The sequence below is a fragment of the Physella acuta genome, unplaced genomic scaffold (genome assembly GCF_028476545.2).
Source record: "Physella acuta isolate Inbredline_101_S28 unplaced genomic scaffold, ASM2847654v3 ptg001990l, whole genome shotgun sequence".
Lineage (NCBI taxonomy): Eukaryota > Metazoa > Mollusca > Gastropoda > Physidae > Physella > Physella acuta.
Genome location: NW_026733495.1, coordinates 1 through 113,899, shown reverse-complemented (window position 1 = coordinate 113,899; position 113,899 = coordinate 1). Strand labels below are relative to the sequence as shown.

Genomic DNA, 113,899 nt, shown 5'->3' with positions numbered 1-113,899 from the left:
AAGAAAAGGTCAACCAGGCTCTTGGAAATCAAAGAAGCGATCGAAAGGGAGGGGTCGGCGTGGTCGAGTCGGTAAAGCTCATGGTTGCTAAACCGAAAAGTCTCGAGTTCGAACCCTCGGGCAGATGAGGCTCGTTAGCTGGGGACAGCCACTCTTCTAGGAGAGACAACTCCAAAATTAAACAACTGCTGCCTTGTAGTTTGTTCATGGTTGGACAAAGGCTATGGAAGCAAATCCAAAAAGAAAAGCAGGCTGAAATCGGAGTCAATGGCCTCAATGGCGCATAACCAGTTGACACGTAACGCTTAATTGTGATGGAGGCGTGGTCGAGTCGGCAAAAAGCTCATTATTGATAAATTCGTACAAAGTCTTGAGTTCAAACCCACTGGCAGATAAATCTCGATCCCCTTCAACACTAATAATTAAGAACGAAGAAGAAGAAAGAAGAAGAAGATCGAAAGGGAAAAGAAAAGGTCAACCAGGCGCTTGGAAATCAAACAAGCGATCGAAAGGGTAAAAATGAATGTCTACGGGAACCGGAAGTCAACGCCCAATGATGAAAAACAAAGTACGTCATCGTTGACGTCATCGGGATTAGGTCAAAACGACACGGAGAAAGGTCAAGGTGAGAAAAGGTCAACCAGGCTCTTTGAAAACAAAGATGCGATGGAATGGGTAAAATCTAAATTTCTCCGTGACCAAAAACCATCACCTGACGACGAAACACGAAATACGTCATCATTATCATTAGTATGCCAGAAAGATAAAGGTCAAGGTGAGAAAAAGCCACACATGTTCCAGGAAATCAGAGAAGCGGTGGAAAAGGTAAAACCGAAATTTCGCTGGAACAGGAAGTCAACGATACCCAATGACGAAACGCAAGGTACGTCATCAGGGGTAGATCAAAACGACACGGAGGAAGGTCAAGGTGAGGAAAGGCCACACAAGTACCCGGAAATGAAAGAAGCGATCGAAAGGTTTAAACCGAAATTTCTCTGGAACCGAAAGTCGACGCCCAATGACGAAACACAACGTACGTCATCGTTGACGTCATCGGGAGTGGGTCAGCACGACACAGAGGAAGGTCAAGGTGAGGAAAGGCCAGACAAGTACCCGGAAATCAGAGAAGCCATCGAAAAGGTGAAACGGAAATTTCGCTGGAACCGGAAGTCCTCGCCCAACGACGAGACGCCAAGTACGCCGTCGTAGTCGGGAGTTGTATTGATGTGAACAAACTTTTAAAAAACGACGAAACGCCAAGTACGCCGTCGTAGTCGGGAGTTGTATTGATGTGAACAAACTTTTAAAAAAATAAACGTCAAACTCTAAGCACACAATAGACAGAGGTACACCATGAGACGAACACGTAGAAGAACGAACTTTCCGTAGACCACGAACATTGTCTCGAACAACGAATAAAAACGCCGGGTTATAAAGTGTGCGAAAATGTGGGGGAATACGCAAGGATGTGGGGGGGGGGGGGTGCTAATAAACAGAAAACTGGCAAAAAAAAAACGTTTTTTTTTTTTAATTTAATTTTCTTATAGCTTACTGATGTTGTCAAGTTTTCACCATCCCATTGTCTTCTCAAGATTGTAAACATCGGCACAGGGCGGGTGATGTTACACACCCACGTCATCTACGTCTAACACCTTCGCTATCACTGTACGAAGATAGTTTAAAATTTTAAAAAATCCCAGTGACTAACAACAAGATCTATTGTTGTGCTTCTGCTGCTTGCCGTACTAGGCTGTATTTAAAATTATCTAACAGCTTAAAGTGTTATGTTTAGTCTAGGTCAGTCTAGGATAAACATGAACTGAGAAATACGTCCATATATAAAACAATATATTTGGGAGTGGCGTCACTAGGGTGGGTGATACTTAATGCGGAAACCCCTGGTGTCCCGTCCCCTCTATCCGCCAACGACAATATGTATGACATAGTAAACAATATATATATATATATATATATATATATATATATATATATATATATATATATATATATATATATATATATATATATATATATATGTATATATATATATATATATATATGTATATGCAGGGGCGTAGCGAGGGGGGGGGGGCGGGGGTGCGGACCGCACCGGGTGACACCATTTAGGGGAGTGACACCAAGGCAAAAAATAGCAAAATATATAGAGAAAAACTTGAGGGGGGGGGGTGCATATCGAAAGTTTGAGGGGGGGGGGGTGCAAATCGAAAACTTGAGGGGGGTGCAAATCGAAAGTGTGAGGGGGGGGGTGCAAATCGAAAATTTTGAAAGTTTGTCCCCGGGAAGTGTCGATGCGCCTCTGGGGGGTGACACCATTAAGTGCCGCACCGGGTGACACCCGACCTCGCTACGCCACTGTGTATATGTATAGGCGACATTGTGTTACTCTTATCCCGGATGGTGTCATGGTGTCTAATCATGTATGTATGTGTGTATGGTATGTAAAAGTAATTAGTAATTAAACGAAATGGAAACAGAAGTGTTTCTTTCAGGCAACACACCCCCCCTGGAACAATATAGAAGAAAAATATTTCAAATAGAAAAAAATATTTTCCAACCGTTGTCCCATTCTCCCCGGAACCCCTCCTGCGAAGTTAAGTACTTACCACCCCCCCCCCCCCCCCCCACCCCGACACACACGCCGAATGTTTCCAGTGCTCCGCCGGAGAAAAAATGTCTGAAAGAAACACTTGCGACGCTGCTGTAATCACAGACAACTGATGATGCCGAAGAGAACGACTAACCGCCGGAATTGAGACCTTCGGTGCTTCATCTGTATCAAAGTCCTGCGGTGCGCACCAATGGCAGTAGCGTGCACGTTAAGACACCACTGGTGAACGCATCGAAACACATCTTTAACACGAGCGAGTCAGGGAAAAACCCCTAGGTCAAGTCATCAAGCTAATGGTAAAGCTACGTTGTTCGTTCATTCATTTTGGGTGTTCACGGTAAGAATTTGTTTATTGTTATTCTACAGAGAGTGTTTTGGAAAATATTTAAATACGTTTGAGAAAATAACAGAATACGGGACTGTTTTAAATATGGTGGGGTAGGGGTTTACTGGCAAAGGCATTAACTTAATTAGATCAATATGGCTGTTTGTTTTCGCGACAACGTTGTGGGTTGCAGGAAGGGGCAGATCAGTGGTTCTCAACCTTTTTGGAGGTGCCGAACCCCAACAGTTCTATAAACGTATTTACCACTTATTAATAGTTATTTTGTCCACACCGGCAAAATTCGATCGTGAATTATTTAAGTCGGGGGGTGTCTTGATCTCCGCCGAAACCCTGGGGCTGACACACCGAACCCGTGGGGTTCGAACGAACCCAGATTAAGAACCACTGGGTTAGAATTAGGGTCGAACAGTTATATATATATATATATATATATATATATATATATATATATATATATATATATATATATATATATATGATAAAAATTTGACTATATTGCTTAACTTATGATAATTGTAGCTGTAAATATGAAGCCTTATCTATTTTTACCTAGCCTTGTCTAGTCTGATTTAGATGGCTGTGGGTTCATTAACTTTTTCACTCCTTCCGCTAGTAAACGTTGTCTAATTAGTTAGGTGACAAATTAGTCTCGTTAGTATCACACCACTACACCAAACAACCCGACGATTAGGTCAAAGACGATGTTATTGATTAATGTTAATGAATTATTAATGAAGGTTAGATATACTATTACTATAAGGCTTTTTTCTTTTCCAAAACATGTCGTAATCTTAACCCGCAGTATTTTTTTACATATAGGACCTACGACCTATTGAGCTACCAGGAATTTTTACACTGTGAAGACCTTAGACCTACTGAAGCTGGTTCAAGGCTGTGAGGACCTATGACCTATTGAACGACGAGGGGTTTCTACACTGTGAAGACCTTAGACCCACTGAAGCTGGTTCAAGGCCGTGAGGACCTATGACCTATTGAACAACGAGGGGTTTCTACACTGTGAAGACCTTGGACCTACTGAAGCAGGCTCAAGTCTGTGAGGACCTATGACCTATTGAACAGTCGATGAAAACGTTATGATCCGGAAAAGGTAATTAGCTCACCGTTCACGTGACGTATGGCGACTGTGAGTACTTCTGTCGTCATCAGGCGGGGTAATGTACGTACCAATAGTAACACGTTACTTACTTTTTCACAGTCGAGATGTGTTATAGAGTTAAGACCGGTGTTAGAGTTAATGTAGAGGTACGGAGGAGGGGTGGGGGTATCTACGACAGGGCCGGAAACTTTATAGATACCCGACCACGCTAATGCGGGATTTCTGAGTTCACATACGCTGCGAACATGCTCGACCAGTGGTTCTCAAACTTTTGGGGGGTACCAGACCCCACCAGTCCCATTTGCATACTCCCCGAACCTTTCTTTTCTATCGTCCGCACTGACTAAATCCCTGAATCGTATGAGTCGGAAGTGTGTCTTGGCTTCCGTCGAACCCATAAGACTTAACTCACCGAACCCTTGGGGTTCGATTGAACCTAGGTTAAGAACCACTGTACTAGACTGTTCAAATAGTGTAGATGTCGCATGTAGAATTGCTGCATGTTGTGTGAATAACAAAACTAATATAAACACAAGGTATGAACTTGTATGATGTAGTATAAGATCAAGGTAGTTTGATGCGAGTATCGCTGTAATGGTCAGTATTAGGCTCAAGGTTAAATGATGGGTCAGGGTCAGATGATGGGTCAGGGTCAGATGATGGGTCAGGGTAAGTGTATGTTGCTGCTTGGGCAAGTTATGTAGCAACTAGAGTAGGTTGTCTTAAGGCTAGAGTAAGTGTATCTTGCAGCTAGAGTAACTTATACAGCTAGAGAAAGTTATCATACAGCTAGGCTAATTAGTTGTCATACAGCTAGGTTAAGTTATCATACAGCTAGAGAAAGTTATCATACACCTATAGCAAATGTATCTTACAGCTAGAGTAAGTTATCATACAGCTATAGCAAATGTATCTTGCAGCTAGAGTAAGTTATCATACAGCTATAGCAAATGTATCTTGCAGCTAGAGTAAGTTATCATACACCTATAGCAAATGTATCTTGCAGCTAGAGTAAGTTATCATACAGCTAGAGATAGAGCTAAGTTAAGTTATCATTCAGCAAGGTTAAGTTAGCATACAGTTAGGTTATCATACAGATAGAGAAAGTTATCTTTCAGGTAGAGTAAGTTATCTCACAGCAATAGCAAATGTATCTTGAAGCTAGAGTAATTTAACATACAGCTAGGTTAAATCTTCCGGTACAAAGATACAAGTTTTTACCGAAGTTGTAAACCAAGTCAATATTTACAAATAAATTTGTAACCGGAGTTTCTTAGAATTCGTACTCATAACACATTACGTAGATGTAGAATCTGAGTATATGTTTACAGAATGTACTTAAAGGTCTAGGATATTACCCCCCCCCCCTTCCTTGAATTACCAACCCCCCCCCCCCCCCCCGGACAATTCCCCCCACCCATGACATTACCTCATCTTAATTACCCCCCACCCCCTCGCTCCGCATGCTGAAGAATACTGACCCTAACCCCAATACCCAACCACAAAGCTATAGCTAACCCTCGCCCTAACATTAATCCTTACCCCAACTCTGAACCTTCATCTAAGCCTAACCCTGAACCTAACACTAGCCCTAACCCATTCATAACGAGGATGTGTGTGGGGGGGGGGGGGGGGTAATTGACATGGGGGAAATGTCCGAAGTGGTAATGTCCTGCTCCTCTATACATATACAAATATGAACACACACACACACACACACACACACGTATATATATATATATATATATATATATATATATATATATATATATATATATATATATATATATATATATATATATATATATATATATATATATATATATATATATATATCAGCATCCATACATAATCCATCAGGTTTGTTTTCACCTTTAACCTTTTCCCTGGCGCAAACTTAAAGAAGATCAGAATGATATGCTTTGCCCTCGGCTTCATTGCCGGCGCGGTGACCTGCAAGTTCTGCTGTTGCCGCCGGCATCATTGCCGATGCCACCACAGTGACAAGCTCTGCCAGTGCTGCTTCAAAGATCTGGCCTCGGAGGAAGGCATTCGGAAACTGAACGAGCAGGTGCAGAAGTTAGCCCAGGCTATCAAGAAAGAGATGTCTTCACGGAAACCACCACCCGGACCATAATCTTAAGAATGTCATAAGTATATATATATATATATATATATATATATATATATATATATATATATATATATATATATATTTATATATATATATATATATATATATATATATATATATATATATATATAACTGTTAATTTAGTAACTCATATTATTACTGCTGTTATATTTTGATATGTTTTTTATTTACTTTATATATATATATATATATATATATATATATATATATATATATATATATATATATATATATATATATATATATATATACATATATATATACATATATACATATATACATATATATACATGTGCGTGTGCGAGTGTGTGTGTGTGTATATTACGTTATTATCTCATGTTGTTACTACTATTAAAATTTTTAAAATTTTAAAATTTTCTTTAAAACTTTTTTTGGAATGTTGTATTTTATTTGTCACCAAGTATTAGGCCTATTGAAGCCATGGAACTTCTAAAAATAGGTAACTGAGCTTCTTCATGTAACAGAGGACACCTTTGTTTGAGTCTCCTGATCAACGAAGCGTGTCTTGATACTGATACAAATCAAAATGACTTTTTAGAATTTACTTTTTTCAAGTGTAAACTTTATTCGTACAACACACCACAGTGGAAGTATCACAGAAAAATTATCACATAACGAGTAGGCTTGTAGCTTTTAAATTGTCACAATACAAGTAGGTCTTTAGCCTTGAAATTGTCACATAACAAGTAGGCTTGTAGCCTTTAAATTGTCACAATACAAGTAGGTCTTTAGCCTTGAAATTGTCACAATACAAGTAGGTATTTAGCGTTGAAATTGTCACATAACAAGTAGGTCTTTAGCCTTGAAATTGTCACATAACAAGTAGGCTTGTAGCCTTTAAATTGTCACAATACAAGTAGATCTATAGCCTTGAAATTGTCACATAACAAAAAGGCTTGTAGCCTTTAAATTGTCACAATACAAGTAGGTCTTTAGCCTTGAAATTGTCACATAACAAGTAGGCTTGTAGCTTTTAAATTGTCACAAGTAGGTCTTTAGCCTTGAAATTGTCACAATACAAGTAGGTCTTTAGCCTTGAAATTGTCACAATACAAGTAGGTCTTTAGCCTTGAAATTATCACATAACAAGTAGGCTTGTAGCTTTTAAATTGTCACAATACAAGTAGGTCTTTAGCCTTGAAATTGTCACATAACAAATAGGCTTGTAGCCTTTAAATTGTCACAATAAAGTCTTTAGCATTGAAATTGTCACCTAACAAGTAGGCTTGTAGCCTTTAAATTGTCACAATAAAGTCTTTAGCATTGAAATTGTCACCTAACAAGTAGGCTTGTAGCCTTTTAATTGTTACATAACAAGTAGGCTTGTAGCCTTGAAATTGTCACATAACTGGTAGGTTTTTAGCCTTTAAAATGTCACATAACTAGTAGACCTGTAGCCTTTAAAATGTCACAAAAAAGTAGGTCTGTAGCCTGTATGTCTGACAAGTTTGTACTGCTGTACGACTCGCCCTGCCCCGAGCCATTGCCACTCCTGTAAACCGGAAGTAGAGCCACTGGTTACCCTACCATACAGGTCCAGACGCCCATGGGAGAATATAATCACGCTCCGTCCCCTAGAGTAAGGGCGTGTCATCCCGAGGGGGTCACAACCCCCGTTTTTTAGCTCCAATACCTGAGATAGAAGGTAGAAGAAATCCAGTTGGATATAGAACAATAACAAGCGAGAGGAAATAATTTGTAGACAGACAGACTTACGACTGACGACTGACGACAGAGGAAGCGAGTTAAATAAAAACTTGTAAAAAAAGATATTACTCTGGAAATATTTTAGCTAATTAAATATATTTTTCAGGAATAACATTTTATTATATACTCGGGTGTATATTCATTTTTTTTTCTTTGTTTTTTTGCGAGATATTTGGACAGGCAACGGTCGATCTGTATATCATAATCAGGGGCGTAGCGAGGGGGGGGGGGGGGGTGGGGGGGGTGTGGACAGCACCGGGTGACACCATTTAGGGGGGGGGGGGGTGACACCAAGGCAAAAAATAGCAAAATATATAGAGAAAAACTTGAGGGGGGGTGCAAATTGAAAGTTTGAGGGGGGGGGGGTGCAAATCGAAAACTTGAAAGTTTGTCCCCGGGAAGGCTCGCTACGCCTCTGGGGGGGGGGGGGGTGACACCATTAAGTGCCGCACCGGGTGGCACCCGACCTCGCTACGCCACTGATCATAATATCTTTTACAACTGAATGTTACAGCCAGTGGCAAATATGCAATAACCGTTCACATATATCAATCTAAACCACCCGCTAATAGATCAACCTTACCACCTATATATGAACAACCCGACCTATCTACCAACCTGATCACCTAAATATAACAACCCGCCATCAGCAACCCAACCACCTAAATATAACAACGCGCCACCCAACCTGACCACATAAATATAACAACCCACCACACCTACCAACCTAAATATAACAACCCGCCACACCTACCAACCTGACAACCTAAATATAACAATCCGCCACACCTACCAACCTGACCACCTAAATATAACAACCCGCCACACCTACCAACCTACCAACCTAAATATAACAACCCGCCATCTACCAACCTGGCCACATAAATATAACAACCCGACCCGTCTACCAACCTGATCACCAAAATATAACAACCTGACCTATCAACCAACCTGACAACCTAAATATAACAACCCGCCACACCAACCAACCTGACCACCTAAATATAACAACCCGCCACACCTACCAACCTGTTTTCAGAGTTTAGCAAACTATTTTAGCAGTCGCCTACAACAGTTTTAAAATCATGTTATTTCTGTTTGTGTATTGAGAATTGTTTGATTTTAAAAATGCATAAAAAAAAGTTTAAATAACAAGCTTCAATGTAACAATACACAAAAGTGTGAAAATAAATCATCGCCCCTAAAACAACAGCACGCAGGCTAGATCTATAAATAAATTAATTTACTACAAATTAATGTACATATAGATCTGTAAATTACATGAATGACTACGCACTATTCCTGCTCGATAGCACAAATCTTGAGGTGCGTTAAAAGTTTGTTTTGAGTTGGGATTTTTTTCTGACGCAACACGCGTCGAATTTTACATGATCCAATCACAAAACAGATAAGCGAAAAGTGTGGCCTGAAAACGAGGTCACGCTTCTAAAAATACGCCATTGGTAACGCGCTGAGGAAACCCTTCTAAAAAGTTACATCAGTTTGGTGTGTATAAAAAGTTCGGGTAGGCATTTTAGAATCATTAACATACACAGAAGAAACCACACGATCGGTTGTGTGCATTAATTTATAAAGACTTCTATGCGTAGCAACATTTATTTTTATGATTAAAAGTCTACAAACTTGAGGCTACACTTTGAACAGAAACAAAAGCGACCTTTGACCTGGAGGAGTTTCCTATCGTTTCATGAGTTGGAAAAGGTAAATGAATTTACTGCGATTGTTATTCGTTATTTTTCTTCAATTTAATATAAATTATAGATTCTAAATGATTAACTATAAACGTGCCTGCATTAGAATTAATTACATGAAACTTGACAGTTTATATTATGGAAATATTAGATCTAACTTAAAGCAATAGGTACCCCGCATTGGTTTTATGCCTGTTATTATTTACTATTAAGTTCTAGATCTAGATCTAGATTATCTATCTATGTCTAGACTTCTATACTTATTTACTAGATCTAGTAAGCCCCTAGAAGATCAAGATCTAGTCTAGAATTTAGTAACAATATACAACCAGTTAGATGCTACATAATAGTACTGCATCTTATGGTATTCCTGTAAGATCTAGACTATTAGTTAAACCTACACCCAAACGTCTTGCAATTAACCTAGTTTTATATTTTTTTATCCTCTATGCACTGTACTCACTAATGAAAGGAGAAAGGGGTGGGGTGGGATTAAGAAATCAAACGAAAATAAAGACAACACATAATCCTATTAATTATGAGCAGCGCAAATTAAAAGTTCATTTTGGTTACATGTTTTAATTAAAAATCATTTACTTATTGGCATCAAATACACATCCAACCATTACAGTTTTGTGTATGGTAACTTCGTCTTAAGTTTGGTATGAACTTATGAACTATCGTTACTCATACGATACGTTCTGATTAATATCAACTCATTTTATCTATATCTATCTACCGCCGGTACCATTAAGAAATCCTGCTATTTTATCTTCAATCCCACACCCACCTCACTACAATATCATCTTTTTCTACACACTCCCACACCCCCACCCATAGAAACTACTAGAACACTAATTTTATCCCCGCCCTATACAGATACTAATTTTAAAAAAAAACTCTTATTACACACACAGATACCTTAATAACACCCCTTTATACTACCCCACAGATACCACTAAACACCTCTTATTCTAAACCCCAACAACCGCCCCCCCCCCTTCCCACCTCAAACACACCCGTCTTGTTCTAGCCCCCCCCCCCACCCATACTCTTAATCTGCACCGACAGATATCTTTATAACACCCATGGTCTACCCCCACAGAGACCTATATAGCACCCTCTTGTTCTGCCCTCCCCCACAGATACATTTATAACACCTCCCTTGTCCTACCCCCCCCCCCCGATACTTTTATAACACCCTCTTGTTCTGCCCCTCTCCCCCCCCCCCCCGATACCTATATAACACCCCTTTGTTTTACCACTCCCCCAGGTACCACTACTACAGCCCCTACTGGAACCCCTACCCCCACAGAGACCTATATAACACCCCCTGTTTTACCACTAGCCCCAGGTACCACTACTACAGCCCCGACTGTAACCCTTACCCCCACTGGGCAACACGTCACTACCACCGAGGCGGCAGCATGTTCGGGCGTCTTTTCTTCTTCCTCGTGGGCGTCTACGCCGGCGTGGCGGCCAACCAGCGGTACCGCCTCCCCGACGCCCCCACCCCATGCGACGGCTGGCGCCACCACCGACGGTGCCGACACGACGAAGAGGGTGAGCAAGGCGAGAAAAAACAATCCCGGCTGGACGAGTTCCCAGAAATCAAAGAAGCCATAGAGAAACTGAAGGCGTTGGAGCGTCGCTACCGGAAGTCGACGCCCAGCGACGAAACAGCTAGCACGTCATCGCCAGCGTCACCGGGATTTACCAAAGACTGAACGTGCGGATATTTGTATAGGTTTGCAGTGGTGTGAACGATTCTACTGCGCTGGTGGAATTTTAATTTATTTATTTTTACAAATTCGTAGACTATTAATATAATTAAATTATTTTTTTAATTAGCAGAAGAGTAGATGCTGTATATAATTAAGTCTAATAATTCTTGCCTGGAACGTCAATGTCGATAGATTAAAATTGGTAAGTTTTGAATATATTGAGATAGGGGAGAGCACTTGTTAAATAAATGGTAAGGTTAAATATTCTAAGTTGCTTCCCCTGAAAACAATTTTTTTTTTTTTCAAAGTAAAATAATTTCAGTGAAATAGTTTAATTAAAGCTGTTTTTGGGTTAAGCTGACTAAATTTATATAATATGCATCTTTGCTAAGGAGAATGCATCTATGAAATAAATCAAAACTAAATAACTTAATAGTAAAGCACTATTAGTTTTCTGCCCCTTATATTACCTTCCCTCCAACAAGGACCTTTCTCTAAATAAGTATAGGGGATAAGGTATAAATGAAGATTATGTTAAATATTTTTACACTGCTATGACTGCATACTTGTTGATGTCTATAAATATGATTGTTTTAGCTTTACCTATGTTACAAATATGTTTTATACTGTTATGACTACATACTTTACATATTGGTGTTTTTATTTTACCAATGTTTTATGAAATGTGCTTTATATGTGTCAATGCTACATGAAATGTATGTGAATATTGCATCTTAAATTGTTGTTTTTATACCATTTTATAATTTTGATGAAATAATGTACTGTATGGCTTGTCAATGTTCTTTATAATTTTATTGCCTGTCAATGTTTTTATAATGCTTTTTAATTTTACTATATAATAGTTGACTTGTCTGTCAATGTGTGACATACTATATATTATGTGTGAGTAAAATATTGACATGGATGTGTGGCTGTCATATGGAACATTTTATATACACTAGGCACATTCAAGACAATTTAAAATGCAGATTAAAAAAAAACTTAAGTGCATGAAGTTAGTTTTTTTTTTTAATTTACAAGATGACAGGTATGTTAATAGAGTGACCCACAAGGTAGTTAGTGTAACGAGCTAAAAATAATTTTTTTTTTAAATCTTACCTTTAATTCCTCGACTCATCAATGCTGCCTCTCTAAGACTTGGAAACTCTGCTTCCTCTACTGGCGGCATGTCGTCTTCAGGTTCTTTATTCGCCTCTTTACTAAAGCTTGATTTACCTGTACACAAAATTTATTTTAAATCATTGCTAGAAGAAAATAAATGACTGGGTAGTTTTTTATTGAATAATTAAAATTTTGATTTACACCAACACATTACGCCACTGTGTAAAGATAAATTAAATGTTGAAGAAAAAAGAAATGTATATCGTAACTCATATTGCTTATAAAAATGTGATGGTAAGTTTCTGTGACCTCGGCAAACAGAAATTTTGTTGTTAAGGAAGACATTCTGTGGTCAGCAAAGTGATTGTATGGTCAGTATAGAGATTTTATGGTCAATGAAGAGATTGTGTAGTCAGCACTACACCAATCAATCTATACTTTCCCTAACCCAGTAACTACCTACCTGAGCTGGGTTTTTGGAAGTCAACCAGACAACAAGAGGAGCATATGCTCTACCACTCAACCACATTGTTCCATTAAGTCAATAATAACAAAAACTAATCACCTTTACATTTGTTGGCCCAGTGGCCCTCTTGGCCACATTTAAAACACTTGTTGCTGCCAAAACTTTTGCTGCGGGCTGCCATTTTGGATTTCCATTGTTTCCTTCGCAACTGAGCGCCTGTCATCCCGGCACCTAAACAGACATGAAAACACAAGATACTTATTTACTCCAAAACATAATTATCTAAATTTTATTAATTCAACTGAATGATTTTTTTATGCTTTTTTAAATTATAAGCGTAACAGGATTTCATAACCCACCCTTTCTTCTGTAGCCCTTCCGCTTCATGTTGAGACAAACATAGTTTTCATTCATAGCAGCAGCACTCCGTTTTCTGTTCAAAGTAGATGAAAAAGTCAATTATTTTTATGATAAGTTGTTTCCTATTACAAGTAGATCAAAAGTCAATTATTTTTATGATAAGTTGTTTCCTATTACTTGTAGAACAAAAGTCAATTATTTTTATAATAAGTTGTTTCATATTACAAGTAGATCAAAAGTATATTATTATTTTTATGATAAGCTGTTTAAGAGACTTAATATTCTAGATAAGCTATATTGAATACATTGTTTTAAGGGACATAAGCCAAACACTGTTAAAAGAGACTTAATTTTCATGACAGACCTCTATGCAACATATTTGAAAATGTCTCAAACTTAATTTTCTTAGACCAACAAATAGAAGGTCTTTATTAATATTAACCATGTTGATGGGACAGCGTGGGCAGATGGTAGAAGTAACACTGCCAGCCTGAAAGACTCAAGTTCGGATCCCAGGCTCAAGAATGCAGGGCCTCAGAGAGTCCCCCCCCAGCTCTGATGGGTACCTGACTCCATTCAGGTAAATAAAGACGGCTGGGTATAATGCTAATCATACTATGATGAGGGTCACAAAAACAGGTGAACTTTACTGAATCTGTCCCATGGATCACCAGCTCAGAAAGGGTAACTTTACGATACAACTTTTTAAATTAACAACATAGAATACTACTCCAGAGAAACGTGTCTAAATAAGTATTTTAAAAGTGAAAATATAATAGGTTTAATTAAGCTTGAAACTTCACGCAGGAAAACTAAAATACAGTCTGGCAATACACCAGCTTTGCTATCCAGTACTTACCTTAAACACACAAGAGTAAAGAAATCAGTCTAAAAAAAATTTAAACATCCTACCTGCCAGGTGTCTTGCCTGAAGTGACTGTTGTTTTGGTTGCCATGGTTTTATTATCACTAGATCCATCCCCTGCAGTGTGTTGTTGTTCTATAGGCTGGAGAATAATGGTGTAACTCTCAGATCAAATATTGTAAGTAACTCTTACCTCAAATAGTGAGACAATATGTAACTTTGTGAAGGAAATAGTAAGACTGTGAGACAATATGTAACTTTGTGAAGGAAATATTAAGAATATGTAATAGCAAAAATAGTGAGACAATATTTAACTTTGTGAAGGAAATATTAAGACTATGTAACAGCAAAAATAGTGAGACAATATGTAACTTTGTGAAGGAAATATTAAGACTATGTAACAGCAAAAATAGTGAGACAATATGTAACTTTGGGAAGGAAATATTAAGACTATGTAACAGTACAAATAGTGAGACAATATGTAACTTTGTGAAGGAAATATTAAGACTATGTAACAGCAAAAATAGTGAGACAATATTTAACTTTGTGAAGGAAATAGTAAGACTATATAACAGTACAAATAGTGAGACAATATTTAACTTTGTGAAGGAAATAGTAAGACTATGTAACAGCACAAATAGTGAGACAATATGTACCTTTGTGAAGGAAATAGTAAGACTATGTAACAGCGCAAACAATGAGACAATATATAACTGCAAGCTCAAATATTATAACTTTTTGTTAAAATAGCAAGACATGCAAGACCCAAAATTCTAAATAATTTGCTTTACTGACTGTCATGTCATTAAATGTGAGGTCAAGATATAAAACACACCTTTGCAGAAACTAGGGGATGGAGTGGTCTAGCGGTAGAGAGCTGGACTGCTAACCCGTAAGTCTCAAGTTCAAATACGGGTTCAAAGTCAGTAGAGCCCCTGAGTCCACCCAACTCTGATGGGTACCTAACTCATGTTAGGGAAAGTAAAGGCGGCTTGGCATAGTGCTGACCAAACTATCTTCATATGCCGAGGTCACAAAAACAAGTGAACTTCACTTGCCCTATAGACCGGCAGGTTTGAAAGGAAACTTTACTTTACTTTTATGCGGAAACTATTTCAATAGAGTACAGCACAAGAATTTAATCTCTTAAGTCTTTGAGGTCTATTATTTTTTTATAAACTATATTATAATTGAAACAATCCCCACATACTGACCTCTTCACCAACTGCTTGATCTCCAGATGTCTCCTGTTTTCTTTTAACACCTTTTCTAGGTGGCTTTGCCTTGACACCATCTGCAACACCACCACCACCACCAGCAACACCGTCACCATCTGTCACAGCAGCACCTTTATCCGGAGGTCCCAGTTTTTTTCTATTTCTTCTCACAGCGACTGGCTTAGCCTTAGCCAACACTGCAGTATCACTGCTAATACTGTCACCCTCTATATTTTCCATGAAAGCAAAGGAGTCATAGGAATAAGATGAAGTAGATTTACTACTGGAATCTTTGATTGGTTTATCCCCAGGCTTGCAGAAAGCCTGCCCTAATGAGAAAGTATCCTGAATGTTATCCAAATTCACAGAGTCGTGTTCGCGCGGTTTGGGTGAACTTGTGACTGGGCTTGAACAACTGACCTTTGAGACGAATGACAGCCTTGACCTTTGAACACTACATATCTTTTCATTGCTGTAATCCTGGTCAATAATTTTTTTGGTGTCCTTGTCTTCTGAACCTTCAGCGTCTGTTATGGTGTTTGGACGTTCAGAGATTTTAAAATCATGGTCAGGCTTATCTTCATGTTCCATACTATCGTCACAGAAATTTTTTGCCTCTTTAGAAAAACTATCCTCCGCTTCACCCCCGGCACCAGTGTCCGACTGCCGGAATAACTTTCTTGAGAGAAACGACAACCTCGGTTTGGCAGTCAGAGAGTTTTTACCGCCTTCGAAGCTGGATCGACCAATCAGCTTGGCTGCTCCTTTAAAGATGTCACCTTTGAGAGCGAAATCATCGTGACCGTCAGGTTGGTCCTGTGATGGTCCAGCAGAGCCCAGATGCTGACTGGACATTTTGTCAGACTGAGGGGTGCTTGTGTTGGAAGATGCTGAGCATTCATCTTGCTGAGCAGCCACCTCAGATGTTGAATTCTGGCAAAAAAAAAGGATAATACATACTGTAACATATAAAAATATGTATAGCCCTACAATTAGATTGGAGGTTAACATATAGTCAGAAAATAAAAAAATTAAATAATAATAACAAGATATTATTATTATTATGACAAAGCTTATCATCAGTTTAATTAATTTAGGGGTCGTGGGGCCGGGTCGGTACAGCTCATGGTTGTTAAACCAAAAAGTCTCGAGTTAAAACCTCAATAACTGGGGACATTAACCTATCTAGGAAAAAAAAAAACTCCAAAATCAAACAACTGCTCCCTTGTAGATTGTTCTTGGTTGGACAAAGGCTATGGAGGCAAATCCAGAAAGAAAAGCCCAATATGGCCTGTGACATGTGGATATGTGATACTTAACTGTGTTGTAGGAAATCCTGTCCAACATTACAATGAAGAAAGAGGAAGAAAGTTTAATTAGTTACCCTAAAAACGCCTTTCATTTTCTTCTTGCTCCATGTTTCTTTTGGAGTTGTGGCCAAATTTCTCAATAATTTACCACCAAGTTTGTCCAGCGTGGCTCTAGGGGTGGGAGCTGCAGTAGCTGTTGCTGCAGGGCTGTCAGACTTTGGCTTTTTGTTGAACTCCGCGCCCCAGACTTCACTCTGAGATATCTCTGGCTGTAAAAGAGTTGTTGAACTTGGTTCTTCCGATACATTGCTATGAAATCATTTATAGAGTCCACCCCCACACTACAACATAAAATAACTCATCACTACACTATAATATAAAACAAGAGGTCCAAAAGCAGAATTTTTTTCACAAATAATTATACGGGCTTACCTAATTTTACATTTGTATTTTATTTATTTTTTGCAATTATTGATGTAAATACATATATTGGTAAGTTAAGTACACTTACTGATTTCAGCAAAGAGTCATTCCCCATGTTCCCCTCTTTCTTTCTTTGGAAATAAAGCTTGTACTTTTCTGTGAAGATTTTTAAAATTAAATAATACTGTAATTTTAAAACTACTATGAAGAAAAAAATGTAGATAAAATTGTTAACAAATACTGTTAGAAGGTTTCACCTTTGATATCCTATAAACACACTTTTTTAATATAAATAAGCAATAACTCTAACAGTACCAATAATATTATATAATGGTAATAGTAATAACCAGTAGGTCTATATGACTATATGATACACCAACCCTGAATTTTTTTATCTGAAATTGTGTCCTACAATATAATAAGCGTGCACCTACACCAGTATAAAACATAGGTTCACTTACCTTTAATATCACTTGGTGCCTGGCTTATATCAGTCTGAAATCAAAACCCATTAAAAGTTAGATTTAAATTCTTGTAAATTAAATTATTCCAACACAAGTTCCTTTTTCACCTTCAACTAGCAACTGTAACCAATAATTCAAATTCATGCACGTTTCATTTTTATTTTTTGTTAAAAATTAAAATTTAAAAAAAATTTAATAGCCAGGTAATAAGTAGCCTATACTATAGGCCTACTACTATGTTTGTGTTACCTTGTCTGGTTTGCGCCTGTGAACTGTGAAGAATGCTGATTCCCATTCTTTTAGGCCCTTGCGTAGTTCTTGAAGGGTTATGTCTGACATTGCCAAGAACAATCTATAATAGTTGATAAGAAAAAACACATGTGAGTAATCTAAAGCCACAACTGCCATTTAAAAGACTGTAGGTAATATAATTTAATTTTGCTCCACCTCATGTTCTAAAAGCTGTACCCACATATGTAAGTGGGTTGGATAACTATAACAATATTTTAGTACGGGCCTAAAAATATATATAAATCTAGAATCTAGAAAGGAAACCAATAAATCAATGAATAGGTATCTTTCACCTAACCAACCTTCCCCCGCCCCCACACACCACGCCCCCAAGCCTAAACAGTGTCCAAGCGTCCTTCTTCACGAGTCTTTTCTTTTGGATATCGTGGCAATTAGACAACACGTGTTTTCACTGTCGAGCTAAGTCCAAAATTGTGTTACTGTTTGTCTTTTCTGTCTAATCTGTAACCATTTCCATACTGTTGCGTACTGGCGAAGACCTTGGATCGAAACGTCCATAGTATTTGTAACTGTCTTTAACTTGTGAGGTAACACTATATGTTTTATTACTAATGAATCAATGACCAATGTTCTGTTTATTGCAAAAATCAAGAGCAAGTTTGAAGAGTGCATTGGGCTGCAGCAGCAGTGACTAGAATTTTGAATTAGGGCCTAGGGTCTATAAAAATTAAAATAGTAAAAATAGAATAGGCCTATCTATCACCTATCACTATGCCTCTATAGTCTATACACTCTATGACTATGCCATGACTATGGTCTAGCTAGGCGAAAGCCCAAATCCAATAAATAGTGAACAGGCTAATATACTAATATTAATATGAATAAAAGACAAAAGTAAAAGTTGTTTAAATTTAATGCTCGCTCACACGCAAAATAGTATTTTGAAAATACTACAAATAAATCACACATAGCAGACTTGAGCTTAGCAGACAGTCGGAGTGACAGTGACAGCGAGTGTGAGAGATCTACTCTACTGACTCTACTTGCTACTGAGTTGAAATTAATCTAGATTTATAGGACTATGAATTAAAGTGTTACTAATTATTATTACTAGGCTATAAAATAAATAATTTAAAAAGATTAGGGCCTACACAGAAATCAGCACACTAGTGACTAGTAGTAAAGATTATTGTTTTGTTTTCTTTTACGTGACCCGCCATTAGTTAACCCGGTAGTGAAACTTTTGGTTTCGCAAAATTAATTAGAAAATGGCAAGGTATTTTTTATCATCCTTATTGTAACAACATAATTGTCCTAATGCATGGGATAACGTGCTTTGATTGTTAAAAAGTTTTTAAATTTAGCCCCCCTGTCATTTTATTTTATTTACTTATTAAAATATCATAAGGGGGTGAGTGGCATTAACTGATTATTTTATAGGTTCCTATATGAAATTTTTAATTTCATTTGGGTAATTATGGATGACCCTTCTAACTACTAACGATCACAACACTAAAGCCCTATAAGACGTTAGAAAGTAAAGCCGCCTATAGGGCTCATTACCTCTAATTCTGATTACATTAACTGTTCTCTTACCATAGGTGTAGACTGTAGATCTACTCGTTGTGTAAGGCAAGAGAGAGGAGAGAGCAGAGTTTATTCCAGGTCTACCCCCCCCCCCACCTGAACGAATTGGAATTTATTTAGAAAACATACTTTTGCCAGTCTCCGCTCTCCCTCCCCCCCCACCCACCCACCCACCCACCCATCCCGGAGAAAAAATTCGGGAAGAAACACTGGTAGAGAGAGATTGGCGTTGTAGAGTCGTACAGCTCATGGTTGCCAAACTGAAAACTCCCGAGTTCGAATCCCCTGGCAGATGAGGCTCTATACCTGGGGGCAGCAAACTATCTAGGATTGACGTCCTAAAATCAAACAACTGCTGCCTTGCAGTTTTGTTCTTGGACGGACAAAGGCTATGGAAGCAAATCCAAAAATTCAAAAGCATGCTGAAATCGGAGCATAGAGAGATTAAAAACTGTCTTGCCGACAGTGTTCCCTCAGTAGTTTTAAACTTGCCGCGCAGTCATTTTGTTAAACACATATATCCATGTACATGAATTTTAGAACAACGCGCGCACAAAATACACGTTGCACGTCAGCTTTTTCTCCGTGTAGCAGAGGCGTAGCGAAGGGGGGGGGGGGGGGCAGGGGGTACATATGTCCCCGGGCGCCGACCTTAGGGGGCGCCAAAACGGGTTGGAAAAACAAATTAAAATCTCATTTTAGCTGATTTATAAATATAAAAAATATATGAGGGGGGATGTGCTAATCGAAATTTGAGAGGGGGGGGTGCAAATCGTAAGTTTGAGGGGAGTGCAAATCGAAAATTAAAAGTTTTCCCCGGGCGCCGGGAAGGGTTGCTACGCCTCTGCCGTGTAGAGAACGTTGCTTGCCAAATCGTGACAATATAAGATGGGGTTCAGAAATTTTGACGAAACTTTTCCAATAATATTAGAAACTGAGTTTTAGCCATAAAAAGATTCACTTTTTTGTAAAATGTAATAAAAACCGATTCAAATACTCGATGTAGACCGAGCTCAGTAAATATTTTAGAAATAAATTGTTGAAAAAAAATCAATATTGAAGGGTGGGTGGAAGACTAAGGTGTGACGTCATTTTAGGGAATGGGGGTTCTGGCTTTTCGTGACGTTAAAACAACGTGACGTCGTTTAAGGATAACCCCAGTATGTATTTCGATGTTAAATTTTACAAGTGGGCGTCCATGGACCGAACCTCCTCCCCCCCCCCCTCCACTCTCTCCAGTCAACACAAGTCGATTTTTACCTTACCCCCCCCCACTCCCCTCCTTCTCCATGTTGACGTCATAAATGGATCCCCCCTTCCCATATGTCATATAAGTTATACATCCTGTTTTTAATTGTTTGCTTTGAGCATAGAGAATATTTCTTTTTTCTACTTTTACCAGATTATGGGATAAGGTTGTGGGCATGGCATAATTTATTTGCTTCTTCTAATTGGTCTCGGTGTAATGCTTTTCAATGGGACGGCGTCGCCTAGCGCTCGAGCGCTAGACTGCTAACACAAAAGTCTCGAGTTTGAATCCGGGTTCTTAGTCAGTAGACCGTCCCTGAGTCCACCCAGCTCTGATGGGTACCTAACTCACGTTAGGGAAAGTAAAGGCGGAGGGGCATAGTGCTGACCACACTATCTCTTCATATGCCGAGGTCACAGAAACAGGTGAACTCTACTTCACTTGCCCCATAGACCGTCAGGTTTGGATAGGGGAACTTAACCAATACTTTTCATCCATGCTGTGTAGTCCCAATGCGGGCTATTGATATCATTCGTCTGTGCTCACGTGCGAGTGGTATGTGTGTGTGTGTGTGTATGTGTATGTGTATGTGTGTGTATGTGTGTGTGGTGTGTATGTGTGTATGTGTGAATGGTATGTGTGTGTGTGGTGTGTGTGTATGTCTGTGTATGTGTGTGTGTGTTTGACGTATAAATGGAATCCCGACCATATATTTTGGGGGGTCAGATGGAGGGGCATTTATTCCTAATTCAGGCACTAGTGAGTAATGTAATTTCTATACACACATCGCTAAGGGTCAACACATGGGATAAATCGTGCTTTACGGTACAATTTTCTTCAAATATGTGCATAGGGGTCGTCAATAAATGACGTCACACTCGTAGGAGGAAGGGGGGGGGGTCCGTAATTTTGTGACGGTGTGTGATGAGGGGGAGGGGGTTCAGATGGTGTGACGACACTTTTTTTGCATTATAAAAAAGCAATGTTAGAAAACGAGTTTTTGCCGTTATTTCGCGTTTTAGAAAACGGTTTTAATCAATTGTAATAGGAATTGATCAAATAAATACTCTATGTTGACAGAGTTATGATATGATTTTGGAAAAATAACGATGTTTTAAGAAAAATTCAAAACAATTTTGAGAGGGGGGGGGGTGTCGGCTGAGGTGTGACGTCATTTTATGGGGGGGGGGGGTCTTGCTTTTTTGGACGACGTGTGACAGAGGGGAGGGGGGAGGTAAAAATCGTCCAAAAAAGCGTGACGTCATTTATGGATGACCCCATATCTTAGGCTATTGCCTACAACACTATGAAGTAACTGAACTAATGAAGAGCTATCCTTGTAAAACTGTTGACCTCCCTCCTCCCCCCCCCCTTCCGCGCCCCTCCCCCCCCCCCCCTTCCCACTTAAAAAATTGTACTCTCGTTTTATTTTAACTTTAATTCCATGTAATCTTTTAAACTGCCGAGAACAAGGCTACGAATGTCTAATTCGGGTAAATATCCTTCTACCAGAAAGATGGTGTCACGAAGGAAAGGGGAGATCATTCAATGGCGGTGGTGACGTAGGTAAACAAAGCGCCGCCATTTTCTATGCGCCGGTGAGTGTGTGTGAACATCCGTGTTTGCACTTGAGGCGCGATTGTTTGCACATGCGCGAAGTCCAAGTCGGATGAAAACGTACCCAGAATTATAAAAGAAACTGGAAATTTGTTGAATAAAAACTTACAAACTAACGAATGTTTGGTTGTTATTTATTTCGTAGCTAGTAGCGTAATAACCAGTGTGTGATTTTTTTTAATTTTTATCCGTTGACTCCAATTCAGGGTTTCCAAACATCTCTTCTTGGGGCTAGCCCCCAACCCCCCGGAGAAAGTCTGCCCCCCCCCCCCCCCGAACGAAATGGAATTTTTATAGAAAACATATACTTTTACCAGTGTCATCCCCCCCCCCCACATCCCCAAACATCAAGTGCCCCTTCCTCCCCCCTCCCCCCCCCCCGAGATAAAAAAAATTCTGGAAGAAACACTGCTATAATTTCAGTCTGCTTTCCTTTTTAGGATTTGCTTCCATAGCCCTACTCCATCCAAGAACAAACTACAAGGCAAAAGTTCTGTGAATCTGGTGTTTTTTCTCTTGGATGAGCTGATGTCCCCAGCGATTGAGTCTCATCTACCCGGGGGTTCGAACTCGAGACCTTTCGTTTTACCAATCATGAGCTTTACCGACCCGATCACGTTGACCTAAGGACGACCCTCGTCATCATCTTTTCCCCTTTGTGCCTAAGACACATTGGGCCACCACAGAAAGCTCCCTCAAACTTGTGTCTGTCTCCAGCAATTTTCCTGGCAGTCCCCCATAAAAGCCCTGCCTTTGTTAGCTGCTTCCCTGCCGTGCGCCTTCAAGTTCCAAGAGCTCTTGAATCTTTCGGAGGGAACATACTTAATTTTCCGAAGGGAGGGGGACCACTGGTTAAATAACCTTTTTTTTTCTATTTCGTCGGGGAGGGGGGGGGGGAGTGACGTCCTGAAAGAAACTCTGTACGTGACTGACTTATATGCAGTGGGCACTGAAACAGATACATTCTATTTCATTTGGCAGATTAAAGTATTTTGATAAATTCGTTACTTTGGGTACGCTATCCCTGTACGCTTATCCTGTACAATTTTCCCATTAAATCTCTGTGGGAGGGGCCGAGAGTCTATGTCCAGGTGCCGCATCGTTTCTTGTCTCAAGACATTCTTTGTTTTCGTTTTGGCAGACCAGCAACATCACAGAAACATCAAGTAAGACTTATTTTTTTTCGTTGTCTTGTTTTCGTTGGTTAGATAAGCAACATTACAGACACATCAAGTAAGACTTTTTTTTTCGTTGTCTTGTTTTCGTTGTTTAGATAAGCAACATTACAGACACATCAAGTAAGACTTTTTTTTCGTTGTCTTGTTTTCGTTGGTTAGATAAGCAACGTCACAGACACATCCAGTAAGACTCTGTTTTTTTCTTTTGTTGATTTCGTTTTCGTTGGTTAGATAAGCAACATCACCGACACATCAAGTAAGACTTTTTCTTTTGTTGATTTCGTTTTCGTTGGTTAGATAAGAAACATCACAGACACATCAAGTAAGACTTTGTTTTTTTTCTTTTGTTGATTTCGTTTTTGTTGGTTAGATAAGAAACATTATAGACACATCAAGTAAGACTTTGTTTTTTTTTCTTTTGTTGATTTCGTTTTTGTTGGTTAGATAAGTAACACCACAGACACATCAAAAAAGTCTTTGTTTTCTTTCGCTGAATTTTTCGGTCAGATAGGCAACATCACAGACTCATTAAGCTAGGCTTTATTTTCTTTCGTTAACTTAGTTTTCGTTGGTCAAACAAAACAGAAACATCAAATAAGACTATTGTTTCGTTGTCTTGTTTTCGTTGGTAAGTCTTTGTTTTCTTTCGTTGACTTTATTTTGTTTGGTTAGAAATGCAACATGACTGACACATCAAGTAAGTCTGAATTGTTTCGTTGTCTTTGTTTTTGTAGGTAAAACAAGCAACAATAATATCAGGACTTGTGTTTGTTTGTTTTTTGAGTTGATAATACACACAAGATTTTTTTTTAAGAATTGAGATTGTCACTATACGTTATTTTTCCAAAGGCTTAAAATAGGCTGTTGCTCGTAATTTTTAAACTCCACTAATTTCGAGTAAAATTATACCACAAACAAACAGGATTTTTTTCCCTACACATTGATACCAATTTTGTGTCTCTAGCTTAATTAGGAGCTAAGATATGGCCTTTTAAAAATTTGTGGGCGTGGCTTAAACAGCTTAGACCTTCGTAATTCAAGTCTATGTTACGCAAGAAAAAAAGTTGGCACCGATGGTTTTTTCATTGCATCATCACGGATTCGCATTTTTCGAAAAATTAAAAAATTATAATTTTGTTGCATCATCCGGGATTCGCATTTTTTTAAAACTAAAAAATTATAATCAAGCTTAAAGCCTAAGTTATACTGGACTGGATATGATTGACTGAGTAATTTAATGCCATTCATGATTCATTTTTTATTATTGACTTATTACTCCGTGTAAAAAAAATTAATGTAGGTTTAAAATAAACTAGATCTAGTTATTGTAAATCGATTTATTAATATTTAATACTGTTAATACTATTATATAATAGAAATGCATAAGCACATATTACTTCACAAGTTCTTTAATGTAATTGTAATAACGATATTACTTGGGTAGATGAAGTAGAGTAGACCTGCACACACACCACATGGAAAATGGAAGTAGCAACTGGTTGCCTTTACGATACCTTCTCAACCCCCCCCCCCCCCCCCCTTGATATTCAGTGTCTATATCAGGAGGCCATAATAAAATTATAGATCAAAATAAAAAGAAAATAGCTGTCAAAGTGTGTACCAGTGTTTATTACTACTGAACTATGCATACTGACATTTCAATGTTTGCTAAAAGAAATATAAATCATTAAAATACAGTAATCAGATTACCACATGAATTTTAATTTTGTCTAATAAAATAGAAACATTTAGGAGAATGGCAAAGTAAAAAAAAGATTTTTTGCAATAATTTAAAAATATGTTTATAAGAGCAAAGAAATAAATTACATAGTGACAACCTAAATTTAGCCCTTGTATAATCTACGATCAACACAGTACTGTAAAACAGTTACATAATCAAGAAATTAGCCTCTTCTCAATATGATCCCTCTTAAGAAGAAAAGTAGCATTAATTATCGAGGAATAAACATTAAAATATTGGTTTAAAGTATAATTACTAGTAGATCTAGATCTAACCCATTTATTGAATGTATGCTGGAAAAAAAATAGGTGACGAAAAATTTCTTGGACCACTTTAGTCTCTTTAGTGTTAAAACAATTTAAGTATCAATTATAATTAATCTTTAGATACAATTAGCACATCTAAGGAAAAGAAGCACATTGACTACTGATTCTAGGATTATCTAGCTGATTTCAATTACCCTGAAAAATAAGTTAAGTAATTAATTAAAATGTAATTTTTTTTTACACTATGAACACTAAACTTAATTATAAACATTGTTAGTATTAGTTTTCAAAATAAGTTTACAATTCACAGCAATCATTTTTTCAGTAACAATTTACAAAAACACTAATGTTTAAAAAATAAAGTTCATTTTTATACTAAAAATGAAAGAAGTACTCTGAAATTCTGATTAGCTATTATTCAGAAAGAAAAACAAGATTCCTATAAAGTCAACCACCAGTGATTCTGCCCGATGACTGAAATCCTCAGCATTATCCTTATCCTCTGCCCAGTAGCTTATGGTGTAAAGAGCTGACTTTTGTTTTGTTGCTGGCAGTCTTTTAATAGTCCTTCCACTGTATTGCGACACACCTTGATCACCTTGCTCCCACTTATGAGTCAGCTAGACACCAATCAGATTTCCCATCAGATACCTCTCCAGCTGTCGCACCAAGAAAGGCTCAGTAGAAGTCAACAACGCTTCCATGACTTTAAGAAACAGAATACATTTGATCGCCACATTGCGTTCTTGTAACTGAGCTTTATCGAAGGACCAGAAATTAACTTCCCAATCAGCCTGAGTGCTTGCGGCGCTGCATGAGAACCCCAGGCTTCTTGAGATCTGCAAGCAGTTGAATGTAGATTTTAGTTATGTCCCAGCAGCCACATCATTCTCTTTAAGATGAGCCTTAAATAAAGCTGGATCTCCATGAAAACTACCTGAAAAGAGAAGGGCAAATGGAATTAGAATTTAGCAGACCATTTCACAAAATATATATCTAGCACAACATATTGCAAACTATATAAAATAAATATAAACATTAGAAATACATTCAGTCTCCATACTTACTGAATGTACTTCCACCTGAGACATGGGTTGAACATAGAAAGGGCTGTACACAAGTTCCACCAACCTATTCCCAGTCACAAGCCTGTTCTCCTCAGCCGCTTTATATCAGCCATCAAGTTTCTGATTACATTAGCAATCCTTCTTACACCTTGTTGGTCTTGCCTATAAGCAAATAAGATGTACAAAGAAAACAAACTGACCCAAGTTCTAGGCACACAATTCTAGAATTAAATTAATATTAATAAAATTATCAAGTACTAAAATTGTCCTTAATAGGCCTAATTATGGATATATACATAGGCCTACATTAATTTAAATATATAGGCCTACTTGATGGAGAATTATACCTGCACTAGTCTAAATCTATTCTTAACCATTTAACAATGTCTCACTATTTTTACAAGATCTAGATTAGAATCTAGATCTAGACTAGTACTTGTATGACCTAATCAAACATAATGATTAAATGATTGTGTTCATCTACTAAATGTACTGAATTAAAATAAATAGGCTAATTAATGAATTGATATAGGCCTAGTCCTACTTAATACTTAATGCAGAATTAGATGAACACTTAGGCCTATATAACTATATAATTATATAATTAATTAACTTATCTAGATTCTAGATCTAGATCTATATCAAAATTAACTAGTACCTTTTATTTCTTACTAGAATCTAGATTAGTGTAGGCCCTATACTATTGTATTACTATTAGCCTATAGATTATAGATTTAAGATTAAATTAGATCTAGAATTAAACTAGATCTAGGCCTAAAGCTAGATTATTTTTTACTAGATCTAGTTACTATACTATAGACTATAGATCAATACTCAATAGAGCTAGTAATCTGGATTCGTTTTTCTAAATCCAGAATCTATTAGGCTATCTATCTTATTAATAATATCATCTAGATCTATTCTAGGCCTATTTACTACTAGATATCTATACTTAATACTAGAGTCTAAATTTTCTATTTTCTAGAGTCTAGAAATCTAGAGATCAAAATTTAAGTCAACTTGTGTAAAAATCTTAAAATTAAATTAATGTAAAGTCTAGATCTAGACCTAATGGCTTATTGTCCTAATCAACCGTAATAATTTAGTAAATGTAATGTTACAGTAATGTAGGCTACTTAAACTAAATTATTAATATTAGTAGGCCTATAGTAATACTAATAGTAATCAAGTAATGCGATATTTTAATAATGTAAGAATCACAGGAAATTTGGCGCGAAATTAAGGCTCTATCGCGGTGAGCCTTCCTAGGCTTGCGGACCATTGAAATCGTAATTTTAAAATATAGGTTAATTTTAGAAGACCCAATTATTAGTCTAGTCAACATTTGGGCATGTCAATGTAAATATTAAGTACCTTATTATTTATAGATTCTTACCTTATATTTCAGCACATTGCTCCTCTGTAAGCTAATAAACGAGATCCAAAAATTAAAATAGGTTTTGAATCTAAATCCTCTTGAGGTTAAAACAAAGATGCGCACTGTGTCATGCGTAGATCAGGTGTGCTGTGGTTTCGCCTTAAGCGACATGGCCTTAATTACCAATGGGCAACCGGAAACATGGAATTTAGGTTCAAGGTACAGCCATGATTACCATGGCAACAAAGGTCACGGCGCAAGCTGCGCAACTCGCTACTTAAAATTTGATTTTTACTCTAGAGTTCTTAATTTTTATTCCCAAGAAAATGTCAAGATGGTATTTTTTTTCAACAGTAGCATCTTTTGAAAACAATATTTTGTATTGACTACATTCTATTACAAAATAAATAAAATTATTTTGAAAAAAAAAAAACAACTAAAAAACTATTCCAAGAAGACTGAATAGTCTTTTATTAATAAATAATGTTATAGACGTCAAAAATGAAGTTTAATATTCCTGAATATTCCATTTGTTTAGCATGAGATCAGCATCTGTCCTGTGTCCACTTTTGGCCCTGTGCCTTTGTGTGACGGTCAGTGGAATGAGACTTCAATCAAGTAAGTTATAGTGGGTTTTGTTCCAGGGTGGAGAGTGGGAATTATGAGAGGTACTAACGAGGATGGGACGCCGTGGCCTAGCAGCGGAGCGCTAGACTTCTAACCCAATAGCTTCGAGTTCGAATCCGGGTTCAAGCTAGTGGAACGTCCCTGAGTCCACCCAAATCAGATGGGTACCTAACTCATGTTAGGGAAAGCAAAGGCGGCTGGGCATAGTACTGATCACATCATCCCTTTATATGCAGAGGTCAAGAAACATATGAACTCCGCTTCGTTAGGTCTTAAGAGAAATCTTTTTTACTTCAAGGTGGATGGTAGGAGGAGAGGGAAAGAGACCGGGAGAGGGGGAGAATGGGAGGGGAGATGGTAATAAAGTGGGAGGGTTCATTGGTGAGACGGGGCGGGGATGGGAGGTGAAATGGTATGAAGAAGAATGGATGGGAGGAGGAGAGGGAAAGAGACCGGGAGAGGGGAGAATTGGGGGGAGATGGTAATAAGGTGGGAGTGTGGATGAGTGAGACGGGACGGGACTGGGATGGGAGGTGAAATGGTATGAAGAAGAATGGATGGGAGGGTGGGTGGGGTTAATAGGGTCGGAGGGGAGATGATGGGAGGTAAAAAGTTTGAAGGGTGGTTGGGTGCGAGGTAAACAAAGTTGTTCTATCGTAAGGCCGAAATCAAAGGTGCTGAAATTATTAATGTGATCTTGTCTCAAAATGTAGATGAAAATCTAAGTACAAAAACGTTATGGAATAGGGAGTTTCTTTTCAAGTTCCCTTTTCGAACCTGACGGTCCATGGTTGTCTGATTGAGTTTGTACGTGAGTGTAGGCTGTGAAGTGAAAATACCTAAAAGAAAAAGTCAAGTTCCTTTTTGAACCTGACGATCCATTGGACAAGTGAAGTTGAGTTCAAAATGTTTATGTGATTTCGGCATATGCGGGAATAGTGTGGTCAGCGCGATGCCCAGCCGCCTTTATTTTCCCTAACGTGAGTCAGGTACCCATCATAGCTGGGTGGACTTGCATGTCACGTCAAACAGCTGCCTGACACGTCAGAGACCTGCATGTCACGTCAGTGACCTAACTTGAGTGACCTAACGTCAGTTAGGTACCCATCAGAGCTGGGTGGAACAACACTAGTTTCAAGAGGTCATTGATTCAGATAAACCCCCTTCATCTTCCCCTTGTGTCTTGGGCACGAACGAGAAAGGATGATGCTGAAATAACTTTAAAAAAAAGTAAACTGTCTTAATTAATTAATTAACCTTCTCTATATAGGATTGACACCCCGCGTCATCGGAGGGACAGAGGTCGTCGACAGGTGCAAGTCGCCCTACAACGCCATGGTGGCGCTGCAGTTTACCTCCCCCACCGGCCCCGTCACCTTCTGCTCGGCCGTCATGCTGACTGACACCATCTTGGTGACCTCGGCTTACTGCGTCTACCAGTAAGTAATTTTTGAATTGGTAGTTTTAGATTACTGCATCTTCCAGTAAGTTTTTCTGATGAGGTGGCCAAAGATTACTGCGTATTTCAGACGTCCAGTAAGTAATTTTTGGTCTGGTGGTTTTAGATTATTGCGTCTACCAGTAAGTTTTTTTATCTAGTGGCTTTAGATTACTGCGTCTACCAGTAAGTAATTTTTTATCTGTTGGCTTTAGATTACTGCATCTTCCAGTAAGTTTTTTGGTTGGGTAGCTTTAAGTAATTTTTGATCTAGTGGCTTTAGATTACTGCGTCTACCAGTAAGTAATTTTTTAATCTGGTGGCTTTAGATTACTGCGTCTTCCAGTAAGTTTTTTTTTATGAGGTGGCTTTAGATTACTGCGTCTACCAGTAAGTAATTTTCGGTCGGGTGGCTTTAGATTACTGCATCTTCCAGTAAGTTTTTTGATGAGGTGGCTTAAAGTTACTGTGTCTTTCAGACTTCCAGTAAGTAATTTTTGATGTGGTGGCTTTAGATTACTGCGTCTACCAGTAAGTTTTTTTATCTAGTGGCTTTAGATTACTGCGTCTACCAGTAAGTAATTTTTTATCTGTTGGCTTTAGATTACTGCATCTTCCAGTAAGTTTTTTGGTTGGGTAGCTTTAAGTAATTTTTGATCTAGTGGCTTTAGATTACTGCGTCTACCAGTAAGTAATTTTTTAATCTGGTGGCTTTAGATTACTGCGTCTTCCAGTAAGTTTTTTTTTATGAGGTGGCTTTAGATTACTGCGTCTACCAGTAAGTAATTTTCGGTCGGGTGGCTTTAGATTACTGCATCTTCCAGTAAGTTTTTTGATGAGGTGGCTTAAAGTTACTGTGTCTTTCAGACTTCCAGTAAGTAATTTTTGATGTGGTGGCTTTAGATTACTGCGTCTTTCAATAAGTTTTTTTTAATCAAGATACGTACGTGGGTGTGGTTGCGATAATTATAAGTTATGAGAAATAAGGTCGAACATGGGCTAAAGTATATATTTTTCTACACAATTTTTTAAAGTTTAACCCGGGGAGAGGAGGCCTGCTCCCATATCCCCCAAAACTCGGGGTGGGGGGGGGGGGGGGTTGAAGTATGACGTGCTTATAGAAGAGGGAAAGTCTAATTTTTGTGACGATTTGGTGTGATTGGGGGGGGGGGGGGGGTAAGGGGGATTGGCCAAAAAAAACACGTGGAATAATTTATGAATAATAATTTCAATCAGTTGAGTGTAGTGGGCTGGTTTGCGCCAACACACAGTGAGGTACTCACGTTCTCTCTGCTTGCAGGTTCCTGGCTCTCAAGGATATCCCCATCAAGGCCATCGTCGGGGAGAGGGACATGTTCATGACCGACAGGGACGAGCAGGTCATTGACATAGACAGTGTCAAGGTCCACAGGATGTACAACGACAGCACTTTGGGTGAGTAGGCTATTTTTAGGTTTATTACTGTTTTGGGTTGGCGTGTGGAGTCGGCGTGGTCGAGTTGGTAAAGCCCATGGTTGCTGAAAAGAAAAGTTTAGAGTTCGAACCCCTAGCAGATCAGGCTTGATAGCTGGGGACAGCAACTCTTCTAGGGAAGAAAACTCTAAAATTAAACAACTGCTGCCTTGTAGTTTGTCCTTGGTTGGACAAAGGCTATGGAAGCAAATCCAAAAAGAAAAGGAGACTGAAATCGGAGTCAACGGCCTATATGGCGCATAAAATTTGTTAACACCACTAGAATTAAGAACGAAGAAGAAGAAGAAGATCGGCGTGTGTGGCAAAGATAGCTCATGGTTCATAAACGGTTAAGTCCTGAGTTCGAGCCATAGGGCACGTGAGGCTCTTTAGCTGAGGACAGCAACACTTCTAGGAGGGAAGAAACCCTCCAAAATCAAACTGCTGCATTGTAGATTGGTCCTGGGTAGACAAAGGCTATGGCAGCAAATGCAGAAAGAAAACAGAAGTCGGAATCAACGGGCCATATGGATACGAACGAGGCATAACATGTTGACACCTAATGATTAGGCCTATTTGTGTTGAAGGAAATCCCCTGCAGTTTTTTTGTATTCCTTCTTAATTATGTTAGACGGTATTTCCTTTAACACAATTAACTATTACATGACAAATTTATATACGTCGAATAGGCCGTTGACTCTGATCTCCGCCTGATTTTCTTTTTGAATTTGCTTCCTTTGTCCAAGAACAAACTACAAGGCAGCAGTTGCTTGATTTGGAGTTTTCTCTCCTCGATGGATTGCTGTCCCCAGCTATCGATCCAGGGGGTTCGAACTCATGACTTTCCGGTTTAGCAACCATGAGCTTTACCAGCCCGGCCCAACCAAGCCGACACCCCCCCCCCCCCTTCCCCCCTGCATTTGATATCCTTTACTACACATTGTTTTCAAAGCGAAGTACTCGCCATGTTTGCGTATCAGACAACTTCCTCCACTTAAATTAACAATAGTGATTTCCCTTTTATATTTATTTTCTCCGCTTAAATTAACAATAGTGATTTCCCTTTATATTTATTTTCTCCGCTTAAATTAACAATAGTGATTTCCCTTTATATTTATTTTCTCTACTTAAATTAACAATAGTGATTTCCCTTTATATTTATTTTCTCTACTTAAATTAACAATAGTGATTTCCCTTTATATTTATTTTCTCTACTTAAATTAACAATAGTGATTTCCCTTTATATTTATTTTCTCTACTTAAATTAACAATAGTGATTTCCCTTTATATTTATTTTCTCCACTTAAATTAACAATAGTGATTTCCCTTTATACTTTATATGGATGGTAGTTGTTTATTGTCGTTCCTTTATATTTATTTTCTCCACTTAAATTAATAATAGTGATTTTCCTTTATATTTTTTTCTGCACTTAAATTAACAATAGTGATTTCCCTTTTTTTCTCCACTTAAATTAACAATAGTGATTTCCCTTTATATTTATTTTCTCCACTTAAATTAACGATAGTGATTTCCCTTTTATATTTATTTTCTCCACTTAAATTAACAATAGTGATTTCCCTTTATATGGTTTATTTTCGTCCCTTTAGATAACAACGTTGGTCTGGTGCGCCTGGTTACCCCTGCACGGTTGAGTGACTGTGTGCAGCCAGCCGTTAAGATGGAGGCTGACCCTGCTGCCTGCAATGACGTGGATAAGACATGTGTGATGGTTGGTTGGGGACCTTATGCAGGTGAGTTGTTTTTGGTGACCTTATGCATGTGAGTTGTTTGGTGACCTTTTGCATGCGTTGTTTTGGTGACCTTTTGCATGTGAGCTGTTTTGCTGACCTTTTGCTGGTAAGTTGTTAGGTGACCTTTTGCATGTGAGTTGTTTTGGTGACCTTTTGCATGTGCGTTGTTTGGTGACCTTATGCTGGTGAGTTGTTTTGGTGACCTTTTGCATGTGAGTTGTTAGGTGACCTTTTTGCATGCGAGTTGTTTTGGTGACCTTTTGCATGTGAGTTGTTTTGGTGACTTTTTGCATGTGAGTTAATTTGGTGACCTTTTGCATGTGCTGTTTTGGTGACCGTATGCAGGTGATTTGTTTTGGTGACCTTATGCTGCTGAGTTGTTTGGTGACCTTTTGCTAAGTGAGTTGTTTTGGTGACTTAATATATGTAAGTTGTTAGGTGACCTTTTGCATGTGAGTTGTTTGGTAACCTCATGCTGGTGAGTTTTTGTTGGTGAATTGATGCTGGTGAGTTGATATGTGACATTTTGCATGTGAGTTGTTTGGGTGACCTTTTGCATAATGAGTTGTTAAGGTGACCTTATGCTGTGAGTTGTTTTGGTGAATTGATGCTGGTGAGTTGGTATGTGACCTTTTGTATGTGAGTTGTTAGGTGACATTTTGGATGTTGTTTGGTGATCTTATGTTGGCGAGTTGCTAGGTGACCTTTTGTATGTTAGTAGGTTTGGTGACGTATTGTTGTTTTGTAAATTTAATTCTGCCTGTATACAATTTTTATTTATGATACTAATTTAATTCTACTTGTAAAAGTAAAAGTGAAGTTCCCCTTCGAAAACATGACGGTCTACGGGGGAAGGAAAGTAGAGTTCACCTGTTTCTGTGACATCGGCATTTGAAGGGACAAAGTTGTCAGCACTATGCCCAGCCACCTTTACTTTCCCTAACGTGAAATATGCACCCATCAGAGCTGGGTGGACTCAGGTAGTTTCTAAGGCAGGGGTTCCCAACCCCGTGCCCGCGGGCGCCATGGCGCCCGCCGAACGATTCGTATGTGCCCGCCTCTCACTATTCGACAGAGACAGGATTTTTTTTCATAAACATTATTGAAAGGTTGAAAGGGATGGAAATCAAAAGTTTGAGGGGGGATGCAAATCTAAAATTTGAGGGGGGGGGGGGGTGCAAATCAAAAGTTTGAGGGGGGGGGGGGGTGTGCAAATCGAAAGTTTTGTCCCCGGATGACGGGAAGGGTCGCTACGCCCCTGAAAGGAGTTTGTCGATTTAAAATAATTAAAATATGTGGTGCCCGCCACCCTACCGATATTTTAGAATGTGCTATAGAATAAAAAAAGGTTGGGAACCCCTATTCTAAGGATTTGAACAAGGTTTCGAACTCGAGACCTACGGGTTAGCAGTCTAAGTCTTAACCGCTAGACCGTTCATACACAATTTTCATTTATGATACTAATTTAATTTTGCTTGTATACAAATTTTATTTATGATATTAATTTTATTCTGCTCATGTGCAAATTGTATTTATGATACTAATTTAATTCTACTTGTGTAGGCCTACAAATTTTATTTATCATACTAATTGAATTCTACTTGTATACAATTGTATTTATGATACTAATTTAATTCTACTTGTGTAGGCCTACAAATTTTATTTATCATACTAATTGAATTCTACTTGTATACAATTTTATTTATGATACTAATTTAATTCCGCTTGTATGAAAACAGTTTTTCTTACCAAACCATTTGAAACTCTCCCCAGAAAACAGCAAGCCAACAAACTCCAGGCTTCCCCGCTACGCCAACATCACCGTGCTTGGGAATTTCCTCACCAACATGCTCTCATATCAACTATTGCGGCGTGGTCCCCCCACGGGGACCCTGCTGGCGGAGCCGTCAAACCCAAACACCAAAGCTTGTTTCGTAAGTTGGCTGTAGGGATATGAAAATAATAACAACGGCGTCGCTAGGTTGGGGTTGACTGGTTTTTTTTATTGAAAATACTTGACAAAACCTTTTTTTTTTCCTATAAATTTTGCAGTTGGTGTCACATTTAATTATAACATTAACAATGTGGTTATTAATAATATTAATACAGCTGGATGGTTTCTCTATGGCAAATTCACGTCATCGTGTGTGCGCCCCCCCCCCCCCCCCCCCCCCCCCACCATACATCGTCATTTTGTACTTAAAAATGCTTTTTAAATCAAATTAATAATTAACTGAACTGCAAAAGCGCATTTTTCTTGTATATAATTTGCAATTTTCGCCTTGGTATCAACCCCTAAAAGGTGTCACCCGGTTAGGCCCCCCCCCCCCGCCCCCGCCTAGCTACGCCTCAGAATAATAAGGTACCTTTTTAAAACAAATTATTTGAAGCGTTTAGTGTTGGAGATAATTTAAACTACTACAGTATCGGCGATTAAAGATCAGTTTCTTTCAGACTATTTTTTTCTCTATTGTGGGGGGGGGGGGGGGAGACTTGAAATTTTCGGGGGCTGAGCAAAATTTTCCGTTGAGTTGGACACTGGTGAAAGTCTATTTTTTCTATATACATGCTATTTTGTTCGGTGGAAGGGGGGGGGGGGGCGATAGACGTTTTTCGGGTAGAAACTCTGATGGAGATCATTCCGTCAAAGGCCAATTGGGGGGTTGTCTATAAATGACGCCACACTCGTAGGGGAGGGTCTGTAGTTTTGTAACAATGTGTGTTGAGGGAGAGGGTCTGATAATGTAACGTCACACTTTTGCATTTTAAAACGTGATGTTAGAAAATGAATTTTAGCCCTTATTTCGCGTTTTCGAAAATTCTTTTAATAAATTGCAATAGAAATTGATTAAAATACTTTATGCCGACCGAGTTTAGTCAATATTTTAGAAAACAAAATCGATAATTTAAAAAAAAAATCATCTGCAAATGGGAGGGGTGGGCTGAAGGCTGAGGTGTGACGTTATTTTAAGGGGGGGGGGTGTCTGGCTTTCTATGACAATGTGTGGTGGAGGGGTGGGGGAGGTAAACAAAATCGTCAAAAAAGCGTGACGTCATTTACAGATGACCCTAAGGCTAATTTTAATGTCGGGGTGAGGTCACTTTTTGGATGATTTAATAACCATCTACTTTCATTCTTGAATACAGTTTGACTGGGGCGGACTCGTCAGCTGTCAAAGAAACGGAAAATCTGTCCTTCGCGGAGTAATCGGTGAACACAACTGCAACACGGAAGTAGGCCAAACCCCGCCCATCCTGGTATCGGATATACCGACGTATCAGCCGTGGATCGATTCCTGCATCAGTAGCTGGAACAGCTGTCTGACACTTTAAGTCACGTGGGAACGAACTAAATGTTTGTGTCACATTTTTAAGTTTACTGTTTTGGTTTTGTATTTTTTTATATAATAAAAGCATGAGGTTTATTATTATTTTTTTTGTTTGGCTAATTTAATTCAATTATATTTTTAATAAAACAAAAGTTGGCATACTAGAAAGTTTTTAAATCATATTTACATGTCTGTGAAATAATCTTGAGAATGTTTTGCAAAAAGAATCATAGACAGTACTTATATTACTCAAACTAAATTATATATATATATATATATATATATATATATATATATATATATATATATATATATATATATATATATATATAAAGAAAACAGTTGTTTTTGTTTGTTCGAATTTTAAAGTTTTCTTTCTAAAGGAAAAAGAAAAGCTTTGTAGCATGCTCATTTTTGCTGCTCTTCAATGGACATACTGAGGTTTATTTTTTACTGAGGGTTGGTGATTGTTGTTTTTTTTTGGGGGGGGGGAGGTCCCATTTCTGACACTATTCATCACACATAATACCCATTTAAAAAAATTAAAATATCGATGTACAGACTGAAGGAAGTGGGGGACGTAATTAGGACTGCTGTCATTCGGGGCGTTCAGCACCCCCCCCCCCCCCTTCCCTTTCTGAAGGTACTGTCTTCTCTGCGCTTTGCATACAAGAAAATTTCGTCGTTATCTTCATCTACTGCCGGCTACAGCACATGTTAGAGAAGATGAGCTTAGTGATAATATTCAATACAATAATTTGTATGGACATAGGCTACTCCCAGGTGCCCTATCGTTATAAACATAATGTTCCCCTGACTGATTCAATCAATAGGGCTGGTAAGTAGGTCACCAACCAGTTCTACGGCTCAATAAAACCTGCATGAGTCATATAACTGGTTGGTGACCTACTTACCAGCCCTATTGTATTTCGTTTTCGAGATTTTTATTTACTAAAAGTGCAGGCCTAGATGACGAGCCTGCGGAACATCAAACTTTCCTTGTTCAGTCAACTCACAGCGTGCTTTAATCACAGGTTGAAAATTGAGCTCGTTTCGAATATAAGTACATGCCATACAGTGTTTCTTAAAGACATATCCTCCGGGGTGGGGGGGGGGGGGGCCTCTGAACGAAATGGAATTTATATAGAATATACAAATATAAATAAATAATAAATAAATAAATAAAAATAAATATATTTATATAGAATATGTATAGGCCTACTTTTAACAGTGTCCGCACCCCCCCCCCCCCCGTAAATTTTAGTCCGCCTCCCCCTCCCCGAAAATTTCAAGTGTCCCCCCCCCCCCAGAGAAAAAAAGTCTATAAGAAACAACACTAAATAGCAATAAAAAGCAATAAAAGATAAAACTCCAATGTTGCTTGAAGCTCCTTCTGAATAGGCTATTAAGTTCCCATCATCAAGATTCTCTGTTAAGAGTCTTAGAAAACTTTTATCCCCGTAAAATATTGCGTTCCCACAAGTGACGTCACAAAGATGGGTGTCACCGAGTGCGGTAGAAGAAATGCCTGGAAGAAACTCTTTGTCTAAGTTTCGGTGAACCTGCTTCAAAGCTTACCTTAATGATACATAATATTAAAAATACTTTGTTAGTAAAAAAAAAAAGTAGTAACCCATTTCATCGTGTTTAGGCCTATACTATTATTATTTGTAAAAACTATTTGCCGCCTTTATAGGAAGAATTGCTTTTTAATAACGAACAAACATTTTGGATTGAAAATTCGGTGTAACTATTTATATCTATTGTGAAATATTTCTCAAACAGATTTTTGGGTCCCTCAATAATAGATAGATCTATAATATTTATAGGAGTCGCCTTATTATAAAGACCGTCGATAGCTTTCAGCAACAGACTATAGCGAATCTACTTAAGTTCTGACAACGATGAGGAACAATGACTTAAGTAAAAATGAAATATACTATCAGTAGGCCTATAGAAAACTTAACAATCAAGTAAAACAAAGTAAAATAGTTCAAAAATAGTTTTCAAATTTAAAACACATATAGGCCTATCTGTAATTTAAAAAAAAAAACTCAATCCAAGAATTATGATTGAACTTGCAATTTAAAAAAAAAAAACTCAGATAGGCCTGCACGTGTTAGTATAGGGCCTAATTTAATTATAACGACTTGCTACGGCGTATCGCAGTGTTCTACGAACTCAAAACATAGGCCAAGTGTTATATCTGCTACCAAGTCCGATAAATAGATTTTTCTAATTAAGCCAGTAGCTTCCCCTGGAAAATTCTATAGCAACAGCAGCCTCCAAGTCGCTCGCTGGATGCGACACGTTATATCTCTAATGTAAACAAGATGGCCGACCAAGAGCTCAGGCAGCGTCTTTTAACTCCAGAATCCGAAGAAACAAATGTGAAATGGGACCCGGACAGCTTGCCACTGAAAAGCAGACTGAAACTGGCAAGAAAAGCTAAAGCCGATCCATGCTATATTTATGTTTTAGAGGTAGAGCTACAAATATTTTACAGGTTAAGTCTGAAAGTATGTCGTATGAAAGTACTCCGAACTGGTTAGACTGGTCTGAAAGTGAAAGTTACTGTCTACTGAAAGTTATTAGTTATTGAACTTGTTTTGTGTCTTGTAAACTAACTTGTAACAAGTAGATCTAGAATCTAGATCTAGTAACAAGTTCACGGCACAAATGTTTAATAAATATTGTTTTAAAGTTTAATTGTTAGTTAATGTAAAATTGTAACATTACAGTAATACATTTCAATACGACTGGACTAGGCCAGCTATTTAGTGAGTTGAGTAGTTAATTCAAGTTAATTGTTTAACTCTAAAGTCTAAAGACAAAGCCTAAAAAAAGTTGTTGATGATTGTAAAGTGTAATCTCTTCAGTGACGTTCTGAGTATTGTTAAAGTTTATGGTTAATGTCATTGTAATAAATATTAAATAAAAGTAGGCCTACTGACCTACTCAACTTGTTGTAGTAATACTTCTAATGAAATCTACTTATCTAGATCTAGTACTTGTGCTAGTACTTATTACTACCGTCTTTTAAGTTTTAGCTAGTTAATATAGTTATCTTAGTTCTAATATCATGGCTCTAATGACATAATCACTCTAGTTAGCTAATCAGTGAGTAACAAAAAATTCAATACCACACAAAGTACAAAACAAAATAATAAAAAAAAACACAACACCAAGAACTATTGTGTTGCATAATCGGCTTTCAAATCACAGAGTGCTTGTAATTCAAGAAATAGCCTCCTAAATAGGTCTTTAAGGGTTTTTATTTTTTTATTGCTTTGTGCAGCAAAAAAATGGATTAGGGAGATCTGTTTAAAAAATAATAAGCATTTATGAATAAGGACAATTTATTAATATATAACATATAATTATATTTTGTTTAAGAAATACATAACATTTGACTTCACCTGATAATCATAAAAAATTATGTAGACTTAGTTATTAAACATTAATTAGCTATAAATTAGCTATATAAAATTATGCAGACTTAGTTATTAAACATTAATTAGCTATAAATTATCTATAAAAAATTATGCAGACTTAGTTATTAAACATTAATTAGCTATAAATTAGCTATATAAAATTATGCAGACTTAGTTATTAAACATTAATTAGCTATTCAGAAAACTGTGCTTGACCCGCTGACAGATTATCAACTGATTTTCCAGGTTTTTATGATTGTACTCACCATTGTTGGAGCTGTGTACTGCTGGTTCTATTTTGACAATGTCCACTTTCATGTGTCTCATACCTATGCTCGGCTTGGCTATGATGTTGCTCAGCATCATGTTGGACAAAGATATTTGCATGGTTTGTTTCTTTTATTATCTATTCAGAGCATGTGTAGTATTTAGGCATCGTTTAGAAAATATTAAATTTCATTTTTTCTAAACTATATGCTTTCTTGTGAACGAAAATTGTCTTTTTTTTTGTTTTTTTTTTGTATAAGGCATACATTGCCTAGGCATGACTGAAAAAGAAAAGATTTTTAAATATATTTTCATTCAATTCTGACTTTTTTTTGTTTAGGGAAAGGAGTAGATAAGCACCCAGAAAAAGCTATGGAATGGTTTAGGTAAGTGTTAGAAATAATCTTTACAGGACAAAATACTCTAAAAAAAACTTACTTAGAATATCATTTTCATACCCTCATTTTTTTCCTTTTATTGCTTAAAATTTGATTCCTGATTTCATAAAAAAAAAAGGAAAGCGGCGGATCAAGGTCACCCCCATGCTGCTTATAACCTGGCCATTGGGCACCTCAAAGGCTACAAAACTGACCTGAAACCTGGGTAGGATTTTATTATATTTCAGTGATTGAAGATAGAACTTCTAAATTTGAATAAAATGCTATTTCATCACGAAAAACATTCTCATATCTTACAAGTTATATATATATATATATATATATATATATATATATATATATATATATATATATATATATATATATATATATATAATCCCAAACAAATATACTATTGACATGAAAATGTTAGTGGCTCTTTAAAAACCGGGTAATGTTGTAAATTGTAACTTTTGGCTCTTTAGACTCAAAAGGTTGCCGACCCCTGGTTTAGGTTATTTCTCCATTCAGCATCATCATGTGTTATGAAAAATTCATAAATTTGTTCAAATTAATTTTGCTTTGTTGAAAAAATATTTATCCTTGATTCTAACAATATATCCCTAACTTTGTAAGCAATATTTGCAGGGGAATAAAACTGATCTGACCACTGTGCTCTTTAAAGCATTTGATGTTGTTTCATTTGTTTTTTAATTGAACTTGTAGGCCTATATTTTATTATATTTTGCCAAAGTTTATTGAAACTGTGAATCTACCATTGAATAAAATTTTCACATTGTTTTATGAAACAGTGAATCTCATCGTCTGATCACACATGCAGCTGCTAATGGTGTGGAAGAAGCTCATGCAGTTTTGAACTCAGTCTGCACCAAGGGGGGATGCCACTAAACCTCTGTTTTTGAACCTGTGGATCTCTTTTTTTTTCGTTACATTTCATTGTTTTTGTAAAATGTAAAAACTTCATCACATACTTGTGGCAAAACGATAGAACTATAAATCTTTTTTTTTTAAGTTTATAAAAACATATTTGTTTTCAATAATCACCAGAATATAAGCATATAAAGCAGAATTTGATGTTGCAATTCTGTTGGGTTTTTTCCCCCACATTTTTTTGTAATGGAAATGTTTCACATCACATGTATATGTAATTTGGCTAATTTTCCACCTTTGATATATTGAAAATTTATTTTTTTAAATATCAATATTTAAATATTTAGACTTGCAGTATATTTAAATTGGTGCACTTCATAAGTTCAGATTTTTGCTTACAAAGTTTTTTTTAGGTGTGAAAAGGTAAATATCTTTAACTTTAAAAAACAGAAAAAAAAAATTGGTGTAAACTGTAGGGGAATGACTTCTGTGTAGTTACAAACTATATAAGTTGGCCAAACCACTTACACAAATATAGGCTTTATTTAACTGACAAAAATCAAAAGAGTTTTCACTAGTGCTTAGTAATAATCTTATTATTCTATTATTTCTATACTTTTAACAAAAATAATATTTGTCCATATGTTAGTAAAAAAAAAGAATATATTTTTATTAATTCTATATGTTAATAATTTCTGTGCAGAGAAATAAGACATCATTGTGCATTTCTAATGTTATTTGAAAACAAACAGTTGGAGTGGAAAAATGTGATTATTTTTTTTTAACATCTTCTTAGAACATACAAATGATTCTCCTTGGTATTTAACTCTGATTTTCTCAGAATTTTAAAACTTCTGGCTATAAAATTCAAAATGTTGATATTAGTTACAGTATCAGTACTACTGGAGCTAGTTTTGTATATAACTTAAACGTTTTGCAATAACTGTGATTTAACTAGTCATTTTGACAGAGGTGCAATTTAACACCAAAAGTTGTTGATTTCCGTCCATTTTACACATTTTTTTTTCCTTGAATTTAAAATTGTGGTGTGTGTTGGTATTGTCACTTGAACAGGATGCAACTTTTATCATTGTTTTTTCTAGTTCTACAGATCTACATAAAGCTTGGAAAAAAAATAATCTAGAAATATCTTAAAAACCATGTTTAGTACAACCAAGAGATTTTTATATACGTTCTTGTTTGATGTCATCCAGTGCAATAGCTAAAATATGGCAAAAGAGCTGGTTAATCTAGGTGGCATTTTCTGTTTTAAATCTGAAGTGACTAAGAATCCTCTATTTAAATATACATTTTTTGGGGGTAAAGCTTGAAAAAGTACCCCCAACAGCTGTTATTATATATATATATATATATATATATATATATATATATATATATATATATATATATATATATATATATATAGATGCCCCTTGTAACTTGTTTTTGCTTAGTACACATTTACTAGATAAGGGAGAGTTGTAGTTCTCAAAATGTAGCCTGATGCCCAATTTAAACAGGGCTGTGACTAAGTAGCATGTACAAATGGTGGCTCAAAGGATAGATTCAGCAGAAGATGTCTTGCTTCTGTTCCCATTGCATTTTGAGGTTAAAAGGGATATTATTAGAGCCAAGGAATTGAGTAGTCAAACACATTGACATACAGTACTTATATTTTAATATTTTAATACTGAACCAATGAAGACATGTTTTTCTATTTGTGAATGTACACATTTCAATTTGTTAACTTTACATTCTATTTTATTCACTCAGGACCTCAGAAAATATATGTTAAGTAAAATATTATTGTGCACACTGCTGATTACCTATCTTTCACCCATTATTTTTTTTTTCACTAAATGTTCCATTGTTGCATATTTTTTTTTAGTATTCAGATAGTTATTAAACATTATAATTGAAATCAGATTTGTTACTTCAAGTTTATTAGCTTTCATCAATTTTGTTTTTCAAATAATTTATGTTGTTTGAGTCAGTCTTAGGGGTTCGGTAGAGGTCAAAGTTTCATATGATTCACAATCAGATTTTGTCAGTGCAGATGATTGAAGTATTAGAAATAAATGTACAAATAAAACTGGTGGGGTTCAGTACCTCAAAAAAGGTTAAGAACCTCTGCCCTATAATGATAGCATATACTATTTTAGTATGATACAAGTCTTGAAAGGTTGTATAAAATTGTATTCTTTTTCTCTTTAAATCTTTTGTGTTGATCAATGTCAACCCCTTTAATGAGCCACCTGATTTTCAACCACTCTGCATTATAGTATAGCTTGACAAAATCCTTGAGGAGCTTCATAAATTTACTGCTTTACTGACAGTGTGTAGACAAATTTTAAAATAATGAAAGAAAAAATGTTCTCTACATAATTTTTATCTTTTTTTTAAGAGTGAGCTCATGTTTACACAGAAAACCTTCAGGCTGCATCACAAAAAAATTTTCATTGGTCAGATGAAGTATGGAGCATCTGTTTCTTTTATATTAGAGATAGATCTAGATCCTATTATAATCTTATAATTTGTTGATTTGCCCATGTTTAGTTAGTAGGTCCTATTTATTTACTACTATTTAAATTTCGCCCATTTCAGTCTTTTTTTTTTAGGTTTGCTAGCTAAGCTACAAATGTGTATAACAAAATGCAATCGTTAGCTGTTAATTAATTAATAAGCTTTATGTATGCGAATTTAGCACTTAGGCTCGGCTGGATAATACTGTAGTGGAAAGCAATAACGATTAACATGTCAACACCTTCGGCATCATCACTAGGCAGTTTATTTATTTACATTGTTGCTAAGGTAATTACTTAAGATACGCATGCGCTAACGCCGGAAGTTAGTAAACCGTAACTTTCGAATCAACTCAAGTTACTAAGTTAGTCGTCTACTATTTAGAATCTAAATTGATTTTTCGTTACATTTTTAAGTTCAGGGCTTGGAAAGATGGTAATTATTAATTCTATCGTTTTAACATTCAAACATTCAAACTAGACAAATGTTAAATTGAGGCTATTATTACTGTACTCCTCATACTCTGTACTGTTTTTTTAACTCGCTAAATCCTCGGCACAAGAAGTCGGCAATTCAATTTTAATTTTAATTAATTTAAATTAATAAGCCCCTATTGACTCAGATTTATTTTATTTATTTATTATTTGAGTTTTGTTGTTTTTATTTACCAAAGGATTTTTGTATCTTGTATAAGTCAAGATCCAACACATTACTAGTCTATTATTATAATAAGCTTAGTATTACTAGAATCTAGATCTAGTATTAGTTAGTTAGTGTAGGCCGTAGGCCTAGATCTAGATTTGATTGCACATCAATATCATCATCAAGTTCAAGACTTACTGTGAATTATAATTACTATAATATTAGTCATTAGATCTATCATTTATCAGATTTATCAAGTCTTTATTAATAAATTAAGTATTAGTTAGCCCCCCCCCCCCCCCCCATCACATCTTGATTTTAATTTCACAAAAAGTACTGTACTGAACTAGAGAATCTATTGAAAACCCAGACCCCTAAAAATTAAAAAAAAAATCCTAAAATACCTAAACAGTGAAGTTGCAATTTATTTCAAAACAGGGATTTCTTTAAAAGTGTAATAATGTATTTAATTGAACTCTGTGAACTTTGAGTTTACTAGGCCTAATCAATTTTTATTACGATTCTAAAAAAAGAAAGCACAAAATGATCGCCAATAGGAACCTATTTATTTAATTTCTAACATTATTTTTAATGGGACAGTGTTTATAGTGTGGTCAAATGGTAGATCATACTAATGCTAACCCAAAGGTCTTGAGTTAATTCCAAACTGGGCTCAAGTCTATAGAATGTCCTTGAGTTAACCCAGCTTTGATGGGTACCTGACTAACGTTAGGGAAAGTAAATGTGCTGGGCATAATGCTGACAACACTACTCCTTCATATGCCGAGGTCACAGAAACAGGTGAACTCTACTTCACTTGCCCCATGGACCGTGAGGCTCATAAAGGCACTGTAAAAAAATGTAATTACATTTTTGAGCACACACACACCCCCCCCCCCCCTCCACACATCATCACAAAAATTCTGACATCCCAACGCTGTCAATGTTATTCACCCATGACCCCTAAGACAGTAGTTTAGGTTATTAGGTTCCATTTATGAAAGTTAGAATACGCTTTATCCAAGACTCATTTGACTATTTAAGATATGAAGCTTTAATTTCCACTAAGTAATTTGGTTTATTAAAAATGTTTCAAGTCTCAAGAAATTGATGAAATCATTAAAAGAATTCAAGCTTATAAAGGTGTAATGGGGGTCATTATCATCAACAATGATGGTGAGTTGTAAAAGTAAATAGATAACTAATTGCTCAAAAAAATGTTAATATTTTTGTTAATGGACTTAATGTTGTATCTATTTCATTTATTTATTTTACATCACTATATTAATGTATAATTTTTAAATTTTAAAAAATATTTTGCTCTTCAATTTTAATAATTTTAGTTTATTTATTTTTTTACCAGGCATCCCACTCAAGTCCACACTGGACAACACAACTACCGTACACTATGCCTCGCAAATCCACAGCCTTGCAGCAAAAGCCAGATCAGTGATAAAAGAAATCGACTCAGGCAACGATCTCAGGTGTATAAGGATCCGGTCTAAGAAACATGAAATCCTTGTGGCACCAGGTGAAATAAATATGAGCTTTATGTTGTGGTGTAGCTGTAGAGAAGTTGGTACATATATTTTGAAGCTGAGTTTAAATACATGTGTTGGTGGTAGGGGAGGAGGGGGGGGGGGAAGTAGTATAGGAATATAAATGGAAGAGTGATTATTGTACTGAAATCTAACAATAAATGCTTGTATTGTTTGTTTCACTGTAAGGCTATTAGGCATCATCAAGTGCATGACAAAAAAAATAAAATTTTGAGTTAATGTCATTGATAATTTAGATCAGGGGTCTCCAAACTTTTCAGTCCGAGGGCCGCATTAACTATCAAATTTCAGTTCGGGGGCCAGTTTCTTCCAGGCATGTCTTTGATTTTTTCACCAACAAACGTTTTTTCCGTGGACAAAAAGATCTCAGCGGGCCGGATAAGAGGACCTCGCGGGCCGCATCCGGCCCGCGGGCCGTAGTTTGGAGACCCCTGATTTAGATTAGACTACATAGTCCCAAGAATTCACACCTTTATAAAAACAATAGTTGGATGTGAATTAAAACAGCTTAGTCTTAGCTAAACATTTGCTTGGCTTTCTATACAATGTTTACCATATTATGGAAAGGTATTTACAAAAATAGTAGTATGTTAATATATATGTAATTATTCCATAACTCTACTCAGATCTAAGTATGATTAGATGTGAAGACATCTGAAAATATTGCTGTTCTCACTATTATTGTTATAAAGCTTTTTATTCCTTGTTTAAAACTTCTAGTCTGATTTAAAAGAAAAATTAATGTTGTTAGCTTGGCTGCAGTTCATATTATCCATATAGGAAACTTAAAACAAGTGCCAACACTAATGAAATTGATGAAATACAGTTGATCTCACTGTATTTTCTAAAAATAACTAAATTTTCTGTTCTTTTTATTTCCAGATCAAGAATATGCAATGATTGTGATCCAGAAAGATGTGAACTAAATTATATGCTCTTGTAGCTTGTACATATCCTTGCCACTTGACACAATAGACAGCTAGACCAGATTTTTTACCATCTGTATGTAGGTTGTGGAGTCTGATATAATTTATTTGTTTGGGATTATTTCCTCTTTACTTCCAAAGTTTTGGTTACAGTATATTTAATGGTTGTGGTAATGTTTATAGTTTATTTTTTTGTTATTGCTAGTACTGTTGGGTTTATATGAAATAGTCTGAAAACTAATAGTATATGCGTATAAGTTTGTTTCACAATATTGTTTTTTCATAATGATAATATGTTAAAAAATATAAAGTATATACCATAAGGTTTATATTTCTAAGAACTGTGTTTTTGAAGCAGTAAATTTGAGCTTATTTACTAGAAGTCGAGACAAAATTTATTGTGTAAAAATTCAACCAGTTTGTTTATTATGTCTGGTATATTATGCACTGTTATTACATTTTCTCAAAGCATAAGCAAAGTGCATATGTAATTTACATCCCTCAATCCCATTAATCCCCATTTTTTTGTTGAGCGATGCAAAATAACAACAAAATAAAAACAACTCCCCATCGTCCTACTCCATTAAAACATTGAAACCTGTGATATTGACACCTGTATCATCATGTTCTTAGCTACCATACTCCTCAATTCACATCTTGTAAACATTTTTTTCTTGAATAATTTTTTAACATGGGCATGTTGATTGGTATTCGGTTCTAACATTGTTTGTTTCCTTTTTATGCTTTACTGAATTCTCTTCCATGAATTGTTGTATTTTTTTTTTTCATTTTATTTTTGGGGTACAGGGTTGAGTTATCTTAGCAATAATCAATATATTACATGTGTATTTTATGTGTGTGTGTGTGAAGGTTTGCATTAAGTTTGTCATCTTTTATAGAAATTATTGTTTAAGGATTGAGTTTAAACTATATATATATATATATATATATATATATATATATATATATATATATATATATATATAAAAGTTAAATTTATCTGTAGTGTAATATTTAATATAAATTAATTATTCTTGTCATTAATGTTAAGACTTACCCCTTTAAAAATACAAAATTAAATATACATTATTTTTTTTATAGAGAAAGCATACTTATAACAATGAAATCTTCTCTTTACAATTGTGAAATGGGCTTTGTGCCATGGTGTTTTGTCTCAGTACATGTCCCAGAACACTATATCTATATTCAAAGTTTACATTGTGTGCAATTTCAAGGTTCCCAGAAAAATGCGCAATCAGAATACATCGCCAATACAAAAATTATATTAATACATTTTAATTTTATAATATGTTGTGGAAATATGTCCAATTATGCTACATTGCACATGTAGTCTCTCTTTGTTAATGTCTATAAATACTCGATTTAAGAAAAACAAAAATGCCCTTTTTGTGTGCAGGTTTCCATTGCGCATCTTTCCGGTCACCCAATTTCAATGCAGTATACCATGGTTGTATTATTATATGAATTGTATAAATAATTAATATTTGCTCAATATAAACTAAACAGTATACATTTACAATTTATACATTTGTTTTTATTTTCATACTTAAGTTCAGTAACCAATGTTTCATTGTGAAATATAAATTTAGGTAAGAAGTTTAAAAATAATAATAAATGTTTTAGGGTTTTTTATATGTTTTACAAAAGAGCCTGGTTGGGTATGAAAAGTAGGTTAAGAATTCATATCCTATTTGTTGGTGAAGACCTGTTTGATTACTATTTTAAAACATTTACATTCAGCTGCATGACTAAACTAAACCAGTTTTGCTCTCTACATATGTTCTTGGGTGTATTTTTTGTTTTTATTTTAACATTCCATTTATTGTAAATCTCAGGATTTTAACCTTTATTTAAAAAAAAAATTGAAATTATTTTATTAGGCTCCTTAATTTTGTGTCTCTAAAGCTGTGTTTTTCTTTGTGTCCGCAATGTATTAATATACCTTTGGAACACGAACAATACAGTAACCATAATTATTTTTCAGCATATAAGCTAATAAACTAAAAACAAAATTAAATTGTTATTGTAAAAAAAATTATATTGGTTAAATGTGTTTTGTTGTGAACATAATTTCTGAGAGTTATTAAACAATCGATCAGTTTGACTCATGTTTTGGTGAGTTAAAATTTTTTTGTAAATGCTTATGGTAAGATGTTTGAATGTGCATTTTTAAACATACTTGATATTTGAATTTTAAAAAGTCTCTATGCCATGTTAAGAATTTAAATTTTTATCAGATGGTTATGGAGACATTTGACAAATTATTTAGAAAATTGAAATAGCACTTAAAAGTTTAGTAGAACTTGTCATTATGTAGCATACTTGATTTAAAAAAAACAACAACTAAAATACAATTAGGTAGTTGATGTTAATTAAGCATGGGTATGAACAAACTTCTGTGTTCAAGTGTTTTCAAAATGACCATTGAGGCCCTACCATTGTTCTAATTTGCATTTTACTTTGGTGCAGGTAGTTAGTTTTTAAATTTTTAAATAATTCTGTACCCATACCTTAAGTATTATTAATAAATGAGTTTTGTGAATACTCCTTTGTTCCTTGTTTTTTTTTTAGAATACAACTCACACGTCTTACTTCACCACTTTGGATTAACTTTCACATATTATCAGTTAAGTAAGGGAGATGATGCGTAGGCATTAGATTTAAGACTATGGTGGTTTAGGATTTGAGATGGTTCTGGAATCCAAATCTTGTCAAAACTTTCATACCATTAAAGCTTGTCAGCACATCATCTATTTTCCTCTGTTCTATGATTAATTAATATTTATAATTAGTTGAAAATTTGGAATATTTTCCTGATAAACATAACAGCTGAAATAATTCGGGATGTTTAATCAGAAGTGTTACATCATTCATGGTCAGCTATTTAAAACTGTCCCATTAGAAATCCCAATTTAACACAAAGACATTACAAAAAGGGGACGTAAATCTGAGAACAAACCACCAGGAGGAAACAGCTCCAATATAGGGTTCACTTGCTTTTTTTAAAAAAAAGAGAAGTTTATCATTTATATAATAAAAATTGGAAACTTTAATTAATAAAAAATGTGCAAAGAAAATGACATTTCACCCTACATTCAATTTAATACTAGTTTTAGCATAGCAATCGTGGTTAGGCCTACCAATTTTTTTTTTTATATCATATGTTATTGAGGTTTAAATAGCTGTAAAAAGATATCTGCATGTCTGAAGTTATCCTTTCACACAGTATCACAAAATAATGTGTATTGGCACACTTTTATTCACACAATAAACCATTGGATACAATAAGATATATTTTGACAACATGCATACAAATGCAACCAGATTTAAAAAATTAAAATATGCTGCAATTAAAAAAAGAAAATCTGGAAAAAGCTTGTAATAAAGAAAAGTCTAAATTTCTTGATTTAGCTTTTAATGTTTTTCCAGATCATAATATTTACCCACAGTAAAAAAAAAAATGAACATGTTAAAAACCGTCTCATTAACAATTAAAAAGAATTAATTATTGGTGTCTTTACTTCAAGTGTATAATTTGTCAAAACATATTTAAAAAAAAACTAAATTCTGCTATTCAATATATAGTTTTTTTCATCTCCTTTAAAAATCCTATTCACATTAAAGTTGTTTAAATAATGATGTAGAAATGTAGATACATATTCTATCCATTTCTTATTCTGGTGGTGCTACTGAAGAACTCTAATAAATTCTATTTGCCAAAAAGCCAATTTATAATTTTTTAAATGCAATACTTTTTTTTCTCTCTAAGGTTTATATTATATTTTGGACTTACCTAATGGTATAGATTAGTGAACTGTTATTTAATATATCACATAATTTTGATTTTGTACCAAAGCCACTTTCTACCAGAAGACATTTTTGATTACTGATATCTAAATATAAAGATTTAAAAAATATAAAATAAACTGCTCATCTAGATCTATTTGCTTCATGTTCAGGTTGGTATGTGCTCCAAAAAAATGAACCTCATTAAAAATATTAAAATAACAAGCTTCTGAAGCTGCATCTGAAATGCTTAAGCTTATTCTAATAATTAAAAAAAATTAGTTTCAAAGCACAGAACAATTTTAAGTTTCACAATTGTATTCTTCAGAAAGATTTTGTATTGTTTAATTTAAAATGTACATATTCACTTTTAAACGTAAAACGAATAAAATTACTTTTTTTTAAAAGAAAATAATGACAAAAACGTGTATCCAATACTGTAATAAACATCAGATGCCCCTAAATATTTTTAAATGCAGTTTTAACATAAAAATGCTATTTTAAATGAAGACTATTATTGCTCTATAAAACATTCTCACATCAAATGTGCAACCAAAAAAAATTTTTAAAATGTTAAAAAGATAAGCTATACAAACAAAATTTAAAAAAAAAACAGCTCTAAAGGGATAACTAGAAAGCTAATGCTTTTTTCTTTATCGATAGTAAACTCATTGAACTATTTATAAAGAAATAATGAGAATTCAGGATAAAACTTAGCTAAATATTTAATTAAATCATCAGTTGAACTATTATTTATGCACTAAAAAAGTGACTTCCAGGTTAGAAAAGAATTTAATTTACCCACTAATTCAAATATGTGTGTGCATCCATAAAGCAAAATCAAAGCAAATGTATCTATATAGCTCAAACTAGCAAATATTTCAATTTTTTAAAGACACAAACACAAAAGTAAATCCCAAGTGATTAACATCTTCATAAGAAACTACAAACATTGTCAAAAGCTGTGTATTTATGACTAGTGAGCTTGGCAAGAATTATTAATGGAATAAATGTGTGGTGGAACAAGGAGTAATGGAAAAATGATATTTATATTAAATATCACATTGGTTTACTTTGGTGCAAACAAACATTAGATCAAATCAGAAAACATTTGTTATAAAAATGTTAATGATTATGTGAATGTCATATATTATGTGTAATAAATGTTTACAATGGCCGGTTTATTTAAAAGTATGAGCCTTAAGCTATCTGGCTGGTTTATTCTAAACATCAATACGAAACAAATTTTTTGAAAATCAAATTGTGAGTCAACATGCATCATCCACAATTTTAAAAGAAAGGACTAGAAAAGGAACCAGACCACACCCAAGCAAATATGTGTGTGCAAGACATTTACAAAACATCTCTTGATTATCCAGTAAATCTAGACAAATCATTGACATATATTTTACAGACAGTATCGAATTAAACCTCTGTGAAGCTGGTGTCAAAAATAAAAAATTAAATCAGGTCATTGCAAAAAAAAAAAAAAAATGTTAAACTCTTTAAAAAAAAATTTCAATTTTTTAACAATACAAAACTTTTTCTTCCTTTAAATTGCAGCTAATAAAAATACTTCTTTAATTCCTGAAAGGGCAATATCTTCAAGCTGAAATTTTAATTGTTTAAAACCATCAATAAAAATAGATAATATCTGAATCAGATTCATTATTATAAACTTAACCCTCACAAGTGCTTTTTCAAACCTGCTGTATAATGTTATTGTCCTTTTATCCATGCTGTTTATACTAATCAATTTGGCATTATCAAAAGAATGTATAAAAATCTGGCCAACCACACATACGAATCCTTTAGATCAGAAGTCAGTTGCCATTTTTTGAGTAAAAAAAAAGATTTTATACATTATTTTTGTTAAATAATATTTAAGTTATGTTGTTTAAGTTATATTGTAGTTCTGAAGCTGTAAACTACAGAACCAACATCAAGAAAAATAGTCGATGTATTTATTCATCACCATTTTATTTAATATTCTAATTTTATAACTTAAAAAAAAACACATCAGCATTCATTAAGCCACATGTATCTTACAACTACACCTTCCCAACCACTGCACTGGATGCCTGGATAACATTTTACATCTACAACATGAAAGTGAGCTAAACAATCACAGTGACCTCCACACATTAAATCTGTCTATTTGACCTCAACTGTTAGGTCAACTTCAACCTCTTTGGCCCATCCTCCTCATCCTCCTCCATGGCCATGCCGTTGTTTATGCTACCTGCTGGACCAACTAGACGCAGCAGTGGGTTGAGGGAACGGTCACCAAAGAGTGAAGTCAGGAGAGCCACACCATATCCAGTGGCACGCTCACCCTGGCAACAAAAAAATAATAAACTACAGAAACTGACTGATATATATACATATATATATATATATATATATATATATATATATATATATATATATATATATATATATCTAATATATAAAGCTCAGTTCTGTATGTAATGCATTTGTATGTCGTTGGAAGTGTACGAATTTAAAAGTTAGAAAATTATCGTGCGCATTTGTCTAAATTTATGAGCTAAAAAATTACTATTGAAAGTGTTGGGAAATAATTTTCATTTTTCAAATTATAGTAATAATTGTCGGCATGTTCATTAAACACAAGTTTTAAAAAAAATATCATCTTTTACAAAAATTCTAATTATGTCTTTATTTAGTCCTATAACACTTACTTCCCTTTGATAAATTAGGAAAAACACAATTACTTCCCTTTATAAAACATTGCATTTTGTGGAAAAGTATTTACTTTTTAATTACTTTGTTTTGGTGTTGGGAAAAAAAATAATTACATAATTAGCGGGGATTGATCAAGAGCAAATGTTGTAGGTATTTTACGGATAAGCTTGGAGTATTAAAATTGTTCATCAAATTGAAACAGGCGCGTTCGTTTAAGTGAGTGCAAAAGACTATGAATAAGTTGGGGTACTATAGTCGTTCATTAAGCTAAAACAGGTGATTCCGCCCCGGGCGTTTATGTTCGCGTTAGTGTTTTCTTTGTGTTTAGGTGGGTTTGCGTTAGTGGTTGCGTTTTGATTTGGTTCGTTTTTGTTCTTTCTTTTTTCGTTTTTGTTTGTGTTTCTTTGTTTGGGTTTGTATTTGTGTTTTTGGTTGGTTTTGCGTTTGGATTTGGTTTGTTTTCGTTTGCTTTTTCGTTGTTTTTTTTTTTTGTTGGTATTGGTGTTTGTGGTTGGGTTTGTTGTTAGGTTTTTGTTTTCGTTTGCTTTTTTGTTTGTTTTTTCTTTGTGTTTGTATTGGTGTTTGTGGTTGTGGTTGGGTTTGTTGTTAGGTTTTTGTTTTCGTTTGTATTTGTAATTGTGTTAGCGTTATGTTTGCGTTTTGTTTGGTTGTGGTTTGGGTGGGCAATGCCGGGTTTAGGATGATTACTAAACACACAGGTAATGGTCTTTAACAGAAAGGTTTTTCACAGAAGCCAGAGCAGGGCCTGGCCGGGACGGCTAGTATATATATATAAGTGTAGAGAATAATAAAATGTTCCCTTTCTCAAACCCCTAACGGACAAGTGAAGTAGAGTTCACCTGCTCCTGTGACCTTGGCATGTGAAGGGATAGTGTGGTCAGCACTATGCCCAGCCACTTTTACTTTCCGTAATATAAGACAGGTACGCATCAGAGCTGGGTGAACATCAGAGACATTTTACAGACTAGAATCCAAATTTGAATTGGTAACTTTCGGATTACCATTTAACCATGCCGTCCCATCCAGGAAAAAAAAATTTTTAAAGTAATGTATGTACTAAATTTCAAATACAGATTGTAAATAATTACAAGGCTTTATCATGTATAAAAAAACACTAATAGAAAGATTTACGGGTGGTTTCCCTTTCTGAGAGGCAATTGTTCACATTGCACTGGTTATCTATTTTTTTAAAGTCTGTCCTATTTTTTTTTTTGGGATGATTGTAAAAAAAAAATCTCAATTATTATAATGGAAATTAAAAATGATTAAATATTTCACAATCTTGACTTGTTTCTCTGAGTATATTACTAGTTTGCAATTTAATTATTACCTTAGCAATTCAAGTAAAGAAATGGAAATTCTATTTAGCACATTGTTTAATTTTATTTTCACTTTGTTTACCATGGTTAATTTTGTAAAATGATAATCAGGATGATTAGAAATATTAACAATACAGGAGGCGGGTTTAATTTTTGTGATGATATGATTATTGTACGGAGGTATGTACTAAATTTCAAATACAGATGGAAAATAATTACAAGGCTTTATCTAGTTAATATGGCTCCATAGTCAAATAGACCATTGGATGATTGCCGATTGGAAATAAAAGCACACAGCCTGGGCCTTGAGATGAGGAGAGCCAGATGTTGCCCCATGTATCAGGTCCTTTCTCTCCACACAGCTGATCAACCCAAGGGACAGGACATTACATGTGCTTATCCACCCGACCACTCCGACCCATAGGCAGGGTCCATAGCCAAATCCCAAAAGAAAATTCAAGGGTTTTTCAAGGTTTTCAAGGTGATTTTGGGGGGAATTTCAAGGTATAAACTACCACTAACGGCATTACAATGAGGGTGATGTATGTTTTTTGCACACACAATTTTTTAAATAATTTTGGTGTTATTACAAAATTATCTAAGTCAGGAGATTGTCTGAGAGTCCAGCATAATCCCTTTTGCAATCAGTATCTTTGGTGTCAAATGACACTCCTCCAACTTCTATTTTCAGAAAAACCTCTTTCAACACTGGCTTGACCATGTGACAGAAGCAATAGATCTCTAACAATTTTCCAAATGTTCACATAAGAAATTTTGCTACCAAGCTGTTCTATGAAAAAACTGTCCAGCCTATCATGTGCTCTATTAAATTTAGATAGACAACTATTTAGAGTACATGTATCTATGAATGTTGAAAATTGAAACAGCTGATTTCAGTTTCCATTTGTTGACTAGGATGTGAAGAATTCCCTTCATTTTTTTGTGTGAACTGGCTCTATTTTTAAACATTTGCATTAGGCTAAGTCTCTCACTGATGACTAAAGTAATGGAGATTTCAACAAAAAATTTGATGAAAATCCTATCAAAGTTGTCTTACAATCAGATTTGAAATTGAGAATTTGAAGCTCACTTGCTTTTTTTATTTTTTTTAGAGACTTTATTAGAGAGTCAGCAACAAACCCAACTTCAATTGAATGACTTGTCAATGTCAAGTGCTAATCAGAATCAGGTCATTATACATAAAAGGAAGCATTGGTTCGTCTGTCTGATAGTCTTTTAAAAAGGACTCTGCACACATATTCCTTTAAAAAGGAATCTGCACACATATAGAAACAAAAAAAAAACCTAGCTAGGCTTGTAGAAATTATCCTGCTTAATGTCATAAATGACCTCACGCTTTTTAAACGATTATTACCTCTCCCCCTCCCCTCCGTCACACATCAAAAAAAGCCAGGCCCGGCCCTCTAAAATGACGTCACACCTCAGCCTATAACCCCCCCCCCCCCCTCATAATTGCAGTTGAATTTTTCTTAAAATACGATTTTTTCCCAAAATCTTGTCTGAACTCAAAATAGAGTATTTTAATCAATTCCTTTTACAATTTATTAAAACAGTTTTCTAAAATGCCAAAATTTGTTTTCTAACATTGCTTTTTAATAATGCAAAAGTGTGATGTCACACCATCTGACCCCCCCCCCATCCCCTCATCACACACCGTCACACGATTATGGATCCTCCCTCCCCCTACGAGTGTGACGTCATTTATGGACGACCCCTATGTCCCCACCTATGATATACATGATGATGTAAAGAAATATCGTGGAAGTTTTAAGTTAGTTCATATCGCGGGATAACAGAATGGACACGAGCGAGAAAACTCTCAAAGGTATTTGAGAGGTGTATAAATTAGTTTAAAAATCAGGCACGGCGTAGTTACAATTAATATGGTTATAAAATCCTGTCTATCTGGTTTTTTTCGGACTTTACTAAAGATTGGACGTATTTGATGTTTATAATATTTTCGGTAACTAAATAAAAATTTAAAAAAAAGCAAAAACAATTTGGTTTTCACGTGTAATGGCGACATAAACAATGGCATCCTGTTATTCGATAGGCCGCCATTGATTTTATTGTACACATTGTAAGCTAAAAATAGAAAACTAGGTCATGGGGTTTTAAATTTGCATGGTTATTTAAAAACTTGATGTGCAAAGTTTTGTAAACAAATAGTTATCGATCACTAAGTTACTGTACAGCCAATCAATATTTGTCTTACGAAAGTGAAACATCCGGTTATAACTTAGGCTTGATGAAAATAAATAGAAATGTAGCCTTAAACTCAACAAATTATTTTCAAGTTCTCTGGATTTGCAACTTTTATAGCATTTATTCTAAAAATATAAAATTTCTAAATTAATTTTAGGCTTAAGTTTTTATTTTTTATTTTTTTTACGGTCTAAATCTAAAAAGCACGTTTTTATTCCATGTCAACAATACTATGGAAGGAATCTCGTCAACTCGCTCGCCTCCATTAAGTTTTTTTTTTTTTAAAACAATTTCACAAGTAACTACGCTAGTAATACTCATGTCAGAGATGTAGCCGCCCGACAAAGTGAAAAGCGGATTTTTTTTTACAAGCGGATGGGAGGGGGCAGTGACAGCGGCAATTTTCTCAAACACGGTAATTCGAGGCTTCTTAAACATTTCAAGGACGTTTTACCACAGTAAAAAGCAATTAGATCTAGACCCTGCTAGATGGTGTTACTAAATTATAGCAGACCTACATATTTTGTTCAATGACCTAAAGCGATGCGGATATAGTTTTTGTTTTCGCTTAAATCTAGCAGTAAGCCCAATATTAAAGATAACCACGTTAAAATTAGATAACCAGCGTTTGTAGAACTGCCTTGACCGTGAGACACGACTGTGCTCGCGCGTGGTCTCGTGTCGTAGGTCTTACGGTCAGCGCGACCTTGAAGTGAGAGGTGGTAAAAAAGTGTCCGTAAAGTTGAGTGAAAACAGCACAGTCATAGTCCTTCAAATTATTTTTCTTTTCTTTTGATAAATACAAAAAAAATTTACGTCGGCGCAAAATCTTTCTTTTTTTAAGAAGACAATCGGCGATGCTAATGAGCTGGTAATGTTAGGATTTAGTTTTTTTTTAATTACACAGCCTAGCGGTAGCCCATTGATGACGTCACGTAATTAATGCGAATTTATTAATAGTTAAAAATCTAGATCTAGATCCATCACTATAATATACTGCGAAGTCACTGTAAGTTGAGATAGACCTAGAAGACCATCTAAGGTCGCAGTGACCGAAACGTCTGCTGACGTGGGGTACACAAAGAACCGTGATTGATCTAGGTTCGTAAAAACGTGTCTTCTCGCACATCTACAACAACAGAACACAATAACTCGATAAATTATGTCTCAGACTGTCTCGCTATTTACCCGTAATTCCGAAGCTACGTTTCGCCCTTTTGTGTTTTACACACACCGAGAAAATTTTAATTTAAATAAATAAAAACCTACGCTCGCATAGTTCAGGCTATTCTTTTTTTATTTAAACCTAAGGCTTATTTTCTGGAAGAAAAAATATTAGTTCTAGATGTAGGTTTAATTATAATCGAGATAATTTCCATGCGCGACCAGAATTTTAATGATTTAGGCCACATTCCAATTTTTTTTCTTTACGGGCATCACCGATCAGGAGACAACAGACCACTCGCGGGGTCAATAAAGTTCACAATATAAATAGAGCCAACGACTGCCGAGATATTGTCGGGAAGGGATTGGGGGGGGGGGGGGTCGATTGTTATGATGGAAGATGGTTGAAACAATAGAACCGGATAACACAGAAAGTTAACACAAGAAAAAAAAAAGGTCGACACTAAATCGATTTTGATGTTTACTGTGGGCTTTTGCGTAACATTTGCGGCCTGATTCCGCAACAGGGGTGTCAAAATCGAAAAATTACGGACAAAAACCGTACAAGTAGGTAGGCCCTAACAGAAAACACTGAATCTAGATGTAGAATCTAGTAACTCAGTCGTAAACGGATATACCCGAAAAACGATGCTAAATTTAGCCCTCGGCTATCGTTTACGTCACGATCTAGAATCTAGGTTAGGAAGAGCCTATGCAAAACTGGTCATAACGCGAGGCTCAGTGAAGGAGAGGGACGGATATAGTAGACTCCGAAGTTAACGCAGACCTACGGCAAAAAAAAAAAAAGCCAGACAAAGTTTAGATCCATCAGAATTGAATTTTTTTTAAAATTCGATTTACGCGCGGTTTTCAAGGTTTACCTATAAAATTCAAGGGGTTTTGCTCATTTTTGGGGAAATTCAAGGGTTTTTCAAGGCCTTGAGATGTTTTTTGGAATTCAAGGGTTTTTCAAGGATTCAAGGTCCGCTACGGACCATAGGGCTAGTTAATACTTAATGTTCTATTTAACTATTAACATTGTAATTATTGGAAAAAATTTATGCAATTTCAATTATTTGTTATTTTATCAATAAAAGTATTTTAGACCATGTTAGAGATTTAAAAAAAAAAAAAGAAACCAAGCAAAAATGTGAATTATCTTGACTAAATAATGAGGACTTACAGAGTAGGAAGGGGAGGCAATGTCAATATGCAACCACGCTCCAGGGTAGTCTTGGCCTAGATGAGACATGATGAACAATCCAGCACATGAAACCTGGGCATTACCTCTGTCCTGTAGGAGATGTCATTCATAATAAATGTAACAAAAAAATTATAAAACATGAATTTTATAGCAGTTTAGGGCTAAGATGTTCATAACAAATGTATAACAACAGAATTATAAAACATGAATTTTATAGCCGTTTAGGGCTAAGACATTCATAACAAATGTGATCACAAAATTGTAAAACGTTAATTTTCTTGCAGTTTATAGACAAGTTATTCTAAAAAGAATTTAATTCTAATAATGTATATACTCTATAAAGAAGTATAAAGAAGCTGGATAAAAATAATTATATTATTATAGAAATGGGCTGAAAATCTAATTAGTTAAATAACTGCCCTTAATTTTTTCATGACAGATTATCATTAAAACTATGTGAAAAAATTAATCCGCAACCAACTTACAGCGACTGAATTTTTCATGTCAGCTATTGCACTGGAAAACTCAGGTGAGTGGAGTTCAGGTGTGAAGGGTACCGGGTGCACCAGGTCACCACTGGAGCGACCCACTTTGATACACTGCTCTTCCAGCTTTTCATTGTTGGTTAAAATACTAGCATGGTATTTACCTGAAACAATGATGTTGGACACTGTTAAAACATCATCGACTCCCAAATTTTTTTTCAATTAATTGAGTATGAGTTTAATATTTATGCCCCTACCCCCCACAACTTTAAACTCCACCAGCCACCTATTTAAATGGGTGTGGTGGTTATGCCTAGCTGAAGTTTACCTGATGATTATAGATAGAACATGAAATAGATCTAATGTTGGTCCCTAGATTCTGTTTTAATGGATTTCTTTCATGACCATACACTCTGTTTACATTTAAGAGCTCACCTGTTCCTGTGACTTCTGTATGTTTATACTTAGTGTCTAAAAAAACTTAGTGATGCTAACTTGCCTGCCCTCTGGTTTATCCCGCTACTAATTCCCAACTTTAACTATGAGATTTAAGAAACAGCAGTTATTATCATCTTTTCCATTCATGCCTAAGGGTGACCGGCAAAATGCGAAACAGAATACTGCGCACAAATCAAGCATATATAGACATTAGCTATGAATGAACATGTGTACCTTGTAGCATAATAAAACATTTTTCCATGAAATATGACAAAAGTGTATTAGTATTAATTAGTTTGTATTTGTGCATTTTTCTGTGAACTGTGAACAAGACACATGGGAGAGTTGAAGAAGAGCTAATCAATTTCAATGACTGCCACATATATGAGGAACAGTTTCCCTAACATATCATAGCAGCTATAGGTATAAAAGCTGCCATTCCGTAAAAGTTGACATACCTGTGGCAATGCCCTGAGCACCTGTCAATGTTGCTATGTCAACAATTATGTCACTGCGCAAATCTTTAACTGCATAAGCAACCTGGCAATGAAGAAAAATATTTTTAAAATTTTTTTTTTTAAACAAATGTTTTTGTTTGAACTGATTATATTCAATAGCAATGAGAAACTTCAATCAGATAAACAAAAACTAGATGCTATTGTTTTTATTATAGTAATATACGACAGATGGACTTTAGCCAAGCTAGGTACAGTTGTTACTGTTATGTATACTTAAAAATAAAAGTAAAGATTCCTCTTTAGACCTAGCCAGTGGACAGATGAAGTAGGGTTCATGTTTCTTTACCTTGACATACGAAGGGATAATGTGGTCAGCACTATGCCCAGCCACCTTTACTTTCCCAAATGTAAGTTAGGTACCCATCAGAGCTGGGTGGACTAAAATGAACCAAAGATTCAAACTCGAGACTATCAGATTAGCAGTCTAGCGCTCCACCACTTACTTCTGCCCCTTGCTTGATCTGTTTTTATTTTTAAGTTATGCTAAACTGTGCCTGAAATTGTTTTGAAGCTAAAATAAAAACCCTTCCCATAGTTTTTAGTCATTCAATCCTTACAGTCAATGACAGAGATAAATGTATTGTCAGAAGGCTTTCCTTGATGACCAGACTATATCTAGCACTGGGGTCTATTCATTCAGCTTTATTTAAGCCAGTGACAGAAAGATAAGAAAAAAATGTGGGAGCAGGCGAGAATCAAAGCAATTTCTTTTGAATACCACTCTCCAAAGCTTATTCATGTTCTTTGGAGCAGTATGATATTTGTCCTATGCTCTCTATGGAGAAATATTGTCTCTGTTATATGCTCACTAGAGATAAGTATGGTATCTGCCCTATGCTCTCTTAGAAAAAGTATGGTCTCTGCCCTCTTAGAAAAAGTATGGTCTCTGCCCTAAGCTCTCTTAGAAAAAGTATGGTCTCTGCCCTAAGCTCTCTTAGAAAAAGTATGGTCTCTGCCCTAAGCCCACTAGGTAAAGTCTGGTCTCTGCCCTATGCTCTCTTAGAAAAAGTATGGTCTCTGCCCTATGCTCTCTTAGAAAAAGTATGGTCTCTGCCCTAAGCTCTCTTAGAAAAAGTATGGTCTCTGCCCTATGCTCTCTTAGAAAAAGTATGGTCTCTGCCCTAAGCTCTCTAAGAAAAAGTATGGTCTCTGCCCTAAGCTCTCTTAGAAAAAGTATGGTCTCTGCCCTATGCTCTGTTAGAAAAAGTATGGTCTCTGCCCTAAGCTCTCTTAGAAAAAGTATGGTCTCTGCCCTAAGCTCTCTTAGAAAAAGTCTGGTCTCTGCCCTGCGCCGCTAGGAAAAGTCTGGTCTCTACCCAATGCTCTCTTAGAAAAAGTCTGGTCTCTGCCCTAAGCCCACTAGGTAAAGTCTGGTCTCTACCCTATGCTCTCTTAGAAAAAGTCTGGTCTCTGCCCTAAGCCCACTAGGTAAAGTCTGGTCTCTACCCTATGCTCTCTTAGAAAAAGTCTGGTCTCTGCCCTAAGCCCACTAGGTAAAGTCTGGTCTCTACCCTATGCTCTCTTAGAAAAAGTCTGGTCTCTACCCTATGCTCTCTTAGAAAAAGTCTGGTCTCTGCCCTATGCTCTCTTAGAAAAAGTATGGTCTCTGCCCTATGCTCTCTTAGAAAAAGTCTGGTCTCTGCCCTAAGCCCACTAGGTAAAGTCTGGTCTCTACCCAATGCTCTCTTAGAAAAAGTCTGGTCTCTGCCCTAAGCCCACTAGGAATATTCTGGTCTCTACCCTATGCTCTCTTAGAAAAAGTCTGGTCTCTACCCTATGCTCTCTTAGAAAAAGTATGGTCTCTGCCCTGCGCCGCTAGGAAAAGTCTGGTCTCTACCCAATGCTCTCTTAGAAAAAGTCTGGTCTCTGCCCTAAGCCCACTAGGTAAAGTCTGGTCTCTACCCTATGCTCTCTTAGAAAAAGTCTGGTCTCTGCCCTAAGCCCACAAGGTAAAGTCTGGTCTCTACCCTATGCTCTCTTAGAAAAAGTCTGGTCTCTGCCCTAAGCCCACTAGGGAAATTCTGGTCTCTGCCCTAAGCTCTCTAAGAAAAAGTATGGTCTCTGCCCTATGCTCTCTTAGAAAAAGTATGGTCTCTGCCCTATGCTCTCTTAGAAAAAGTATGGTCTCTGACCTATGCTCTCTTAGAAAAAGTATGGTCTCTGCCCTATGCTCTCTTAGAAAAAGTCTGGTCTCTGCCCTAAGCCCACTAGGTAAAGTCTGGTTTCTACCCAAAGCTCTCTTAGAAAAAGTATGGTCTCTGCCCTATGCATCAAGCTAGTAAAAACATACAAAAACCTTGACCCACACAGCACCACAGTCAGAAAAAAACAACCTTGTAAAAGTACTAAAGTCTAGTCCGCCTCACCCCACACACAGCAAAACATAAAAAAAAACCTTGTAAAAGTACTAAGGTCTAGTCCGCCTCACCCCACACACAGCAACACAGAAAAAAAAACCTTGTACAAATACAAAGGTCTAGTCCGCCTCACCCCACACACTGCAACAGTCAGAAAAAAAAACCTTGTAAAAGTACTAAGGTCTAGTCCCCCTCACCCCACACAGAGCAACACAGTCAGAAAAAAAACCTTGTAAAAGTACTAAGGTCTAGTCCCCCTCACCCCACACAGAGCAACACAGTCAGAAAAAAAACCTTGTAAAAGTACTAAGGTCTAGTCCCCCTCACCCCACACAGAGCAACACAGTCAGAAAAAAAACCTTGTAAAAGTACTAAGGTCTAGTCCCCCTCACCCCACACAGAGCAACACAGTCAGAAAAAAAACCTTGTACAAGTACTAAGGTCTAGTCCGCCTCACCCCATCAGCAAGTACCAATCTACCCTCAGCATCAGTGTTGTTGATCTCCACAGTGCGACCCGAGTACATATGCACAATGTCATCAGGCCTTTGAGCAAGAGGACCAACGGCGTTGTCAGCCAGGCAGAAGACGGCATGAAGAGTTTCACTAAACCCCTGGCGATGGGAAAAAAAGTAGCCTGTTCACATTTTTTTTTACAGCGTTCAATAAAGTAGACATAGTAACTATATAATTTTTTATTTCTTACAGTGTTCAATAAAGTAGACAAGCTAACTATATAATTTTTTTTTCTTACAGCATTCAATAAAGTAGACATAGTAACTATATAATTTTTTATTTCTTACAGTGTTCAATAAAATAGACATGCTAACTATATAATTTTTTTTCTTACAGCGTTCAATATAGATTTTTTTGTACAGCATTCAATAAAGTACATACTAATCTATATAAAAAAATTTCGTGCAGTGTTCAATAAGGTAGACAAGCAAACTATATAATTCTATAACACAATTCTAAAATAGTAATGTATTCAACAAAATGTTATCTTTCATAAGATTGTTAACATTTTCCCCTGCCTCCTTATCCGAGGAAATAAAAGATTTAAATTAATTACTAGCTTGAATGCTGTTTAGCCCTCGACTTCCTGTTCTAAGAAATCATAACATTTCTAGCTTAAAACTGTTGTTTTCACTCCTCTCCCAAAAAATCAGAGGTTTAAATTACTAGCTTAACCACTGTTTTAACCCCCACCTTCCTGCACTAAGAAATCTCAGATGTTTAAATAAATTATTAGCTTGTCTGTTGTTTTAAGTCGTCCCCCCCCCCCCCCAAATAAAGTTTAAATAACTAGCATAACAGCTTTTTTAACCCTTGCCTCCTGCACTAGAAAATCAGAGATTTAAAAAAAAATTACTAGTTTGACTGCTGTTTTGAATGCTCCAAGAACTGCTGCAGCCCCTCCACAATCTCTTTTCATCCCACACATTCCTGTCTAACAAGACAACAAAATAAAAAAATTATTGTGTCTATAGCAGTATCAATGTTGATATTAATGCTAAAACATTATGTAAACCACAGGGCAGATGTATGAAACTATTAAATTTACTAACTGCTGTGTTATGCAAAGAAAAGAAAAAAATTTGCTAAGAATAAAATTTTTAGTCATCAAAATTTGCTGCAACTATTTTCAGTTAAGGAATCTAAAAGAAATTTTTTAATTCAAGAATAACCAAATGGGACTTTATAACTTTAGAAGTGAAGAATGGTTAATAAGTATTGATAAAAACTGAATATAAAAATTAAAACAAAAAATACCTCATACACTAAATTTTAAAGTTTGTGATCTTTACTTAAAGTTACTAGGAATTTTTGTTTGTTTTTGCGAGTGAACATTCAAATAGTAATGAAAAAAGGTTTATTTTAATTTAAGAGGTTAAGTTTTTTTAAATGAATTTTATTTTTGATCAGTTTTGGCCATCTTGCTTATAGCACTTAGATTAATCTTTCCAGGACCATACAAAATACCTTTGTTTTAATACACAATCCGCCAGTATCATACACAATGCCTTTACCAACCCAGGCAATAGTTTCAGTTGAGTTTGGCACAATGTGGCTCAAGATGGCAAGTGCAGGGGGTACAACAGCTGCTTTCCCGACCCCATAAATGCCTGTTTAAAACAGAAATGTAAATATTTCATTCATTGAAGGTCTGCTTAAAAAAGAACTTGTATCAATTATTCATAAATGCCTGTTTAAAACAGAAATGTAAATATTTCATTCATTGAAGGTCTGCTTAAAAAAGAACTTGTATCAATTATTCATAAATGCCTGTTTAAAACAGAAATGTAAATATTTCATTCATTGATTGCCTGCTTAAAAAAAATAACTTGTATCAATTATTAAAGTAATATCAACAAATGTCAATATTTCATTCATTGATTGCCTGCTTAAAAAAACTTGTATTAATTATTAAAAAATGCCTATTTAAAACATAAATGTCAATATTTCATTCATTGATGGACTGCTTAAAAAATAACTTGCATCAATTATTCAAGTAATATCAACCAACTGGAGGTCGGTATGGTCAGGTCGGAAAAGCTCATGATTGCTAAACCAAGCAGTACGAAGTTCAAATCCCAGAGCAGACGAGGCACAATAGCTGGGGGAAGCAAGCAATCAAACAACTGCTGGCTTCTAGTTTGTTCTTGGATATACAAAGGCTATAAAGGCAAATCCCAAAAGAAAAGCAGGACGAAATCTGAGTCAAGAGCTTATGTGGCGCATAACAGGCTGACACATAATACTTAACTGTGTTGGAGGAAATACTGTCCAACATTACAATTAAGAACGAAGAAGATGATCAACCTACTGTGAACACAACAAAATTGTTCTTAGATTACAATTAAACTGAATTTATTGATTTAGAATTGGCAATGACTCATGCCTAGAGTGCTTTCATAGCAAAGTTTATCACATTGCAGCTTTGTCCTCCATTCACTTCTAATACACCATAGTGCATTTTGTTATGGTCAACAATTCAATACAAAACCCAAGCTAATTATATATATAATTAAGTCAAAGGTGAACAATTCAGACTAATTGTGTTAATATTTAACCATTAAAGCTAATTGTGTCAATAGTAAACTATTTAAGCTGATTGTGTCAATAACATACTATTCAGGCTGATTGTGTTAATAGTTAACCATTCCAGATTATTGAGTCCATAGCTAACAATTCAAACTGATTGTGTCAGTAGTTAACCATTCAAACTGATTGTGTCAATAGTTAACCATGAACTCACTGTGTCAATAGTTAACAATTTGAACTGGCTGTGTCATATGTTGACCCCTCAAACATTATGTGTTTTACAAAGTGTCTATCCAAACTGAAGTCACTCATTAAGTTGTCAGTAAATCAAATCCTAAACTGAATCAGTGGGGAAGACAAAATAATCTCATAAATTAAATTAAAAAAAAATATATGAAGAAACCCTTACCTCCAAAACCTTTGAGAGCAAGCTCTTCTCCTGATATTATTGTGGGGGTTATTCCTAGTTGTCTTCCCACGTCTTGAATTTCCTGTAAATGAACCCAATTTTTGTTAGGTTTCAGAACATAAGCAAAACGTCTTTCTAAAGACATTAAAGTATAAATAATATAAGTTAAAAAATGACATAATTTTTATTATTTTAAAATTCAATATAAGATTGTAAGTTTAGAGAAAATGTAACTTATATTTTTAAATTAAATTTTTTTTAGAACACCTGAAAATAAATCATAAATCCTACCCAAGTATTTTTTATAGCCTATTTTCAATAATTCTGCAATTATTTTATTTTTTAAAAATTGGAAAAAAAAAAAGTTAAGATCCCTATCAGACGTGACAGTCCAAAGGGTAGATATAATTTTTTTTTACTTTCTCGTATATACAAAGTATAGAGAAAGTCTTGTAATCGTGCAAAAATAATAATAATCGAGATTTTTACAAATCTCGACGTTTTACACCTCACTGATACGGAAAAACATAATTTTGCAATCTTGTCTGTGTGTGTGTGTGTGTCTGTCTGTGTGTAAACACGATAACTTGAGTACCGTTACAGCTAGGTTGATGAAATTTCATATATAAGTATTTTATCAAAATCTTAGATCCGTATCAACTTTTGAGCGATTTCCTATAACCGGAAGTGGTACTTTTTCTACTTTGAATTTTTCAAAAGCCTATAACTTGAGTACTATTTAGGATAGATAAATGAAATTTCACATGTAAGTAAAAGATCTAAATCTCTACCTTCTGTCAACTTTTGAGTAATTTCCGTTGACCGGAAGTACTAATTTACGCTATTTCCGATTTCTCAAAAAACGCATGTAAATTTATAAAGTAATAATAATATTGCGCACTATTATGCACATTTTGTTTTGGCGTTCGCTTGGTGCGCAATTCTTTTTTCTATGAGATTCTATTCTATTTTTAAAAGTTTACGTAATTAAAAATAATGTCTATATTCCAAGTTATGTAAGAATATTCGAGAAAGTTTAGGGGAGATCACTCCCGTTTATTTTCCTCTGTATGTGACAGAATTGTGCGCCACCTTTACATTTCCCACCTCAACACTTAAGCTGGCTGGACAAGGACTTTCTTCAAACTAATGACCGGTTAGCAAACTCAAGACGTCTGAATTTTATTACAAATTGGTAGCCTAATTAAAATGTTTACCTGTAAAAAGTTGTCAACATTCATCTCGCTACACGGCATGTCCACGATCTTTGCCGTCAGCCTTAAGCTGTCTGCTGCCACTCTTAAACACTGCAGCTCATCATTGCTCAAAGGTATTATCTTTTCATCTTCATATACAATAAATTCAACTGTGACCTATGAACGTTACAACAAAAATGTTCAACAAAATTGAATTTCAATCTGGCAACTCAAAATATTTTAAACTACATTAAATAAAATGAACCAGGGACAATAGCAATAAGAATGCTAAAAATTAGAAAGAAAAATAAATAAAAAATATTTTGGTCTTAAAATTTAAATGTAACATTATCATTATTAAAATTCAGAAAAAAATATGTGATGAGCTTTTAAAAATTTACAATTGGTAACAAGGTTTAAAGACTTAAAATGTATTTCTGAGGAAATTTGTTACAACACACAGCATGTTACCTTTCTGGCAGAGTTGTTGTGTGATCCAGATTTGGCAGAATACAAAGGGAGTGCTCTGGCCACAGCCAAGCCTGATGCATAAACATTTTCATGTTCACACACAATCTGTTGGATGAAGTAAGTTAAATAACTATATTAAAACATTTTGTTACAGAAAAAATAAAAAACGCATTTTTTGCCCATTTAGTTTGAACATTTTATTACTACAAAAAAAAAACAACTCACAAATATACTTTCTTTCCCATTTAGTTTCAATAATTTACTGCAACTAAAAACAACTGACTAGTATGTATTCTTATCCATTAAGTTTAATTGATTGCCACAAAACACAAGACCGCAATATATTTATAGTTTCAAAAATTTACTACAACTAAAAACAACTGACCGACCATAATGTATTTGTGTGTGTATCCATTTAATTTCAACATGTAAATACATACTGACCACCAGCTAGCCAACTTTTATATATACTCTTGTCCATTTAGTTTCAACATTTTACCACAACTAAAAACAACTGACAGACCACATTATATTTGTGTCCATTTATTCTTAACATATTATTATGATTACTAGTAAATACAACTTACCACAATATATTCTCAACATATTATTACTATTGAATACAACTGACCACAATATATTATCAACATACTATTACTAGTAAATACAACTGACCACAATATATTCTTGACCACCCGCCAGACAACTTTTAACCAACTTGGTGAGGGAGTGGCAGCGGGATGGAGTATTGTGACGGCTACACTTCAGCGGCAGAGCTGCCACAGTGGCACTGTTTAACCATAAAGAGCACTGGTCAGTTGGAGAAGGATGCAGGCTACTGATACATGTAGAGTATGTCTGGAAAACAGTTTTTAAAGTTATATTTAGAAACAGGTTAAACTCTAAATTTTAGGGAACAATAATGATAATTCATGTTAAGCAAAATCTTCTTAACCTATGAGAAAATGTAAAAGACGTAAAAAGTGTTTATAAAAATACAGGAGCATTTTAAAAAAAAATTTCAAATGTTGATTGAATCAAGATTTGAACAAACCTCTGAGTCCACTCGTGCTCCAAATTTGCATTGTACATCCTCAAAGCACAATTTTGAGAGATGTTTAAGTTGACCTACTATAAGAACAGCATTGTCGTAAGGATCTGATGGTTCAAGAGTTCCAGAAAATTCCAGAGTGGCCATAACTCCTGGCTGAAAGTAAATTGTTCAAGAATTAGATCTAGTAAGTCAAAACAGTTAACAAAATAGTAAGAACTCTACAGCCACCATTCCATACTCGGCTCTGGATGAAAGTTTTAGTTTCTCTCTAACAACATTCTAACACTCTAAATTCTAACTAACTAGTTAATAAGTTAATTGTTAACCCACAAGGGATTATTGATTATAGTCTAGATTATCTGGATCTAGAAACTAGGCTTAGAAAAACATGACTATTATGAGAAATAATGGTCTTGTTAGTCATTTATGATTAAATCTTCTTCTCTAGAATCTAGATAAATAAATGAGATGTAGATCAAATTACTCATTACTAGGCCTAATACTTAAATTCAAATAACTTGCCTTATAATGTACTTCTAATATAGCAATAGGGTTGAAATCTAGATCTAAGAAATTTAAAAAACCTAGAAAATATTTTCTAAACTCTTGATTTACAGTAATTTACTTTAGATTGTTTAGAAAATGTAGATCTAGAGATCTTGTAGATCTACATCAAAATTAGGGTGTTGGTAAATTGCGAAATGTGGAACACAAAATGGTGAGGCGGTTAATTGCAAGAAGGGTACAAAAACTGCCAGGCTTGTAACATTTTCGTACCACTTCTCATCCCCACACGATTACTTATGCTGAGAGGATGTGAAATGCAAAGATGTCTACAAAAATTATACTGCATCCGATTTACAACTTCCGATTTTTCAATCGCTAGGATGATTTATCAACTGCTTTCTTTTGAGAGGAACGACTAATATATATTGCTTATGTTGAAAATGACCAAAGCATGTTTGTCATACTGTTATTGCTCAGGCTATGACCTATGTTAAAGTTCTTATACGCACTGACAGTGACAGCTAAAAGGGCTGTATTTTTTTTGCAAGGACAAGAAAACTAGGAGCGAAAATCGGGCAAAAATGGTTAGATTTTTTAATATAGATCAAGATTAGACTAGATTTTTAAATATATAGGCCTATATATATAAACTAATAAACTCTAAAATACAAATTCAGCTCCAGTAATAGATAATCTACTACTTATAAGTTATTAGGCTATATTATGTTGGAATTATGATAGGCCTATATTTCGACCTGCTGTAAGAAAACAAAGCAGTGTCAATTTCCGTTGCGATTTTGCCATCTTCTGATTGAAAATGTTTACTATTTCATTTTCTATCACATTAGTTGTGGTAGAGTCAACAGTGCGGCAGCTTAAGTTCTTAGCCTTAGAGCTCTGTATTCAAACCCGGGGTTGGCATGACCGCAAAACAGTGTCTTTTGACACTTTTTTCCATATTGAAATTTCATATTTTTCATTTTTTTAAAATAAAATTTCCAAACATCATCACTCGCGTGATTGTTGCTTACATTTTCTGTCTCGCTGGCGAAAAATCTCACCACGTTCGGCGGGGCATTCTGACTGGGATTCAAAGGGACAACTCGAAATATCATCAGAAATATTTGTTGATGATTGATCACGATAGCAGACTAGTAGGTACTAGGATTACATCTCGTTTTACGCCGCGCGGCGAGTTTTTCGTCCCCGTTACCCAGACGCCGAGAATTTGCGGCGACACGAGTGCTATAGTTTCGTAATTTTTATCGCTCGGTGTTATCGCCCGATCAATTTTCGTGCGATTATCGATTTTTCATAAAAAAATGGACATTTTGCGTTTTCGTTGTTTTTTTAATTTTGTGCATGGATTATTCAAGATGGAGTGTTTCAGTGAAAATAAGGTAAGTTTAATTTACTCCCTACTGTTTATTTTTATAATAAACAGGAATTTTATTGCTTTACATGAATTCTACACCACTTTTCTCTATTGTTTCAAAAAATCAAGTTGTTTGGACATAGCGCACAAAAGTTATATGCTGCACAGATTTGCTACCTCTATAAAAAAAATTCGTTTGTTTACAATATGAAAGCGAAAGTGGCAAGGGAGGTAATAGAAAAAATGTGGCGAGCGATGTTTTGACGCCGGCGATAGTGGCGAACGATGTTTTCCCGCCGGCGATAGTGGCGAACGATGTTTTTCCGCCGGCGATAGTGGCGAATGATGTTTTGCCGCCGGCGATAGTGGCGAACGATGTTTTGCCGCCGGCGATAGTGGCGAACGATGTTTTGCCGCCAGGAATAGTGGCGAACGATGTTTTGCCGCCGGCGATAGTGGCGATTTGCCGCCGGCGATAGTGGCGAACGATGTTTTTCCGCCGGCGATAGTGGCAAACGCTGTTTTGATATTGAAGGTAGTGGAGTAGAGGGGGGGGGGGAGGTTTGGTGCGGTAATAGCAATAAATGTTCAATATTTAATTTTAGTGTCTAGAAAAACCATTTTATTTATTTTGATGTGAAAGCAAATAATGTACTGTTTACTTTTCCAGATAGAACCTACACTTCTAAAACCAGCACATCTCTACGATATGATAAGCAGTTATATGGCCTAATGAGGGAACACTATGTAAAGAGGAATTAAAACTATTACAATAAATGTGTTCACCTTTTATTTAGACAAATTAAGTAATATTTTTTAAAATAACTTAAATAAATTTTGAAGCAGTACATTGAAAGTTTAGTAATATGAACTAGTTCTAGATTCTATATCATGTTAAAACTAACCAATGTTGAACTTCTGAAATGTAAAATACTAATGAACAGACAGAAACACATCTTTTTAATTAAACTATATATATAAGTAGACTAACAAGTTAATTACATTTATACAAATAAAAGACCTTACATTTCTAATAGATCTAATTTGCCATCATTTTTATTTTCATATATTAGTTCAGTTTTTCAATTATGTCAGGCGCGTCGATGACTCAGCGTTTTACCTTTTTACCATCTTTTACCTATTTGTCAACTATTTAGATAGAACCATCAAACACACTTATTTCAGAGCTTCACTCTGGTTAGTTTTTAGCATTAGATTCAAATAGTTTGGACCTAAGCTGATATTGTATGAACAAATTTCGTATTTAAAAATAGGGGGTGTACCCTGTTCCACCCCTTATTTTTTGTCAAAAAGATAGATTTAAACACATATTTTGATTGTTTCTGTTTAAGAATAGAGTCATCTAGAGCCAGGCAAATTTTGAGACTTAAGTGCTTAATAACTCAAATTTGCCATCATGTTGCATTTCACATCAACAAGACTTCGGTTTTGCGAAATTGCATAATCTATCAGCTTTGTAGCAGTTAAAACAAAAAACTTTTCAGTTATGAATATTATTTTGATTGTAATAACTCACACATCCATAGCTCAACATTCTCAGCAAGTTTGAGCTTAATTTTTGGAATAGTTAAAATTTTAACTGAGATTGTATGAATGCACTGTATATGAAAAATTAGGGGGGTTACCCTGTGTTCTACTTCTGTTTTTGTTTAACTCTGCCCATAAATTTCTAATTTTATTGTTTATTATGCTTCCATATATAATAAATAAAGACATTGCAAAGTTATAACAAATTTGACCATATGGTTTACAAGCTAGGACAATTTTAGTAACCGCTTAAAAAAACTCTATCACAGAAATTGGAAAAAATCCTATGTTAAAAAAATCACATTTTTTAATACGAAAAAAAATCATAACTATTTAACCGTTTGAGCTACATCAAAAAGGAAAACTGTTCTGTTATTGTAATTTTCTGCTCCTTTTAACTGTAGTAGTTGTTTCCCTAAAAAAACAATATTAAAAATTTATCCTAGTACCTACACTCTACAGACTAGCAATAGCTTTAAAAGTTTAATCCTTTATTTAGTTAAGCTAGCAAATTATAATTCATAGATCTACTTCTTCTAGATCTAGTTAGTTAAGTATAAGTATTAATATTGTAGTATTATAGTATAGTAACTTAGTAAGTTACCTACCTACCTACTGCTACTAGATTTAGCAGTAGCGCTAGTCCTAGGCCCTCTGTTCAAGTTGGCTCTAGCTAGGGCGGGCAGGCCTAGAGATTTAAACTTAGATCTAGACTCTAGATCTAGAAACTATTAAACAAAATAACAAGTGATTAGGGGCCTATAATGTAGTAAAATGTAAGCGTAGAGTAGGCCTATGGGCTAATAATAAAAATAATGTAGATCTCCTAGATCTAGTTAAGTTGTAATCATAGAGTTGTTCCTTCATAAACCAAGAAGTTATCGAGCAGAGGCATAACAGGAAGCAGTCGGCGAAAAAATATTTATCGATTATTACACTCTTATCCCGTAGAAAATAGAAGTCTTTTTTTAGACGAGTTTCTTTCCTTTGAGGAAAAAAACACTGAGGGTGGGGCGCCAGGGCTGGGCTGTTGTTTCGTAACTTTTCAATTCATCAACCCAACGGCAATCTTTTGTTTAGAATTAACTTGTGTTCGGTTTAGCTCTTTTGGGTTTATGAATTCACTCTTTTGTCACTACCCTCCTTCGTTACCCCCGTGATCCTTTACCCCGTCTCCAGTGTTTCTTTCAGACATTTTTCCTCCAGGGGAGGGGGGGGGGGCTCTTAAAAATTAGGGGTCGACACTGGATACAGCAGGCCTATATAATTATCAAAAGTCCTGGAGAGATGCAAGAGAGAAATCTGTCCCTCCCCATGTAGGCCTATTTTATCCTCTCACATAACACCTAAATTCTATCACCTGTCATTATGCTCTATGACTTAACTTCACGCCCCCCCCCCCCAACCCCAACTCCAAGTAAACATTATGGTAATTACTTCGATCTTTATATATTTCAAGTTCTTCGTTGATCTTTACTTGCTCGTATACGAAGTAGCCCCCCCCCCCTCCCAAGCAGTGTTTCTTCCAGACTTTTTTCTCCGGGGGAGCACTTGAAATTTTCGGGGGGGGGGGGGGCGGTAGACTTTCTTCGGGGGGGGGGGGGGGCGGACTGTTAAAAGTATATATTTTGTATATAAATTATATAAATTTCATTTCGTTCGGGGGGGGGGGGGGGGCGGTAAAAAAAATTTCGGGGTGGGCTTCGCCCCCCCCCCCCCCCCCCGAAGAGATGCCTGGAAGAAACTCTGCTCCCAAGTTTTATATTAACACACATCAGGGCAATGAAGTCAAAAGTTCGGTATTATTCAGTCAATGGGTGGACTTGGGGGTCGTAAATAAATGACGTCAAACTCGTAGGGGGGGGGGTAGGTGATTTTGTGACATTTGTGATGTTGAGGGGGGAGTTCAGATAGTGTGACGTTACACTTTTGCATTGTAGTAAAACAAGTTAATAAAAAGTCTAGTGACAATTTAAGCGCAATTTCCTTATGTTATCTAAAAATAGATAGTGATCACAAAGACGTATAATGCTGGGGTGCGTTCAAGCTAGGTTTGTAGGTGTTTATGTAATTTAAAAAAAAAAATTGTGACCGAACGAAAGGATATTTTTGAAAACTTTCTTCGGTAATATTGTTCTAAATTATGGCAGGAATCGATTGGTAAATGTTTCAAGTCGCTAAGTGGTCTGGTTGCCGAGATATGGGCCAAAAACTGCATTTTTTCGAGTTTTTTTTGGCTTTTCCAGGAAGGAATTCCGGGAATTTTTTTGGCCTATGTTCATCCTCGGAACTTGCTTAACATATTTGCTTTTGGAACTAGTCCTCGATATTGCTTCGTTGAGGAGGAAATACGACTTAAAGCTGCGGACACGCACCCAGAAATGACGAGTTAATAATCGCAATTGTCCAGTATGAAAACTGCGCTATAAATGAGGAGAAAAAACGAATTTTAGCCGTTATTTTGCGTTTTAGAAAACTGTTTTAATAAATTGTAGAAGAATTTGATTAAAGGAGACCGAACTCAGTCAAGATTTTAGGAAAAAAAATAATAAATGTTTATGAAAATTTAAACAACCATTTTGAGAAGTTGTAACTTCATTTTAGGGAGGGGGGGGGGTCTAGCTTTTTTGTGACGGAGCGGAAGGGACAGGTAAAAGTCGTAAAAAAAAAGCGTGACGTCTTAATATTTTAGATTATAAAAAAAATTATACAAGCATCTGCATTAGAAGAGAATGTACTTTCCGTTTCAACTTAAGAAATCTTATTTGATTTTTTTGTGTTGTCAGAATGCTGCATTGGGCGGGGGGGGGGGGGGGCTCCGAAAAGAAACTGGACTAGGCTCGGTATTATGGTCGTGCGACAGCAGTGTTTTTTCCAGACTTTTTTCTCTGGGGGGGGGGGGCACTTGAAATTTTCGGGGGGGGGGGGGGGGCGGTAGACTTTCTTCGGGGGGGGGGGCGGACACTGTTAAAAGGATATATTTTCTATATAAATTTTATTTCGTTCGGGGGGGGGGGGGGGGGGGTAGACTTTCTTCGGGGGGGGGGGTGAGATGCTTGGAAGAAACTCTGGGGCGTCAGGGGTTGGCATTATGGCCTGCTCTGATGTTAAGTTATTGGTTTAGGGTAGCTATAGAAGCAGGAATGCCGTAACATATAGAATGCGCCCCGCTTGCATTTAAATATTTACCGACCTTACTGCCGCAAAAGTGACCCTAAATCTGGGCTGTTTTGTGGGTTTTCTCCTCAACTACGTCACACCATTTCACCCGTTTTCAAACCACAATGACCCACCCCCCCCCCCATCTCCTATAATCACACGTCATCACAGAAACACTGACCCTTATAAAATAACCCCAATAAAATAAAATTCCCCAAGCCAGCTAAGTTTCGATATCTGGGGACAGCAAACTCCTTAAAAAATCAAACAACTACTGCCTTGTAATTTGATCCTCGATAGACAAATCTATGGAAGCAAAAGTTTATCAGAAAAAAAACATACTTGTACTGTAACCCCCTCCCCCCAGTGTCTTAGTGATGGGTCATCGTAATTCATTTCAGACCCCACGATATATCCCCCCCCCCCTCACACACAGTGCTCCCACCCCCACTACATAAGCACGTACATATGTTAGATATCATTTACCGACTCACTCCGTTAAGTCGTAATCTGATTACTTAAACTAACTCCTAATTCATCTCCTGACAAGTACTAGCCAGCGTAATTAAAAATTGGTTAAAAATCAGGTCTATATCCCAACTTGCCATCCCCCGTAGTGTTATTTATAAATACGAGCTGACATCGCAAGGCATGATATATACTGGAATCCCCAGGGAAAAAGGATGGTGGGCCGGCCAAGGAAGACATGGAGAAGAACGATTGAAGAAGAGGCGTAAACAGCTGGTCCCACATGGGCACAGATAAAGGAGACAGCCCAAAACCGAGCCCGATGGAGATGTGTGGTTGCAGCCCTTTGCTCCCCAGGGGCCACAAAGGAATGATGATGATGATCTGAAATAGTTCTCAAGTTATAGGCTTTTGAAAAATTCAAAGTAGAAAAAATACCACTTCCGGTTATCGGAAATCGCTCAAAAGTTGTTACGGGTCTACGATTTTAATAAAATACTTATATATGAAATTTCATCAACCTAGCTGTAACGGTACTCAAGTTATCGTGTTTACACACACACACACACACACACACAGAGACACACAGACATACGGACAAGATTGCAAAATTATGTTTTTCCGTATCAGTGAGGTGTAAAACGTTGAGATTTGTATACTTCGTATATACGAGAAAGTAAAAAGGTTTAAAACTTGTTTTATCCAATACAGTTGTGACGTCCTTATTTCAAGATTGTAATGACGTCATTAAACACTCTATTGCCATCCTTACTTCAACAGTCTTGTGTAACGTCCTTACTCAAACACATTACCGATGTCCTTCCTTCAACACCCCAGTGACGTCCTTATTACAACACCCCAGTGACGTCCTTACTTCAACACTATAGTGACGTCCTTATTACAACACCCTATCGGCGCCCTTACTTCAACACGCAAGCAACGTTCTTACTGCAATACCCGTGACGTCTACCCTGTTGTTCTTATTTCAGACACTCTGGTATCCTTTAGTCAACACTTTGTGACTTCCTTGAAAACGTGTTTAGTTTTGTGTAGTGATAACATGATCTGCCTGCGGCAAAGAGTTATACAACATCTCTCGTGGCAAACCATTTTACCACAGCCGTTTCCATAATAACAGCTCACCCCTGACATGGATTCAATTTGAGAGCATTGTAGGTGATCTCATTTTACTAGTACTGCATATTTCATTTCAGTTGCCAGAAGTCTAGATCTCATCACATTGGTTAAGCACAGTGCCGGCGCCAGGTTATTTAGCGCCCTAGGTTTTTCCAACCCCTTTTGGCACCCCCCTACGGACAGCGCCCTAAGCGGCCGCCTAGTTCACCTTATAGGTAGCGCCGGCCCTGCTTATTAAGCAACGATAACCGAAAGAACTATTTAAACATGGCGTTTAATAAAAGTAATCTAGACATTTTTTTAGCATTATAAACAGTGGCGGAACTAGAAAAAATGGGCCACCCCCCAAAAAATTTTTTTGGGCCCCCATATATATATATATATATATATATATATATATATATATATATATATATATATATATATATATATATATATATACCGAGGGGTCGATGGGGGGGGGTTATGACCCCCCTAACCCCCCCCCCCCCTGCCTACGCCACTGGCTAAATCACATATTTCCGTTAGGAGTCCCCACTCAAATATGTACAAATGTTGGGCCTATGACAGAAACCTTTGCGGGGTTGTACTCAACAGCTTCCCAAGTTTTCATGGCGATTGGGTGAATGATGCAGTAATGCATAATAATAATAGAGAGAAAAATGTTTTTCACATGTACAACTGTATGTGGCCAGGTCACGCGTTGGATAACCTTCTGATTTAGGGGAGGGGGGGGGGGATTAACAAAAAGCCAGACCCTCACACACCCCCACCTCAATGACTATTAATAATGTTCAATTAATTCTAAATGTTCTAATTAATTTCTAAATAATTATATAAAAAATAATCTTACCTGCCCTGTTTTGTGAATTAGATGTGCCTAATACTATGAAAGTAAATTAATATGTGTTGACTAGATCTAGTGCTGTCTAGTGTCTGACAAAATGTGCTGAAGTGGTGAATCGTACGGTTAGGAAGTAGTTCATAAACGATACATTTATCTCCTCGATACTTGTGAGGTTGAGAAAGAGGGATGGGATAGGGGTCGGCTCGGGAAAAAACTTGAAAGGGTCAACAAAACGCCTTGATCTATGTACGTCAGCATCGCCCATTGTAAAACTTACTCAGGGGAGATAATTTGAAGTATAGGCCTTAAAAGTTTACTATATTTCTTGTAAAATCAAAAACAAGTAAACGTATATAAAACTGAAGTTTCTAGTATTATATTTTTTTTAAAAATTATTTGTACGATACAAGATAGTACAGGATACAAATTCAACCACTATCACAAACACATATTAACATTGAAAAATGTACAATAGATTTCGGGATCCCCTACCAATGCCGCAAATGAGAACCGCGCATCATGAAAGCACACTTCATATGTAGCGGCTTTTCGTGCTATGGACTTTGTTGTTTTTTTAAAAAGAATTTTGCCGGCGACAGCGTGTGTTTGATTGTAGGGAAATAGAACTCGGCCTTGACGATGGTTAAAAAATACAACTATAAATAACTGTTTTAAATATGTAAAAAAAATTGGCGACAATTTTTTAACCCCCTTTTTGGTCCCCATCCCCTGCCCCATCCGCCACAGTACACTTTGGAGGATCGGTCAAACAGTTACGTGTCCTCTTTTTAGCTATCAAAGGGAAGGGGGGGGGGGGGAACCATTCAAAGAAGTCATTCAAAATTTGAAGAGTTGCCTATATTTTACACTGTAGTTTCTGTAATGGATTTTATCTTTTGCGGAAGAGCGTGGTATAGTGACTGTAAAATAAAGATAATCGTACCGCAGCTACAGTGTTTTTCTTTTACAAACCAAATATTAAGGCAAAAATTAAATTCAAAATTTTAAAAAAATATTAATTTTGGTCAGCAGTGGGCCCCTAAACGGCCTGCCCCCTCCCCCCCCCTTCCCGCGCATTGCGGGGTCTAGCCGGACTGTAGTTCCGCCCCTGTTCATCAGGTAAATGAACAACTACTGACTAGTGTCTTTAACAAAATGTGCAGAAGTGGTCAGTTTACAGTTCATAGACGGTTCGTTAATCTATGCATTACATCTTATTGTAAGAGTAAGGGTGTGGTGAGGGGTAGAGGTGAGGGGTAGGGGCAGGGGGGGGGGGGGGGAGAGAGTTGGCAAGGGAAGGGGACAAGAAAGCGCCGATAAACATCTACATCAATAGTGCCGACTTTTTCCGATCGTCTAGAAGACCAGGATAGTCGCCTCGCCGCAACATTTCCCCAGCCCGATTTTAAAGCGTGCCGGCACAGTCAAATTTCAGATGCTTCGTCTTTGAAGTTGTCTATATGTCTGGCGGTCTCTCGAACTATATACTGTGCATTTTTCTCAAAGACGTTTGCCGACTATCGTGTTTGTTTGTAACTGTAGAAGAAAGATAACTCGACCTCCACCTAATTTTTTTTTTTTTAAATAATTTAGCCAGGATTTTTGGGCCCCCAATTGGTATGGGCCCCCCGCATGGCGGGGTCTGGCGGCACTGTAGTTCCGCCCCTGATTATAAACAGAATAACATAGTGACGATATATTCTAACTTTTATTATAACATAGCAAACAATTGGCACTCGGATAAGAAAACACAACTGTAAACATCTGAACAACGCAATGTGATTTAAATTTGTTATTTTAAAGTTCAACCCTCCAACAGAAGAAAAAAAAAGTAAAATGTAATATTTTTTTTAAAATTGTAAAAATAAAGTAACTATTTTAAAACCAGACTGATACAAATATGGAGTACATCTGTGTTACAAAGGATCTGTTATGCTCTAAACGTGTAGAGCCACAAGTTTTGGTGCGAAACTAAATCAGATAAGGACTAGCAACGGTTACTACTTCATTATCAACTCTTATTTCTAAACGCACTAAAGACTAAAGTATATAAAAAAAGATTTACAAAGTACACAGTAATCAAAACATAATCTTAATGTTGTTGTAGTCCCACCTTCATTTCAATCATCTGTTTATAACCTAAATTGTCATTAATTAAATGGATTTATAACCTAAATTTTATTAATTAAATGGATCCAATCACATTCAGCCATTTTATTTTGATGTCTCCCCCTCAGTGTATCTGTGAGTAAACGAACACACGGCGATATGATAAGCATGTAGGCTATGTGTAGTTTTTGTGTGTACTAGCGCATATCCCACTTCTCTCCCATTCCAAAGAAGCACATAATTAAAAGTCAATTTTGTGAATTTAAATTATAATATAATTTGTCGAAATATAATTTTTTATACTCCTTCATTAGTAAAAAAAAAAAATCTGACTTATATGGCCGATATAAAGCTGAAAGTAACAAATTAGCTCCGTGTCAAGTCTAGATTTGGACTAAGTCATATTGAGTTTAAAGTGAGCAAACGGAACGCCGAGATTTAGACTTTTAAAAAATGTGTTTGATTAGTAAACTCTCTTCACACCCACAAAAAGAAATATGTGTTGGTTTATCATTCCTATAGTATACCACGATATCTCACATGTGAAATCTATAAGCCAAGTAACATTTAGCCACTTATTATTACTCTTAAATTATTACCAGTACGCTGTATAGCTACAAATATTTTTTTTTTAATAAAAGAAGATTTAGTCATGTAACAGACAATTACCTGTACTAAAATGACAGGTAAGCATACAATCAGGCGAAAAAACCAACTGTTAGATCAGAATAAACAACAGGGTGATACAAGCAAACACGGCCACATTTGTTGATGCCATGACAGACTTGTTTGGTGGAGACTTTTTCTCAGACGTCGTTGGAGGGGGTGGAGTAGTCGTTGTAGGTGGTGGTGGTGTTTTCTCAAGACAATAGACCACTGGGTCTGGTGATGATTCGGCTGGGTGTTCAAATGTTGTCCCGCTGAAGGATAATGTTTCTCTCCAAAATCCTCTGCTGACTTGTTCTGGTTCGCTAGGAGCGCACGTCCGAGTAGTATCAGTACACTCAAATTCTATTAGAATAAAGATTGGGGCTAGATATCAAATTGGACCGTTTATAGTATACAATTTTTTAAAATATAAAAAAAAGATTCAATATGAATGTTAAAATAGCCCATTTTCAGAGGCGGAACTGCCAAGCTAACGAACCCCGTAATGCAGAGGGTCCAGGTTGTTTGGGGGGGGGGGGGGGGGGGCACTTCTGAAAAGGTTGATTTCAACACTAATTTTTGTTCATCTTTACCGTGATAATGGTTTTTTTCTGACACCCCAAGGCGTTCTTCTACGACCTCACAAAATATCAAGGAGGTCGTTCGGCAAAAGATTTTTTTTTCGTTTTATAGCTATATAAACAGAATATTTTACTCGCGGCAATGTTTTAGCCCTCGTTTAGGGCTTTGAGTCCAACCGACAGATTTTCCATACGGAGTATCCATTTATCTAGGTGCATGCAAAAAATTAGCCAGATGTATAGACGACAATTACCTTAAAATCTTTGTGGAAATTACACTCTGTTTTTCACATAAAATACAAAGATTATTTAGGGAAATATGACTGGTCAGTTTTGACCACTTTTGGAAGTTTTCCCAGATATGCCGAGTTTTTTTTTAATGACACCCCTAGGCGTTCCCCTACCACCTCACAAAATAGCAAAGGGGGTCGTTCGGCAAAATTTTTTTTTCGATAATAGCTCATATAAAGCGCCGGTCAGCCGAGGTCTGTTTTGACCCACTGATCGTGAACTTTGCGGCCAACCGGCACCGGTGTTCTATTGCCCCAAGGCAGGTGCCTGCCAAATTTGAAGCGACTTTGCTTTTTTATATATAGATAGGAGAATTGGATCTAACAAAATCTCGTTCAAATAATTCAAAAGGTACTCTAGTTATCGCATTTAAACACAAAGAAATCAAAGGATTGCGAAACTGTTTTGTTTTACAAATCAGGAAAGTGTCGATTAGTCAAAATCTCGATTTCGATCCATATATGAAAAATTAAATAATCAACAATCGTCTCTCCACGCATCAAACTACTTAGGAGATAAATGTCTTTAGTTAATTAATCAAAGTCTGTCTTATATGTTAAACCACCCTTTCTTCTTCTTCGTTCTTAATTTTAGTATTGGAAGGGGTCTTTCCAATGCCATTAAGTATACGTGTCAACTGGTTATGCGCCATTGAGGCCAGTGGCCGATTTCAGCCTGCTTTTCTTTTTGGATTTACTTCCATAGCCTTTGTCCAACCAAGAACAAACTACAAGGCAGCAGTTGCTGGATTTTGGAGTCTCTCCTAGAAGAGTGTCTGTCCCCAGGTGAAGAGGTCAATACTTACCTTCAGTTAGATAATACTTGTGATCAAACAATAACCAGGATATTCCCCGAAGTTTGAAATCTCCAGGAAAGACCAGTTTTCCATCACCACTGGGAATAATAAATGAAATATCTTATTCAAAGTGACTATTCGGGAAAACAAATTTCGCCACTGCAGTGAAATTTTCATCAACTTCTCGTTCAACGTTTTTTATAAAGAAAGAAAAAATAACGCTTGTTTTATAGAAAGCTACTCATGTAAATTTGTAAAAATCTAAAACAGAAAACAAATAAAATACTACCCCATACACAGCCCCAGCAACTCTACAGACTAAGTAATACCACGACCCAAACCCCACCACGAAGTTCTGCCCCTAGCCCAATCCCCTCTGAACCTACGCACACAGTGGTGAGGTTTATTGGAAAACAATTATATTATTAACTAGGCATACTGCCTAGCTTCGCTTAGGTTTTCAAAAAAATTGAGGAATCGAAAGGGTAATTAATAGGTAATTGGCTACTATGTTAAATGCTTAGGGCCTAAATTTTATACAGTGGAATAATTTTCTGCCACTCTGATATTGATGGAATATTCGAAAACTTATTACACGCTCAGTTATTATAACTGCAAGGGTTTTCTTAATAGTATCAATCAAATATTATAATAAATTACTTTCGCAATAAATTTTTATGATTTCAATACAATGCAAAACTTAATTTGTAACAAAATATTTATTTAAAACAATGCTATACTTTATGAATTTTGTTTGTTTTAAAAAAGAGTATACAAAATATTTAAAAATTATTACATTAAAAAGTTACCTCCCCTGTTCATAGACCAAATAAACAAATCTTGTATCATGAGAATTTCTCTCGCGGTCATTTTTAGCACTCTGAGAGGGCTTTAAGTCTGACCAACAGTTTTTCCATACGGCGTAGTCATCTATAGAGGTGTATAAAAAAAATTAGCCAGATGTAAAGACGGTAAGTGCCCTAAAATCCGTTTTGAAATCACCCTCTGTTTTTCCCATAAAATACAAAGATTATATAGGGAAATACGACTGGTCAGTTTTGACCCATTTACCGAATTTTCCCGGACATGGCGAGTTTTTTGTGACACCCCAAGGCGTTCTCCTACCACCTCACAAAATTTCAAGGGGGGTCGTCGGAGGAAATTTTTTTTCGTAATAGAGCTCATATAAAGAGAATTTCACTCGCGGTCAGATTTTAGCCCTCATCGAGGGCTTTGAGTGAAACCGACATTTTTCCCTAAAGGTCAAGCCATTTATCTAAGAGCATGCAAAAAATTAGCCAGATGTAAAGACGGTAAGTGCCCTAAAATCCGTTTTGAAATCACCCTCTGTTTTTCCCATAAAATACAAAGATTATATAGGGAAGTACGACTGGTCAGTTTTGACCCATTTAACGAATTTTCCCGGACATGGCGAGTTTTTTGTGACACCCCAAGGCGTTCTCCTACCACCTCACAAAATTTCAAGGGGGGTCGTCGGAGGAAATTTTTTTTCGTAATATAGCCCATATAAGGCGCCGGTCAGTCGAGGTCAGTTTTGACCCCCTCCTCGTGGACTCTTCGGCCAACCGTCACCGGCCCTCGTGTTCTATCGCCCCAAGGCACCATCGTGCCAAATTTGACGCGCCTGCGGCGCCGGGAAGTGCCCTGTCGGGCACCTGACCACTTTGCTTTATATATATAGATAAAGCGAAAATAAAAACAACCTTACATCTTAATACTACTAAAAGTCAAGTTTGTTTACATGTTTGAATATTTATTTGTTTGTTTTTTTGTTTGTCCGATCGAAAATTGTGATATGTTCGACTCTGTCTGGAGAGCTGTAAAATAGTATGTAGGTAGAGAATAATTTTTTAATGCAGACAGACTGTTAATCACAAATTTATTTAAAGACGTTAATTAATTTATTGATTTATTCATAAGTAGAGTAACCCATTTTTTTAAAAAGATTTGAAAAGCCACTAGACTCGACGGAAACAGTGACGTCACATGATGTGTTTATTTTTTTACATCGATAATGGCGGCCTATCGAAGAAGATTGTGTTCCCATTCCAATGTTTAACGCGTTCTAAAGCTAATTTTCTGTCGGCTTTAACTTTACGTTCCAACACTTATATCAATTTTCAACTGTCTTTTTCATTTAGTTTTACAATAAATTTCTCTAGATCTAAAGATCAGCTGTCGAAGGAAAGTTATTTATAGATCTAGATCTAGAATCTAGAATCTAGGTCAAATCAATGATTTATTAGTTATAAATACAATCCAAAAAAAAAAAAAACCAGACTTTAGCAAACCAGTCGTAGATCTAGAATATAGATAATTCTATCTAGATTTAGATAATAATGAGTTTCTATATACTAAACTATTTTAGAACTTTATTATTTTATATAAATCTTTGTTTGTATAGCTATGAAATATGCTAATTAGGAAATGCTGGATGCAGGGCCTATTTGCATAACTTAAGATTCATACGCGGCTTCTATACCGCTAAGTGTGCAAAATTATAGACGTAAACTCTAGATATAGCTCAGTCGTAGATCTAAAATATAGATAATTTTCTATCTAGATTTAGATAATAATGATTTTCTATATACTAAACTATTTTAGACCTTTATTATCTATCTATATACTACTAAAAGTCAAGTTTGTTTACATGTTTGAATATTTATTTGTTTGTTTGTTTGTTTGTTTGTTTGTTTGTTTGCCTGATCGACTATTGTGATATGTTCGACTCAATCTGGATAGCTGTAAAATAGTATGTAGGTAGAGAATAATTTTTTAATGCAGACAGACTGTTAATCACACATTTATTTAAAGACGTTAATTAATTTATTGATTTATTCATACGCAGAATAACCCATTTTTTTAAAAAAGATTAAAACGACCACTACACTCGGCGGGACCGTGACGTCACAGGTTTTTGTTTACTCTTTAGTACAATAAAATGGCGGCGTCTATCGAAGAAAATTGTGTTCCCATTCAAAAGTTTAACGCGTTCTAAATCTAATTTTCTGTCGGTCATAACTTTAACAATACGTCCGTTTGCTGTATTTATTACGTTCCAACACTTATATCAATTTTAAACTGTCTTTTTTCATTTAGTTTTACAATAAATTTCTCTAGATCTAATGATCAGCTGTCGAAGGAAAGTTATGAATCTAGCCTAGATCTAGATCTAGCCTAGATCTAGGTCACTAGACTCAATGTAAATTCTAGATCTAGACTTAATGTAAATTCTACATCTAGAATCTATTTCAGGCCTTAATACATCTAGAATCTATTTCAGGCCTTAATTATTTTATATAAATCTTTGTTTGGCTAATTTAAGATAAAATTTAATTTGAAAGTTACTAGATTCTACTACTAGACGTAGATCTAGATCTATGCGCGGAGACTCAAAAGTATAGTATAAAAATTATTTGTGACGTCACGAGTAAATAGCTAAGTTGATAGCGTAGTCCGCTCTCATGTGGGTGGCACAGGTTCTAGACCAATATGTCAATGATCTTTTTTTTTCAATTTTTTTTTAGATGTGAATGATAAAGTTGCCTATCTGAACTTGGCAGGATACAGGGCAGGTGAAGTAGAGTTCATCTGTTTCTTTGTCCTAAGCATATGAAAGGATAGTGTGGTCAGAGACATGCTCGGCTGGAATCGTTTTTTAAACGATAAAAACATGTTGTCTGAGACTTGGCGGGACACTGGGCAGGTGAAGTAGAGTTGAGTAGGTCACATGTGACGTCAGTATATGAAGGGATAGTCCGAAATCGGTGTTTTCGGTGTTTTTAAAAGATAAGAAACATATTTTTGAATGTGGGGTCTGTTTTTCGTGACGATAAGTGACACTGCAGTAGCGTAGCGAGGAGGCAGGGGGGGGGGGGGGCGGGAGGGGAGGCGGGGGGGGGGGGTAAGGGGAGGTGGAGGGGGGAAGGGGGGGGCGGGGGGGACATATGTTGGGGCGCCAAAATGGTTTGGAAAAATAAATTGAAAGGTTGAGGGGGGTTCAAATCGAAAGTTTGAGTGGGGGGGGGGGGGGTGCACATCAAAAGTTTGAGGGGGGGGGGGTTGAAAATCGAAATCTTGGGGGGGGGGGGTTAAAATCGAAAAATTTGTCCCCGGGCGCCGGGAAGGGTCGCTATGCCTCTGAGTGACAGACGTGATGTTTTTTGATGGATGACCCCCGAAACCCACAGTTATCCAACGGATGACGGGTATTCTAGTTTTATATAAATCTTTGTTTGGAATATGGTAATTTTGAAATGCTCGCTCCGGGCCTATAAGCGTAGCTAATGATTAGATCTAGATTCTAGGTCTAGCAAGAAAAACTAAACATAAGAAGACTTAAGCAAAAGAGCCGTAGAATCTAGACTAGATCTAGATAATTCTATCTAGATCTAGATAATTTCAGACCTTCTTTATTTTATATAAATCTTTGTTTGGCTAATTTAAGATAAAATTTAATTTGAAAGTTACTACTACTAGCGTACTAGAGTTAGATCTAGATCTATATGCGTAAATCAAGTTGCATAAGGAGACTCATAGTATAGTATAAAACTTCACTTGTATTGCCACGAGTAAATAGCTAAGTCGGTAGTGAGGTCGGCTCTCATGCGGGTGGCACAGGTTCTAGACCAATTCGTCAATGATTTTTTTTTCAATTTTTTTTTTTTAGATGTGAATAATAAAGTTGCCTATCTGAACTTGGCAGGATACAGGGCTGGTGAAGTAGAGTTTGTCTGTTTCTTTGTCCTAAGCATATGAAAGGATAGTGTGGTCAGAGGCGTGCTCGGCTGGAATCGTTTTTTAAACGATAAAAACATGTTGTCTGAGCACTTGGCGGGACACTGGGCAGGTGAAGTAGAGTTGAGTAGGTCACCTATGAAGTCAGTATATGAAGGGATAGTCCGAAATCGGTGTTTTCGGTGTTTTTAAAAGATAAAAAAACAAATTTTTGAAAGTGGGGTCTGTTTTTTTGTGATGATAAGTGACACTGCAGTAGCGTAGCGGGGGAGGGGGGGGGGGGCGGGGTGACACATATGTCCCCGGGCGCCGACCTTAGGGGGCGCCAAAATGGGTTGGAAAAATAAATTGAAAGGTTGAGGGGGGGGTGCAAATCGAAAGTTTGAGTGGGGGGTGGGGTTCAAATCGAAATCTTGAGGGGGGCGGGTGCACATCAAAAGTTGGGGAGGGGGGTTGCAAATCGAAATCTTGCGGGGGGGGGGGGTCAAATTGAAAAGTTTGTCCCCGGGCGCCGGGAAGGGTCGCTATGCCTCTGAGTGACAGACTTGATGTTTTTTGATGGATGACCCCCAAAACCCACAGTTATCCAACGGATGACGGGTAGTCTAGTATATAATAACATTTTAAATGCACTAAGGCCGTTAAACATTAGCTTGCAACCTGATCGACCCCTTACATATTCTAGCGATCAAAGCTTTTAATAATCAAAGCAAGTTGTTTTTATTTTATTTCTCATTTTCATTGAAGTTAAAAGTTTGTTATTATAATTTTTACATCTGTGTTATTTTCCATTTTTACACGTTTTTATTTAACTCCTTTAACTTCCTTTGTCTGTCTGTCTAGATCGAAACGGCCGAGCGAAATTGCAGGTACTTCTAACTGACAGATACGGTTCGTATTTGGTACGTGGGTCCAGTGTTTCTTCCAGACTTTTTTCTCCGGGGGGGGGGGGCACTTGAAATTTTCGGGGGGGGGGGGGGCGGTAGACTTTCTTTGGGGGGGGGGCGGACACTGTTAAAAGTATATATTTTCTATATAAATTATATAAATTTCATTTCGTTCGGGGGGGGGGGGGGCGGTAAAAATGCCTGGAAGAAACTCTGCGTGGGTCAAAATGGAGTTCTATGATTCCACAAGCAAACAATCAAACATACGGATGTTGTCAACTAAGTAAAAGAGTGTAAAAGTACAATACAATACGATAACCTCAAAAGGCAATACAAATTATATCGGTACGGATAAATCACCAACGAGTTCAATGTTAGAGTGAAAAACTAATTTTATTGGTGTGTGTGTGTTTTATTTCCAATTTTAACATCTAACGCGTTTTTGAAATATGAATCGTATTGGTCAGATAACAATATAATTTTTATGAGAAACTAGGGTACATTCCTCCAGACTTTATGCTAGCCTACATTGCAAATTATTTTTAGGTCCTTTCTTTCCACTATGGACACTTTGCTCACGAGATTATGATTTTAAAGTGGCGACTGAGGTAGTTGATGGTTATTGAAAGTCAGTGTCTGCATTATTGACCTATTTTGCCGGCTTGGTCGACCTCTGTTGCCGGCATAATTGACCTCTGTTGTCGGCATGGTTGGCCTTTGTTGCCGGCACAAAAGACCTATGCTTTGGTTTCTTTTGTGTAAAAAAAAAAGTTGTAGAAAAAACTAATTCCATCCCATAATATTATTAGCCATTATTTCAAATACGCCGTGTGTTAATTACCTTAGAGTAATATATCCAGTAAAGATGGCAGGGTAGGAGAAAAACAAAATGTACATGTGTCTTTCGCCAGCACCATTAGATGCATAGGATTTCCGAGACGTCGTACTACCACCTGTGTACTCTAGAAAAAAAAAATGTACAACCTTTCTTGATAGATTGTAATTTTTTTTATTACTTCAACAACTTATATATTTCTCAATCAGTCCTTTATTCTGATTGACTGATATCAATCTGATATTAGTGTTAATCGGGCATATATATATATATATATATATATATATATATATATATATATATATATATATATATATATATATATATATATATATATATATATATATATATATTTATATAGATATAGATATAGATATATAATTAGCATGGATTGATAAAATGCACCGTGGTAGGTAAAACACGGATATTTTAAATATTGCCTTTTGTTTATTTTATGGATTAGTTGGGGTACTATAGTCGTTTACTAAGTTGAATCAGGCGGTTCCGCGGGCGCCCCGGCCGGGTGTTATTTAGCACCACGGGCTAGACTGTGAGCACCTTGTGTTTATGTTTGCATTTAAGTTGTGTTTATGTTTATGCGTTTGCATTTTCGTTTGTTTTTACTTTCTCGTATATACGAAGTATAGAGAAAGTCTTGTAATCGTGCAAAAAAATCGAGATTTTTGCAAATCTCGACGTTTTACATCTCACTGATACGGAAAAACATAATTTTGCAACCTTGTCCGTATGTCTCTCTGTGTGTGTGTGTGTGTGTGTGTGTGTGTGTCCTTGTGTAAACACGATAACTTGAGTACCGTTACAGCTAGGTTGATGAAATTTCATGTATAAGTATTTTATCAAAATCGTAGATCCGTATCAACTTTTGAGCGATTTCCGATAACCGGAAGTGGTACTTTTTCTACTTTGAATTTTTCAAAAGCCTATAACTTGAGTACTATTTCAGATAGATAAATGAAATTTGATATGTAAGTAAAAGATCTAATTCTCTACCTTCTGTCAAATTTTGAGTAATTTCCGTTGACCGGAAGTACTTATTTACGCTATTTCCGATTTCTCAAAAAAAGCATGTAAATTTATAAAGTACTAATAATATTGCGCAGTATTATGCACCTTTATTTAGCGTTCACTTGGTGTGCATTTCTTTTTTCTACGAGATTATATTCTATTTTAAAAAATTTGAGTAATTAAAATGGATTAAAAATTATGTCTAGAAGTCTATATCCCGAGTTGCCATCCCCCATAGTGTTATATTAGAATATTCGAGAAAGTTTAGGGGAGATCACTCTCGGTTTATTTTACGTTTGCATTTGTGTTTGCATTGTCTTTATGTTGTGTTTGTTTTTCTTTTGTGTTTTTGTTGTGTTTGTGTTTGCGTTTAGTTTCTTTCTGTTCCAAGTTGGTATGTTTTAAAAAGATTGACCGTGGCGAAGCACGGGTATGCAGCTATTATATATATATATATATATATATATATATATATATATATATATATATATATATATATATATATATATATATATATATATATATATATACCTGTGGAGAGGTGTGGTTGGAGCCCTTTGCTCCCCAGGAGCCACAAATGAGATATGAATAATTGTTATTTATATGACATTCAAATTTCCTATTGGGTCAGGGGTGATGTTGAAACACCCTGTCATCTCATTGAATCAGTGTAATATTTAAAATTGTTAAATAATAGACTTTAAAAACTAAAATTAGCATAGATTCGAATGTTATAAAATAGCTTTTATTTTTTTTTAAAATCCCAAAATATATCCCTTTACAAACAACTCATATGAAACATTATCTACCTGGTAATTTGATGTTTGTTTCATTCCACACAAATTTTACTTCCAATCTATCATTTACTTTCCATGGCACGAACGCGAACACAGCATAGTAGTTTTCATCACCTAAAAGAGTAGATACAAACCAAGAAATAAATTAACAAGCACGTAAAAATTATATTATTTTGTAAGAAGACGGGTGTCTACCACGAATTCAGTTCTCAAAGTCCCTGATGGGTACCTAACTCAAGCTATATATTTTTATAAAGGCAGCTGACAGGAATTTTCAGACAGAAATAGTGGAGTGGAAAGCAAAGCTAAGCTAAGATGCTGAGTTAAGTAGCTGAGCAGAGCATAGCAAAGTAAGGTAAAGTAGAGGTAAAGTAGAGGTTAAGAAGAGGTAAAGAAGAGGTAAAGTAGATGTAAAGTAGAGGTTATGTAGAGGTAAAGTAGAGGTAAAGTAAAGCAGAGGTAAAGTAGAGCTAAAGTAAAGCAGAGGTAAAGTAGAGGTAAAGAAGAAGTAAAGTAGACGTAAGTAGATGTAAAGTAGAGGTAAAGTAGAGGTATAGTAGAGGTAAAGTAAAGTAGCGTTAAAGTAAAGGTAAGTAAAGTAAAGTAGAGGTAAGATAGTGGTTTTGTAGAGGTAAAGTAGAGGTAAAGTCAAAGTCAAAGTCAAAGTTAAAGTCAAGTCAAGTCAAGTCGAGTAGAGTAGAGTAGAGTAGAGTAGAGTAGAGTAGAGTAGAGTAGAGTAGAGTAGAGTAAAGTGAAAGTAATATATATATATATATATATATATATATATATATATATATATATATATATATATATATATATATACATATATATATAATTAAAAATCTTATGCTAACATGATAGCTACCTAAAATGTTTGTCTCAGTACTCGAAAACTCAATGATCCAGTCAGTGTGACACTCAGGGTAGCACATCCGCGAAAAGCTGCTCACTTTAAAATTGTCACCGGGTCTTGCGCGAAACGAATCTTTCCTAAAAGGTGATTATTGACGATGCAACAAACAGTAACTGATGACTAAGCCCATATTATCGCTATCTTGTAAATATGCACATATATTTCAATATGTTAACGTGTATATACGTTTGGATCTGGTTGTGTGGGTTTATATATATATATATATATATATATATATATATATATATATATATATATATATATATATATATATATATATATATATGTGTGTGTATATATATATATATATATATATATGCATTTGTACCTTGAGAAATATAACTTTCCATCACAACAATTCTGCATGTCCTGAGCAACCGTGACATAGATATATATATTGACATACATATCCAAGGCGCTTAAACTCAAGTCCATGAAATCAAGCTGAGGTAGATTACTTTCGGCATCTGATCAGGAAAAAATCATTCAATTAACATATGTAATTTACCACTTAGAGTAAATGGGAGTTGATAGTTACAATAAATAAAGAAAAATGTATTCGTTTTAAATTAAATCTACATATAACTCTCTACCAAGTTATAAAGCCCTCTTCACTAAATCTGTGAGGTCTCAACAGCCTAAACATTTTAAACTAAGCATCCTCATTCCTTTTTAATACAGCCTATGTAGCAGAATAATATTCAGTTACAGCTTATTCACTCCTCAATGAACAAGGATGACGTTGTAATATGATCGCATTGGGATTACAAAGCTCCTCAAACTACACATTTTTCGCATCTCACTGCCTCCAAAATAACAATGCAAAAGTACGACTTCAAGACAAATCAACACGAAGTCACTTCCTTTCAACCAGATCTCTATCAACATCGTCACACTGTCTACATTGTCACACTGTCAAGACTGTCCAACTATCGACAACGTCACACTGTCCACGTTGTCACACTGTCCACATTGTCACACTGTCCACATGGTCACACCGTCAACATCGTCACACTGTCCACATTGTCACACTGTCCACATCGTCACACTGTCCACATCGTCACACTGTCCACACTGTCACACTGTCCACATTGTCACACTGTCCACATTGTCACACTGTCCACATTGTCACACTGTCCACATTGTCAAACTATCCACATTGTCACACTGTCCACACTGTCACACTGTCCCACTGTCCACACTGTCTACATCGTCACACTGTCCAACTGTCCACATTGTCACACTGTCTACAACGTCACACTGTCCACATCGTCACACTGTCCACATTGTCACACTGTTCACATCGTCACAATGTCCAACTATCTACAACGTCCCACTGTCCACATTGCCACACTGTCCACAACGTCACACTGTCCACATCGTCACACTGTCCACATTGTCACACTGTTCACATCGTCACAATGTCCAACTATCTACAACGTCCCACTGTCCACATTGCCACACTGTCCACAACGTCACACTGTCCACATCGTCACACTGTCCACATTGTCACACTTTCATACCGCCACACTGTCAACATTACCACACTGTCCAAATCGCCACACTGTCCCCATTGTCACACTGTTCGGATCGTAAAAAGTTTCCGAGGCAAACAAAGAAACTGAAAAGTTCGTAGTCCATTCGAAACAGACAATAACACATGTAAAGCGAGACTTTACTTTGTCAATAACCTACCCCTGAAATCATAGTATAAAAGTCGTACGACTTTATTTGAAAAACGCTGAATGCATTTTTTTTTTATTTTACAGAAAGTTAGCTAATAGAGGCGGGTTGGGGGGAGGGGGAGGGAGCTTGAAAAATGAGGGTGAGGGATGCGGTGGTGAAGATGTTGGTTGGGGAGCAGTGCTTACTCCCAAACACCCTGACAGATGCTTGAAATAAGAACAAGCTGAATGGATACTGCGCCCCATTGAAGTGAAAGAAAGACCAATAATTTGTTCCAGAAAGATTACTTTGTGTTTTTTAAAATACGACTCACATTCCTGAAACTTGCCAAAACACTGACTGTCACATATGAAGCCTTCAGCACACGCCATATACTTTTCAAACATAGAAGATCCATCAGTGTAATATACCTGTAGTCCAACTATATCTGTAAGTAAAACGATACGTATAGTACACAGATAATCAATTTTTGTAAGACTGAGTCAAACATAGAAGAGCCATATGTGTAATATACCTGTAGTCCAACTATATCTGCAATTCAAACAAAACGTATAGTACACAGATAATCAATTTTTGTAAGACTGAGTCAAACATAGAAGAGCCATCTGTGTAATATAACTGTAGTCCAATTATATCTGTAATTCAAACAAAACGCATAGTACACAGATAATCAATTTTTGTAAGACTGAGTCAAACATAGAAGAGCCATCGTGTAATATACCTGTAGTCCAACTATATCTGTAATTCAAACAAAACGCATAGTACACAGATAATCTATTTTTGTAAGACTGAGTCAAACATAGAAGAGCCATCAGTGTAATATACCTGTAGTCCAACTATATCTGTAAGTCAAACAAAACGTATAGTACACAGATAATCTATTATTGTAAGACTGAGTCAAACATAGAAGAACCATCAGTGTAATATACCTGTAGTCCAACTATATCTGTGAGTAAAACAAAATGCATTTAAAAAAAAAGACGTTTTAATAACAAGTTTTTATGTAATAATGCACCAACAAGAAAAATTAAATGATTTTCTTTACATATGTAATAAATAGCCGTCGGTAATCGTTACGCGTGAATTATAGGCCTATATATTTTAATGTTTTACTTGTTTGAGAAAAATATTTTATAAAAAGTTTACTGATGTTCAAAACTCAATCTGCTTTCTACACGTTGGACGTTATTAGTGACAAAGCATTGAAATTACAAAAGAAGGTAAAAAATCCGACACATTTAAAATAACAAAGAGTACCAATACCTATTAGAAAAATTAAAACCAAATTATATGCATTATTAGTCAACACCAGGGGCGTAGCGAGGGGTGGGGCGGGGGTGCGGACCGCACCGGGTGACACCATTTATGGGGGTGACACCAAGGCAAAAAATAGCGAAATATATAGAGAAAAACTTGGGGGGGGGGTGGAAATCGAAAGTTAGAAGGGGGGGGGGGTGCAAATCGAAAACTTTAAACGGGGGTGCAAATCGAAAGTTTGAGGGGGGTGGGGGGTGCAAATCAAAAGTTTGAAGGGGGGGTGCAAATCGAAAACTTGAAAGTTTGTCCCCGGGAAGGGTCGCTACGCCTCTGGGGGGTGACACCATTAAGTGCCGCACCGGGTGACACCCGACCTCGCTACGCCACTGGTCAACACAACACCATATTAAATGCACACGCTGATTAAGAGATTTAAAATTAAGAGACTTAAATGATTTCGTTAAAAGCCCGGCTGTCCGATGGTAGTATTTTAAAAACACATATTCCGGCTGAGCATGGGTCTGACCACACTATCCCTTCATATGCTGAAAAGACAGAAACTTGTGAACTCTGCTTCACCTGCCCCGTGTCCCGCCAAGTCCCGATAGGCAACTTTATCATTCACATCTTTTTAAAAAATTGAAAAAAAAAAAGTTAACGTTGACGTGTGTATTGCTAAACAACCAAAGATGTATATAAAATAATGAAGGATATAAAATAATGAAGGCCTGAAATAGTTTAGTATATAAACTCTTTATTGGCATAGATTCTATTGCTGGGTTAAGTCTAGTTTTTCCGTAGATCTAGATCTAGATCTAGAATCTAAATAAAGTAAATTTTATAAGTTTAGGCCGAGAAAATGGTATACATTTCATAGCGTACGTCTTGATAAGTGGATCTAGTTCAAATTTGAATGAAACAGTTCATTTCTTTGTATTCTAAAACTGGAAGATGACGCCATTAGTTTTTAGCGCAATTTCCATTCTGGAGAATTGCGTTTATTAACTCGTCATTTCTGGGAATGGATGGATGAATGAATGAATGTATGGATGAATGTGTGTCCGGGCTTTAAGTCGTATCTCCTCCTCAACGAAGCAATATCGATGACTAGTTCCAAAAGCAATTATGTTAAGCAAGTTACGAGAATGAACATAGGCCATAAAAATTCCGGGTTTCTTTCATGGATTTCCCGGAAAAGCCAAAAAACCTCGATAAAAAGCAGTTTTTGGCCTATATCTCGGCAACCAGACCACTTAGCGACTTGAAACATGTACCAATCGATTCCTGCCATAATTTAGAACAATATTGCAGAAGAAAGTTTTCAAAAATATCCTTTCGTTCGGTCACAAAAATTTTTTTTAATTAATTAAAATTTGGACCGAATTAGTAGGCATTTTTTCCAACCACACCACACGCGTCATCACGTTCAATAGCTGCGCCATCACGTTCAATGGCTGCGACATCACGTTCGGTAGCTAGGCGCGCAATGGTTTTTAGTCATGTAACTCTATTGTAATTAAAACATGTAAAATACTGAAAAAAAAAATAAAAAACGTTTTAATAACTAACCAATGGTTTTACTAACCCTGCTCTTGATTTACGCTACGACAGAGCTATTTTTAGATAACATAAGGAAATTGCGCTAAAATTGTCACTAGACTTTTTTAATTACTTGTTTGTTCTTTCCTTAGTTTAAACATGTGGCGCATTAGACGTCATTGTTGGTTGCGTTCTTGTCACGACAATAAACACTTTAGTTAGAAATGTGTTTCTTCATTCGAATATGCCTTTATTTTTATATTTCTTCTTTAAATAAAATGTAGTTAATACATTTATAACATCCACCATATTATTTTCAACATATCTTTAAGTTCTCCCTATACATCGCTGAACATACTGATCACGTTGCCAAACATATTGCGTACAGAGAAAGAGAAAGAGAGACAGAGAGAAAGAGAATTGCGCACATGGACTTTTATTTATTAGAATAAACTACTATTTAAAGAACTAATAAAAATGTGTGTATAATAATGTGGAACATTAGTACCTTTTAAATGCATATGCGTATTTTTTTTAGAGATCAGAAATAACGTAAATTACTACTTCCGGTACACGGAAAGTACTCCAAAATTTCACAGAAGGTAGAGAACTAGATCCTTTACCTATATGTGAAATCTCGTCTATCTAAAACAAGTTATGAGCTTTTGAAAAATCAAAAGTAGAATAATTTCCACTTCCAGTAACAGAAAATTGCTGAAAAGTCGATACAAAACTACAAATTCGATAGAATACTTATATATGAAATTTCATCAACCTAGGTGTAATGGTACTCACGTTATCGTGTTCACAGATACACACATACACACACACACACACAGAAACACACACAGAAATACGGACACAAATTACAAACCCATGTTTTTCCGACCCAGTAACGTGGAAAACGTCTTTTTTTTTTTTTTTTTTTTTTTTTTTTTTTTTGCACGATTACTTACTCTATAGGCCTACTTAGTATATGAGAAAGGAAAAAAGAATTTGAGAAAGTTTGGAAGATCAGTCCCTTTTTAAATTTTTTTCATGACTCAAAAGCTGTGTGTTAATAAATTTATAAAATGATAATTAAGCATCCAAATATTTCAAATTTGATACCAAATTATATTGTCATCGGTCTAGACCCAAGTGCCAAGTTTCACAGAAATCAGTCGGTTAGAAGTCATCAAAATTTCGCTCGCCCTTTTCCATCCACGACGACAAAGACAAAAGCGAGTATGAGGAGGCAAGTGAAATAAACGCATGAAAAAAACAAGCTTATAATGCCTCTCTAGTACACCTGTATCTGTGAGTTTAAAGAAAAAAATCTTCTAATACACCTCTACTTGAACAAACCGTATCATAAGTTTATTCTAACAGCATTAATGATGATGTATAGTATGGCATAAAAACCACCTGAGCTAACCGTGGCCATCCCCGAGACTTGTCGAGACGGCATCCCTGCAGTTATTAGCTGTAACTTTGTTCGGTCTTTTCTTGAAGCAGTCACCCATATTGTACTCAACGTCTGGACGTTGTTTAAATAAAATAATGAGTATTGGATTGACGACGGGTAAAGGATTCGCGGGTGGTTGATACGGCCACTTTTCCTGTAAAAAAAAACATGCAACGATTAAATTGTTTGACGTATAATTAAGCGCAGCGAACATAAAAATAAATAAAACAACTGTAAAAATAATCTTGCTTAACGTCGTTCAGGGCTGTGTAAAGTTTATGCTATATTTACAAGCACTTATAGAAAACAACAACAACGTAAAATGACGATAATGATTTCGGATCAAAGTAGCATATATATATATATAAATATATATATATATATATATATATATATATATATATATATATATATATATATAGCCGCGTATTTATCTTAGATAAAATAACCATTCATTGGTTTTGAGAAGGCTTTCGATAGCTTACTTTTAGACAGACGTAACCAATGAAAAATCTTATGTGGTTTATTTTTGTTCAAATAAGTCATCACGGCCAGCAAAATTACATATGTACGCTCCCATTGAAGTGTCATACGTGGTCAACATATAGCGGATTCATTTGTAGATCAGAAAAAAGTCAATCAAGTCTTTGTTCTACCTCCATTGCTTTTAAAAATCTGGCTGACTGATTCGTATTGTTAACTCTTAGTGTCCGGAGTTCGGAACCCGGGCAGGCGATGCTCGTTAGCTGGGAACAGCGACCCGTCTAGTATAGAAAACTCCAGACTCACACAGCTGATATCTTGTAGTCTTAACTTTGATGGACTAAGAATATGGTAGGATATCCAAAAAGAAAAGCAGGTTGAAATCGGAGTCAATATGCCTTATGTTGCACAACCTGTAGTATTGTAATAAGATATCCCCTCCAATATTATTAAAAAATACTTTAAAAAAAACTTTTTAAAAAACCACGTTTTTCTTGTGGACTAAAAAGTAGAAAATAACTATTTACATACATTTGATGACAAAAAACGTGGGTACGTTCACCATCAAATTTCCCGACCCATCTGCCCGACCCACGTTTTTTGTCATCAAATGTATGTAAATAGTTATTTTCTACTTTTTAGTCCACAAGAAAAACGTGGTTTTTTAAAAAGTTTTTTTTAAAGTATTTTATTTTCTCCTTTTTAGTCCGTTGCTACACATGAAAAACGTGGTTTTTAAAAAGTTTTTTATATAGTTTATTTTCTACTTTATCTAATCACTTGATTAAGTATGACTTGACTAAGTGTTTTTAAATACACGGACTAAAAAAATCTTGAGCGACCGATACGCTTTAAACAGAGAAAGGGTGTAATTTACGTTGCTGGCGTGGAGATCTACTCACGAATCACGTGATAAAATCTCCCATAAACAAACAAATAAACGCGAAGCTGAGTTAAGGAAAAACGTGTTTATGTGTATTTTAGCATGCCCAGCGTACCAACCGTGTCACCGTTAACAATGTGTTACCGTGTCCGTTCTCCTTTTTAGTCCTTTGCTACACATAAAAAACGTGGTTTTTTAAAAAGTTTTTTTTAAGTATTTTATTTTCTCCTTTTTAGTCCGTTGCTACACATGAAAAACGTGGTTTTTAAAAAAGTGTTTATAAATACACGGACTAAAAATCTTGAGCGACCAGGATTCGAACCTGGGTTGTCGCGGCCACAACGCGAAGTACTAACCACTATACGATCACGGCCAGCGCGCTCACATCGATTGGGGCCGAAGTAACTGGGTCAATAGGCCTCCAGTCTTGTCGGTATCTTTAGAAATCATGTCCTCAATTTTATGGTCCTTGGGGCGTAATTAAATTAAGCTAATTACGGTCACTAATTGCTAGTTTTTATGATTGCATCTGAAATTGTTAGGCGAAAGTAGCATGCATGCCAAATTTCAGGTCTCTAGAGCAATCAGAAGTGGGCTAATTTTCGATGTCAATTTTAACAACAAACATCCAAACAACCAAACAAACAAACAAACGCGAAGCTGAGTTAAGAAAAACGTTTTAAAATGAAGAGAGAATCAGAAAACTGGCAGATGGCAAAAACTACAGACCAAACAACAAGCATCGGATGGTAACCTACAACCAGCCTAGAAAATATTGATTGTGCAGAAAGGGTCGGCGTGGTCGAGTCGGTAAAGCTCATTTTTGCTAAACCGGAAAGTCTCGAGTTCGAACCCTCGGGCAGATGAGGCTCGTTAGCTGGGGACAGCACTCTTCTACTAGAGACAACTCCAAAATCAAACAACTGCTGCCTTGTAGTTTGTTCTTGGTTGGACAAAGGCTATGGAAGCAAATCCAAAAAGAAAAGCAGGCTGAAATCGGAGTCAATGGCCTCAATGGCGCATAACCAATTGACACGTAACGCTTAATTGTGTTGGAGGCGTGGTCGAGTTCAAACCCACTGGCAGATAAATCTTGATCCCCTTCAACACTAATAATTAAGAACAAAGAAGAAGAAGAAAGATTGTGCAGACGACGACGTAAAACAATTTAATTAGCTAGTCGAGAAAAGGACATTCAAGGAAAAAATTAATAAACTGAGCTATTTTTTTTTTATTGCAGTTTGCAAGACGCAATAAAAAATTAACAGCACACAAGTTAATGGAGAAGTAGAATATTTTACGTAAGATTTCCCACAAGGGAATGGAAAAGGTGTGTCGTGAGTCGTACGGCCGATTAACTGTTCCCAAGTAAAGGGTTGTTTTTTGGGAACTACCATGAAAGGTTTCAAAAATCGAAAGAAAACGAAACAATATTCTGAGCCGAGTAGAAATGTGATGAAGAGATGCAACAAATACCTATATAATGAGATTTCAAAATAGGATACTGAAATTAAAATTTCATGATCAATGCATTTTATATTTATTTTTTGGAAAATAATTTTCCCTCGGGTAAAGCTTTAGGGCCGATGGGTTTTCGGTAAATCTCTAATGTTTTGTTCCAACTCCTATATAATAATATTACAAAATTCATGTGTTTATGTGCACCCAAGGTGCAGACAAATGCACACAAGGTACAGACAAATGCACACAAGGTGTAGTCAAATGCAGAAGCGTAGCCAGGGGATAGCTGGTGGGGTGGCCGCCCCGGGCGACGACCTTAAGCGGGCGCCAAATTGGGTAGAAATATAAAATAACCAGCTTATTCCGAGCTGCATTAAAGTCAAATTTAAGAAAATAGAAAGCTACTTGGTTCTAAGAACGGCTTTCTACTTTGCTTGTGTGAAACTGGAAAAAACTACTAACGGTTATTGATGTGTGCGTGTGGTTGGGGGGGGGGGGGGGGGGAGGGCGGGTATCCTTTTACGCTAACGTGAATAAATATATAAATATGGGGTTGGGGGGGGGGGGGCACAAAATTGATAGTTCGCTACGGGTGCCGCAATGTACACAAACTTTTGATTGCTTTAAAAATTGCCGTACATTGCCTGTCAAACATTGTATTTGTTCAGTTGAAAAAAAAAGTACCCTAAACGATTTTAATTAATTACATTTTCTCCACAAACATTGAATTAAATAACCTCTCCTTGAAAATCTCCATTGGAAGTCTGTATCCTCCTCCAATATCCCCTATAACACAAAAGACCGACGTCGTAGATCAGAAGCGAGTACTTGTCGTTTGCGTTAAGACCAAATTTAATTTTTGGCCGACTGCGGTAGATTTCGGATCCACGCTGAAATAGAAACAGAACGGTTTTTACATTTGTAAGAAATTTATAACAAATATAGCTAAACAGAAGTTGAATAAACAAAATAAAATAGTTATATTCTGAGAAAAAGAGAAGTAATGAGAAAAGAGAGGACATCGCAATGCACAGTTAACTGCGAATCAGGCAATAGGGTTGGAAAGCTGGATCCAAATAGTTCCAAATGGTTGTCGTCAGCAAGCATATATAGTAACAATGCATCACTGTGATCCTCCCCAACATTAAATGTGACATATCCATCCCAAGATAAGTTAACTCCCCCAAAAGTAAATGTGACATATCCATCCCAAGATAAGTTAACTCCCCCAAAAGTAAATGTGACATATCCATCCCAAGATAAGTTAACTCCCCCAAAAGTAAATGTGACATATCCATCCCAAGATAAGTTAACTCCCCCAAAAGTAAATGTGACATATCCATCCCAAGATAAGTTAACTCCCCCAACAGTAAATGTGACATATCCATCCCAAGATAAGTTAACTCCCCCAACAGTAAATGTGACATATCCATCCCAAGATAAGTTAACTCCCCCAACAGTAAATGTGACATATACATCCCAAGATAAGTTAACTCCCCCAACAGTAAATGTGACATATCCATCCCACGATAAGTTAACTCCCCCAACAGTAAATGTGACATATCCATCCCAAGATAAGTTAACTCCCCCAAAAGTAAATGTGACATATCCATCCCAAGATAAGTTAACTCCCCCAACAGTAAATGTGACATATCCATCCCAAGATAAGTTAACTCCCCCAACAGTAAATGTGACATATCCATCCCAAGATAAGTTAACTCCCCCAACAGCAAATGTGACATATCCATCCCAAGATAAGTTAACTCCCCCAACAGTAAATGTGACATATCCATCCCAAGATAAGTTAACTCCCCCAACAGTAAATGTGACATATCCATCCCAAGATAAGTTAACTCCCCCAAAAGTAAATGTGACATATCCATCCCAAGATAAGTTAACTCCCCCAACAGTAAATGTGACATATCCATCCCAAGATAAGTTAACTCCCCCAACAGTAAATGTGACATATCCATCCCAAGATAAGTTAACTCCCCCAACAGTAAATGTGACATATTCATCCCAACATAAGTTAACTCCCCCAAAAGTAAATGTTACATATCCATCCCAAGATAAGTTAACTCCCCCAACAGTAAATGTGACATATCCATCCCAAGATAAGTTAACTCCACCAACAGTAAATGTGACATATCCATCCCAAGATCAGTGAACCTCCCCCAACAGTAAATGTGACATATCCATCCCAAGATCAGTGATCCTCCCCCAACAGTAAATGTGACATATCCATCCCAAGATAAGTTAACTCCCCCGACAGTAAATGTGACATATCCATCCCAAGATAAGTTAACTCCCCCAACAGTAAATGTGACATATTCATCCCAACATAAGTTAACTCCCCCAAAAGTAAATGTTACATATCCATCCCAAGATAAGTTAACTCCCCCAACAGTAAATGTGACATATCCATCCCAAGATAAGTTAACTCCACCAACAGTAAATGTGACATATCCAGCCCAAGATCAGTGAACCTCCCCCAAAAGTAAATGTGACATATCCATCCCAAGATCAGTGAACCTCCCCCAACAGTAAATGTGACATATCCATCCCAAGATAAGTTAACTCCCCCAACATTAAATGTGACATATCCATCCCAAGATAAGTTAACTCCCCCAACAGTAAATGTGACATATCCATCCCAAGATAAGTTAACTCCCCCAACATTAAATGTGACATATCCATCCCAAGATAAGTTAACTCCCCCAACAGTAAATGTGACATATCCATCCCAAGATAAGTTAACTCCCCCAACAGTAAATGTGACATATCCATCCCAAGATAAGTTAACTCCCCCAAAAGTAAATGTGACATATCCATCCCAAGATAAGTTAACTCCCCCAACAGTAAATGTGACATATCCATCCCAAGATAAGTTAACTCCCCCAACATTAAATGTGACATATCCATCCCAAGATAAGTTAACTCCCCCAACAGTAAATGTGACATATCCATCCCAAGATAAGTTAACTCCCCCAAAAGTAAATGTGACATATCCATCCCAAGATAAGTTAACTCCCCCAACAGTAAATGTGACATATCCATCCCAAGATAAGTTAACTCCCCCAACAGTAAATGTGACATATCCATCCCAAGATAAGTTAACTCCCCCAACAGTAAATGTGACATATTCATCCCAACATAAGTTAACTCCCCCAAAAGTAAATGTGACATATCCATCACAAGATAAGTTAACTCCCCCAACAGTAAATGTGACATATCCATCCCAAGATAAGTTAACTCCCCCAACAGTAAATGTGACATATCCAGCCCAAGATCAGTGAACCTCCCCCAAAAGTAAATGTGACATATCCATCCCAAGATCAGTGAACCTCCCCCAACAGTAAATGTGACATATCCATCCCAAGATCAGTGATCCTCCCCCAACAGTAAATGTGACATATCCATCCCAAGATAAGTTACCTCCCCCGCCAGTAAATGTGACATATCCATCCCAAGATAAGTTAACTCCCCCAACAGTAAATGTGACATATCCATCCCAAGATAAGTTAACTCCCCCAACAGTAAATGTGACATATCCATCCCAAGATAAGTTAACTCCCCCAACATTAAATGTGACATATCCATCCCAAGATAAGTTAACTCCCCCAACAGTAAATGTGACATATCCATCCCAAGATAAGTTAACTCCCCCAACAGTAAATGTGACATATCCATCCCAAGATAAGTTAACTCCCCCAACAGTAAATGTGACATATCCGTCCCAAGATAAGTTAACTCCCCCAACAGTAAATGTGACATATCCATCCCAAGATAAGTTAACTCCCCCAACAGTAAATGTGACATATTCATCCCAACATAAGTTAACTCCCCCAAAAGTAAATGTGACATATCCATCCCAAGATAAGTTAACTCCCCCAACAGTAAATGTGACATATCCATCCCAAGATAAGTTAACTCCACCAACAGTAAATGTGACATATCCATCCCAAGATAAGTTAACTCCCCCAACAGTAAATGTGACATATCCAGCCCAAGATCAGTGAACCTCCCCCAAAAGTAAATGTGACATATCCATCCCAAGATCAGTGAACCTCCCCCAACAGTAAATGTGACATATCCAGCCCAAGATCAGTGAACCGCCCCCAACAGTAAATGTGACATATCCATCCCAAGATAAGTTAACTCCCCCGACAGTAAATGTGACATATCCAGCCCAAGATCAGTGAACCGCCCCCAACAGTAAATGTGACATATCCAGCCCAAGATCAGTGAACCTCCCCCACAATGTCAGTCGTGTCGTTTTGCCCATCTGCAGCATTGTTGTATTTGAGTCAGACAGAAGCGACGTGTAAACGGATCATGTAACAGCTTAAATTTATGAGAGGCTGATGGCTGTTTTACTTAAGAGATGAAATTTTTTAAAAATAATCTATACAGCTGTACAGATATGTACAAGGTATACTTTAGGATTGCTAGAATTTTACTGCATATTGAGAATCGGCCCTATATCTATCTATAAATGCAAAGTGAGGTGTGTTTGGTGTTAACTTCAAATCAGACACTGGCAGGTTAGTTGCAGGGAAATTGTTCTTTACAAAGTTTGCTGTTTACTCTCAATCTAACGGGAAAAAATTAGAGCCCTCTCTAGGGCTGGTAAGTAGTTCACCAACCAGTTCTACGAGTCAATAAAACCTGCATGAGCCATAGAACTGGTTGGTTCTACAGTCGAGTTAAAAGTGACTGAAAACTGACCTAGCCTGACCGTGGACTTATATAAATTATACTTTTTTTTATAGTGCTTGAATTAGATCGACTACTTGCAAATGCGACACACAATTGATATTAAGTAAGGGGATAGCTCTAGTGCAACTGGAAAAATACCAGATTCTCAGAAATGTCACATGGGGAGGTGAAATTTGACAAATTTTACCTTTTAAAGGAAAATAACTGCATCAGGAATTTAAACTTTTAATTTCACCCGTTCTCTGACTACACACAAAAATAAAAAAAATAAAACATTTGCATAAAAGAAAAATTCCTTTAAATGTCATACAAAACGGTTTTTAAATGGCTGTGAAAATTAATTAATAGTGACTAATAATTATTTCTTTTTACTTCTGTTTAATTACTCCATTTCAATTACCCCACCGCCGAAGACATTAATCTAAATCAAAAACTACAGAGGACACTACCTACCCCCTGACAATCACCCACCGATTAGGGTAACGGTTATGGTAACAATAACGAAAGGATATAATAAAGAAAAGGGATCGATCGAAGATTAAGGCAAAGCATAGGGTATTGGCTAGGAACAGGGTTAGGGATTAGGACAGGGCTATGAGGAAAAACGGGGATCAGTATTGGTATAATATGTGGGCCTATTATGTAGAAGAGTAATTAGACAGAGGGTTAATTGAGAGGAGGCAATTGATCTGGAGTCTAATGCCCAGGTGGGGGTAAAGGTGTCTAACGCCTTACACCCAGGTGAAGCATTTCACCATTCGGAAAAAAATTTAGGTCGAATTTTACTTATTTTAGCCAGTTGTAAATGTTATTGGCAAATCTGTGCCCATTATTAAACATTTGATACGTACTTGTGACTTTTATTTTTGCAAAAGATATAGATCATACTGTATGTGTACAATGTTCTATTACACTCTCTCTAATTTTTTTTTCATTTTTGTCCGTTTACGTTAATGTTACACTTTAAAAATAGTTTGCTATTACGGTGTAAGAAAGATAATACATATTATTACATGATACTATACCTATATTTTTTCTGAATATTTTAATTGTATAATAATTTGGTAGTTTTGCTCCCCAGGAGAGTGAAAGTGACAAACAAGTTGTTTTCTGTTTAATGGTTTGACTCTGATGCTCATTATATTTGTGTACCAAACCTTAATATTGAAGAAATGGCAGGTTTTGTGTACGTTATTTTTTAGAATCACGTTTATGTAAATCTCTTTCATTTTTCTTAAAACATTTTGTAAACAAATATAAACATATTTACGTTAACATTTACATTTGATCATGGCTATAAATGGATGAAGCAAAGCCTAGCCGATATCGGATAGTACAAAATGAAAAGCATTGAAATTAAATAATATAGGAATGCTTTTCCTTCCACAGATTTTACTATCTTATACAAGTTTAATCAAAGGGCTATTCTTATCTATATGGCTTGAAATTGTAACTTCCAAATAGAGAAATTGCAAATTAAAAAGAAATATTTTATTCATCTCACCTTTAGCAGTGATTTGACTGCACGTCCACTTTCAGGCAACTTAAAAGCTTTAACTTCTTCCATGGGTTGAGCTTTACCACACACATCTACATCCTCTAAACGAAAAAAAATTTGTACCACATACATCTACATCCTCTAAATATTTATATAATAGGTATACCTAATGATATGTTAACACTAAGTAATATTCTTGGACATGCTGTATTATTAACGACGATAAAACAAATATGATCACATAAGCCTGGCTAATGCCCAATCCTGTGTGACTTACTTAGCATAATCAAGATAAGCCCTTGAAGAGCAAAGGGCTACACATTCACCTCCCCGAAGTCTCTGTTTTGGGCAGCTCTGTTTCGTTGAGCGCATCTAAGCCCTTTTTCCCTTGCTTTTCCTTCCACAAATTTTACTATCCTATACAGGCTTAACCAAAGGGATGTTCTTACCTTTAGGGCTTGAAAATATAACTTCCAAATCTGTCGTCAGTTGTATGGTGTTAGGTAATCCTGCTCTTTCCAATATAGACTCAGGCTGTGGTCTGACATGAACGAGGAGAAGGAAGTCGATAAAACCTTACACCTTGAAATACAAAGTCTTGAGTATTGTAGAGTACAAAATAAAATGTTAAAAAGTCAAACAGCCGACTGAAAAACAGACAGCGACATGGAAAAAAAAAACACCGTCTGTTGATACATTTTGACCAGCCATAAGTCCAACATGAGGCTGACATCTTAAAACTACCACACAAGAAATGTGTTCGCTGTCACCTTCAATATGGCTCATCTTCTCTACAACTATTTAGCCTGTTGCCGGTGTCAGCTTTGGTCCATATCGGACCATTGGTTCATGTTGACAACATATCAATGTGAGCCGATAGTCCATGTCAATTTTTGACCATGTCAGCCCAGTGTCCATGTTCGATCACGGCCGTGGCTAGGTGTAAGAATATTGTATGCGTGGATGGAGCTTTAGAGTTGTAGAAAGGCTAAAGTAGGACATGGGACAAACCAACGACAATAACTGTTCAAATATTCGCCAAATTCTAAAACAGACGGCGTGGTCGAGTCGGTAAAGATCATGGTTGCTTAACCGAAAAGTCTCGAGTTCGAATCCTCGGGCAGATGGGGACAGCCACTCTTCTAGGAGAGACAGCACCAGAATCAAACTGCTTCCTTGTAGCTTGTTCTTGGTTGGTCAAAGGCTATGGAAGCCAATCAAAAAAAGAAAAGCAGGCTGAAATCTGAGTCAATGGTTATTAATGGAAATTAATATAAGCTTATGGCCTCAATGACACATAACAAGTTGACACGTATACGTAATTGTGTTGGAGGGATCCCTTCCAATACTAAAATTTAGAACGAAGAAGTAGAAAGAAGCAAGCAGACTATAAAACCCACCAGTTGTAGTAGCTTGTAGATAAAAAGAGTTACAATACACTATTACCTTAAGTTAAAACAGTAACTTGGATTTTTCGTCGGATCAGGGCACAAGTTCGTGTAACAGTCACCAAACCAAGGCCATGACCTGTCTTTCAGCCTTTCAAGAAGTTGAGCGGGATCTGAACATTGTAATTTAGTTCATAAACCAAACAATGATTTCTCTTTTTAAATAGTACAAATTATCAATTTGAAAAAAAAATTATATAAATGTTAGCCAGCTTCGAGGAGTTGAACATAAAAGACGAGGAATTTCTGAAATTGTTTTCCTTATACATTAAAAACGTGAAGCATGATAGTTTGGTTAAAATATTCGTTCCCTGCGACTATTTTAATTTAGTTTTGTGGATATAATGGGTTTTTTTAAAATATGAGACTACATCTATATGTGATGTTGAGGGTAAAATAATGTGACGTTATCTGCCTCAGACCCATAACATACTTCAGATCTAGGATTTAGAGTTAGGTTGGTAATGTTGAGAAATTAAGCAGGCCGATGTTCTTAATTCTTTTTTGCAAATTTTGTTACCTTAAGCTTAAGCCTAGTTATAGCCTTAGCCATTCTAAACGCTACATCGAACACTAACCAGTGTTTCTTCCAGACTTTTTTCTCCGGGGGGGGGGGGGGGGGGCTTGAAATTTTCGGGGGGGGGGGGGCGGTAGAGACTTTCTTCGGGGGGGGGGGGACTAAACTCTGACACTAACACAAACTATAACCCTGAATTCCATCTATACACCGTATTGTTCAGATAGATTCTTTTATAAAAAGCCCTTAGACCAACCTAACTTAGTGTAAAAATTCAACATTCAGACATAAACGAATAGCGTCAATTGAAATAACTGTTGTTCTCTTTTTTGTCGAGGTTTATTTAAATAGATATTTAAAAAAAAACTACTATTAAATGAATTATCTTACAAACATTCTGCGAAGAAAAGTATTGAAATTCTAACTGTCCGGGTATTGAGCTATAAGGGGTCATCCATAAATGACGTCACACTCGTAGGGGGGAGGGGGGGGGTCCGTAATTTTGTGACGATGTGTGATGAGGGGGAGGGGGGGGGGGGTCAGATGTTGCGACGTCACATTTTTGCATTATAAAAAAGCAATGTTAGAAAACGAATTTTAGACGTTATTTCGCGTTTTAGATAACTGTTTTAATAAATTGTAATAGTTTAGACAAGATTTTGGAAAAAATATCGATGTTTAAAAAAAAATTCAACGGCAATTTTGAGGGGGGTTGTAGGTTGAGGTGTGACGTCATGTTAGGGGGGGGGGGGTCTGGCTTTTTGTGACGACGTGTGACGGAGGGGAGGGGGGGAGGTAAAAATCGTCAAAAAAAGCGTGACGTCATTTATGGATGACCCCTAATGGCAAACCTTTCAACAGTTTAACCAATAAGAATGCAAGCTTCTGTGATGTTATAATCTACATTTAAAACAAACGTTAAACAAATTTACAAGAGGTTATTATAAAACGTCGCTAGGAAATATTTTATCAACAACGCTAAGCTAACAATGAACATCGAGAAAATGATATCGCTAGCTCTAGTCCAAATCCTTAAATTACCAGTTCATCTTAACAAGGAAATCATCAAAGTAGGTACTCCAAACGGATTTTTCAAATCAGTCACACAATAATGGCTTTGGTTTTCCTGCATAGTACTAATAATTCTAAGAACATGGATACCAACTTTATGTCTGTAGGACAATTAGAAAAAAAGTTATGCGCTTAAGAAACACGCGTTTTTTTTTACCTTTTACGGCCTCATGAGGACCCGACTTTAGCACCGATTATCTCAAAAACTATAGCAGCTATACCCATTCTCTAACTTAATTCCAATAAAAGAGTAGATAGATTGTAGTCTCAATTTTTTTCAAACTAGTATAACAAGTTAAAGATAAACGTTTTTTGTCTTAAAAATCGTACTACACCATATTTACCAAAAATTTGACAGGGCGAAAAAAAACTAAAAAATCACCAATTTTCACAAAACCACTAAAACTCTTCTATTGCATGCACAATAATCACCTTTATATCGATTTAAAGGGGAAAATGTTACCTAATTATGTAAATTAAATTGAGTGCTATAAATCATGCAGTTAAATGTCCAGATTTGAGAAAATAAGGTGGGGGTGAACATTTTATACCTCAACACGGCTTTAAGTCAGTTTTTTTTAATTGACAAAGAATTACTAAAACTTAACAGATATATAGAAAAAGTTATTTATTTGTAACTACAGTTAATCTACGTTTAAAAAGAAACATTCTCAGTGAAATAATTTAGTGTTAGATCGCTGAAAAACGTTAATAAAAATGCACGATTTCAGGATTAAAATCGGGCCGAGATTAAAAATAGACAACCTATTTTAGACTTATTTTTAGCAAATTACGACCCGTAAATGAAGAAAAAAGAAACACAGTGTGATAAAGTATACCCATAACTGTAAAGACTAATCGAATTATATATTTAGCAGATAGTTTGGACATTTTAAATCGGATAATCAGTTCTTATTAGCGTTTTTATCGCAATTTTCTGTAGTTTTCTCTCGAAACGTTGCCGGTCGAAAAACTAGGTCAGCGTGACCTTTTACTAAATATATTCAAATTTTACAGATAAAGTTTAGTTTTAAATTATAAATACTTAAATATTTTCATATTTTATTGTATTCTTTTTAATATTGAACTGTTTTTATTGTGATATAATGCGTAAGAAAAAATAGATTTCTATTCAAACACGTCAGGGGTCTGATCCGGGCCGGGCTTTTATTTTCTTTGTAAAAAATTTCGTGATCGCGTCGGCGAACGGGAGTTACACATGGTTTCGTTATCGCGCTTTGCCATTCGCGCCATCTTTGATATTGTAAAGATAGTTTCGCATTTAAATAGAAAAATGGACGATCTTTCTAACCATGCTAGTAGAAAATTTGTATTTTTAGTGAATTTTGGTGAAAATTCAATTTTTCGTAGAAAATTTGAGAATTAAACCGTTTTTACTAAAATAATTTGTTAACATTTTATACGAGACTAAAGGTCATTCAATCCTGCGTACGATAAGCTATGTTTAGAATTCATACGTCACGTGGCGCCGAAGCGCAAAGCGTCAGAATGCGATAGGGGTAAAAACGGGTCTGCCATTTTGCCGATAAAAATCGTTGCGGTGATGTTTTTCAAGCTACAAAAACATGTATTCTTCCTTTACCAATATAAAAACAAACAACACATTATTGTAGAGCTTAAGTTAAGCTTTCTAACCATACCATTTGTATTAGTATACGCTTAATTTTTATGGGAGAACTTTGTGATGGAAAGTAGTGAAAAAGTAAAGAAAATGAGCAGAAACCTCGATTTTCGGCAGTTTGGAGAAACAACTTCAGTATTATACTTCAGATATGGATCAAGATACAGGTATTTTTAAAAAGATGGTGTGGCCTTTTCCGGGCTGTGTCTAGCCACCCCAAAATAAAACATCGCCCTTATCCTTTTCATGGAAGTCCTAGCATAGACAACAGCAGAAAACAATTTCGTAATAAGCAATTCATGCGCTGCCGGTATTTCTATAAGAATCGTATATAAATAACTAAAAACCCCAACAAAGAATAGATCCAGGTCTGATTGACAGTGTGCTGTTTACTTGGAACTACTGAGTCACGATTCAGTCTCTTACTCGTTTAGATTACATTCTAGATCAAACAGACTTCGCAATTATAGCGATAATCATTACTTTACTTTTAATCTAGATCTAGATTTTTAATTTAGACCTACCAATACAAATAAAATTATATTATTTTTTTACTAAATTATATTTTACCGGCTTTAGCGACAATGTCAAGTGTTAGTGTTATAATTATTAATACTATGTAAATAACATGTGCCATTCGTTTTATTATCAGTGCATCCATATTTCTTAGGCTGCAAACAAACCATTCCTTTCATCGGAAGTGCGAGCAATTCAATACAAGTGAGACACTTCGCGTGGGTGCGCAATTAAAAGAATTGACTGAACAAGTGTGATCGATAGTAATAGTGTTTTTATTTCCTAGATAAGCGTGGACTGCTATATTTATGTATTGAATACCTTTACTAGATTAAGAAGCGCCCTGTTTTAGTTAGTTTAGATATTTAAATTATTATCACGTGTTTACAGAAAAAACATTTATTTTCTTCTTTAAGTGGATTATTGCATAAAAACTTGTTTTTAAACGTCTTTTTTAATGAATTTTTAGAAACTGGAAGTAGAATAAGTACTACTTCCGGTTACCGAAAATCGTTCAAAAGTGGCTAGAAAACTCCTAATTTGATATAATACTTATACATCAAATTTAGTCATCAGAACTGAAACGATACTCAAGTTATCGTGTTTACAGACAGACAGACTACACAGAGGACAGACAGGAACGACAGACAGACAGGAACGACAGACAGACAGGAACGACAGACAGACAGGAACGACAGACAGACAGGAACGACAGACAGACAGGAACGACAGACAGACAGGAACGACAGACAGACAGACAGACAGACAGACAGACAGACAGACAGACAGACAGACAGACAGACAGACAGACAGACAGACAGACAGACAGACAGACAGACAGACAGACAGACAGACAGACAGACAGACAGACAGACAGACAGACAGACAGACAGACAGACAGACAGACAGACAGACAGACAGACAGACAGACAGACAGACAGACAGACAGACAGACAGACAGACAGACAGACAGACAGACAGACAGACAGACAGACAGACAGACAGACAGACAGACAGACAGACAGACAGACAGACAGACAGACAGACAGACAGACAGACAGACAGACAGACAGACAGGACAGACAGACAGACAGGACAGACAGGACAGACAGGACAGGACAGGACAGACAGACAGACAGACAGACAGACAGACAGACAGACAGACAGACAGACAGACAGACAGACAGACAGACAGACAGACAGACAGACAGACAGACAGACAGACAGACAGACAGACAGACAGACAGACAGACAGACAGACAGACAGACAGACAGACAGACAGACAGACAGACAGACAGACAGACAGACAGACAGACAGACAGACAGACAGACAGACAGACAGACAGACAGACAGACAGACAGACAGACAGACAGACAGACAGACAGACAGACAGACAGACAGACAGACAGACAGGACAGGACAGGACAGGACAGACA

At 36.2% G+C, this 113,899-nt stretch overlaps 7 protein-coding genes and 2 long non-coding RNA genes across 12 annotated transcripts; 5 read left to right on the top strand and 4 right to left on the bottom strand.

Annotated features, from left to right (window-relative positions):
- The first annotated feature begins 2,871 nt into the window (after nucleotides 1–2,871).
- Nucleotides 2,872–6,243, top strand: LOC131931543 (uncharacterized). The gene is made up of 3 exons (XR_009384306.1): nucleotides 2,872–2,966; nucleotides 3,795–4,083; nucleotides 5,953–6,243. It is a non-coding gene; the product is annotated as an uncharacterized LOC131931543 (long non-coding RNA).
- Nucleotides 6,244–9,532: 3,289 nt separating this feature from the next.
- LOC131931535 (uncharacterized) lies at nucleotides 9,533–12,416 on the top strand. 2 transcript variants are annotated; one of them, XM_059288366.1, is made up of 2 exons: nucleotides 9,533–9,697; nucleotides 11,036–12,416. In XM_059288366.1, the coding sequence occupies exons 1-2, from the start codon at nucleotides 9,684–9,686 to the stop codon at nucleotides 11,412–11,414; spliced, it is 393 nt and encodes a 130-aa protein (XP_059144349.1). In that variant the 5' UTR covers nucleotides 9,533–9,683; the 3' UTR covers nucleotides 11,415–12,416. The 2 variants fall into 2 exon arrangements, with proteins under 2 accessions (XP_059144349.1, XP_059144348.1); XM_059288365.1 differs by having other exon boundaries at nucleotides 10,961–12,416.
- On the bottom strand, nucleotides 11,956–17,985 carry LOC131931539 (ATP-dependent DNA helicase Q4-like). The gene is made up of 10 exons (XM_059288371.1): nucleotides 17,888–17,985; nucleotides 17,636–17,669; nucleotides 17,263–17,330; nucleotides 16,826–17,020; nucleotides 15,439–16,374; nucleotides 14,272–14,366; nucleotides 13,359–13,432; nucleotides 13,099–13,230; nucleotides 12,531–12,647; nucleotides 11,956–12,014 (listed from the first exon to the last, which is right to left on the bottom strand). Exons 1-10 carry the CDS (start codon nucleotides 17,975–17,977, stop codon nucleotides 11,956–11,958), a joined length of 1,800 nt encoding a protein of 599 aa, XP_059144354.1. The 5' UTR covers nucleotides 17,978–17,985.
- Nucleotides 17,986–23,378: 5,393 nt separating this feature from the next.
- On the top strand, nucleotides 23,379–36,742 carry LOC131931541 (trypsin). 2 transcript variants are annotated; one of them, XM_059288374.1, is made up of 7 exons: nucleotides 23,379–23,509; nucleotides 28,512–28,591; nucleotides 29,871–30,039; nucleotides 31,339–31,472; nucleotides 33,099–33,242; nucleotides 35,016–35,176; nucleotides 36,390–36,742. In XM_059288374.1, the coding sequence occupies exons 1-7, from the start codon at nucleotides 23,427–23,429 to the stop codon at nucleotides 36,573–36,575; spliced, it is 957 nt and encodes a 318-aa protein (XP_059144357.1). In that variant the 5' UTR covers nucleotides 23,379–23,426; the 3' UTR covers nucleotides 36,576–36,742. The 2 variants fall into 2 exon arrangements, with proteins under 2 accessions (XP_059144357.1, XP_059144358.1); XM_059288375.1 differs by lacking the exon at nucleotides 23,379–23,509 and adding an exon at nucleotides 23,788–23,843.
- LOC131931542 (uncharacterized) lies at nucleotides 25,107–28,235 on the bottom strand. The gene is made up of 3 exons (XR_009384305.1): nucleotides 27,992–28,235; nucleotides 26,596–26,757; nucleotides 25,107–26,465 (listed from the first exon to the last, which is right to left on the bottom strand). It is a non-coding gene; the product is annotated as an uncharacterized LOC131931542 (long non-coding RNA).
- Nucleotides 36,743–38,860: 2,118 nt separating the features above from the next.
- Nucleotides 38,861–42,813, top strand: LOC131931536 (DAP3-binding cell death enhancer 1-like). Its single transcript, XM_059288367.1, has 5 exons — nucleotides 38,861–39,054; nucleotides 40,252–40,393; nucleotides 40,613–40,658; nucleotides 40,789–40,875; nucleotides 41,462–42,813. Exons 1-5 carry the CDS (start codon nucleotides 38,905–38,907, stop codon nucleotides 41,556–41,558), a joined length of 522 nt encoding a protein of 173 aa, XP_059144350.1. The 5' UTR covers nucleotides 38,861–38,904; the 3' UTR covers nucleotides 41,559–42,813.
- A 1,568-nt stretch (nucleotides 42,814–44,381) lies between these two features.
- Nucleotides 44,382–49,755, top strand: LOC131931540 (dynein light chain roadblock-type 2). Its single transcript, XM_059288372.1, has 4 exons — nucleotides 44,382–44,498; nucleotides 45,803–45,881; nucleotides 46,069–46,236; nucleotides 47,147–49,755. Exons 1-4 carry the CDS (start codon nucleotides 44,496–44,498, stop codon nucleotides 47,188–47,190), a joined length of 294 nt encoding a protein of 97 aa, XP_059144355.1. The 5' UTR covers nucleotides 44,382–44,495; the 3' UTR covers nucleotides 47,191–49,755.
- A 439-nt stretch (nucleotides 49,756–50,194) lies between these two features.
- Nucleotides 50,195–73,740, bottom strand: LOC131931538 (putative aminopeptidase NPEPL1). 2 transcript variants are annotated; one of them, XM_059288369.1, is made up of 13 exons: nucleotides 73,648–73,740; nucleotides 69,610–69,762; nucleotides 69,231–69,413; nucleotides 68,556–68,660; nucleotides 68,106–68,261; nucleotides 66,889–66,970; nucleotides 65,418–65,560; nucleotides 64,807–64,884; nucleotides 63,893–64,048; nucleotides 61,019–61,100; nucleotides 60,123–60,286; nucleotides 59,617–59,727; nucleotides 50,195–53,333 (listed from the first exon to the last, which is right to left on the bottom strand). In XM_059288369.1, exons 2-13 carry the CDS (start codon nucleotides 69,751–69,753, stop codon nucleotides 53,169–53,171), a joined length of 1,569 nt encoding a protein of 522 aa, XP_059144352.1. In that variant the 5' UTR covers nucleotides 69,754–69,762; nucleotides 73,648–73,740; the 3' UTR covers nucleotides 50,195–53,168. The 2 variants fall into 2 exon arrangements, with proteins under 2 accessions (XP_059144352.1, XP_059144353.1); XM_059288370.1 differs by having other exon boundaries at nucleotides 73,652–73,715.
- A 15,817-nt stretch (nucleotides 73,741–89,557) lies between these two features.
- Nucleotides 89,558–112,609, bottom strand: LOC131931537 (uncharacterized). The gene is made up of 11 exons (XM_059288368.1): nucleotides 112,516–112,609; nucleotides 108,714–108,828; nucleotides 107,717–107,808; nucleotides 107,274–107,368; nucleotides 101,788–101,940; nucleotides 98,194–98,377; nucleotides 94,294–94,407; nucleotides 92,623–92,761; nucleotides 92,247–92,371; nucleotides 91,391–91,492; nucleotides 89,558–89,682 (listed from the first exon to the last, which is right to left on the bottom strand). Exons 1-11 carry the CDS (start codon nucleotides 112,604–112,606, stop codon nucleotides 89,558–89,560), a joined length of 1,335 nt encoding a protein of 444 aa, XP_059144351.1. The 5' UTR covers nucleotides 112,607–112,609.
- Nucleotides 112,610–113,899: the final 1,290 nt, after the last annotated feature.

Bases quoted from the DNA above. Each gene is read 5' to 3' on its own strand.
- LOC131931536 (XM_059288367.1), top strand. From the start codon at position 38,905: ATGGCCGACCAAGAGCTCAGGCAGCGTCTTTTAACTCCAGAATCCGAA. The intron at 39,055-40,251 runs GTAGAGCTACAA...CTGATTTTCCAG, and splicing joins GCTATATTTATGTTTTAGAG to GTTTTTATGATTGTACTCAC. The intron at 40,659-40,788 runs GTAAGTGTTAGA...TAAAAAAAAAAG, and splicing joins AAAGCTATGGAATGGTTTAG to GAAAGCGGCGGATCAAGGTC.
- LOC131931539 (XM_059288371.1), bottom strand. From the start codon at position 17,977: ATGTCAGACATAACCCTTCAAGAACTACGCAAGGGCCTAAAAGAATGG. The intron at 17,021-17,262 runs GTAAGTGTACTT...ACTCTTTTACAG, and splicing joins ATGACTCTTTGCTGAAATCA to CCAGAGATATCTCAGAGTGA. The intron at 12,648-13,098 runs GTGATTAGTTTT...TTTTGTGTACAG, and splicing joins CTGGGCCAACAAATGTAAAG to GTAAATCAAGCTTTAGTAAA.
- LOC131931540 (XM_059288372.1), top strand. The intron at 45,882-46,068 runs GTGAGTTGTAAA...TTTTTTTACCAG, and splicing joins CATTATCATCAACAATGATG to GCATCCCACTCAAGTCCACA. The intron at 46,237-47,146 runs GTGAAATAAATA...TTTTATTTCCAG, and splicing joins TGAAATCCTTGTGGCACCAG to ATCAAGAATATGCAATGATT.
- LOC131931541 (XM_059288374.1), top strand. From the start codon at position 23,427: ATGTCCAGGTGCCGCATCGTTTCTTGTCTCAAGACATTCTTTGTTTTC. The intron at 23,510-28,511 runs GTAAGACTTATT...CCATTTGTTTAG, and splicing joins CAACATCACAGAAACATCAA to CATGAGATCAGCATCTGTCC. The intron at 31,473-33,098 runs GTGAGTAGGCTA...TCGTCCCTTTAG, and splicing joins GTACAACGACAGCACTTTGG to ATAACAACGTTGGTCTGGTG.
- LOC131931537 (XM_059288368.1), bottom strand. From the start codon at position 112,606: ATGGATGCACTGATAATAAAACGAATGGCACATGTTATTTACATAGTA. The intron at 108,829-112,515 runs GTAAAATATAAT...TACAATGTTCAG, and splicing joins TGACATTGTCGCTAAAGCCG to ATCCCGCTCAACTTCTTGAA. The intron at 94,408-98,193 runs GTTAGCTCAGGT...TTTTACTTACAG, and splicing joins AAGTCTCGGGGATGGCCACG to ATATAGTTGGACTACAGGTA.
- LOC131931538 (XM_059288369.1), bottom strand. From the start codon at position 69,753: ATGGCCACTCTGGAATTTTCTGGAACTCTTGAACCATCAGATCCTTAC. The intron at 69,414-69,609 runs GTTTGTTCAAAT...ACTGTTTTCCAG, and splicing joins GAGCACGAGTGGACTCAGAG to ACATACTCTACATGTATCAG. The intron at 65,561-66,888 runs GTAAGGGTTTCT...TGTTTTAAACAG, and splicing joins TGCTCTCAAAGGTTTTGGAG to GCATTTATGGGGTCGGGAAA.